The sequence below is a fragment of the Eutrigla gurnardus genome (assembly GCF_963514095.1).
Source record: "Eutrigla gurnardus genome assembly, chromosome: 18".
Lineage (NCBI taxonomy): Eukaryota > Metazoa > Chordata > Actinopteri > Perciformes > Triglidae > Eutrigla > Eutrigla gurnardus.
In genome coordinates this window covers 11,414,146-11,558,324 of record NC_139929.1, presented here as the reverse complement: position 1 = coordinate 11,558,324, position 144,179 = coordinate 11,414,146, and the positions used below count along the sequence as shown (strand labels likewise).

The 144,179-nt window shown below is 43.6% G+C and overlaps 2 protein-coding genes across 4 annotated transcripts; one reads left to right on the top strand and one right to left on the bottom strand.

Annotated features, from left to right (window-relative positions):
• The first annotated feature begins 33,179 nt into the window (after window positions 1-33,179).
• Window positions 33,180-116,745, top strand: zfhx4 (zinc finger homeobox 4). Of its 3 annotated transcripts, none has more exons than XM_084033891.1 (12): window positions 33,180-33,320; window positions 57,435-59,973; window positions 60,346-60,564; window positions 61,053-61,347; window positions 63,092-63,633; window positions 78,206-78,440; window positions 98,029-98,127; window positions 104,387-104,520; window positions 105,586-105,786; window positions 106,212-106,332; window positions 106,494-111,884; window positions 112,404-116,745. In XM_084033891.1, the coding sequence occupies exons 2-12, from the start codon at window positions 57,481-57,483 to the stop codon at window positions 113,966-113,968; spliced, it is 11,295 nt and encodes a 3,764-aa protein (XP_083890017.1). In that variant the 5' UTR covers window positions 33,180-33,320; window positions 57,435-57,480; the 3' UTR covers window positions 113,969-116,745. The 3 variants fall into 3 exon arrangements, with proteins under 3 accessions (XP_083890017.1, XP_083890016.1, XP_083890018.1); XM_084033890.1 differs by lacking the exon at window positions 33,180-33,320 and adding an exon at window positions 36,791-37,207; XM_084033892.1 differs by lacking the exon at window positions 33,180-33,320 and adding an exon at window positions 47,431-47,491.
• Window positions 116,746-131,100: 14,355 nt separating this feature from the next.
• On the bottom strand, window positions 131,101-139,056 carry pex2 (peroxisomal biogenesis factor 2). The gene is made up of 2 exons (XM_084033894.1): window positions 139,017-139,056; window positions 131,101-133,352 (listed from the first exon to the last, which is right to left on the bottom strand). Exon 2 carries the CDS (start codon window positions 133,328-133,330, stop codon window positions 132,386-132,388), a length of 945 nt encoding a protein of 314 aa, XP_083890020.1. The 5' UTR covers window positions 133,331-133,352; window positions 139,017-139,056; the 3' UTR covers window positions 131,101-132,385.
• Window positions 139,057-144,179: the final 5,123 nt, after the last annotated feature.

Here is a 144,179-nt window from a genome sequence, read left to right as displayed (position 1 = left end):
CACTCAAACATGTGCAAAAAACACACCTTTATCTCGCTAAGGCTTTTATTTTTTTGTATTTCCTCCTAGCCAAATATCAAAAGGCGAATACCATCTCACATCACACAGACAAACAACAATATTACAATCCCGGTACTCGACAATGCCCAACCCTTGACAACTTGTGGAACGGGTTGAAGGAAAGGAGGATTCAAACAAACAGATATGAATACACAACAAATACCACCTACAGCCAATAAAATATGCATGGCAGAGGGCCACTACCTTTAAACTGAGTACTGTCAGAATTAATAACATGCACAATAAGAGTGGATGTCTTCCACAGGTGTTTGTCTGTCTTCACGCTCGATTCTATCAATGTTTTATTTTTGCACGTACCTGTGTGTGCGTGTCAAATACAATACAGCTCAATAGTGTGATGTCAAAATGCATGAGGGGCTCAGAAGATTTGTTGCAAGAGAAAAAAAAAGCATAGTTGTCAGACTTCTTGTTTCAAAATTTCATGACACCTCTAAATAATATCTTAAAATATATCTTCACATGGCATAAAACATTTCGACAGCTGAACAGACGTATGGTACAAAATGTTCTGAAAGTCCAAATTAATGCACTCAGAGTGTAAGAATGTGCCCGTCTGAAAAAAACCTTGATATGTGAGATCCCAATAACTCATCTTTTCTTTTACACCTGTCTTTGTTCACTCTCTTTCTGATCTGTAATTGAAAAAGCATTCCATTTTTTTTTTCTTTTTTTTTTTCACTGCTATCCAAAGGCTAAATCCAAAACACCGGCCAAGAGGTTAGCCTGGTCACCTGGCACCCACAGGCACACACACACACACACACACACACACACACACACACACTCCTCTCTCTCTTTCTCTCTCTCTCACACACACACACACACACACACACCTGGCTGCTGTGCTTCAATAAACTGTAAATTCCTCCTCTGCGCCCACCGTACCCAAGCTAACCCTTTAAAAGTCACCCGCCTCCACCTTGTAATGCATGAACCCACAGACACACACGTACATACTTACCAACAGTCACACACAACAGACAAGCCCAAACACACACAAAAAAACAATGTGGCTTAGTGGATGGTATCAAATTCAGTGGCCACGGGGATCTGGCTGGGGTCGTAAATCTATATCTAACATGTGAGAAAATCTCTACATGAATATCTGGAGACACAGAGGGAGAGGGAGACGGAGAGACAGACAGCAGGATACAGAGAGAGAGAGGGACAAAGGGAGAGGAAAAGCAAAGTCAGAGTCTTGCAGGGAGACGGAGAGCCACAGACATCAGTGGGAGACAGGAGTCTGAGCGAGGCATGGGAGGAAATAAACAAACACATTCAGGACGGTGGAAAAACCGAGTGGGAGAGTGGACGAGGAAGCACAGCGGAGGAGAGACGGAATAAGTAAGGGAGATAAAGAACCGGCAGAGGGAGAAATAGAAAGATAGACGGAGCAAGAGAGTCACAGACGGAGACTGTGACAGTGAGAGATATATGGGCGGAGGGACAAACCGAGGGAGAGAAGGAGGGCTGAGGGAGAGACAGACAGACAGAGAGCGAGAGAGATACATGACCCCTCTCTCTCTAACAATGGCTCTTCATGTGGTGCCCAGCTTAGCAGGCGAGCCGCTGGAATCAGGAATGTGGAATGTGGGATTTCAGGCTTGGAAGTGATAGCTACTGTCTGTGTGTAATATTTAGGGCCGACGCAGGGAGCCTCTGGCACGCCATGAAACACATGGACGGCACTGCTTTTGCACTGCTGCAAGTCGGGTTATGTGTGTGTGTCTGTGCGGGTACATATGTACAAAAGTGTTGAAACATTTGTACACAGCTATATATATATATATATATATACAATGTACAATCTTCTAGGAAATTATAAGAAATGACATGTCTAAGAAAACATTTTTCTTTTTCTCTTCTGTCATATTATTTCTGTCAGTTTAATGATAGTTCGCATGTGGTAGAAAAAAAAATAGCCAGAGCTTCGACTTAAGTTTAAGTAGCAATGCCGCAATGTAAAAAAAAAAAAATACCCTGCAAGTTAAGTCCAATTTTCCAGAGTAGAAATAAAATGATGTGGGTGTTATATTGTTACAAACTATTGTACTGTATTTTTGAATTAAGGTTATTGATGCAATTTAGTGTACCTGGTAAAGATGAGGCTATTTTTAATGACTTGACATACCGTTTAACAGTTTACTGTATAACAATGCATCATATTTTATTTGTTAATCATGTATGGAATTAGAATCTGCACTGATGGAGCTGTGAATATTTATAGTGCAGTTATGTTTGCCTCTAAAATGTCGTGAAGTAGAAGTATAGAAGGAAGTAGTGTAAAAATAGTCGAGCACCGACACATAGACGTCCAAACTCCACAAATAAAAAGTTGAGCAAACCTTGTCCAGGTGAGTGTAATCTCCCCTTCATGATTACAAAGTGTGCACACACTGTGTATTGTCACTCTTTGTCTCTCGCTCTGCGTCTCCCTCACACACACTGCTGCTAACACAGGAGACAGTTGTTGCTGGCCGCCCCAATGCCTGTCATGGCTGTTAGGCCAAATCCCATGAATTATGGCTCTTCCAGATGTAAGAGATTTCTAAGCTGCCTCCAACGGCCTGCGGTCTGTGGTGAGAGAGAGTGAAAGAGAGAGAGAGAGAGAGAGAGAGAGAGAGAGAGAGATTTGGGTTTATGCAGTGTCATCCAAAAGTCCATCTTCCTGTCTCTATCCCTCATCGTTATTATCTTTCTGTATTCTATCAGTAGAAAACTGTCATTACTTCCAATTACTTTTAGACACAAATATTATTTTACTTATCACACATTTGAAATTTCTCCGGAATACGTGATTTATGTCGGCAAGAACGAGTAACTACCTCGCACGCTCCTATTTCGTCTTAAAGAGAACTGGAAATTGGATATTTTCACAAGAATATATATTTCCAGCTCAATGACGGTGGTTTGTGTGAAATTAAGTCGCACCATTCCACATTTTCTATTTCTATTTCACATCCACTGGTGATTGAGCATGTTGGATGGAAAATCACGTCACGTTGGATGCACTGGTCTACCGACGGAATTTGTTTTTACATATTCATCATTAATTATCCCGTTGATTAATCGAAACATATTTAGTTGACGTGATGCACTTGTTAAGAACTAGTTGCTGCGTGATTATTGGCACACTGATCATTTTGTCTCACCATTATCTTAATTTCCCCGTATGCACGTCAACACTTAAAATTCAACCCCCATCGTTCCTTTACTTCGTTTGGTCTGCTCTCACTCTTTCTCTCATTAGTACTTCGTAACCAGACAGTTTATTTGAAATTATGAAAGCATTACACTCTCTGATGTAGCAGTTTAAAAATCAATAGCTGAAACCCTAGCCGCCTCACTTAAGCCCTCTCCTATGGCAAAGGGGATGTCTCTTTCTCCCTCTCTCTTAAATGGTAATTTCATTTGCAGTCACTAAGACCTCACCGATAATTACCAATGCCCTGAGAGAGAAAGGCGAGTGAAAGAAAGAAGGGAGAGATGAGAGACAGGAGGGGGAAAGAGGAGAGATGGATTAAGAAAGGAGAGTGAATGCCAGTCATTAGAAAAGCTTTCCTCTCTCCCTCCTTTGATCAGAGTTAAGAACACATTGCCTTCGCTCTATCGCTCCCTGACACCAGCCTCTGAAAAGACAAGATGGAGCACAGGAGGGAAAAAAAGGTGAGTGAGGAAGAGACGGACTAAAAAAAAAATGATCCCCGAAGTCTTAAATAGCAGGCCTTAATTTTGACATTGAACCCTCTCTGTTCTTGGGTTACAGCGAGGCCGTCCATTTTCAGAGAGCTCCACCATCCATTTTCTCCCCCCGTCTTCATCTCTCAAATGAACTAATCAGAAAGAGGAATATGAAGTGTCCTGCAGGATCCATTTCTCTAGAAGCATATGGCAATGATTGATGGGGGACAACTTTGACTTTCTCAGGTCATCCTCCTTGCACACATCTGGGAGCATGCAATAATTCTCTTAATTTTAGACTCCGTCTCTTCCTCCTGCCCCTCTTTTTCTATCCTTTTTCAAAGAACTTCAATTTCACTTTTGCGAGAAAAAAAAAGTGCCTCCACACAGACAACCCCCCCCCCCCCTCTCTCTCTCAAGGCTAACACAACCAGTCATTTTGGCTGAAATAAAGGTACCGTAGTGGTTGCCAGATGTTTATAAGGACTGTTGGGGCAATCCCCTTGTTTTTTTTTTTATGGCTCCCATGATTTCTCTTTCGTGCTTAAAAAAGCCTTTAGAACCACTTATGTCATATAGCTATGGTAACTGGATTTACCATATGTGTAATGCTAGTTGATATTTCATCATGACAAATACTGTAAAAGAGCCACAAGGAATAGGAGTTACCTGTGTTTATGACTTTTGAATGGATTTCAGTGCAAAAAGCCGCACATCCTGAGATTTATTCACATCCAGTTCAAACTGAGGGTTTTGGTCGTTTGTTCCATTAATTCAAAGGGAAATGAAATATAATGAAACTTAAAAGTTAAAACGAAAATTATTGCTGGATTGTTATTCAAAGCTATTTGGAAAAAAAAGAGAGAAAAAAAAGAATTATCTTTCAGTGTGTGTGTGTGTGTGTGTGAGTGTGAGTGTGAGTGTGTGTGTGTGTGTGTGTGTGGGGGGGGGGGGTACAACTATCTCAAACTTCCCCGACAGCAACTGGGCCTTGTTAGCTGTGCATTGAAATCAGCTTTGACTCTGAGTTTACAATAACAGAGAGGAACTTCGACCACTAAATGCTTTCAGGAAACCCGCCCGTCCTCCTCCTGCCATGTGATGATCCCACCTCTGAAATATTCAGCACCATTAACATTCCGATGGGTATCATCCCCTTTCAGACACAATTCGCTCCGCTCTTCAGACCTGTGGGCGAAGGCAGGGAGAGGCATGGAGCAGATACTATCTGTTCCCATTCTTCACAAGACCTCTCCTCCTCAAAACACACACTTATGAGTGTTATATTTGGTGCCGAGGAAACGATACACACACTTGTGCCGTGTTGTTTCTTTTTTAAAAAGGATAAATCAATACACTAAGATTTAATTATAAATATTTGTGATGGAGTAGGATTTTCTTTAAATGTAGGCACTGGAGTGTATGAGATTTGCTTGCATTAATATCCTAATCAATGAGATTTACATTGAATTAAATCACGCTGTAATCATATTTGTACTTAAGCGTGTTTGGACCAAATTAATGTTGTTCTTCAGATAGTGTTCTGTTATCTTTAGATGCTCAACCATTAAAATCTTCCATCAGTGTGATTGGCCAATAAGGCTGAACGTGTTTGATCTTAATTGCTAATGATGTGACTATGTGGGTAAATTGTTTTGCCAATCAAACCTTGTGTTCTTCGCCTATATTTACAGCTGCTTTCATGTTGTCAAGCCACACAGTTGAGCTGCCGACAATTAGCGTGTGTGTGCTGTCTCTCATCATGTGTGATCATGTGAGAGACAGAGCACTACACTTTAAGCACAATTAGCCAGGCATTTAGGCATCTTAATTGGTGACATTCGATCCCAGGCACTCGCTGATGAACCACTTAGCAGCAGACTTATGGATTAGCAACCGGCACATCTCTCTCTTCTCAGATGTAACTAACGGGTCAGGAATTAGTGCTCTTAACTCTGCCTTACGGATGAAGACAGCTGTATCGACTTGCGGGAAAAAAACGACCTCATCTTCCAGTTTGCTTTTGCTGAATTCACTCGTACTCCCGTCCCGTGTTCTTATCATCTCCTCGCGTCATGTGTTTTCTCATCTTATCAACCCAAAGCAAAGCTTTTTGTTTAAACTCTGGTTTGGACTGCCATGTTGGCAACGGGCCACTCGCATTTGGCCGTGACAGTATTTGGCCTTTTGTTGTCATGGTGCTGAAGCTGTCTCAGTTGTCTGGGCAACATGTGCTGGAGCTCATGGGAGCCTCATAAATGTCATGTATCAACGGAACCGCTTGGGAAGGCAGGAAGTCCTTGCCAAAAAGAAAGATAGATAGAGCGCCACTGGTGTTGGGGATGCCATGTTGCGTTAAATCACGTTTTCGCACATTAACGTCAGACATACACGTGCACTCTTGTACAGATGTGCATGCAGCCATGCGCAAAAAAACACTGACAGTTGCCAACATTTGTGTTTGTAAACAGGCAGGTATGCGCACAGAGAGCACTAACAAAATTGCATTCAACCATTTGGGTACAAATGCAGAAAAGCTTGAATAAAGTAAGTGCACTAGCTTAAAATAAGCCAAACTACAGAGCGCTACATATGCAGGAGTGCAGGATGTAAGTGCAATCATTTTTATTGTTTTATTAATTCAAATAAACCATCATCTTCTTAGCCAAGGTGCAGAGTAAGAGATGCGTTTTTAGCCTGCGGTGGAAGATGTGTAGACGTTCTGCTGTCCAGGTGTTGGTGGGGAGCTCCTTCCACCATTTGGGAGCCAGAACGGCAAACAGTTGCGACTTAGTCGAATGACTCGGTGTCCCTCGCAGTGAGGGAGCATCAAGCCGATATGCCGATGAAGAGCGGAGCGGCCGAGAATACAGATATTGCAGATGTGCGAACACACTCTTCTTCCCGTCCCATTTATTCTTACCCTCCCCTTTAAAAGTAACTCCTATTCAAGGAGCCGATTCAGCAGCCTCCACCCCACCCTCTGTAGGTGTGTCACATTTTTGCCACACTTTCCCCTCCTCAGGTCACTGTCGTGCCTGGACCCACTGAGCAAAGGAGGCTTTAAACAGGAGAGACAGCACTTGTCTGTTAGATTAACGTGTCCCCGACGTCACATGCCTTGGCCTGCACACGTCACCACTTGTCTGGAGGTGCCTGTCGAAGTTCATTACAAAATGCCAAGATTTAAGAAATGGAGAAATTTTGTCAAAAGGTTAGACAAAAGTCTCTGGGATGCATATAATGTGCATTCCCTTCATTCCCTGATACATTTGATGTGTTGTTGTATGTTCTGAAAATGCTGGTATGAAAACAAGTTATGTTTTATTTTTATTTATAAAAATGCCTTTTGATTTTTTTTTTTTTCAATAAGAAATAAATATTTCGGACGCCAGATCATTATTATTCAACGCAAAACACATATTCTAACCAACAAAGCAACTCCAGGCCGAGACGAGGGCCAGTCGGCATTTCAAACGCCCCTGAGATTCCAGATATTCTAATACCGTGGGACCTCCTCTCATATTTATTGTGGGAATCAGAATTTATGATGAGTAAATTGGGCTTCTTCATCTGTGTGCCGGGGGGGTTGCAACATGCGGCCGAGATGGCTTGACTTATTGATTACAGGGAGCAGTATGCCCCATTTCAAAGGGAAGGAGAGCCCCCGCCACGCAACTTCTGAGAATTAATTTGCCCGGCATGGGCCTTCATGAGAAACACATGTCCGTACACACACACGGAAACGCAGGCATAGGCACAAGGCACACAAAACCAAAGCCTGCAGGTAAAAGAATCACACACACGAAAAAAAGAAAAACAGCGCATGCAGACCCCTTTAGCCCCCCAACACACACACACGAGACACATTTTTGGAGTGCTCATTGACAAGACAAGGCCATTCTGTTGTAACCAAATATTGTGATCATATTTGCTGGTACGGGCATAATCAGAAAATCAGCTTCTGACACTCTTTACTAGATACCTTTTTTTCACAATAACAGAAGTGAATTTGTAGCTTTTGCATGGTATTCAATGAAGCTACTGTTTATCACTTTGAAATCTGTAATGTTTTTTTTTTTTTTGTCATTATTCCCTATTTTAAATTCAGGCTTTTCCCCCCCTATGAAATCCGAATAAGAAAGAAAAAAAAAGAAACATAAACCCTAACACTCAGAGGTATTTAAAAGAAATATGTTTTGGCTTCTCAACCTTTCACATAAAGTAACATGCACTGACACTGTAACTGTACTGGAAGCAAATACGACTCCGACACGGTTCCATCCAAAGCGTTTCTCCAGATCGAGCCACAGCTGAACTATCAGTAGTTCATCCCTGGCATTGTCCACCGGATCACCCTCTGCACTCAGACACCAGCTCCTATTTCACCAGCAGCACCCGCGCTAATTTATCATCATGGTCATGACAGACAACACATCTGTGTGTGAATGGATTGAGTGAGGACAGAGGGAAGTGAAGGAGGGACAGCAGTGCGAGCGAGGGTTGTGTGGGTGGGGATGGGGGGGTGGGGGGGGGGGGGGGCACAGAGAGGGAAGAGTAGGAGGAAAAATGGTAGCAAGGAGGATTCGGATCACACAATCGGCGAGGCTTTTTAAGGGTCATATTTTGTTTGAAGGGCCCCATCCTACCCTTCGCTCGACCTCTCTCTATCCCTCCTGCCTCCTCCCTCATAACACGCTGTCAGCTATCCCCCCTCAGCAACTGGACAGCTCATTGTCTTGGGCTATCTTATATTACAGCCCATATACTGCAGGTGTGACATGGAAAAGCATTAAAGAGCTTAAGGAGTGAATCGAGAACGTAGACCTGCAGAGGTTTACGTCGGCATATAAAACTGCGGCTTCGCAGGCTGCGAAAGGGCAAGTCCATGACGACCGCCTCCTCGACACTGGTCCCCGTATGAAAGATTCTTTTAAAAATAGGTATAATTTATTTACATTATATTGCCGGTTGACTGCCGCCGCAGTGTTTGTCGGCGTGGCCGAGCCGGAGCAGTGATGAGCTTGATGGGCAGATAGGTGGAAATATGGATAGACACCAGATGGGGGGGGGGGGAATACACACACTTACACACGCGTCTCGTGTTCATATGTGCAAGCTCATATTCATACGGTATTTGTGTGTGCTTGTGCGTACATGCGTGCACACATGTCGAGACAGCAGGTGTGTGCACGCGTTCTCATGTGTGTGTTCAAGCAAGCATATCTGTTTACTTTTGCTCTCCAAAACCCACTCACATTTGAATGCAGGAGACAGGACACATCTCCCTGCTCTGTGAGCCGCTAGACAGCTCAGTCAGAATATTTTAGAGTACACCCACCCACACACACACACACACACACACGCCTCTCTAGGGTACCCCATATGCGGCACCTGGGGAGTGCAAAATGGAACTTTTTAAAAGCCAAAAACACTTCTCCCGAACAAACTAGTCACGCTTAATAATACCACACCTGTGTTTCTCTCTCCTCGCTCGCGACAGGCCGTCATTATCTACAAGGGGAGGGTATTTTGGCTGCTTTTTCGGGAAAGGTCGTTGTTGTTTTGGTGTCTGAAAGCCTTGCTACATGACATGGCAAATAGACTATGAACTATTTGGAATCTATGCATCAACAAATACATTTTGGTTATGGAAATGGAAAAAGGAAAAAAGGAAAGAGCTTTGTGGATATAGCGTGAAAGCACTGCAACTTTGCAAACTCCTGAGACGTTGGATTGACTAAATTGCCTGTTTTGGACCTGCAGTCGTGCTGCAATATTTTTGTTGAGCATTATATTTAGGAATCAAGAAAATCCATGGTGTTGAGATGTATTTACTTTTTGCGATACCGCACGAGAGGAGTTGAGGTAAATGAACTTATGTACACACAGACTCGCAAAAAAACAAACACACAGACTCCAAGCACACAGCCAAAATGTATACAGGCAAACACAGATGCACCTTCTGCTCTTATGAAGATAAATATGGCAAGGGGTAGATTTTCACCCGCACCCACTGAACGGGACACACGCATTCATCTTTGCTGTAGTTGGGGTTTTGGGTGTGTGTGTCTGCCTGTGACGGAGGGGGGGGGGGGATGCATATTGGGGATACAGCGGCAAGGGTGTGTGCACCTCACTGCCTTTTCAATGTATGGAAATGTATGTGCATTTTTAAAGTAGGGGGGCTAAATTTATTTCTCTTCCCCACGTGTACCCTTCGCCCCTTCCCCTCTCTCCACACCTCATTCCCGAAGCTGATAGACCTATGGATGCATGATAGATGGAGAGAGGGGGGGAGAGAGAGAGAGAGATGGAAGGGGGGGGTCTCTGCATGGATGCATACATGCATGCATGGATGTATAGAGGCCCCACCCCACCCCTTTCCACTCAAACACACGCTATAAAGTCCCTAACACACACACACGCATACACACCTCTGAATGCAGGATTCATGCGCATACCAAACGTAATCCATAGTTTTTACATAATGGGGAGGAGGAAAGAGGGGAGGCGAGCTGGCTCCTGTAGCTGGGTGATAAAGATAATATGAATCATCTGACTCTTTCTCTTTCTCTTCTGTATGTACACACATCCACCTAGGGAGATGCTGATATGCTATAGGGGAATATAATGAGATATGGAGAAGGTCCCCCCAGATCGTCAAGAACACATGTGGGTCATATGTGTGCTTTGTGCAATTTCCACAATGTCTGAGGATTATGCTTCACGGTATGCAGAGATTTAAAGAAATTACTCCAAGTGCAAGTCACATGTGAGCGGAATGGCAAAGCTATTGCACTATTTGGGCGCATTGCATAAAGGCAATCGCATTGGGAATGCACCATCGAGTGCACTGTTTTGATATGCAATTGATGGATTTTCTGCACGTTTGTATAATGTTATGTATATACTGGGAGATAGGAGTTTGTTTGTCGCTGGAATTAATTAAGCAAAAAAAGTATGCAACACACTCTACATACAAACAAAAAGAAAAGTCACTGTTAATTATTCAGAGAAAGTTAATTTTTCTGAATATAATTAAAGGCATTTAACCATCAGGGACAGAGTGAGATCAAAGATGTATATTTGATGTCATGCAGATAGCATTTTTAAATTAGCAAACCCTCTTAACTTTATAATTATCTTTGGTGTGAGAACTGAGGCAGGAAGTTCTTTTGTGTTAATTCTGGGTCTGAAATAGTCTCCTAAGAATTAGATGAAAATTAATTAGAAATAATTGCAGATAGACATGCAGATTGCATTTACAATGCAAATAAATCTTAGCAGAGCAGGACTAAAGTTACTTTTTTTGCCAGTGTTATTCTGTTATAACAGTAAAAATAGGGCTATTTTCATTCAAATACATAAACTTAACAGGAAAGCTATTTATACAATTCTAACATGGATTCTAACTGGAATGTATGTTAAACGAGGGCTTTTTTAAATTAAACAATATATTCCTTCATCATAATTTCATTGCAAAACATGACAATATTTTCCATCCTTACTTCTGCGAAAGGAGTCATGTTTTTGGATGTGTGTGTCACAATCGCTCTCTCCCCTACCCCGCTCTCCCCATGTTTCTGCTTGAAGCTGACACACACAGTAATGTCCAGATATATCAAGAAAGAGAAATAGAAAGAGGGAGTGAGATAGGGTGTGGTGTGTGTGTGTGTGTGTGTGTATGAGAGAGACAGAGAGAGAGAGAGGGAGGGAGAGAGGTTGAATTCTATCTCCAAGTATCAGTGGCCCCACGGAAAAATAGAATTGTTTCCTCCATATTAGGAATCAAAGCTAAGCTCGGTGTTATTGTGTCCACCATTTTGACTGCAGCCGACAGACCTTGAGGAAGCAGGTGCACCGGGATGAGTGTGTAGGTGTCTGTACATTTTATTTATTCTTTTTTTGTTATTATGATTTGATTTGTGCAGGACAAAACGCATGCTTCTGTGAATGCAGTTGTTGTATATATATATATATATATATATATATATATATATATTTGTGGAACATTTGCATATGTGCGTGTATACATACATATACACATATGCAAATGTGTAAATATATTTATATATACATATAAATATATTTAATATAATGTAATATATGTGTACGTGAATATGGGTAAGTGCGAACATGTGTGCGGCTGGTGCACAAGCATCTACGCCTGCAGGTGTCTGTGCCTTGTGCATTCATAGTCCCAGGGAACTGTTGACCTCACCCAGCGCCCCCCGCACAACCACACTGTGTGTTTCTAGAGGATCCTTGAACTTGACCGTGGAGGGAGAGGGGTGACGGCACTGGAGCTAAGGCTTAAAACAAACCACTCTGATGGACAACAAAGACGCGAGGTGGGGGGAGTGTTGGGGGAGGGTGTTGGCGTTGGCTTGGGTTGGGTGGTGCATAAAGGTTGAGATCCAAGGGGGAAGGTCCCCAGGGGGCATGTATGTTTGCGTTGGTGTGTCCATATGTAGTTTATCAGGCCTTAAAAATCTGTTCCTTTATGCAGTCATCCATTCATTAGCTCATTTTTACCTGTATTTATATATTTGGTTTTACTTTCATTAAACTGGACAAATGAGAACTACATTAACTAACATGAATTATTTTTTAATGATTACTGCCTCTTTTTTTTTTTTTTTTTACTTTTTTTTTTATAGTGTTTCAAATGTTGCCACAATTAAACAGCACGGCGAGGTTGTAAAGCTGGCTCACATGAGCAACATGTGTTCCTCACTGTGTGTTGTGTGGCCATGCATATAAAATGTCTTTAAATATTGTTGTTCATTAATGCTCATGTTGATGTTATTTCTGCGTGTGTCCCTGCGTGGTACTCGATGTATGTGGACGGCTTAGAGATTACAGTGAGACATAGATTAAATGCAGAAAACTAAGTTAACCCAAAAGGTGTTTGATTGTTTGAATATGGATGATTTCTGGTCTCGTGAACTACTCGAATATGAGCGCCACACCACCAAAGAAAACAGATGTGTGAACATCATTCCAAATGTATGTGGTAAAGATGAGTTTAAACAAGAAGCTGCAGGAGAAGATGAAAGGAGTCAAACAAATGGGTTGAAGGGAGATAGAGAGGAGGAGGAGGAGGAGAAGAAGAAGAAGAAGAAGTGGAGGAGGAGGATGAGGATGGAGAACAGGTTGGGGTGGGAGGGGGTTGAAAGAGGTCAGGGAGCATAGCATTTCTTGGTGAGGAAAATGAAGTAGCGCGTGTGTGTGTGTGTGTGTGTGTGTGTGTGTGTGTCTTCCTAATTGTGAGTAGAAGGTGAGGGGTGAGGTCTTGGCATGCTTCTCGCAAAAACAGCAGATAGAGATGGACAGTCAGAGGCTCCGCTGTACTGTGTGAGTGTGTGCATGCGTATGTGCACGTGTATGCATGGGTGTCTGCGTGCTTGTGTGTGCATGTGTGTGTGCGCACCTATGAGTGTGAGTTTTAATAGCCACAGTCAGAGAGCCTCTGTCAGACGGTCAGCTAATTGGCCATCTTACAAGTACAGAGGAGGCTGCTCGCAAATTGGCAAAAAGGGCAACCGGCTTCAATCTGATACCAAACTCCTTTCTGTCACGATGCTGTCCATTAGACAACAGCTTAAGTCAGGGAAATGGAACAAAAATAAAGAAAAACAGAATACAAAACGGGGAAAATAGTGGCGTAATTGTGCTTTGGAGACTCGTGTTGTTGCGCTTGACCCGTGTGTAGCGAGACAACGGGGATCATGCCAGATTTAGCGTAAATAAAAATTTGGGGGAAACGTTGCCAATGCGTTGGGCTGCTGGGTTTTTATATTTGTGTGTGAATGCATGTGCCGTTCCCTGTTACAGAAACCTTGTGTATTTAAATCCAAGTAAAGTCCCTACTGGGTTCCAATTAGGAACAGGTTTCCTAACGCCCTGAGGGGAACTGATAATTATGCTGTTGACTGTGGTAGTGTGCGTGTGTGTGTGTGTGTGTGTGTGTGTGTGTGTGTGTGTGTGTGTGTGTGTGTGTGTTTTCAGGGGGGCTTAACACGTGTGTTATTTTTTTTCCCTGTAATGTTTACAATGTTGACTTTGTTAGTTGTATCAAATGATTCTAAATAATTAGACTTGATATGAGATTCAAATCCTCTTATCTCAGTTGTTTACCATGAGCCAAAACACACAAACTACCATGTTGTGCACAGAATCAGGCAAATAGAGTTGAGTAGTTGTTTCTGAACATTTTAGGGACTTGGTGCACATGGTGTCTGTATGTTTGTGTGTGTGTGTGTGTGTGTGTGTGTGTGTGTGTGTGTGTGTGTGTGTGTGTGTGTGTGTGTGTGTGTGTGTGTGTGTGTGTGTGTGTGTTTGAGGTTTAGAGGGAATGTACAGCAGATAGTAGTTACTCTTCTTTTTAATTGTGTAATGTTTATCCTGCTAATGGTGCCAAAGAATTATTCATAATTGGACATTATGCAGAGATTCAAATCCTCTTATTTCTGTTGTTCACAAACTGCTTTAGGTATGAAATCTAAGGAACAGCAGTTTTTTTATATATATATATATATATATATATATATATATATATATATATATATGGGTGTATTTCTGTGTACATATGTGCATGATTGCTTGTGTGTGGGTGTGAGTGTGACAGGTAGCCGTGCCCTAATGCTCTTAAACTCCCCGCCCGCCGCCTAACCTTGAAAAGAGAGAGTGACGCTGATGTAGTGGACAGCACACCTTTCACATCTAAACCTAAATCTTGAAAAATGTCCCCTCAGATAAAATGGATGACCCAACTGTTGGAACGCATTGGTATAAATTCATTGTTTTTGCCAAGCTGAGCTCACAAGAAAGCCAAGAAAACGTTGACTTTTCTCCGTATGGTTTTTCTGCTATTTGAGAATGTTGCCATCGTGGTGAAAAAGCAGTTTATTTTTAGCACTGCAGTCTTTTTGGGGACACCAGGGCCATTCTGTCTGTGTTTTCCTGAACTCTTATTGTGGTTGCCGCTATTTCCATATTGTGTCGGTGCAAAAACGCCTCGCAGAGGGAGAATTGAATATGAGATATTTACAGCGTTTTTCTTAATCCGTACAGATGGACGTGCCGGGGTGTGTTCGTATCGCTGTAAACTGTTGTAGACTTATTCACATCAGACGAGCTTCTCGGGGGGGGGGGGGGCATGCGGTTAAAATCCAACTCCATTTACAAATCAGAGATAATTTTCACACTCCCTTCTGAAGATTTTTACATGGAAATGAAGAGAGCGGAGTGTTGAGGGGGGCACAAGGAATCTTTTGAGACTGCAAAACAGCATAATTGTTTTGGTATCCAGTCGGGTGTTATACTACACATAATATATGGTTATTTCATACAGCCCCCAGACTGCCAAGATGTTTTCAATTTGGCACAGCCCTGCGATCATGATATCACAGAGAAAAGAGGGAGAGAGAGCTTCCAGTCTGGGATGGTCAGAGCAGTGAGAGGGCGATCATTTTGCCAAACTCAAAGCACCCCCCCCCCCCCCCTCTCTCTCTCTCTCTCTCTCTCTGGGACGAATAATTCCACAGTTGCTGAGGCACTGAAAAAGCAATCTGCGGAATACCCCAGGGTCATGTCTGTGGCCGGATGATTTGTGTGAAATGTCATACATTAAATATAAGTTTAACATTCAGCCCGGTGCACTGTAAAACTGCCCTGTCGTTGCCACAGTCCGCCATTTCCCTCTGTGCAGAGAGGGTTCGGGTTCAGGAAAGCGGTCACAAAGGAGTTGGACACACAAATACACACATACACACTACCCCCTGTGTCTGCCCAATCTTAGAGGGAGTAGGAGTGAAGGGGGTTGCAAACGACGGGGAGTTGTGAGGCCATTCGATCCACAGCTGCATTTCATTTACGAATGCGAAAGCACTAACTTTTTCTTTTTTTTTTTCCCTGAAAAATATATCTATATAATTTTTTTTTTTCAATTTCATCTTGTATTTTTCCCAGGGAGCTTTCGGGCCAGACAGGCATTGAGGAAAAAAAAAGGGGGGGGGAAGGTAGATAGACAGATGGACAGAGAGACGGGCAGTTTGTCTCGAGGCAGGTGTTGAATTCCCGTCCAGGCTGAGATGAGAAAGTAAGAGAGGAGGTGAGGAAGGAAAAAAGGGTTGTAACTAATTCATAAAGTTTCAGGAAAATAGCAGCCAGTGAGAGGAAGAGAGAGTGAGGAGACGCGAGAGAGACAGAGGAAAAAGGTGTCTCCAGGGACTTCAGTGAAGCAGTCATCCCAGCAAGAGAGAGAGAGAGAGAGGGGAGATTCTGTCCATCCTAGCAGATGAGAAAGAAATGACAGAGAGGGTACAAAGGATGTCATCCGCCAGATGGACAACTGATGAGTTTTCTCTTTGTCTTTCTGTGTTTTTTTTTCCTAGCGGCTTGTTTGTTTGTGCTCAGTCTGAGCCTCTGGAAAGTTTCTGTCTGAATGACTACAATAAGACCATGTGTTTGATATGTAAAGAGGAAACATTGCGGGTATTTCAGAAATGGGAAATTCATTGAAGATGGCCGAGTTTGGTGATGATCAAAGGGCAAACACTGGGTGTTTTGAGTACAGAAAGTATAAAACTAGATCTGCCCTGATCAGGATGTGCCAGACCCATTTGATATTGTTCATGATTGTGATTATGTACCTCTCTGCCGCTTCAAAAATAGTCTTATCTTCTTGGCACAGTTCAATTTAGTTTTTGCCCGCTGGTGTTTGACAACATTTGCATCTAAAAATCCATGTACCCTTTCTCCAAATTCTGCTTATTATTGCCATGAAAGAGCTTACCACCAGATTTATCAATTTCACCTTGAAGGTGTTGTACTCGCCAGTGCATTTGTAAGCAACTCGGAACTCTTTGAAGACAAACACAGTATCGCACAATCTGTAACCCCCCTCCCCCCCTTTCCTACCCTTCTCCTCCCTTTCCACTAGCTACTTCAAAGCAGAAAGGCTTAGATGAAGGTTTGGAAAGAAATGGAAAACAAATTGTTCATTTGTATCTGGGAGGAGACCAGACACTTGAGCAAATTCTCTCTGCATTCTCTCTTTACACGCGCCGCAGTGAAGTTATCTTAAGGTGGGGTGCAGGAGAACCAGGGAGAGGCGAGGCTCAAGCTATTGCTGTTTTAAAGTGTCGGACAGGCAATCAAATGTGTAAATGAGAGCAAAGCTGGTCGATCATACAACTGAAGGAGGATTTATTGCACTTCAGGAAAAGAAATGCTGTTGTTATTTACACTGCAGTAAAAGTAGCAAAGCAATACTTGTTTTTTATAGTATTTTTAGTGTATATTTGTGTACGTTTTTAATGTATTAAGGCACAGTTGATTAAATAGTCCATGTGTAAAATTATTGCACCATTGAAGATCCAACTGGAGAATATTTTTTAAGTCATGATGAAGTTAATTGACGTTTTTTAGTGTTAATACAAGTGTAATAAAATAAAAAGAATCACACACAGATGTATAAAGCGATGATCATCAAGGTGGAAGGCCGAGGCCACAGCTTATTAGGCTTACCTATAATTTCACAGAACAACATCTTTTTTTAACACTTGTAAGAGACCCATCTCCATTTATTATACCTGGCCATGTAGCTTTGATCCTGGATACACTTGTGCACTTTCATTTGCAAAATTGAGAGGCATTGTCATGTCAAATGGCAGGCTTGACTTAAATCGACCACATGGAGTTAAATAGATACCTTGCTCAAAAGGAGAGGCATTCAGATAACGTGCATAATACTCTGCCTTACTCTCAAAGGTGATGCTGGAACCCTAAATCCAAACAAGCTAATAGATGAAGAAGAACCACACTTAAAGTCACCTCTGCACCAATTCATCATGTCGGTGTTTGATTGATGAGATGAAGGAGCATGTGGCCCAACAAAATTGTAGCTGCCACTCTTTAGTGTGAGCGGCCTCCAGTCAAGCACCAGTGCAGCGTATCTGGGGAATTTACATCCATGTGGTTAGTGGAGGTTCAAACTGGGATTGAAGACACGAGTCGTTGCCGTGTTGTTGGCTAGTTTGTTTGACCGTATCTATGACCGTATCTATACGTACAGTGCATCCTAGTGCACATTGTATATTGCTGAGGACGCAGGATTCCATACCATAAGGGTATATCTATAAGTAATTCATATATGTGTTGAGCTTCGGGCCTGTGATAAGGAGAAATGGCTTGATGGAAGAAGGCCAGGCTGCGGCTCCTTGGCCATTATCCACAGGCAGGCAAATCAAGCCAGCAAATCAGGAACAATGGAGCCCTCAAAGAGCAGAGTGGGGATCAAAGCAGCACTAACTGGCCATTGCAATCCAATTGAAATGTTCACTTTGCATCTCTCCAAAGGTAATGGATGTGGAGAGTGGGAGGTGAAAAGAAAGAGCTGCCCGCTCGCATTTGACGTAAAATTATGGAAGGTAAGAAGCGAAAAAAAGGAGGAAAAATGCACGTGACAGCCCTGGCCTTCTCAAGTCATCTACTGTAGAAGCTTCATAATGTCCCTTGGTTATTTTGACTTTGAATTTGCGAAGACCCATTTTTTCACTCCCTTTTTTTTTCTTTTTCTTTTTCCTTTGAACCTTCCAATTGTAACATTATGATGATATATGAGATGCTATACTATGGCCCTTGTGCATGTGGAGTAGGATTGAGGCAGGCTATTTCTTAAAGTGTCCTCTCACTCTCTCTCTCCTCCTCTCACTCATTCGCCACGTCTCTCTAGCTGTCTCTCGCTCTCTCCCCCTCTCTTTGTCTCCCCCATCACTTTCTCACTCCATCTTCCCATCTCTCCATTTGAATGTGTTGATCACCTGGGGAGATGCTGCATTAATGCTGACGCCCAGTAAAAAGCAGAATCTCCTCTTTATTTATCTGCACTAAAATTCCTCCCAATCTTTCCAGCACATTTCACTCAATCACGCAACTCAGGCCATTCCATTAGCCACACAGGGGCGTTTTACCTCATTGAGCACAACACGCCCCGCACTTCTATGAATATAGATTCCCCTAAATTATGTATAATGGGAGTGCTCAGATTTTAGCATTTTTGCTAAGAGGGTTTGAGGGTGTACGAGTTGTTTCTGCTGCTTTTTAAGTGCATCTTGAAATTCACCATGTCTGCAAGCATCTGGCGTTTGTGTTTGCTCCCTCTGAGTGTGTAGATTGTAAATGGAGTAATGCGGACGTGTAAGAACATCTAAAATGGTCAATAGGTCAAAACAAAGTTCTCTGAGTGTATGTTTGTATGATGGTTGAAAGGTTAAACATGGATACATATTCTTAGACGTCATTCCTTCCTTCCAAACTATTGCTTTGAGGCAACAACTTGGATTGGTTACACCTTTTTTCACTGTTGCTTTGTTAAAAACTCAGTAGCCCAAGTTGGACCGATCTCACAAGCAACTTGCAAGGTTGTAGTGTGGGGAGTCTGAATTTGATCTCTTGTTGTGCTGAACATTTTTCTGTTCTGAGTGTGAGCCGTGTGACTAATTGGACGGTAAGTAATTTTAATTCACATGTTGGCAGTTGGCGTCCATGTTGCTCAGCAGGAGGGAGGGACACAGCGGAGCAATATCAACAAACAGACCAGCAATTCTATAATCAGAACAAAATCAACATCCTCATTACTGACTCTGAGCTGCTGCCGACATCAAAACGGGCTTCAAACTCTTTCCCCTTGTTTTCAGGGAGTGATTATGTTTAGTGTCGGCCAGACATATCAACTTCTGTTTTGCACAGAGGCAGGCTCACCAGAATACTAATCACCTACCAGGGGGATAAAGTTAGAGATATTTTAATCACATTCACATTTTGGCTGTTCATGTTATGTGTGTTAACCTTGGAGTAATTGAAATACGTACTAATTGTTTCATGTATGGGATGTGATGCAGCGTTTCAGTATGTGGATGCACCCTTTCCAGTTGGTTTCAGTCTCCAAAGTGAGTGACGGGTGTTTCAGACAGACATTTTTGGATGGCAGACATTGAAAAATATTTCCGTCTTAGGCATGGCTGTTTTTGACAGAAGGAAAATTGACAGTAGTTGGAGGGAAGTAATGACACTGTACGTAACCTCAGTAACATACAGTGTCATATTATTTTATTTTACTTTTGTCTACTTGGCAAACTGTGATTATATAGCTGAGTACAACAGCAATAAGAGTTCTGTGTGCCTTTGACCTCTGCAGCTGCACTGTTGGGAACCTTCAGGTATCTGGACCTGTGGTTTGTGATGCAGAAAGGCATCCTTAACAGCTCTTTTGAACCTATTTTCTGTGTTTTTATGGCTCATCCACTTTGTTATATTTTAATAAGAGAGGGGTATTTTTTACTGTTTAAAAAAAATGAATTTGCTTAAAATCTTTCTTTTTTTTAATCAGACAAACTGTAATCACAAAAAAAAATGGATTTGTTTCATGCACTATGTCCAAAACGCAGAACTTCTACACTTTATGCATAGTCCAGAAGCAATAGCTATGAAAACTGTTCAGGGCCAACTTCAGCCTAACTACGGGATGCATTGATTAGGCTGAGCACCGATCACATATGACCAAGTAACCGAGACGAATCAGAGCCGGACTTCATGCAGCTTGGCCCCGTTTGCAGCACTCGCTCAGCGGCCCTGTGTGATTACACGTGCCTAACGCTCTTTAATATATTCTATAATATCACATGACTGTGCTTTTTATTTGCCTGCGGCTAAGCTTGGCAGAAACCAGACGTAAGTAAAGGCCAATAGGTTGAAGGTTGCCAGGGCTTTCTGCATGTTTCATGAACATTGCACCCGTGACACCCATTGAAATTATGCTGTGGAAATTCAAACGTATGTCGGAATCTTTTTTAGAAATGACTCTTGGCCGTGCGGGATACAGCAGCAGTATGCAGACGAGTGCCAGAGAGGCTGTCAAGCCTGTTTTAGGTTGAACCGGGCCTCCGACGCTGGCTGTCTCTGTTGTTAGAGTGTAATGGACGTGTCACCCCTGAGGAAAGGCTGCTGGCTGCCTGGGTCACCATGCCCTTCAGCACATGACACACACGTCACGGATGTGACAGGAACATGCAAAAAGCATACAGACGCCATGGCAACCGGGTCTGCATGCGCGCGTGCACGTGCGCACAGCTGCGTGTGTATTGATCTGCCGTGTTTTCCAAACTGTATTATTGACCTAAATGCTGTTTCTAACATCTAATCTGTTCAAGCCGAGATGTAATTTTATAAAGAATTTAGAAACTTGTTAGTTTCACTTAAGAAATTGTCAGCTGATGGAAATGTATTGCCGCGATTTAGATGGATTACTTTCATAAAACCCGATGTTGCTTTGGAGGGAGCCAAATATAGTAAGTGTTCCAGTAACCGTAGGATGCCTCAGCACCCACACACACACACACACACACACACACACACACACATAAACATACGACAAACACTTTCTCATATACAGACGCATACGCACTAACACTTGTTATCGATCTACAGCTTAGCTCATGCCAGCAGGTAGTCCAACTCACCGGTTATTCTGAGGAATTGCTTTCAGTAGCTCTATCCCCCCCCCCCCCACACACACACACACACACACACACCCGCACACACACAAGCACTACACGATTGTTTCCAGTGGTTAAATCTACGCAATTTGTGCACAACCAACTCGTAAGACACCATCACCTCCTCTTCACAGATCAAGGGCTGAGTTAGTCGATACCACACACACACACACACACACACACACACACACACACACACACACACCCGTGCACCCTTATAACTGAACCAAGTTTAATGCCTTGAGAGTGTCAAGTTGAATACTGTTGCATAGTTAGAAACAAAATCCTTCATCCTGTCCTCTCATCCTTCCCCTTCCTCCTCTAAATATTGCTTTTCCTCCTTCCCTGTCATAGTCATGCTTTTTGAATTCTCTTTACAGCCGATAACACAGTTTGGAGTGTAAAGGATCAGGGATTAAAGCGTTTTCTGTGAGTATGTATGAATGGCTTGGGCGTACTCGTGTGCATGTGCATGTCATCTTTGTTGTGATCCCAAACGGCCGGGCCCTGCCCCTACCAGCGTGTCCCTTTTTTGAATCTAATTTTAAAACAAGTAAGAGGAACACAAAGTTCAGTTTGTAAAAACCGACGTTAGGTACAATGGAATGTTTCTCATTAAAGTCAATCAGCCAGTAGACAACAAAAGAACCTTTCATTGAAGAATATGAAGTGAAAATAAAAAACAGGGCAACGCTTTCGCTGGCACCGCTCCCCTTGTAATATGTTATGTGTGGAGCCTCCTCCTCCTCTCCCAAAATCGGCCCCTCTTGTTTGAAACAGATCGAATTAAGATGTTCAAGGATTCTTTTTTTTTTTTTTTTAGCCCCGTCCCGCTCTTCTGAAAGGTCATAAGTCTAATGTAATTATAGCACATAACTGTGGTAAGAGAAACACATGCCAGGAGATGATATGAACATACAAGCTGTAAACTGCAACTTTCTCTTCGCTAAGCAGAATGTTGCTTTTTTATGACTGAATCAATATCTTTAACCAAGGCTTGTAAAGCAGCCCAGTTAGAGACTTTATTTAGGTTTACCGCTGCCTGACCTCCTCTTACTCCGCCTTGCCTTTCCCTGCATGAGAACAGCAGGAAGCCTTGCATAAGAACCAGCAGGCATTACGTACAGTATATATGAAACGGCCCCTATGTGGTCCATTTTCAAACAGACATTTATTAAATTTACCGTGATGTATATACTGTTTCTTGATATGACTGTGCTCCAGACTATGTTAAATGGATTATCTTTTCCACTTAAAACTATTCAAGCTGTATGTAATGATTCATTTAGAATATTAAAACTAAAAAAAAAAGTAATTTAAGATTTACTAAATTGCATTACATGCAAAATAAAATAAAATCCGTTTTGCACTTAAGATGTCATTTTAAAATAATCTGTTAGGTAGAAAGGCAGTTTTGCAGTTCTTTAGTATATATTTAGTATATTAAAACTTTCTGAAGTGAATAGTTGGGCAAACTGAGGGGGGAAGTAGAGACATTTTTCTAAAGTAATAAAAAGTTAAAAATCCAGAAGGTGTACTCAGTACTAAACTCAATGTAGTGAAAATGAAAGGAGAGAGGAGAGAGCCCACAGTAGGTTGTGGAATAATTGTTTTTATTAAGTTTTATGCATTTCATACGGCTGGAGTCTGAGCCTACCTCGGCCTCTCTGCAGGAGTCTCTCGATGGGCTGCTGCAGTACGGTGACATGTGAGTGGCGGGGTTTGACTGAGTTAGCATTCTCACTCGCGAGCTAATCAACTAGCACGTCTACTGTCAGCTGACCACTGTTGACCAATGCAACATATTGTTACAAACTTATCTACACACTTTTATTTTTAAAAAAATGTGACAACATTTGAATAGGAAGCGATTCAATTCAGGCTTCATTATCTCATATTTCATCCTCAGACAGACATCGTGAACAAAGTCATGTTCGCTGGGCGACAGCAAACACGGCTCTGATAACCAGACAGTTGAAACGCTCCTGAAATGTTCTGCATGAATATTCAAAATGGGTCTCCCGTGGGGATGAGTTGGAGGGAGGCGGGCACGCTACAAGTCGTTAGTTTGTTTATCTCATAAATGTAATCATTAATTAAATATTTAAATTACTTTTGCATCATTTGAATCATGATTTGTCACAACTTGATAGAGAAAAAGAGACAGGCTTTGAAAACCATGTGAACTACGGCACTTTGCTCTTCCTTCTCTTTCCCTCACTCTGTCATAGCACTCCTGTCCTCATCATCACACATTCAGACAAACAGCATCGCACTGTATACTTTGTTTTATTTAGTTTATTTAGTAATCAGTCAGATTTCATCAAAACACACCAATAATAATTTAGCATGAAAACACCTTTAATTGTTTCCCCCCACTTGACTTCCGTGTTACTTGTCTAAATGAGTAATTATGCTGTGTATTGAGATCCGCTCTGATCTTTTTGGCCGTGGCGAGGTCGGCTGTAATTATTTTCCTGGCCGAGGCAGAAAAAGAGAACGTAATCCAGAAAAAGAGAAGAAAACTTTTAATACTAATGATAATAATCATAATAATAATCCGCACTTTGACTAGCCAACAAAGAATCAGGTGTGTGTGTGTGTGTGTGTGTAGGAGGATGGAGGTGGCGGTGTGAGCATGCTCTCTCTGCTATTTGCTCGCCTGGTAATCAGCCAAACACGCTACAAGTCTCCTGCCATGATTTGCCCCCCAGTGTGTCTCCAGTCTGAACGCCTGTGAGTAAGTCAGTGTTTCGCTATGTCGACGTGTGCATGTAATTATATAGTACATATCCAGTATATCGTCTCAGCGTGTTTGCATGGGACCGCGTTTGTGCTTGAGTTTACTCTGTGTCCATCTGTGTGTGTGTGTGTGTGTGTTTCAGGATTTATATTTGTTTCCTGTGCCGTTCCCCTACTGAGGGGTATACCCAGAGGTTTACAGCTTGTGCGTGTGTGTGTGCGTGTGTGTGTGTGTGTGTGTGTGTGTGTGTGTAAAGCCTTACATGCTCACAGATGTGTGTATTTTTTCCGGATGGGAATACAACTCCTAGGACATTTAATCTAGGGTGAATTTCACGCTAGTTACTGCTTGTCATCAAATGTTTCTAGCGTAAAATACTGCAGCGATCTTTTATTGGCGGATGTTCGGGACGAATTCACTGTCAGACCCTTGAGTGCCCGGCTGCCCTCCAGATAGACTGAAAGTGTGTATGTGTGTGCGTGTGTGTGTGTGAGAGAGAGAGAGGGGGGGGGGGGAGAGAGGAAGAGAGAGAGAGAGAGAACGAGACAGACAGAGAGATGGAGAGAGGGAAAAAAAGTAAGAGGAAGAGATAAATTGTAGTCAACGTTTTTTTGCCTCCATTTTTATGCTTTTCAGTTGACATAAATGAGTGTATGGAAGAGTTGGGAGTGCAAATTAAAACTTTGTGCCGCAGAGATTCAGTGACACAAAAGCCTTTTTTCCACACACATACACACACACACACACACACACACACACACACACACACACAGATCTGATCCCAAGCTTAGGGGAAGACGGATCCAGTACATCTACAGTCGTATGTGTTCACTTAGCAAGCCACAGCTGCTAGTGCCATTACTACGATTTCCTGTGTGTGTATGTCTCTCTGTCTATCTGCTCCCTCAACACACACACACACACACACACACACATCTAAGGGCCCGATCCAAATGGGTTTTAGCAGGACACATATTTTACACCCGCCTGAGTCGCTCTGATGTTCAGGTGCTTTGCTATAAAATGTGACCCAGGTTGTCTCTTAATGCATATCGCAGCCTCCAAATATATGACGTATTCCCTGCATTCCTTCTAAAAAACAAAGGAAATAACTCATAACCTTAACTTTAAGCGCCTGAACAAAGGAAGGGGTAATAGCTTTTTTTGTGCCTTTTTATTGAAAGCTCTCAGTAGTCACGCAGGGCAGTGTAAAACAAAGGACATTTGTTTAATAGAATAATCCTTCCTGTGTTTAAGACGACTCCAAAGCTTTCAAATTTGAGTCTTAATGTTTCGACAAGCTGTTCAATCAGTTGTTTTTTGAGGACATCGCAAATGGCAGGCTGTCTCTGAAATACGTTTGCTTGTTTTACCTGACCCACTTTTCCCTCGCTGTGTGTGTTTGTGTGTGTGCGCTGTCCCTCTTTGCTCAGAAGGTTGTAAATGTAATCTTAGACACATGTTACTTCGGCCGATGTTTTTCAGATTGATGTCAGTTGCGATTAGCATATCTCCTGCCAAGACACAGGAGTGCTCTTTAGAGCCCGGTCTCATACACACTCACTGGCTCTCACACACACACACACATGTGCACGCGGGTACACAAACCGTTGGGTAAACATAGCTCAGCTGCCATTTTGAATGATTGCACGATTATTATTTGATGCAGTGATTTATTTTGAACGCAGCCTGTAAGTAAACTGAGGCAGGAGCGGATGAGAAATCTGACTGACAAGCTCCAAAACAAAATTCTACCCCAAGACGGTCTCCTGACACTCCTTTCCCTGCAACATATTATTACATCCTGGCCACACACACACACACACACACACACACACAAAAAACACATTTTAACACTCCCTGGCCTCCAACTTTAATGTCACCCTGTCTGTTTCTTAAAAATGCCGTCTGCCAAGAGCAGCCATGTAAATGCAGCTGTGACCAACACACTCCTGTGTCGAAACTGTTTCATTTACATTCATCTTGTGCTTGGGAATGGAGAATTCCTCCTCCAATGTAAGACAGCGGGGGAACTGTGCAAAACGAATTTCTCGCCATCTCTGGAGAGGGAACGATATAGGGATTCAGAACACACCCTTCAGACAATGGATGAGGAGGGGGTCTTATTTTCTCTTCTCTCCCCCTTCTTCCCCCTGTCTCTCTCCACACCTCCCTGACCCTGCTTCCCCTCAACCTGCCCAGCAGAGTGAGAGAATAAGTGTAGCACCAACAGGGGGGGGAGGGGGGGTGGAGAGAGACAGAAAGAAAGTCAGATAAAAGTAGTTAAAAGAGAGAGAAAAGAGGGGAGGGGGGGGGGGGGGACACAACAGGAGAGTGACTGACCAAATACCCAGCGACAGAACGAGAGTGGAAGACAGATGCAGAGAGGGAAAGGGAGAGGGGGAGAGAAGATGAGAATATATATGCGGTGGCCAGTGTTGTGAGACAAGGCAGGTTGCTGTCACTTTAAAAATGACTGTAATAAAAGTGACCGTCGGAAGATGGATCTGGTGATTTTGGCTTGCTAATCAGTCATCTGTGAAGAGGACCACAGCCCAGATTCAGCGGCCGCCTGACACCTCTTGATTGATGCCTGTGCCCGATAAAAAAAGGCCCATTAACTGTCCTCCTATTAAAGTGGGTGAAATGGCAAAAAAAAAAAAAAAAAAATGCTCCTCTCTTCCACTCTGCTCTTCCAATCTCTCTTTCATTTAAACCCCTCTATCCCTTTATATGTTCTGCCCTTTTTGCTTATCAGTTCTCTCCACGCTGTTAAGGTAGTCTGTTCTTCTTACGGTTATTATTGAGATAGTGGGAGAGATGTTAATCAGAGAGGCCTGCTTGTGTTTGCGCGCGTGTATACTTGTTTGCGTGTGCACCGGATGTCACTTACTGTATTTGAGCACAGTCTCCCAACGACGAGTACTCACATTACAAATCAATAGTTCAATAGGTGGCCAAAGCACACTAGGCAATGCGTTTGGCTGGTACCTGCCTCACAAATGGTTAAGTATTCAAATGAGCCTGCGTCATCCACGATGCCGGAAAGTGCTTGACTTCCAGCCTTCTTTTAGCCTCATGACATGCGTCAGAAAAAAATGAAATAAAATAAAATAATGACCTTGCAGCTGAATCTCATATCTCCTCATCTAGCCTTCTCTCTTAGACACACACACACACACACACACACACACACACACACACAAAGATTGCCTGCAATAATAATAACCCCACAGACGACAGCTTCAGCCCCCTCCCTCCCATCCCCTCATCCCCACCTCACCCCCCCCTCCCACATACAATCAAACAAAGCCTCTCTCTTACCTTGCGCATGACCAATCCTTCCATCTCTCCCTCTTTTTTTTTCCTCCACCATCCTATCTATGCATGCTCTTTCTGTAAACCCAACCACACCTAACAGCAACACCTTGCACTCTCCCTACCATCCCACAGCCTACAGCGCGGCACTCACACCCCCAATAAATACAGCCCTGGTCTGCTGTTTTCCCAGCTATCCCTTTTTCACTGCCCCAGTCTCTTTACCATCTCTCTCTCTCCCTTTCTCTCTCTCCCTCTGTCTTTCCCTCTCCCCTCGCTCCTGGCTGGTGCTGGTGAAATATCAGGGCAAACGGATTCCAGCTTTTTTTTCCTCTGGCTCAGAGGGGTTGTTCTGTGCGATTTGGCCCTGGGGTGCATTTCAGCGCTTCTGATGTGAGAGAGGGGGCGAGAGAGAGAGAGAGAGAGAGAGAGGGCAATGGAGAGAAAGAGAAAGGAAGTGTGAGAGGGAGAGAAACGAGACACTGCCAGGGTTTATCCTTTCTTTCGACGGGGCAGTCAAAGGTTTTAAAACGACAGGCTTTTGGCTGGCGTTGAACCAGCAACTCAAGGTGTGCATGCTCTTCGTATCTTCGTGGCTTACGGAGGCCTTGAAGTGATCTCCATACATAATCAGGACAATCCACCTCCATGACAGGTGTGCGGCCATCTTGGAATCCCTCTGAGCCGGGGGACTTGAGCAGAATGTCCACGCTCATGGAAAAGATGAACGACTGCAGGGCCATCCTTTTATTATTTGAAATAGATTGACAACTGGTCAAATGAAAAAAATAAACTTTCCTTTTTGCTTTATATTTTTTTTCATGACCAAACAATAGTGTCTGGTATTTTGATTTAATTACATTTTTCCACTGAGCTGCTTCAGGACACTCATACAAAGATAATGACATAAATTTAAAAATGTCCCTGAAGCCAACTATTAATGCTAGTCTCTAAAATTAAGGATGTGTTATTACCTTTTGGTAAAAAAAAAAAAAAGAGAAACATTTTCATCAGAAGAAACAGGACAGCATGTTTTATTTCCCAGTGAATTATTTTTCTTCTTCTATGCATACAATTAAGTGAAAATGTTTCTGGTATTTTCAGTTTTCAGGCCAGCTGTGTTCTTAAAAATACATTATTTTTTTTCCAAAGCACAATTTTTCTGTAGAATTTGTTTGGAATTTCCGCAGCTGTGTTTTACCTTGTGTGACCATGTGTAGTTTGCACAACCACATACACGTGTGTGTGTGTGTGTGTGTGTGTGTGCGTGTGGGTTTATGTTTTCTAATCACACATCACACTGTGGGGCGTTCTAAAAGGATTTGTCATTCGCAACTCAGTTGGTCTGATTGTGAATTAAATGTATTTTTAGGCACCTTTTTTTTCTCCATCCTGTTGCGAACCCAGTTAGAATTGAGGTCAGGACACACAAACAGACATACATGCACACACACGCACAAATGCACACACCATCTCAGAGAAAGACACATAGCTTTCAGAACAAATCACTGTTGAACTACCCTGTGTGGAATGATTCTGACATTTTGTTTGGGAGAAATAGCATTTAATTGAAGGGAGGGGCGATACGGATGGCAGTTATGCAACCAAGGGAAAATGTCTACATTTCAACCCAAATTGAAAACATAACAGAGTTTGTGTGTATGCGTGTGTATGTGTGTGTGTGTGTGTGTGTGATGAGGGGTTGTTTGCACCATTTCCCTGTTATCCCAAGTTTGCTTACTTGTTTGATTGTGAATTAGTTCAGTATGGGGTGTATTCCATTAAAACAATATTGACATTATAACACAAAGTAATCCCTCTGTTGCTCTAAAGTCCATCTGTCTGTCTTTGATTTGCAGGTATGAAATCTGCATGATGATTAAGGACAAAGCTCTCACAATGCCACAAATTAACTTTGCTCTTCAGTTTATTTCATTTTGTACTCTTTTTTTTTTTTACATTAATGAGCAGTTAATAAGGCAGAAATTGTAGAGTAATTAATTTAATTTTCAACATCCAAGAAGAGAAGAGATCACTTGTTTTTTCCTCATCTGAAGTTCCACAAGCTTGTAAAATCATTATTGGTCTCTGCTCTTTCATTAGTGTTTCTGTTATAATAGATTATACTGTTCAACTGTGTGGATATCCTTGGACAAATTGTATGTCTTTTGCTCCAAACACAGTAAGGTCAGAGGTCAGTCTCATCCACACAACCAGTGCTGGGACTGACTCCGTTTTTTTTTTTTTTGCTCAATGACACTTCGGCACGGTAGATGCTCGCAGAAATCGCTGTTTGAACCCAGGTCATGCGGTTGAATGACGGTCACCGTTGAAGAGTCCTCATAAGGACCGTTATAATGCAGTGATGAAGGCAATAAGCTTCCTTCAGGGTCACTGCGCAACTCAAATAAAATGACGCCTCTCTCTTTCTTTCTTCCTTTCTTCCTTCCTTCCTTCTTTCTTTCTTTTGCTCCAAGCGTTGCCAATTTGTCAGAGGCGCATCCGCTAATCCGTGCGCATTTACGCATTGGTCATTGCGCTTCTGGTTGACTTGACTGGCTTGATGGCTGATGGCGTCCAGGCAGGAGACTGCCTGACTGTACAAGCTCACCGCTTGTGTCGGGTTTTTAACGCAAATAACGAGTGGTGAAAAGGATTTACGCAAAAACAACAAGTCATTAATTTTTTATCATCATTAAATTATTAAAAACGATGTCACCGCCTCATTTTAAGTCGAACATTTGTTAGAAATATGGCTCGAAATATATATATTTTGAATTTTAAATAAATTCAAATTCTTAAGATATCCAAGCTTTGCGGGGAAATGTACTTCTACTGTAATTACGCAGCAGCGGTGTCGCCAAACTGCTGCCAAGGAGAAGTATAGACTACAGTAATGCCACGTTTAAGTCATGGCTTACATTACTTTGAGAGTAACAAGCCCGGCACTGGCTATGACTCGCCCCTGACGTGTTCCCCCTGGACCTCGAGATGTCAATCTGTTGCCAAAGAACTCACTTCTCCGTACTGCCCGGGCTATTTGCCGTGTTGGGATGGCCCACTGAGCGTCAGAGGAGGGGGGTGGTGGGGGGGCATGAATGGATGATGTGGTGGGAAGGTGGAGGGGTGACAGAGTGGGAGAGTGGGGCTCCTGCAAAGGACCTCTCCGACCACTAAATTGACATGTTCAAGCTCCTGGGTTGTCATGAAGAGAGCACTCTAATAAGCCATGTGACAACATATAGCCGAACAGAGCAGTCTTACTTTCGTGAGGCCAATAAATAGCAGGCCTGCTGTTCGATTTCACATGTATTACTTGAATTGATTTTAACTTACATTTTATTATACTAGTTCCTTCTACTTTTCCAAGCAGTGCGTACAGTATATATTTAATTGTATTATCGTTGCTGTTGTTAGTTTTGGTATTATTATTATTTATTTATTGAAATGTCGTATTTATTTTCCATAAATATCGTAATAGTAGACGGATGATTTTACAAATGCTGCATATATATTTTTTCATGTCTTCCTGCAATATTTTAATATGCAAATTATGAATTCCAAATTGAGAGCCATTCAAGCATTTTTGATGCTGTCAAACGATTTCCGTTTCCTCGATACGGAGCATACAGGTGCTGTTGTTCCCATGCACGGCAGCTTCACGGGTCTATAAGTGTGTGTGGATCTGAGTGATAATCAATAGAATTTTGGCGTTGAGCGGGGCTGGAGGCGGGTGTGTGTGTGTGTGTGTGTGTGTGTGTGTGTGTGTGTGTGTGTGTGTGTGTGTGGTGTTTGGGGGTCTTTTTTATTCCTCTGTCCATATATGGAGGACACTCACTTGACGCGTGTCTATTAAAGAGGGATCAACAATGAAAAAGATCGGAGGTCCAAAGGGCCAAGTGGGAGGAGGGCAGCAGGGCGACGTGAGACTGAATGGAAACAGCAGCGGTGTGTGTTGTGTGAGACAGGCGCGCGTGGCGTGCGCTTCTGAGTGCGCGCGTGCACTTCTATATTGTTGATTTCCGCTCGCGAGCGACGGAAATGCGGGCGACGACGTCTCCCAGGTCACCCATCTCCGTCCACCACTCCTCCTCCTCCTCGCTTGCCACAACACTTGTTCTTCTCCGGGAGCAATAGCACGGCGGACCCCTGCCCCGCCTGCATCTGGGTAAAGACTTTACAGTCAGGGGCCATCGATTGCTCTTATCAAATAAACAGAGTGGCACCGGCGGCTGCACCGGACCCACCACCCTGCGCCTCCACCCCCCGACCCTCCTTCCCCTGTCTCCTAATCCCAAATCCCCCCTAATTCCACCCACCTCTCCTCTGCTCGAGAGCCCTAGCAGCTGTGGTCCCATGTAAATTTTACATGATTGGCACCTCCTTATTTTACCCCCCCACCCATCCCCTCCGCCTGTCCCAATACCCTTGTTTCTTACCCCTTCATATCATGTTGCATATCAATGCACAGTTTACGCAATATAGCTCATCTGACAGCGTCCTTTTCCTGGGAATTTGCATACCTGATTGTAGTGCCTGAAGTGCTTGATTGTTATTACGATGCTGAAATGTGATATGGGGTGTGTGGAGACGAGGGGTGTGGGTCGGGAGGGGGGTCTGAAACAGTTCCCCTTGACCCTTGAAATGCAACGTAATCCCGTGTGGCCCCGTTTGATTGGGGCATTTTCCTGTCTAATTGTTGTCATCAGGACTTGCACTATCATTTTGCATCTGGAAGCACTTTGACATCTAAGTCAGCGGTTCTCAAACGTGGTTCAAGAATCCTCAAAGGTCCGCGAAGGCCACGCAGCGGGTAACCCCCCCCCCCCCCCGGCTAAATGAAGAATTGTTTAATTTCACCGTGATTTCATAAACCTGAAATTATTCCAATTACAGAACATATGTCTGAACAAGGGTTTCACTTGTATCGCCATTAGCGCCGCTTACAGTGGCTTTACAATGCCATTTAAAATCAATAAGAACAACAAAAAAACATATTGAGAGTCCCAGGGACAGAATCCACTTAAACGGGGACCCTTGGCATAAGGTGTGGCCATTCGGGGGTCCTTGACATGAAAATGCTGAAGAAGTACTGATCTAAGTCACTGAGGCAAAGGGCTGCATTGACAGGCTTTGTTTCTTTTTTCTCTTCTCTGCTTTTTTTTCTCCCATCTCTCTCTCTCTCTCTCTCTCTCTCTCTCTCTCTCTCTCTCTCTCTCTCTCTCTCTCTCTCTCTCTCTCTCTCTCTCCCCCCTCTCTCTCTCTTTAAAAGGGAGCGGAAGAGTGGGCTGATACCGGTCTCATGTTGCCTATGGATTTTCGTTTATATAATCGATTGAAATGTCCCAATACATTGATTTCGGGTTCAGTGTTTTACAAACAAGCGTTTATGGGTCTCGATTTTATGTTAGGGATGATTCCAGTGTGACACCGATGCGCAAAGAAGCCGGAGTTGTTGATTTTTAAATAAATGGTCTAAACACAAACACGTATAAATCTATTGTTTCATGTATAAAAAATATATATATAAAAACAGAGGGGTGTGGGGAGGCACATAAGAAGGGAAACGGTGAAAAAGACACAATATTGTGTTCCCTCTCTCCTTAATCAAATAAAGTGGTGTAAAGAAAAAAAAAACACACACACAAAAGCATTTCCTTCCCTCTGAATTTCTCCTTGAATTATATGCCATCACTAGTGTGTGTGATTGCGGAATATTAAATTAAAGTGGGATAAGTCCGCACCGAGGCGGGCTGCGTCCAATCCGCAACTCATTTCCCCTGTTGTAGCACCGCATCACTGCGCTCCTCTCTTTTCAATGACAATGTGCCAAATCTGGGCATTTTGAAAACACTTTCCATATGCTATTATCGGATCGCTACTGAGCAAGAGAAAGACAGAAAAGAAGAAAAACGGAATGTTTTATACCAAAGGTACCGAGAGTCTACATTTTTATTTATCATCTCTTTCAATGGCTTATTATACTTTATGCTTTTTTTGTGGGATTTAAAAGAGGTAAGAGGAGGAAAATTTGAAGTTTTTTATAACGATTGCATATTTATGGACCGCTGTTGGATGGCTTTAGGGCTGAGTGTGAACACGCTGAGCGTTTATGTTGAAGCATATATGGACAAAAACTTAATTTTGTGTCATTGTTTTACTGCCTTTTCTTCTTTTCTTGCTAAAAAGACAATTGTTTTTGCTCACTTCTCTGTGGAGTATTTTCAGCAAACTAGTTGGAGAAACATTTTTTCTCCGACATTAATTTCGCTGAAATAACAGAAATAATTCTGACTTTTTGATTTATTTGCAAATACGTGATTTCGCAGCTCTGCGCCTTAATTGAACACAGATGACAACTTGCAAGTGACTTAACATGTCGGGGATTTCTGTGTCTTTTCCCTTTCTTTTATTGTGGTGAAAATACAGTTTGTGATTATTGCACACATTTGGAAAGAAATATTTCTACGTGCATTTTTTATTCGTTTGAATTATTTTGAAGCGAGTGGCAACATCTCGTGTTGGTGTCATGCGATGAAAGACACACTTAACTTATTAACTTGTGTTTTATGGGCCATTGTCAAGCTTGTTTGTGCGCGTGTTTGCCTGACGAGTTGGCCGGTGGGTCACGGTGGCGGGTTGCGGGTCAGAGCTGTGGGCTTTTGCGTGTTTTTGTGTGTGTCCCGAGGAGGCAGAGGGGTCAGCCATGCAGCCCCATGAGGGCGCCGACGCATAGGACAAACAAGGTGGAAGTCTGCATGCACATCCAGCAAACACTCACCGGGGACTCGTGTCAAGACGGGCTACACTATTTATTTACACAGCAAATTATGACTATTTTAAAAACATTATAACATAATCCAACACAACCTCAATTCGGATTTCCAGTTTGACTTGTGAGAATATATCGATGGAGCGACAAGGGTTTCATCCCATGGCTTTTACTGCGCGTGCTATAAGCCTTAAAGCTCGTATCTCCGGACCGGACGATTTCAAGTTATTGATCTACTGGAGTGACATGACATCACGATGAGTTCAATGCCACCTTTCAAATGTCAGCACGTGCAGGAGAAAAATAAATATCCAATGTTTGAGAATAACACTATAATTAAAAGGGTTTAATTGCAGTCGTTCTGCTCTACGTTTCTAGTCATCACACCAAGACATTTCCAGGTTATTTATTTGATTTAGACAACACAAATAATCGCACGCACGCGCACACACACACGCGCACACACACATAATCAAGCACACACACACACACACATACAGACACCAGACCCGAGTTTACCGATAAAAATCTATAATTAATTGAGGATGCTGCTGATATGGAAATGGGGCGAAATATTCGTTAACGCGGTCTATTGTCACGCGGTCCTCCGGAGAAAGAGCATCGTCTGCAGGGAGAGAGGGAGGGTGGAGACCGGGGGGATTTACAACACGCAGGAGGTTAAGATAAGCGCCAGCCTATATCAGTTCTCTAAATCCGCGTTGTGCTTTCTCTTTTTCTCACTGAAAACAAATAAAATAACAAAAGCAACTGCGCTGGAAATGTCACACGCGCGCACAAATGTAATGATAGAAAGTGGGTAATAAGTACATCCTTTCACAGAAATGGAGACACTCGCATAAAAAAAAGGGAAAAAATCACGCTGGTTTATGTCTACAAAGTCCTCCATTTGGGTGCACGAGGTCGCAAATGGGATATAGGTCCATTCCATACAGCTCTGAGAAAGCTCGACGCACGGACCCGCTGGACTTTTTGCGCGTCCGCTGCAGCAGCGGGTCGACTCGACTCTCCAAGCCGTCTGCGAGCGACGCCTCCCAAGGCTGACAGGCTAGAAAACCCCCCTGGAGGACAGGGAGGCAGCTGCAGCAGTAGCGGCAGCAGCGGGAGCCTTGGATCCGGGTGAAAAGTGACGCCTCTGTTCCTCACCTCGACCCACCCACCCCCTTTGTCAGAGACCTCTATAAACCCAGAATAAACAGCCTCGGGTCGGGTCGGGCTCGGATCTCTTGGCTTCTTAAGGATCCAGTTGGTATGGGTGCAGTCCAGTCAATGTGGCTGCAAAGTAGACCTAGTAGTTCGCTTGCCAGCAGCAGCCTTATCATCACATCCCAAGCCCCGGCTCATGCAGTTCAATTCACCCCCAGCTTCGATTTTTTTTTTCCATGAAGGCGAACAAGATCTCTTGATTTTCTCCCCGTTTGAGACTGTGTAAAATCTTCCACTTGCCCAAAAGCCACCATTAAGAAACTGGTGGGGAAAACACACAGTAAACGGTTTGCATTGAAAGAATATAGGGCCAACAGAGCGAGGCACTTTGTCAGGACACTAAATGTAAACGCCAGTGAATGGAGCTTTCAATAGAGAAGGGGATTTTTGTGTGACCCTGTATTGGATTTTGCAGTTTGGCTCTATTGAACCCACACGGGGCCTCAGCGGTCCCGAAAGGGCAGTGATGACTGTACATGTGGTGGATTACTGCGATGCTTTGTTGCTGTGATTTTTAAGCTCGAACGTTGATGTGTGCCATATATGCAACAGATCAGATCTCGCTCCGAGAGAAAAAAAATATGATTTATTATCACAGAATACAATACAAAGCCCAACGGTGTAAATAAGTCACATGTGTGTGTGTGAATGGGTTTCGAGCACATGATGACACCTATGAAGAGTAGGCCCGTTCACAGAACGCGTGTGTGGTTTTTATGCACATTAGTGATAAAAAATGAGTAATTCCACAAAGTCGAGGTATTTCATCAATATATATTTTTTTCTAAGCGTCATAGAAGTTAGTTGGTTCATATACTCGGAACATTTCTAGACTTAATTCTGCGCATCCTAGAAAAAAAAGGTAATTCACCTGTAGTGTCAAAATCGATGAAATCAATACAATACACATGAGCATCATGGACAGAAATATATTCGACTCTTCTATTTGTTAGATCAAGAATATAAAGGGAGACGGTGTTGGGGCGTTCTGTGCTTCGGTGCGGAAATATCCATCTGCAAAAACTTGCTTTTATAGAAAAGGATGACTTCTAAGTAGTTGTAAGTTGTTCTGAGTCCAGCCTGTTTGGTGTGCAGGAAGCGGTTGTCCATTGTTCTACATGTGATTCGGCCCATAGAGAGAAACCATACAAAAGGTTTTTTTTTTTTTCTGCGCTCAATGCGGCCGCCAGGGCTCCGTGTGCGCGTCATTTGCAATGTGGAGACTGTTGATCAACTCACTAATTACACTTCTCTCCTCTCTCCCTCCCTCTCCGTCTCTCTTTTGCTCCCTCCCTCTATCTCTCTCTCTCGCTCTCTCTTTCTCTCTCTCTCTCTCATTCGCCCTCTCTCTCTCTCTCTCTCTCTCTCTCTCTCTCTCTCTCTCTCTCTCTCTCTCTCTCTCTCTGTCTCTCTACCCATTCCCAGAGTGCATATCGGGAAATAGACACACAAAGACATGCGCACTCAACTTAATCAGCCATTTTTTTAAACAGGGCTAAAACGATAATAATTAGCAGAATAAAGACATATCGGATTTTCATTTCCTTTCCTCCGTTTCCCGACCCCCGTCCACAAGAGAAACAGCGAGGCAGCCCGTCGACACGTCGTTTCACCGCCACCGGAACCAAAATAAGGGATAGCTCTCTAAACGCTTGACATTTGTGGTTTTACCCCTTTTCCCAATATAAAGTTGGAGGATTATTGTAATTTTCCCTGTTTTTCAACGTTTTGATTGTTCAATTACGCAAGCCGCTGGATGTGACTGTTTTATAAACCCAAGAGCAAAGAGAGAAGCGGAGGTGACGGCTTTGGAGGGGGAAGAAAGTAAGTTTTTTTTTTCCTTTCCACCTCTCCCTTTAACTTTTATTGAGTAGTTTGGGGTGTGTGTTAAATTTAGGGGTCGGGTATCGATTATCTATCTCACTGGTGGATCTTTGACATCGGGGCTGTTTGGATAACAGGTGCTGTGTGTTTTTAGTCCGGGATAAAGGCGGATATCGTGATGTTAGTGCAACTCCGGCGCTTTGGCTCCAATAAAACAAGCGACTGACAGGGTCGGAGGCGTTCTCACGCATGTGTCCGTGCTAATACGCTGGGAGACCACGTCCATACCTGCCTTTTGCAAAGTTTAGACTATTGTTACGGGGATTGTGTGGTGGACACATTCGCCGAATACTCCACGTTAAGGTCTAACGAGACGAGGCGAGCGTTCCCCCCCGTTTTGTGGCTTTGCAGTGCGGATGTGGTGTTGCCTTTCCAGGAGTCCGATCTCTCGGACATGTCCGCTTTGAGCTCGTTTCCAGTCGAGGGCTCCGGCTTGATGTTTCCCCCTCACTTCCCGACTCTTTATTCCACTCCCCAACCATCAGATTCTTCATTTGAATAGATATTTCGGACGCACTGCCGCGCTCAAAGCCAGCTTTTTTCTCTCTTTTTTTCCCTGTAACACATCGGGTTTCGTGCACCTTCCAGGCATTCACGACCGAAGTGGCGATCTCCCGACACGGTGCCCCTTCCGTAAGCACAAGTGTGTATATTGAAATATTCAAACTAATACCTTTTTTATGACACGACCGTTCCAAAAGCAGCACATTTGCCGGTCGCAGTCCGTGTATGTTTTACCTGCTGCGCTCAAAAAGTAGTCTCACTTTACCGAGGCGTGGGTGGCTGCGTCGCCCAGGAGGGAGACCGATCGCTGGGCTACAGATAGCATGCGAGTCCCTTCACAGCCAGCCACCTCCTGGCTCTCCCGTTTTTCTTTAGCACCGGCATGTCAAACCCCAGAATGTATGAAAAACTCATATTCTGTTCTTCTTTATTGATAGCAACACATTTTAATTTCCGCCTCCCATCCATAAGTCATTTCCCTCGGTCCCCATTCGCGTCGCTGGGTTCATAATTTCCTTATATATAAATCGTCATTCTCTTAATTCCCAGAGACGCCGGGTTGCAACATCTTCTTTAAGTTGTCGATCGGCGCTGTTTCGTATCAATTTAGAGGAGACAGCGCAGGAGTAGGAGTTCGCAGGTATTTTGCGCCCTGGTGGCTGTTTTTTTTTTAGGTAGGTAGACTTGGCTCGGATTGGGACGCGACAGTGACAGGGGGGGACATCGATCGCACGGGAGGAAAAAAACAAAACATCAGGGCCAAGGGGCCAGTCAGTCTCCAACCCGGGTACGTAACGGTGTACTGAGTGTGTGTGAGTGTGTGTGCGTAGAGGGACTGTATGCGCTCCATGAACGGTGTACAGGCTAGACGACCTTTTTACAGGACTGTCTATTTATACACGGCTTTTCTGCCTTTTTCATATGGATTTCACAGCGTATTTATCTCCCCCAAAAATACTTTAAAACAGTTTACCTATATTTGTGTGGATTATTGAATGCGTACAGGGTTTTTTTAATACAGTGTGAGCCTACTTTTTCATCAAAATACGGGTTTTTCTATAGAATCTCACACCGCGAATATGGGCCGTTACCACTGCTTTAATAATCCGAATTAATTTAGTATTATTACTATTGTCATTAATATCATTATTATTATGATTATTATGTTTATATGTGGAGACGTTAGCTGATATTTAAATTAAAAAACTAAATTCAATAAAAAAAGCATTCCTGTTTTTCTGTCAATTAATTGTTAACTCAATTTTAAAGATTGCTAACATATGAGCAGTGATTTCTTTTTTGTGGACAGGATTTAATTTAATTGCATCTGTGTAAAAATACTTAATTTCATTACAGAAATGCAGCTTTGGCCTAATAACAAAAAAAAAAAAAAAAAATCAGAAAAGTGAAATTATGAGATGAGACGATCCTGTCTAATTGCAGTGAATTTCATCAGTTAATGACAGTATTGTCTCACTCTGTAATAGCAGAATCTTCATGTTATCATTCTTGTGTTGCAAATGAGAGAATTTCGGAGGTTTATGTTTGCATAAGCCCAGGCTCCTTGTTTTTGTTTTTCTGTGCGTGGTGTCTTAGCACTATCAAAGGCTGGGTGTGTATATCTCTGCATGTTAGTTAAGCAGCTTGTAACGTTCATTTTACCCGTAGCAGTAGAGGGGAGGGATACAAAAACATATAGTGTGAAAGATGGGCTGACAGCCCTGGGAGGACAATAGCTGTTGGCTTGAAAATGCTCCTTGATTATTAAAAGCTAATGCATTTTCAGCATTGCAGCCTTCATTAAGGGTGCGGATGGAGGGAGGGGGTGGGGGGGTGAGAGGGATGAGAGGGTACTGGGAGGAGGAGAGGATGGGAGAGAGAGAGGGAGACGGGGGCTGAGTCTGTCCTATAACTCCTGGGCCCAAGACACATGCAGCAAGAAGATTGGCTCGGGCCTCTCCTAGGGGTCGACAATGTGTCATTTCCACCCGGCTAGATTGCCCTCTGCCTATCTGATATTAATGTGCAAATCAATATTTCAGGGATTAAATTTCCCTTCTTCATTTTTTATGGTTTCTACCTCAATAAGTCTCCCGTCTAATAGAGGAGGCTGGATGATTTAGAAGCCTTTGCTGCAGAAAGGGAGAGGGAGAGAGAAAGAGAGAAATAGAGAGGAGCTTTGCAACAAGGCTATCGCTGCATTTTAATGTTCTTCTTCGTGGATCCCCCATAGGCCCTTAGTAAGGAGGGCTATATCGCTGCTTTACAGTGTAAAGACAGCCAATTTGGCTAAAAGGGCAGAAAGGGAAAATATGAGTCCGGTTGAATACTTAAGACGCTGTGGTAATCCGAGTAGCAGGTATTAGTGGAGGGGAGCTCCCCTCCTCAAACACACACACACACACACACACACACACACACACACACACACACACACACACACACACACACACACACACACACACAGGGCTACATCCAAACCTGCATTACCAGCCGACACGCTTCAGCGAGCAGTATAGCTTACTACACGCTGGACTGCTATAACAATATATTTTTTTTCGTCTTCTCTTTCTCCTCCACTTCTCGCCTTTTTTGCATAGAAGCCCATCGACGTCCATTGGAGAGATTTACCCTCCTGCATAATAACATCTGGCGTATGTGTGCGATGGAAATGAATCACTCTGACACAATGACCTGTGTATGATTATTGGGGAAGGGAGGAGCGTATTACCATAGTCATAATGCTGCATCTCATTGAGAGTCAACTAAATGAGCTTGGACCCTTTGACTCCCCATACACATTCATTAAGGGACAGTGCACACAGAGGCGTCTGTCTGCCACTAGGTGTGTGTCTGTGCATGTGTGTTTATTTAATCCTCCTTCCTGTACCATCTGGTGCGCGTGTGCACGCATGTATACGTGCGTGTCCGGCAGCAGCACAGTGTGAATATCCCCCCCCACTCAGCCCACGATCCCCCCCCCTCTCCATTCAGCCTTTGCAGCAGAGCAGAGTAGACTGTTTTAACATACCCTTGATAGGGAGAGTGTCAGTGAGTGAAAACACGAAAAGAGAGGGAGAAAGAGACAGAGGAAGAGGCACAAAAGAGCTCTAATTGTAGCACGACCGCTTGGCTTCCTCCCTGATTCACGGCCATTACGATTTGAAAAGCACAACCGCCTGTCCTCCATTATCAAAACGGCAGGCCTACACACACTCTCACATCCATACACACATACTCACTGGGGGGAATCATGTAGATTTTTTTGTCTCTTATCTGTGGCTCAAATAACTGCTATCATTCCGGTCACCAGATTCGAGGGGATTCAATATTGAACACATCCAGCATTCTCCTCGCACTAATGGCGGTGGCTGGTTGAATTTACAAAGTCAAAGTAAATTCTTAATTTTCAGGCTTCCGAGCTGGATCATCATATTTGACAGGCCAAGTTGTCTTTTTCACATTCTCTCTTTCACACTTCTTACTTAGGTTTTTAATGGATAGTGTTTTATGCAACATGTATTATGCAAGTGTTCCCGGCATGTAGTTTTTGATGCAAAGAGGTATCTAACAGCTGAATATTTTAGATGGATCAAGGTGTGATATTCTCTTTATGGTTATGTAGTGTGTGTGTGTGTGTGTGTGTGTGTGTGAGTGTGTGTGCGTGTGTGATGGTCTGCAGTAGTAGTGTCAAGGTATCCTGGCTCAGCGAGGCCTGTAGGGGGAGAAGCTAAGAAGTCCGCAACAGCTCAGCATTATGTCTCAAAGAGGGGGGCTTCCTTTGTCAGCCCTGGGGCACCACCGCCAACACACACTTTCTCTCTATCACACACACTGAGCGAGAGGCGGAGGAGGGTTAAAGACTTGGAACGAGATCAAGCCCCTCCGTAGCTCCCAGGGAGGGTACTTGTGAATATTCGAGTTTTAGTGTAATTAGCACTTAATTATATTAACATATGCAAATTGTCAGGCGGAGAGCTTGTACCGCCGGTGGGTATCGGCTGAGATACAAGTGACTCTATTGTACCACCACGGCAGAAAAGAGAATAATGGGTGTGTGTAAGGCAACCAGCCAGCAGCCAGCCAGCCAGCCCCCCGTAGCACATAACCAGCTATATAGCTCATTTAAATCTCTGGCTGGCCGCTTTGCCAAATTTCATTAGTCGCCATGACGACCTGGCTAATTGTGCTGACTAATGTCCCCTGATCTGTCGTCAGCCGGGATGGGTGTACATCCTCCGCACCCCCCAAAAGGCATGAGAGGGGCAGAGAGAGGCCCGACTGTCCAGATTAGACCGGCACACAATGACTCCTATTTACACACGTTCCGCTTGTACGGGCGTTTGCATATTCAAAAATACTCTGCCATCTTTCCTTGTCTGCCCAGTGTGTTTGCATGTGCACTCGTGCATTAGCAAGGCTGCGCGCATGTGGCAGCAATGTGTCGGGACGGGACGACAATAGTTCAGCTGTGTGTCGTGTGTGTCACATGTGTAACACACTGCTGTCTGTGAAGCGAGACTGGGGCTGTGAGACTGGTATGGCCCTGTGTAGCGACATAGCTGAATTTGTTTTTGATTATTGTACAAGACTGAGATTCTGGCAAAGAAAAGCGTGGGCCTAAATAACAGGGACAAGGAGTTCTGCCTTTGAAACTTTCAGCCCTTTTTTTTTCATTCCATCCAAATATCTAATTACATCACATCTTTATAGCTCCCCCCAACCAAGCAGCGGGACTTTCTTTTTTAAGGGGGAGGGTGGACAAACATTTAATTTTCTGTGCTTCCCACTAGCCAAAGGTGGATAGAGATTGGGCCTAGTTGGTGCTACTAGTACTTGCATGCTAATCCTGTTTTTTGACAGGAATGTAAACTGATATAATTGCTTTTCAGAGGCAGGAACGGCGGTTTATACAAGTGTGAAAGCACGGGAAAGGGGATTAGCATTATTTTGCATAATGCTGGGCAGGCACTGAATGGGGCATTGAACGCTTGACTGGGTGACAGAGATGAAAGAGAGATGAAATGCTCTACCCCTCTTCTCTCTTTCCCTCCCTCTCTCCCCTCCAGTCCCTCTGTCTCTGGCCGCTGTTGCCAGTAGAGGACTGTGTTTGCTGGAAAGGACCCTGGAAACACCAGGCCGGTGTTTTTGTCCGTTTGTTCGGATGCCAGCAGATGGAAGCTGTCATGTGAGGCAATATGTATGATAATAGAGTAACTGTGGTAACTCCTAGCTTCCTAAGCCTCCATGTATGTACTAAACTGTATCCCTAAAGCACTGGAGTGTGCAATTATGTAGTGGCTGGATGTGGCTCAGGTAGCATTTACATGGAAGGAAGGGAGCGGCTTTCATGGATCAAATCAAACTACACCGTTCTTACATTTTCCTTTTATTGAGATGTTTGCTAAGGATTTGGTCGGATATCGACTTGGTAGGGAAACTGTGGAATTGCGAGGCAGGTGTGTTTTATGTGAATGCCTGCGTGTGTGTGTGTGTGAGAGCCCTGCTGGTAGTGGTAGGTGGGGGCACAAGGGTGGTGACGCAGCTTAAAATTGCCACCATGACTTCCATATGACCCGACTCGACTTTGTGAGTAATTTATGATCAACCGTCATCATTGCTATTGCATCTGGCGTATGGAAATGATCCAGGGTCGAGGGAGGGGCGCTGGGTTGGGTAGTGGAGAACATGAACGCCACAAAGGCCGGTGTGGCCTGTTTTTGTTGTCCCTCATTGGACAGGATCCTCTTTCTTTGACCTTTTGCACGCCTTCCCTCTCCTTTCATATGTTAATGCCAGCCAGACCAGAGGAGGAAACGTGCTGGAGCTGAGTGGAGGAGGACAAAGACTCCCTCTCTCTTTCTCTGCCTCCTTTCCACGCTATATCTCCTCTTTTCTTGCCTCTTCCCCTCTCAACAACTTGACAGACTTTGGCATGAAAGGACGTGAGTGCTTAGCGGATAGGAAAGGTGGGAATGGTGTTCTCGCTGTGACCTGCACCACCTGTGAGGATCAAGTGTGCGGCAGCGATCCTCGGTTATGTGTATGTGGAGTGTTATTTTGAGTGGCCCTTGTAGTGTGTATTGCAGATCGGTAATCGTTTGAGCCGTGCCACCAGTCGTGTTATGGCTCAGTTGGTTGAGGAGTGATTTGTTGCTTTTTCGAGTGAAGGTAGTCAAGTTGTCATACGGAGTCTATATTTTTCCGTCTCTCTCAGCTCGTCCTACTCGACGTTCTTACAACCAGTAAAGTACTGTCTCTGGCGGGGTAAAAGGATACTAATACAGTTACTACAACCCTCCCCTAACATAATACGCCAGTGCACCACTGTTGAGCATGACGTGGTTTCGGGGCTCTTCTGGCTCTGTTATGGGAAGGGGGCATGTTATCTGTAGGAAATGTAATTTTTGTCCTCATTGAAATCGTTCATTATTGAGCGCGGTTATCTAAATGTTTTTGTTGCTGTTGGTCCTGCGCCAGTCAGGATTGCGTTACCCTCTCTCTCCCTCTCTCTCTCTCGTCTCAATGTCTGTCTCTCTCTCATCTCGCCAGGCCTTCATCAGTCTCTTAGGGGAAAATAGAAAGAGGGGGATTTTTCTCTTCCCTCTGTGCTGCGTCCCGTTCTCAGGCTCTCCTGCCTATTTTGCATCAGCCATCTCATACAGGATATTAGCCATGGAAAAACATGGGTCTGGGTATTTCATTTAGAATAATATGTTTATTCTTTTCATTTCAAAGTGGAAAGGGCGGGGTGGGGAAGAACAATCGGGGCCGTGTGTTTCGGAGAGTCTTTCTGTTTGATTTGAGGTCCTGTGGGCCCTGGGGGTGGCTAAGATTCTCAGGTTTAGGTCAACTAAAATAGGCTGTTGACAAAATGAGGCCTCACTTTTTTTTCTCTCGTATTGTCTCACTAATTTGCTTTCTCTGTGGACGTCTGTTGGTGTCTCATGTTCTCTGTTGCTCTCTGTCTCCCCTTTCATTTGCATCTCTGGGTGTTGTTTTTTCAGTGGTATGGCAGTCAGCTAGGGAGGGGAGTTTATTGCACACGATTCTAATGCAAACAGACGTGGTCCTCATTTATACTCTTTGACTCCATTGTACATCAGCTATATAATTATTCTTATTTTATTTCTGTATATTAGTGTAGCGCTGCAGCCACCTTTCAGTCTGTGACATTGCTTGTCCTTTATACTCCTTGAGACGGCCACTCTGAAGGACACTTGCTCAGCCCTTCAGGTCCATGTGAGTGCCTCAAAGTCCTCATCTTACATATTCAACAAAGCATTCAGCAGGCTTTTGTTTTAGAAAGGTTTGTCCCTCTTGTACTCACCAACAAATAATGCACAGTACAAAAGGTTATATGCCACATTTTTATCGATTGCTCTCAGAAGTATTTTCATCGCTTTAAAAGCTGGCAAGGTAAAGACAAAACTGGAAAACAATATGCACACAGAGAAGTTAAGAAGACGAGATCGGAGTTAAGAGGGAAATAGAGTTGATGAATGACTAAGTTTCTCCAGGTTTGACAAAAGATACACCACAATAGCACAAGACGTCCCATGACAAATGATGCATTCTCCCTCTTCGTTGGCCAAAGACAAAGACGGGGATTGAAGAGGCTGAGAGGAAAAATGCACATTAATAGACCGTAAGGAAAAATAAGGAGAGAGTGATACTTTATATCTGTGTAATTTAAAGACACGATAGCAAGGATGGGATACGTGTATCAAATCCCCCTTTCTGTTTGGTTCAAGTATATATATCAGCATAATCACATGCCGTTGTATGCATGTCTTTCTCATATGCAACATGATTGGCATGTGGTATTCCTGAAGGCAATAACAGGTGGATATCAAGGCCATTGGCAGGGCTTGTCAGGGAATAAGTGGCTAATTAATTATGCATGACATGTGGTCTTAAACAAACACTGTAATGAGACATGAGACACATTTACTCGACAATTTGTGTGTTGACCTCATCAGTTATTCCAAAAATAATAATAGTAATAATGATAATATGAATAATAATAATAATACAATTCACAATTCTTTTACTAAGTATGGAAACTCAAATAATTTTAATTTCTTAACCACCATTTCTTCACTAAATAATAACAATAATAATCATAATAATAATTCTAATAATAATATTAATGATAATAAATGTAACTTCAGGGATAAACATTATTAAAAAGCATATTTCTTTTCTTTTTCCAATGTAGGTCTCAATCTGATCTAATACAGGCAAGCAAGCATGTGTCTCCACTACTCCCCCGAGGAGACTCCGGCCAACACTATCCCTCTCAAACCCTGCCTCTTTTTTTCTGGCCTGGCACCAGCCTCGGAATAATCTTTAATTATTTGCTTTAAGAAAAAAAGAATACAACTCCCTTTTTTTCTGTGACAGTAAAGAAGAAGAGCAGAGCAGGCGCAGGAATGTTCTTGTATATGAAATTGTAGGTATTAACAGGGCCGATTTTGTCAGCGGTTTCACTGATGTATCAGCTCTCTGCCCCTAGACTAAATAAAGAAGGGGGTTTTGCAGTGTTTCATCCTAGTTTAGATGAGCAGATATTGGACGGCTCTGAGAGGAATTGTTAAAAAAGCAGAGTATAGCTGAAAAAAGACCTCTTCCTTAACACAATACCCTAAACATGTGTCAAGATGTGGTGATGGATGGTCTGGCGTTTTTTTTGGCTTGTGAGAGACATCCTTATACCTTTTTGTAATATTGTAAACGTAGCGGCAGAACTCTTTTAGACTTGAGGTGATTGCTATATATATATAGTGTATAATTAAGAAAAATAAGATGCATACTATATATATATATATATATATATATATATATATATATATATATTTTTTTTTATGGGCCTTTGCTTTTCCATAGGCATAATGTGTGAGTGTATGTGTTTGTTTAAGGGAGACAAAAAAAAGAACAAAAAAAAAAGCAGCGAGATATTGCTGACTCTGGTCTTTAGCTGCCTTGTCATTGACCTCCACGGCCTCCTGGTTGTCACATTACGGACAATGCAACATACACATTACGGACAATGCAACATACACATTACGGACAATGCAACATACACATTACGGACAATGCAACACATAGGCACAGACAGAGGGGTAAAAAGAGAGACATGTTGATCATTTAGAGTACGCAATGAGACTTTTTTTTATCTGTGATGTTAGATTTGAAAATGTTTTGTGTCACTTATATCTAATAGTGGTTATTTCCTGCAGCGAATGGCAAGGTAATGAGTCCATTTCATCTCGGTTCCCTCTCAGCGGGCTGGCTTTGGATTTGCGTGACATGGTGTTTATTTGATAAAGGAATATTATGGTGCTAATCTAAAACCATGCTAATTACATCTGACAGTTGTTTGTTTGTAGTGAAATCCAATTAAAATGTACACTTTTCAACTCATCCACCCCCCCACCCCCCCATTCTCTTTCTTCCCTCCCACGATAACCAGTAAAAGAGCCTGTGATGGCATAAATAACAACTGTGCTTTCCTTGTGGTTTTTGTGAGAAGAGGGCAAACTCACAACAGCTGTCAGAAAAAGGGGGTTTGTTTAAAAAGGCAAATGGCTTTGGTCTAAAGTTCATTTGGAGAGCTTTCTAATTAAATAGAGAGCCAAAAGCTTAAGTTAATTAGTAATTCCCTGGGTCCAGAAATTAGACCTGTCACGAGTATTCCAGCTCTTGGAAAGCCAAAAGGTATGTGTGCATTTGTGTTTTCCGTGTTTTTCCATGAATCCCTTGTGTCCACTTTCTGAACACAAGTGTGCCTAAATAAGTGTTCATCTGTGCCTTTTTTTTTCGTGTTGAAAACGAATTTTCCCCGTTGAAATGCTTAGTACATTAATAGTCTTTTTGTGGCGTGTCAGAGAAGTGCTTCGGAGATGTTTAAGTGAGGGGCACATAGCTTGTGGCGTCAGTCAGGATACCTGCCCTATGATTATGTTTATGAAGATAATAACAGGGCTGGGATCCCGCCGAGTACCGTCTTTAGAAAACAGTGGGGGTTTGAACTTTAAACTTTATTGTTACCCCTGGAAAAGAACTGGAAGGTTCGGTCGCCATGTTGGAGGGAACGTCTGTACAATTAGTAAGGTGTCTTCGTATCCTAACCGTTAAATGTAAAAGCAGATGTTCTCTTCTCTCCTGTCCTCCTCTCTTGTACTTGACAGTGTAATTGGACAGATAAGAACAGGTTAAGCAAACATAAATCAGCTGACTTTAACACAATGGAGACGAGATGTCCTTGCTTGTTGAGACCGTAATGTAATAATAACTAGCATTCGAGACGGCCAGCAAACACACTGTTGTGGCGCAGTTCGTCGACTTATGTGTACTATCCGATCACTAGCTCAACCGCTGGCATGTTTCTTGGTCACTTGATACAGATAGATATCTTTCACCAAATAGGGCAACAGAAGTGACATTTTTTTCCTATCCTAAAAAGGAATGAAGTTCATGCAACAAGTAGACGGAGTTGCCACATTAGTTTGTAATGCTTAATAATAGGTTCCAAAACATCAGCAGAACTTACTGCTCTTGCAAAACTGATTTCAGTGCTGGAAAAGCACTCGGTGCTTTTAATTTCAGGCCGCTCTGCCTGTGATGAGGCAAGTATTTTAAGAATATAGCATACTATTTCCGAGGCTTGGGATAAGCTACACATCCAAGTTGTTTCACAAGAGTCGCAGTTATCACAGCTTAAAATAAGCATAAAATTGGACGCTCATGGTAGTTGATACAGTATAACCAGCCGTTTATATGTGCCAGGTGGATGTGAAATGCCTGCGTCAGAGACTGCTCTCTGTGTCTGTCTGTGAGTGTGTGCTATCCTTGACTGACGTGGACAATGTTTGCTTAACCTCTTCTGCGCTGCACCACCACGGCCTTGTCAATTTAAGTGTGTGTGTGTGTGTGTGTGTGTGTGTGTGTGTGTGTGTGTGTGTGTGAGAGAGAGAGAGAGTCCAGCAATGGTAGCCTTTATTTTTCATGTTCCCAGCAGTATTTATTCTAAACAAACCTGCTGAGAGGCAAAGTGAGAGAAAGAGAGGGGTCTGAATCAACACAAATGAGTGATATTTGTTATTTTTTTCCTGGGGTGATTTAATAATTGTGTCCATCTACACACCCCAATAAAAAAAAACTTTCTGTTTTAGAGACCAGATTTTTTTTCTTTCTCTGAGACTTTTTATTTAGCGGCATTATTAATTTCACTTGGCATATAATCCCAGCCTGCCACCCTCTTCGACTACGCTATGCTATTGCAGCCAGGAGGTGTGTGTCTGTGTGAGCACGGTCTCATGATTCTGCATCATCCAAAGGATAAGGCTGTGATTTATGTAACAGCTAAGCCCTTTCATATTGTGTATGTTGTACCTCACAAGAGCACGATGAGCAGGCTAGATTAATATTTATTTAGCACAGGCAAATCAAGGATTAAGCAGTCATCATTTTAGCACTAATCCATGTCTCTGGTGAGATGCGGAGACAAAGAGAGGCAGATTACCAAACACATAGCGCCGCAAAACCACAATTAGTTGGTGACTCGCTTTCCTCGGCTATGCGGAAAAAGTAAGATGGACAGAGGATGTGATGACACGCGCAAACGTACACTCACAAAGTTTTGCTTCATCACGTCTCGCTTACCTATTGTTGTGAGTGTTTGTCTGCTTCACACAGACTTTTAATTTCTCTTACTCACCACCCTTCTCTCTTCAAAAGGATCCCTCATTGACATTAGCAGTGGTTTGTCTGATTCACTCATCTGACGTAAATGTGTCTCATGATCTTTCCACTGTCCGAACACACACACACACACACACACACACACTCTCTCTCTCTCACACACACACACACACATGCAAGAGCAATGAATACTTCTTTCTTAGCTCCAACCACGTGGGAGAGGGATAGTTTGCTTATGCTGTGTGAGTCTTTGGGTGTGCGCGTGTGCATCTGTGTGTGTGTGTGTGTGTTACGAGTTTCTTGGGAGTCTGTAAATAAAATTACATTCTTTACTAATTGAGTTAAACTGCCTTGCTGGAGATGTGGCAAAAAAAGATGAAAGCGCCCTGTGTATGTTTTGTGTTTGTGCGTTGCGAAGGCCATGTGTGTGTGAATTTGAATGTGTACAGTGGTAATCTAGTTTGCTCGTGGCACTCTCAGGTGGTAACCAACAGGGATCTTGCATGTGTACCACTGTGAAGCTTCAGCTACAGCAGAACAGTTCATCAAGAGTTGGAATAAAAAAAAAGTGTGTGTGTGGTGTGTGTGTGTGTGTGTGTGTGTGTGTGTGTGTGTGTGTGTGTGTGTGTGTGTGTGTGTGTGTGTGCGTGTGTGTGTGTGTTGTCTGTAGGGGGGCACCCCTCACATGGGGAGCAACAACAAGGAACAGCAAAGGGGCCAAAAAGAGCATTTGGAGAGCTGTTGCAGTATAGCGAGGGGTGATTTGGGAGGGCACGGGGGTCGGAACTAGATGTGAGGGCGATTGAGAGAAAATAAAAAAAGAAGAGAGATAAATAAAAAGAATGGACAGACAAGTCGTGCTGTGATAGAGAAAGACGGGAGAAGCACACAGAGAGAGAATGGCATCCTCAGTTCCCCTTTGCCCTCCTTCCTCTCTTTCACCCGGCCACTGAATGTTAATGGCTTTTCTGCCTCCCCCCCCCTACACGCACACACACATATACACACACCACCACCACCCCTTCAAATCCCTCCCCATGGACACTGCTGCTTTGTTTGTGGCAGTGCTTCTATTCTTTCAAACTTAATTACCTTCTTGCCTTTTGTGGCGTCAGGGGCTGGAAGTTTTGCTCTGTGGCAGTGGAGGTCGTCACACATTCTTTGGCGGTGCTTTCCCTTAATCTGGGGGGTGGAAGGTGGGGGGAACGAGGGAAGAGTAGTGAGTGGAGCTTCAACCAGCATGCGGTTCTAAGGTGGTTATAGTACCCCCCCTGTGCACGGTCATAATAGTCAGGGCATAGGCTGCCCTTTGTTTGTGCGGTTCATTTCCAATCAACCCTAATTAACTAGAGAGTGTTTCCAGATTGCCGGCAAAAGAAAAATCCCCACTTTTTTTTCACTCCCCTCGGTCTTTGCTGTTTTGAGTTTGAGGAAGGGAGTAAAAAAAATGGAGGCATTAGCTATGTAGATTGGCTTTGCCTTTGATGCTGGGAAAAAAAAATCTTTAGCAAGGGCAGCAAGTGGTGACTGTGACCCAGCAGTGTCTGACTGTTTATTTTCATGTTTCAGTTTGAGTTTAGTTTGAAATATTGCCTCTTCAAAGGCGTGAGACTTGTGCATATATTTAGACTGGGCTGTGTAAGCCCAAAGTCCATCTGTAAAAAATGTTAAAGCCAGTCAAAGTTGTTTTTAATCCATTAAACTTTGTCTCTATGAAACTGTACAAACAGCAGATAAACACTGCCATTGACCTGAGATACACATCCAAATTAATAGAATGTAAGAACTGTTTAACAGAAATACATTTAACTGAGCTCTTAATCTAATAAGATGTCCTGGAGTCTTCGAGGTGGTTGCCTCTAGGCAGCGACTGGAGGACATGATAGATGTTTTCACCTCACCCTGGTTGAAGTTTGAATAGGGGCTGGTGTAATCTGATCCAAAATCAGATTTTGGGACCCATCTGTGGCTTGAGTGATATGAATCCCTTCTTGCTCTGAGAGAGAGAAGAAAAGACAAACATGGCCGCTGTGTTCACTGTGTGTTCTCACCTGGTCAACAAGTTTGCTTTTGCATACTTGACTATTTTTGTCCCATGATGCTCTCATCTCACATAATACTGAAGCTCAGTGAGATGTGTTTTTTTCCCTCTTAACAATGAAATATCAGGTACGAACCTGAGGGCAGATGGGTGTATGTTACCTGAGCAACCAATGGACCAATTTACTTGTCAACAACCTGAGGGATAGAACCTGCATACCTACTCTAGGCAAAGAAAAAGACCACTTCCGTCCTCTACATTTCGCCTCATTATCCTGCTTCCCCCTCGTCTTCTAAACATATCTAACCATTCCTTTGCTCCCTTCTACAATCCCTGATCATTGCCCATGGAGGCGTAATTTTGATTTTGATTTGCTTAAAGGCATTTTCTTGCAGAGAAGGTAATTTGTTGAACAAGATTCCTATGTTAAATAGAGTGGGGCTTGCTTTAGGTGTCTGGGCCGCACCTTGCAATAATGATAAGGTGTCTTTGGTAATGAAGGCCTTTGCTCACAAAGGAGACACAGGGAAGAGGACAGGCGGCCAGAAAAGGGTGTGGGGGGCATCAGGGAGATCTACTCCATCTACTAGGGTCTAATATTACACCTCCAGGCAACAAACAAGGACTGCATGAAAACCCTCTGTGAGATTAAGAAGTAAAGAAGACAAAAACACTTGGTCACGCAAAAGCCCTCCCCCTCTCATCCTTTTGCAATTTTCTCCCTCTGTCCTCCCTTTTAAGACTTTAAACAGAGAGCATTAGGCCCTCCTCTGTGATTGTGTGCATGTGTGCATATGTGTTTGTGCACGCATGCATCAGCACTCTTTGATGGCAGCCTGAGCTCCTCTCGCATTGTGAGGAAGGAGATAATTCCCCTCCGCCTTCATCCACTTCGTTTTTCATCCCTTCATTTCTGCATGGCAACAAATAAACAGGTCTAATTAGACCAGAGTAGGCCTATTCATGGCACTGACAGTGGGAGATGGATGCAGGGCCTTTCACAGTGCCCTTCGCCTTTGTCTTTGGCTAACGCTTGGTGACATTTTGATAGAAGATTTGGTGTTAGGCTGAGGGGCCACATGCCGAGACAGGGATGACCTTCTAAGAGACCTCAAGGAATGGACATATAGCCATCGTCTCACGCTGTCTTCTGACTTTGTTGTTTGACTTTACAAGCTTTCATGGGTCACCTTAAAGATTCAGCCTGGATTTAATTTCACCAGTTATTGGCTGCGCTCACGTTTGTATCCAAACATTTTGACAAGCAGTGGGGGAAAAAAGAAAAAAAACATTTTAGGCCACATCGCAAAGCACAGGTCTGCCTAATTCCAGTGTTTACACAGTTTATAAATATTCGCAGCAGAATGAACAGCGCTGTCTGCCCTTGCATTAAGATATCGGACAGTTAGTGATGAAGAATTTGAACTTAACAGATCCCTGTGTAAACAAAGGCAGCGGTGTGGCGACACTGCAATTACAGGTTTGGCATTTAACAGGCTGCATCTCTGGCTAATGCCTGATAGTCTGACAGGAGGACAAAAGCAGGAGGAGACCCTGACATCACCAGCTCCGTAACTCAGGTGTGCACTGGATATGTTGTTGTAACACTTCATGTATTATCATCACATTCATTGCAACCTTACAAATGTTGTTTTGGCCCTTGTGTTCGCGTTTGTAAGATAGATACAGTGTCCAACTTCTCTCTTCGTCTGAAGTGCTTTTAACTGCGTCAGAGAGGAGAAAAGTTTAGGGGGAAATTAAGGGGGAAAAAAGTGGAGAAATCCCCTGGTTTAGACTGTCTCTCTGTCTCTCGGGGAGCCACTGAAAAGCAGATGTAGGGATAGAGGGGAGAGGAGGGGAGGGGGGAGAAAAACAATAGGCCAAAGAGTCCCTTTGCCCCTTTCTCCCATCTGAACTAGCAGTGTCCAAAACAGGCATTCCTGGGCTATTATTTGCCTCTCACTGCATCTGATCTGCCACTTTAATTACCTCAGTCTATGTTTCTGTTCGTGTATGTGTGTGTTTGTGTGAGCCTGTGTTCCTGTGCATGCGTGTGAAAGCAAGGGGACATGCTTAATTAAAAAACAGACGTCGGAACTGCTCAGGCCATCTCTTTTGTTCTTCTGTTAAAAGAAGGGAACTGTTTCTGCAGCGTGGAAAAACCTGGGCTTCATTGTAAGTCTCTTTCTCTCTCTCTCTCTCTCTCTCTCTCTCTCTCTCTCTCTCTCTCTATGTATCTGTCCATCTATCTCTCTCCTTCAAATGAAAGTAGACTGGTTGGTTAGCAGAGCGAAGGAAGCCAGTGGGGGTGAGGGAGAGAGGAAGGTTTCCTAGCTAGCAGTAACATGATCTGCCTTAAAAGAAGTAGGAGTGGGTCCTATTGCTGTGAAAGGTGCGACGCCAGGGGAATGGAGCAAAACAAGAAGAAGCGAGACAGATAACTGTTGATCTATTTATCCCAGAGACTTGAAATGTCAGGTAATCAGCCTTTATGAAGCTGATTACAAGTTAAAATATTGATCCATGCAAGTCTAAAGATTTCCGTGTCCAAAATGTTACTTTGAGCTCGGGAGGAAAACATTTTAGTCACTTGATGGCAAGACCAGACATCTAATTACATCTCTGTCCAACTATTCTAAATTAACTCAAGCTGAATGGATCAGAATGGCTTCAAACGCCTGCACCAGGCCGCATTGCACCACATTGCTCTTTCAAAACAGCGGACGGGCTAAGTTAACAGTTAAGACTTGAGCATTTGACTTAAGATCTGGCATCCTGGAAACCGCTCTACTTCCGAGTCGTCGATTATTAAGAAACGCTGACATCCGACTTATTAGGCACATGTTGTAACTTTGTTTATCAGTGGTCTATTGGTGGCACGATTTAGAGTGAGTGATAACAGAATAATGGGCGGATAGGTTATTGTTGGCAGGCGGCACACATGTAAACAGCTGCTAACCTGTTAGCATAAAGGGTGATATGTCAGTGCTGAGTGCACACACATTGACTTGTCCGTAAGACATAATTCCATACTTAAAGTGTTAGGAGATGCATAATTCATAAACCTCAGTGTTTTATGTCCGAGCTGCAATTCAAAAGGGTTGCTCCCCAATGAAATAAGCAGTGAAATGACACCATTGACAAGTAGTAAATCCTGTCGTATGTGTCGCATTAGCTCTCAAACCCACTGCTTCTGAACAGCTTTACCCTCAATCACATTAAAACCAAACCTTGCAAGAGGGACACTGGAAAAATGAAATATGTACAGTATATGTTTGACTGCAGGACTGGCACCAAGGTGTAATTTAAGTGGATGCGCAAAAGCCTGTATTTTCTATATTTTCCATACTTCCAAAATCCTTAAGTTTACTTCTTCTGTCACACAGGCGACACAGCTACATCTAAAATTTAAACATTTGTGGTGAAACAGGCTGTGGTGTGTGTGTGTGTGTGTGTGTGTTTTAATGCTATGCATTCTTGTGGCGTGACACATTTTTGGCCTGTTTCAACTCCTTGCTTGCGTGTAGAACACAGAGCTAATTGCTGCTAATTTCATTGCAATTACAAGCGTGAGTTAACATGTAGACAGGTGTGTTTGTGTTGTTTGCGTAGGAGTTTAGAAAACCGTAGTTACTATCTTCAGGATTTGTGCCATGGGCTAAAAATCACAAGGATTAAGATAAGGTGTCATTTCTGGTTTGAATCTTCTTGGTCTAACAGTTTGGTGGATTTTACTGCATCAGGACAATATAGAAAGGTATTGGTAATTGGTCACAGAAATACACATGTTCAGGTTAAAATAAAACCTTTGGCAGACACGTTTGCATTCCATTAAGATGCTTGTAAAAATGTGAGAAAATTAACAATGTTTGCTTAAGAGCTATGCCCAGACTGGCTGTACATACCTGACGAGGCAACTTTGTCCTCTACGCCTATTGCCACATCCATGCTGAACAGATAAGCACTGAAATTCATATTCGGCTCCTTGGGAATTTGTTCTTTAATCTCACAAATAGAGACAGCAACTGAGTGAGATGCAGAGAGAGAAAACGTTATTTTTTTCCCCTTTTAATCTTTCGCTAGTCCCCATGGAATCATCTCTGGTATATGTCAGATTAGACCTGATTATAGCGCGTGCACACACACATGCATGCACCCACATACTCACACACATGTTTGATTTCATTCCTCACGCTTTTACTGTCCCTCCCACTGGCTTTGTTTAGCCCTGGATTGTTGCAGATTAATCCTCTAATTGCTTTGTAGCTTTGTTGTGAGAGAGAGAGAGCGGGAGTGTAGAAAAAGAGAGGGAGAATTAAGCAGCAGGTGGATTGGGTTAAAGGTTAACATGGCTCTTTAAAGCTTTCTTTTAATGCCAGCTCATTTACACGCAAGCATCTGAAAGGCGCTGGTACTGTATCAAATGAAAAACACTGGTATGCACAACAACAATAGTTAATTTGGTGAATTTAGCTGAGCAAAAAAAGCAGTTTCTTCCGAGTAGCAGCGAAGTTTCAGTGTTTCAGTTTTCTTTTTGTCTCCTTAAAGCTCTGTCTCGGTTGTTTGTTCTTGTTCTCTTTAGGTGATGGGAAATTATGCCCATGATTACAAAATGAAAAGACTGTTTGGTGTTGTGTGGGTTTATGGGCTTAGAAGGCTGTTTTTGTACATTGTGTTTGTGCGTTTGTGTATGCTTTTGCGTTAGTGGCTTGTTGTGAAAAGCCAAGAGATGGAAGCAGTGAGGGGTTGAGAGATGGGCAGTCGCCCAGGATTGATAACATCTCAGTGGTATTCCAAAACATCATTCCTCATGGAAGTTCATTCTCATTCTCTCTCTCTCTCTCTCGCTCTCTCTTAACTTTATACCATGTGTCCCAATTTATTCTTGCACCCGAATGCTTGTCTAGAAAATTTGTTCTACCTTACCTATGCTTCATGACAATATACACTTTTATACTTTCCTTGTCCACACAGTCATACCTTCAGGGCATTAATAGGTTAATAGGTGCTGCCTAATTAGCAACTCCTGACTGGTAAGAACATGCCAAGACTGATTTAGCCTATGATTGAAGACTCCTCTGACTCCAATCCGCTCTTCCTCTCAAAGGACTAACTAACAAACTGTTCTGCATATGGGTTATTTGATAATATTGATATATGATATTTGTTTGATTGATAAGTGTTACCTCTGTTAGTTGATTTCGCCACAATTTGAGAGTTTTCAAAGCTAGCTGGTACAATCCTGACATCGTAATGTTTTAACACAGCATTAGCACACACAGGACACAACAGAGGAAAAAATGCTTCCAGCATTTCACAGTGGTACGTCGATCAAAGAGTCTATTTACTAGACAATTGGGTTATTCCTGTAAACTTCCCTACTGCCGGCTGTCGTGGGAGCTGCTTCATTCATTTATACCTAATTTCCCCAGTTTCCAAGCTCTGGTCCCTGGGGCCAATAAGAGACAAAACTTTTGTACAATGATGTTTTTTTTCTCTTTCTTCTTGGTTCTAGCAAGCCATCTCTGTTTGCTAGTTATAAGACAAGGATGCAAGCGGGAGCAGTTCATATTGGATTTCTCAATTTTTCAAAAGTTGTCATGGTGCTAGCTACTTAACACTTATTATTTATGGTAGGTTGTAGGCTATACAGAGATAGATAACTGTTATTTGGTTGCATCTTAGATACAACTGATCAGCACATGTGATATTGAAATCACCAACCTGTCCTAGAGAAATCAATCTCATCCAAATGATACGTGCAACAGCACAGTTCGTACTATGTTGTATGTGGGGTGAATTAATTTGAAGTTGGTATTCATTTCAATAAAGTTAGAATTGGCCATCATGATCTACTGATAAAAACACCATTTACTTAATCTCTGTTGACCTTTTTTTGTTTCTGTCTTTCCCCAGGTCCCTGTTAGGCTGGATGAGATGAGATCCCTATGTAGTGGTCGTCATGGCAACTTGTGACTCTCCCCCTATGGTGTCATCACGGCAGCAGGAACATGGTGGCCAGAGGCCGGACGCTGCTGCTGAGGACAACTCCGTCGTCGCCATGGAGACCAGTGTCGCCAACAGCAACAACGCCAACAGCAACAACCAATTGTCACCTGCTGCCATTGGAGAGCCAGAGAATGGCCTTGGAGAGCTGGCTGTGAGCCCGCTGCGGTCCACTGCTACCCCAACCAATGTCAGTGCAACCACCGGCGCTGTAACTGAACAGAGTCGGAGAGAAAGCTTTACTACTGGTAACAAAGGGAGTGTTACCGGGACTTTACCAGGAGGAGGAAGAGCAGCTTTGGGTTCAGACTGTTCTACCCCTGCCACATCTCCTGTGGCACCGGCAAAGGAGATCCCCTGCAACGAATGTTCTACTTCCTTCTCCAGTTTACAAAAATACATGGAGCACCACTGCCCCAATGCCCGCCTGCCTACCACCGGAGGTCATGAAGAGGGTGAGGAGGTTGAAGGGATGTTAGGGGAGGTGAGTGAAGAGGAAGGAGATCGTGAGGTGGGTACTGCAGGAGTGGGGGAAATGAACAGTGAGATGGAGATGGAAGAGGATAGTGATGTGGAGAACCTGAGCGGCGAGATCATCTACCAACCAGATGGCTCTGCCTTCATCCTGGAGGACGCCAAAGAGCAGTGTGGCAACCAGGGGGGGCTCTCTGGGCCTCTCCAATTCAGGGGCCTGCTGTCCCCCCAGACCTTTCCCAATCCCCAGGTCAGCAGTGGCCAGAGTGGCCTGAGCCCAGGGGGGGAGCGGTTGGAGCAGCCCGCTGCACCCATGTCCTTCTACCCCAATATCATCAACACCTTCCACATCGCCTCATCCCTGGGGAATAACCCCCTAGTGGCCGACCACCCCTCCTTCCCAAATACCTCAGCTGGAGGGCTGGCGGGCGCTGGTCCCGTGTTGCACAGTTTCCGTGTCTATGACCTCCGCCACAAGAATGACAAAGACTATCTGAAGGCGGATGGTGCAGCCAAAAACTCCTGTGTGTCCAAAGATGTCCCCAACAATGTGGACTTGTCCAAGTTTGAGGGCTGTGTTGCCGATGGGCGGCGGAAACCTGTGCTGATGTGTTTCCTGTGCAAGCTGTCCTTTGGCTACAGCCGTTCCTTCGTGACACATGCTGTCCATGACCACCGTATGACCCTGAATGATCAGGAGCAGAAGCTGCTGAGCAACAAGCATGTCTCTGCCATCATCCAGGGCATCGGCAAGGACAAAGAACCTCTTATAAGCTTTCTGGAACCAAAAACCCCCCCAAACTCTGTGCTACCCCACTTTCCCACACCTGCCAACTTCCTAGGGCCAGACACGGGACTCCGTTTGTGGAATGCTTTCCACAGTAGTGGGGAGAGTACCGATTCCCTTCAGGCAGGTTTTGCTTTCCTGAAGGGCAGTGCCAGCAGCTCCTCCAATGACCAAACCCCCATAACCCAAACCATGCCAAAGGCTGAGACCAACCCAAACCTCGGGGGAGGGGCTGGTGCCCGTAGAACCCCCAGCGGGAGTTCTGTTGCTGCTGCCACTGGTGGCAACCTGGAAGGTCAGAACTCTGATAGTGACTGCAAGGGCCACTTTAGGGATACATGCACTTTGCAACCCAATGGGCCGGACCTGAGCCAGTACCCGCACGTCAAGCGGGAGCCCGGTGCAGTTGGAGGAGAAAGTCCAGAGCAGGATGAGGATGCTTACTCCAATGGTGGTGGAGTAGAAATGGAGGCAGATGAGGAGGAGGAACAGGCCATGATCATGGCAACGACAGGCCAGCGGGCCAACAGCACCAGTAGCAAAGATTTCCCACTCTTAAACCAAAGTATTTCCCCCCTTTCCAACAGTGTGCTAAAGTGTAACAGTGACAGCAAAGGCTCTGCATCTGCCTCCTCGTCCTCCCTGTCTCTGTGTGAGAAGCTGGATATGGAGAAGAGACGCCTGTCAACTGCCCTGGCAGCAGCCAGAGAGCGGGAGAGCAGCAATGACTCAGCCAGTGAAGCTCTGGCAGGACGGGATGGGTCGTCGCCATCCTCCCACCCCATTGACATGATGATGTTGCGCAGAGATGATGAGAGTCCTGGACCTCTGAATCAACACACAGGAAATCCCAGTACGCCTGGAACTCCGGGGACCCCTGGTACCCCTGGTCCAGGTGAAGGGTCCCCAGGTAGTGGGGTGGAGTGCCCCAAGTGTGACACAGTCTTGGGATCTTCGCGGTCTCTCGGAGGGCATATGACGATGATGCATTCACGTAACTCCTGCAAGACGCTGAAGTGTCCCAAGTGTAACTGGCACTACAAGTATCAGCAGACGCTGGACGCCCACATGAAGGAGAAACATCCGGAGTCTGGTGGATCATGTGTGTACTGCCGCACAGGACAGCCTCACCCTCGTTTAGCCAGAGGAGAAAGCTATACGTGTGGATACAAGCCTTTCCGTTGTGAGGTCTGTCCATATCATTTTCATTTTTATGGACTTGTGTTTTTCCTGTCTTTAAAAAAAAAAATCCAAGTTATGATAATTTTCTTGATTTTTATTGGTTTGGAATTTATAATCTAACTTTGATCTTAATTTAAAAAAAGCATCACTGGTAGGCTAATAGAAAAACATGTACGATAATATATGCAATATAGGAAATTTTTGTGGCATATGCATCTGACCAGTTATGGCAACATCTAGAGGTGAACATATTTACTCAACTACAGACTGAAGAAAATTTGATTTTAATAATGAATCACTTATCAGGTATCAACTAGGATTTTATGAATGCATATAGTGTATATCATGCATCCCTGTATTCGTTCCCTTCCCTTTTAGGTATGCAACTACTCAACCACCACCAAAGGCAACCTAAGCATCCACATGCAGTCAGACAAGCATCTAAACAACGTACAAACACTCCAGAATGGTGGCAGTGAGGTACAATACAACCACAACCATACCCATGCCAACCCTGTGCCCAGTGCCAGCCTTGGTGGAGGCTGTGGTGCACCCTCGCCATCCAAGCCCAAACAGAAGCCCACATGGCGCTGTGAGGTAATGAAACAACAGTGTCATTGTAGCGCTGTGGTAGCTACATACCAATTTACTTGTTTCAATGTCTAAACAATGAGCCATTTATTTCCTTCTGCGTCACTATGTCTATTATTTTTCTTGGCCACATCATCTGACCTCATTATAAAACAGAATATTTTCTCATACAATCTAGCATTATCTCCAAGTATTGTAGAAACCAGATAGAAATTCATCATCATGCCTTCATTACTTAACTACTTGCATTGAATCTTATTCTGAGGATTAGATATTTCTGTTTAATGATTTGACTATTGTTGCTTCATTTGTTGTCAATACTCATTTTGAATATAATATAAAAGTAAATTCTATATTGCCATTGTTTAATGCTGTTTACCTATATAAAAAATAATAATTTATTTTGACGTGTAAAACGATGATTTGATTTTGACAAAGAAACTAGCAGTCATATGCCCAAACAAGTAAAATGTATCCCGCCTTGCTTCCAACAGGTGTGTGACTATGAGACTAACGTGGCGCGGAACTTGCGAATCCATATGACCAGCGAGAAACACATGCACAACATGATGCTGCTGCAGCAGAACATGAAGCAGATCCAACACAGCCTCCATATGGGCCTGGCCCCGGCTGAGGCCGAGCTTTACCAGTACTACCTGGCTCAGAACATGGGCCTGGCAGGTGTAAAACTAGAGAGCCAAGCAGGCAGCAGTGGCCCGGAAGCTCAGATGATGATTAACCCGTTCCAGCTCGATCCTGCAACCGCAGCTGCTCTTGGATCTGGTCTCGGTGAGTTATACTAGAATTAACATTTGACATCAGTTTTCCGCCTTAGTCAATTAAAACACAAAAAAGGGCATTTCTGCTGAGGATGTGACAAAGTACTTAGCTTTTGATTTATTTGCCTTTTTCGGTTTTCTTTCTACTAATCTTTCACTTGGTCAGTTTTATGTGTTTTACAGCTGATGCCATCTGGGTATTGTTTTTATCTCTGTTTCTTTCCATTGTTGCTCTTCATTTTTCTTCCTGCCCTCTCGCCTTCTCTTTTTCTGCTCCCATCCTTTTTACCTTGCCCCCCCTTGCCCTCTTCTCTTTCTCTTTCCCTCTTATCTCTGCTCTCATATTGTCCCTCTGTCATTGTCTCCTTTCTTTGACCCCTCTCACTGATTAAAAAATGATTATGAGACGCCACATGAGAATTATTCTTAATCTTTCATTTGTAATTTTCTTAAGTCAGCTTAATCCCCCCCCCCAATACACACCCCACCCCACCCCACCCCACCTTCGCTCACCCTGGAGAGGACTCACACACATATACACACACACACACACACACACACACTCTTTCACACAGCAGGAAGCGGATTCCCGTAGGAGTGAGAGAGATTTAACAATGACCCTGCAGTGTTACACACCCACTCCCTCCTCTAGTGTGGAGGTCACAGCCCAGCTAGCAGATGTACTCTCAGTGAATTACACTGATAACACACAGCTCCCCATAGTGAGCGCAGCTGTACATAGGTGATGATGTGAGCAGGATATTTATATATTCAAATACTCAATGAATATAAATATATGTAATGTATGTGAATATATATGACATGAATATCCTTGGTAATATGCATACATGCTCACATTTAGCATCTCATAGGTAAAGTGTGCTATGCTTTCTTATAAACGAGCACACACGACACTCAAACACACACTTATGTCATCCACTAATTGGGGGAATTATACTTAAACTGAAAAAACCCCCCCCTTAGAATCAGATGATGTATAATTGTTAAATCCCCTGTGCTCCAAACACTGTGTTGAAATATTATCTGAAAAAAAAAAACATGATTAGCTTTGGTAAGCGACAATGAAGGGACCAAACAAAAGTGTTAATTACATTTCTATGAATGGCAGATCTTTTTTTTTCTAGGTTGGGTGGGTAGAAGAAAGAGAAAACTTGTACAATGCATTGATCAGCTTTTCAAATCTCTGCGTGGATGTGAGAAAAGCCTGGAGCCCTAAAACCGTTGGCCCGCCATTGCTGAGAGCAGTAATTAAAGCTACCTGATGAGCGAGTTAGCAAGTTGAAAAGGATGATTGTAATTGATCCTGATTCAATCCTATTAGGGTTTTTTATAGACAAGACTTTGCAAGGAGCCCTAGCTCTCTGCAAGGCTTTATTTTATCAAATCCTTTTGTGTGAGAGAGGCCTGCATGGAGGACTCACTTTTCTCTCCACACTTAATTTCATTAAAAGAGCTTTTTCTCTTCTCTCTCTCTCTCTCTCTCTCTCTCTCTCTCTCTCTCTCTCTCTTCTTTATCCCGCTTTATGCATGCCACTCTTATTTTCGTCCAAGCTTTTGTCTTTCTGTCATACCTAGTTTCTATGCATCATTCTTTGTTCCGTGCATACTGCCTACCTCCTATCTGACATACCCTACGCTTACATGCGTGTAATCTTATGAAAACCCAAGCTTTAAACCACCTCTCTGTCTTTACTTAGCAGTCTAACCTGCGTTCTCTCTCGTTTTTTCCACAGTAAGTAGTGACCTATCGGCAGAGTTGCGTCTTGCCAGTGGTCAACTGATGGCAGACGACCTATCCCTGGTGTCCCCTGGTGGAATGGGGGGTATGTCCTCATCAGACCCCTCCCTCTCCTCTTTGTCGCCACCTATCAACGATCCCGCACTGCGCCTCTACCAGTGCGCCGTGTGCAACTGCTACTCCACGGACAGCCTGGAGGCTCTCAACGCCCACGTCAACGCCGAGCGTGCTTTGCCCGAAGAGGAGTGGCGCTGCGTGGTTGGCGACGTCTACCAGTGCAAGCTCTGCAACTACAACACCCAGCTTAAGGCCAACTTTCAGCTGCACTGCAAGACAGACAAGCACATGCAGAAGCACCAGCTGGTGGCCCACATCAAGGAGGGAGGCAAAGCCAACCAGTGGAGATTAAAGTGTGTGGCCATTGGCAACCCAGTGCACCTCAAGTGCAACGCCTGTGACTACTACAGCAACAGCGTGGATAAACTGAGACTACATGCCACCAACCAGAGGCATGAGGCTTCCATCCGCCTCTACAAGGTAAAAACACATAATTATTTTTGCAGGACACCGACACACACACATGGACACACATAGTGTACAGAGTGTACATCTGAGGGGAACACACAAAAAAAAAGCACACATGTTTTTCTTTACAAAGAATTTGACCCGTACTCAACTGCACTGTCACATGGATATAAAGTTCCCATGAGAATGGAATGACCGAGATGGGAAAGGTCACCGTAAGAGCACCCAGCATAATATCAATCGGATATGGGTATATGTCTTGCTTATGACCAGCTGGCACTACTGTTGCTGTTAATTATACACAAGTCACGTACTATCAATGCGTTTTAAATGTTTCAAAGTTTTGATTATCTTCAGCTGTCCTCTGGGCTTGTTTTTTTTTTACAGCTGTAAATAATTCTGGAATAATTCAAGAATGTGTTTTCATGATGAGAGTGTAGAGTCTACAACAACTTCGTTTTGAACGATGACACAATGAAAGCTGACCACATTATATACACGATCCATATGGGACGCACATATATGACATTAGAAATAAAAGAAACTAACATAAAAACAAAATATTTTTATGGAATATTTGCATTGTTAATTAATGTAAAATTGGCTTCAGATTTAGTCATCAAAGGGTGCATGTCTACATTAACTGTTTGTTTACATGATCATTAATGCTCACTTCCACTCCTCTACAGACAAACACTCCACAACTGTTCTTTATTTGGTCATGACTTGTCATAGGGAAACCCCACTAGTTGCCCACCAGAGCAGCGGACTCACACAGAACTCACTTACTTAACTAATTAAACTTTTCACTGTCCGAGCAATAAGCAGTCCCTGAAAAAGAAATTCCAACACGACCAATGTTTGGCATCTTTCTCCGCTCCAATGTATTTAAGGTGATTTAGTTTGTCAGACGTCTCCTTCAGCTTAATAGGATGCTGTTACATTTCCGAGGCCTTGACCTACAGGACAGGATCAAGTCCATTACATTAATGAGGATTTCTTTACTACTGTACGCAACATTTGGCAGCGGGAGGTGTTTGTTTGTTTGAGTAAGTGTGTGTGTGTGTGTGTGTGTGTGTGTGTGTGTGTGTTTTCTTAAAAAATGAGGTTCTATTGATGTTTTTTTTTTAAGTAGAATATACATCTACAATTGTATAACTTATCTACCCACTTTTGTATAATAATAATAATAATAATAATAATAATAATAATAATAAGATCTCATAATAATTTACTTGTATACTTAAAATATGACAGTTTTTGAAAAGATGTAAACTTTCAGAGGTTTTTGACAAAAAGTTGAAAATCAGATTAAGATATGACTGCAATATTACTTAAATAAAGGGAGTCTTACTCCACTGACCCACCAGATAGAAATTTTTATATTTTTTGAGAGGGGATTCTGCATTTCATACTGATCTTGAATTAACTGCATTTATTCAGGAATCTCTGTCCAATTTCCCCTTACATTTCAAAGCCTTCATTGGATTAAGCACATTGGTATTCTTAAGGTTATTTTAAACAGTTTTAGTTGACTTAAACAACATGTACGTATTGACACAACGGGATTGGTCGACAATTTGGCCAAAGCTGAACATGACATGGGATGGGTTGGGGGATGTTCACTAATTGCGGCAAAATGTATAAATTCTTAACAAAAACTGCTTGTGTATTGGCCCACATATACCCGAGCATCAGCTATATTAGCCCACAATAGTCAGGGTCTTTTTACTGTCAGGGGAAGACTTAAGTGTGTGTGTGTGTGTGTGTGTGTGTGTGTGTGTGTGTGTGTGTGTGTGTGTGTGTGTGTGTGTGTGTGTGTGTGTGTGTGTGTGTGTGTGTGTGTGTGTGTGTGTGTGTGTGTGTGTGTGTGTGTGTGTGTGCCTGAGTGTTGAGCCACTCTTGGCAACTATTTAAGTTGATTTAAAATGAGGCAATAGCCAGATAGGTTACCTAGGCTACACTGAACACTGGCAGCTATGTAATCACGCAAAGAAAGCTAATCATATCAGTTGTGATTAAATGTACCAACCCAAGAGGCATAATCAACAGCACAGACATAAAAAAAGCAGACGCTTGTCTGAACATTTTCCGAATTCAGTTTGTATTTTGCTTCACAAGAAAGGAGAGTGAAGCAGCAGAGTGTCCTTTTAGGCCCACACAAACACCAGAGCGCAGGCAAGTGAGGGTCATCCCAATGCCCCGTCCATGCACCCATACACCCCTGTACCTCATCTACCCACCCACCTACCCCACAGGCCTCAACAAATCTGTTCCACAGATGACGCTTTTAATGCCTCTGGCAAAAATCCCACTATTTTACCCTTGGACATGTGGTAGTAAAGCAGAGAGAGGGGGAGAGAAAGCATAGAGCAGCAGAGCAAAGGCAAAGGGAAAAAAATCATTTCTTTATTTGACCAGAAAAACACCTCTCCTTTTATGTATTGGCAGAGGTGAAAAGCACATGGGGATGGAGGTAGCTTGGCCGGGCGCATAAAAGATCCGAGTGTTGACGACTTTACCATCTGTTTTTTTGGAAACACAGAATATCTTTATGGCATGGGAAACCATTTGAAGATACAAACAAAAAGCATATTCAGGAGATTTTATGACTGCTTTGTAGCAGCAATGGAGTACTTCTAAGGGGAATTGAGAGTTTGAAAGTGTTTTTTTCCAGACTTTGAAACTGCAAGAGGGAAATGACATTAGCAGCACATGGACATCAAGTCATCTGGTGTCCAGGGCACAGCAGGTGGCGCAGGAAGTCATACGCCTTATATGGAAAAAGCGGAGGTCTCGGCCTGGCTGCTCATTGGAGAGGAACTCTGATTGGCTTGTTTTTAATGAGAATACAACCGCACATTGTGTTTTCCACATTATCTCTCTGGATACAGAGTTCAGTTGGAAATTAAAAGTGCGCATAGACCTTCACATGCGTATTATCACAGCTGCCAAGTGCAAAACTCTATCCTTCAGAAACACTAAATGGCAAAATGGAAGATGTTCTAACGTAAGCTAGCAGCCTGTGAGGTAAGCTGCGCATTAAATGTTGCCGTAGCGTAGCGTGTCCATAGCTGGCCTGGCCCGTGTTTGCCTTAGCATTGAATATGATGATGTATGGCTTCGTTATGATTTTTAATAACAAACACTGGCCCTAATACGCATGGAGACACGAGTAAATCTGTCAGTGCCATTCACAAGTGCTGCAGGGCTAAGTAGGGGGTTTAGTTTGTAGTCGGCATGTGTGTTTGTGTGTGTGCGTGTCCACAGAGCTTTGAGGTTTAGGTCTGGGCTGTGCTCGCCCCTGGGTCATTAGGAGTTGAGAATGTTCATGGTCAATGTGGCATGGTCAAGGACCACACACACGTACACACACTGTGTGTCTCATAGGCAGAGGCACCTGTTTCTCAGATGGCCGTCCGAATACACGTGAAACTGTCCTCAGCCACCAGCGCCCCACCCGCGTCCGTCTGTCCAGCTTTCTGTCAGAATTTGAGCAGAAAAGGACGTCTGGAGTCCACTGCACATTTCCACATCTCTTTTTTTTTCTCTTTTCATTATGTTTTTCGCCCCCTCTTCCCTCACACTCTCCTTTGAACTCAGAATCTTAGGCTTAGAAAATCAACTCAATTTTTTATGAAAGTGATGGAGGGAGAGAGGGAGGAGAGTGGACATTTAGATTGAGCGCTTTGTTACAGACAGACAGCGGGAACAGAGATAGTAGGTGTCTCTTTTTCACCCCCCCCCCCCTCCTCTCTTTCTGATGCTGTCTCCCACTCTTTCACTCCCTCCGTCTTACCCAGTCTCTTTGTTTTGTCTCTGACTCTCTCTTTCTCCTATTCTCTCTCCCTCTTTCTATCTCGCCCCTGGGGAGCCGCAGATAGGCCATCTCATTACCCATGATCCTCTTGGCAACACCATGGCCGGAAAACGAGGGGTGTGGGGAATTAAACGAGGGAGGTTATGGGAGGAGGGAGGGATGGAAGGAAAAGAAGAAGAAGTGGAAAGGGGGCTGTATTGGTAGATGCATCAAAAGAAGAGACTCCCCTTTTCCCGTTTTCCTCATCTCCTTTGTACACTTCTTTTTTTTATTTATCTATTTTCTTTTTTCCATCAATGATTGAACTTTTTTTTTTCTTTCAATCTCCCAACTCTGTCCCCCTCCCTCACATTTCATTATCCTCCATCTCCCTCAGATGGAGATGGCTGTGCTTATGCATTTGTGATATTAAGTCTACGGCTGTGTCTTGTCTATTAGCAAGGGTCAACTCTGCCCACTCTCATTTGAAAATCAAATGTCCCTATATATATGCAGCCCAAATTATAGGACTGTCATTTGGACTTGTGTGACGGGGAAATGGACAGGAGATTGACTCCAATAGATTTGCATTAAAAGCCATTGTGCCGGGTCCCCTAGATAGAAAAAGAGACTGGATCTATTTCAAATGCATGGCACCATTTATGACCCGCACACTTGCATGAATGCATATGTGCATACAGATGTATGGTATTATAGACACACTCACACGTACAGTAACTGCACTCAATTGTAGTCGTGGTTATCAAGTTACCATTTTCCACTTGAGCCCATGTCTGCTTGTTCCAGACACAGGCTCTTGATCACCGCGTCCTTGTCTAGCACTCACAGACAGACCTAAAGAGTTTTCTGTTCAAAAAGGAATATTTGCAGACACTTCACACTAGATGCTACTTGACTGCGAGACATAGATTTTCATGTTCTGTCATGGAGACTGATGCCGCCATGAGTTCAGCGCTGTGAACCTGAGCAGGTGAATGAATTCACTTCGGTGCTTTTGCCAGAAAGGTTGTCTCTCTCTCTCTGTCTCTCTGTCATTCTGTCTGTCTGTCCATTTTTCATTTCTACAAGTAGTTATTTTGCTCTCTCTCTCCCTCTCTCTCTGTTTTTCTCTCCCTCTCTCTGCGAGGCAAAGAGACGTCGGTTAGTAGATTATTCAAATCGTCTCTTCTTTCACCTGCGTGGAGATTACAATGGAAATCTTTCAAAGGTCCGGGGGTGGTGAAGTGGGGGATGGAGGGTGGTGGCTAATTAAAGCATAAAAGCAGGTGTGTGTGTGTGTGTGTGTGTGTTTGTGTGTGTACGCTGTTGCTTTGTGCGTTTGACAGAAAGGTTTGAATGGATGGACTTCCCCACCCTCCCCCTTCTTCCTAATAATCCTCATAGATATTAATAAGAGTTTCGCCCATTCTCCCTCCAACGCCTTAACCAGATGGTCGGCAAAGCATTAGTGTGTGTGTGTGTGTGTGTGTGTGTATATGTGTGTATGTGTGATGTCCAGCTTTGGTCCAGCTCCTGATTGACACTCATACGTAGCCTTTAATTACCCTAGCCTGCTTCCCCGTCCTCTCCTCCCTCCTTCTCCACCCTCTGGTCAATGAGTTAATGCCTGCAGAATGTGATGGCAGAAGCCTTTTTTTTTCTTTCTTTGGCAAGGTGAGTTTCTCTGTGAGCATAAGACAAAGACAAAGACGGGACTGGTTTTCTCATATTAATAGCCAGATGTGATCCTCTTCATAATCATCCCTACTTCTCTCTCAACTGTGGGTCACTTGGGCCGGACCGTGGCCAAGCCATTTGTCCATGTGCAGGGGACTGTGAAGCAGATTGGGGCTGACAGGTATGGGAACGATAGCAGAGAGAGGGGGCGGAGGGGGGGGGGGGGGGGGGTGTCAGTGTCTTCCAGACCACCAGAAGGAAGAGAACATCGCAGGGATGCAGGAACAAAGGAGCTAGCAGGAGTTTGTCTTTTTTGTCTTTTTTCTCCCCCTTGGCTCATTTGAACCCTCCCACCCTCCCTATATCCCCAACACCCACCCAAATACACACTTCCCTCCTCCCCCTTCCATCCCCACACCCCCTACTCACACACTTGTCTGTTTCCTCCTTCTTTTTCTAGAATCAACTCCTCCCTATCCCTTCTTTTCTCTTGGGTCTTGATCATCCTGTTGGGACGAAGATAACACGAGTTTGGGGCTTTTAAAAAAAAAAAAAACAAGAAAAGGAATAATCAAAAAAGGGCACATGATCTCAAATATCTCTCAGGGCATGTTGCCTTCACTTTTGATACGTTGATTGGATCAGAGCTGACATGGGAGCGAGATCAGATAAATATTTTCGTGTAAGTTCATTAGCAGTTCTTTTGAAATCACCTGACGTTTAAATGCGTGTAATGTCCGCTGATTGGTTTGATAAATACAGCATTAAAATGTTGCATCGGGTTTAAAATGATGTTTAGGTAGAACAATCATGCATTTCCCCTCTTATGAAGCTATCAGGATATTGATATGGACAAAGTTGAACTGAAATACTCCTCAACGCCCTTCCAAATCAATAATCAATCGATTGGAGGTAATTGTGCCTCCCTTGGAACGGTCCCAAGTCTCCCTCTCTCTCTGTCGCTTCCTCTCTCCTTCTCACACTCTCTCCGTCATTATCAGCATGTGGCCCAGTATTTGGCATTTCAGCATTCCAGCTGTAATTGATTTTAACCATTAGGTGCTCAGTGAATAGATAAGTAGTGGGAGATATTCGATTAATACGGTGAAAAAGAGAGACACGGATAAAAAAAACAGAGAGAAAACGAGGCAGGGAGATGGATGGAGGGATGTTGTCAGCTGGAGAAAGAGGAACTGACCTGTCCTGCTGTCTATCTGTCTCCACCACTGGTCTTCCATCCTTGCAGCAGCACAATACCGCTGACCTCCTGTGAGTTCAAGCAGCTTAGTTTCTGCGAGTAATCCTTAATGCTTTGAAATAGACCTGATAGAAAGCCCACTTACTTGTTCGGGATTAATGTGGGTTGGGTTGGGGGGCGGGGGGGGTCCTGGGTTTTCAGCACATTTAGTTAAATTAACCCATTGGAATTATCATATTCAACTCTAATTGTGGACTTACTTGCACAGGCATCGAGGAGTGGACTGACTTTAAAAGCATGCTGTACTTTATCAGCAGACAGATGGGAGACTTCCATTTAACGTCCTTGTATAATATCGTCCGCATGCATTAATACGCCGCCCTTCTCTACTGTTTATGTTTAGATTTACTACTGTGGCGCTATTATTCCTTTCAGCCGTTTCCCCTACAGAGGCCATTTTGAATCGGAGTGCAGCTGAGGGTGGTATTGCTTTCCCACTGTTTTCTGAAGATATAAGTCTGAGGGGTTTTTTTTTCTACTCTGTTCTTTCTCCTCTCTTCCTCGTTCTGGCAGGAGTGTAGGTTAGGACTAGGGGTAGGGGTGGATGGGGGGGGGGAACAAAGGCAAACATTTGAGTAATCTTCAAAGAGCCCATTGGTATGTTGAGTGGACGCTGGTATGCGGACTGCGACTGAGGCTTTTTCAGGGGAAAACAATATCCTTCCTTTAGACGGCTGGGGCCTGGGCAAACACTACCAGCCAGGCGACTGCCCAGTGCTGCCACCGCTATCAGCTTAACCCCCCCTCACACAGAAAATGGTAGGATCTATGTTGCCGGAACAGCGTCATTATGGGGTTATGGGGGTAGACAGAACATCACAGGTTGTACGATGTTTGGCTGACTGAGTTTACGTGGCATGTAGAAATGGTTGGTATCTCTGTGAGACACGGTCACTACTTAAATGTCTGAGTTCTGATACGGGGGGGTGAAGCAGACGAAAAGAGAGAGGCACAGGTTTAAATCATCCGGGGGGGATCAAGTGTGCCATCTTGTAGGTCAACTGCGGGGCATTTGATTTCCTGTGGCAATATGCAAAACAGCGCCGCTGAAGAGATGCTTTCATTGTATTCACTCTGCCAGAGGTACCACTCCAACATGCGCACGCTCATACACACTCATACAAAGCTTGTACATACAACAAGCCACACTGTTTCCAAGGAATACAGCCTGAACCTCGCCTCTTTTTTACATTTCACTGTTACGAAGTTAAACATTCTGATTATATATAGTATTATTTAGTATTTAAAGTTGGGTACATTAAGAAGATTATGTGTTGTAATGCAGCTATCAAAAAAGTATCATGAGCCCTGGTTTGATAAGTACAGCTCTTAAAAGAAAGCAGCAGACAGTCTACCATTTTGTGACAGTTTCAAAATGAACTCCCTTTGTCCAGTAATCACTAGCCATTTTCTCACGAGGATCCACCCCAGGGATAATTTCTCCCATTTCTCTGTCATTAGCAGGGCCTGGTATTAGACTTGTGTTTTGTTCCCTGTACCTTTTGTTTAGTGCTAAGTGAAACCATGCGACAGAGTAGGGGCTAACTGGAAAACAATACTCCCCTTCACAGGCTCAGGAATGTGTAATTAGTGATTTGAACCCGACTACGCTCGTCTAGATTCTTCCCTATCATTCCCTCTCTCTCTCTCTCTCTCTCTCTCTCTCTCTCTCTCTCTCTCTCTTTCTCTCTCTCTCTCTCTCTCCATATCTTGTTCTTTTGTTCTCTCTGTTATACATTCTCACTCTCTTCACTTACTTTCTCTCACTGTATGTTTCTGTCATTCCTTTTGTCTAACTCTCTCTAATAGACATTTTTTCCAGCAAGTCTCCATTACGAATGGAGGGAAGAACAACAAACTTTACAAAAATGGCTGCTCCCTTCAGCGCCAAAATTATTTCCCCTCCTCTTCCCTTTCAGTTTTAGTAAAATATAACAACATCAGTTTAGTAGAAACCTCTTTGATGGCTCCAGCCAATAAGCTGAAGCCCCTTTTATTTTTGTTTTTCTCCCCATATATTATAGATCCTGTCAAGTAGGCATTGCCTTGATTTCCCAATAGTATCCTTACATGTTGGGGAAAAATGGAAAATGATGAACTCCACCCAAAAGCATGTTAGTATTTCAGCAATACCCCTCCCCTTGTACAGCACTGGAAAAAGATAATCCCACAAGCATGTTAGCATTTCAATGATCTTGATCTCAGTATTTTATGATCTCTGTCCCATCGTTAGTTGATGGAAACGATCTGCAATATGGTTTAGGGAAATGGGGAGGTCTGGTCAGTCTCACCTGGCTGCGATGGAGACAAGCGGGGGCTTTTAGACCCTAATGGGCTAAGGTCAGGATGGCTAATAGGGAGTAAGTGGCTGGGCCATGCTGTCTAAATCTAATGCTAATGTAAATACTGATCCATTTTCCTGGGGGGTGGAGGGGAACTGGCTTTCAAGACACCTAACACACATTCATGCACCGATGAGTGTGTGAGATTTGTCCTGGTGTCTCTTATTCCCTACTGCTAAATGCATGTGGTGACTGTGCCGGGGAGACGTACAAAAAGGTATTGTCTACACATTCATTGACTAAGACCAGAAGAAATGGATCATGTCGTAAATCAACAAGATTGTGTGTGTCTGGGCAGAAAAGAGATAGTCAGAAGGGATTTTTTTTCCAAGCGAGGGGCCAGAGGTCAGGAAGCTGTGAGCTTCAGGTTGACCTTTGCCCCCCGTGCGTCAGGCACACTTACGTCACTGCTACAAGTGCGAGTATGTGTGTGAGTGAAGGCGTGTCCATGTGTGGGAGTCTTAAGAAAGTGGAAGACAAGATTTTTAACTGGAATTTACAGTTGCACTACTGGCCAAACTCTACACAAAGCCCTATCACTATTACTTCCTCATTTTTTCCCCGCTGATGAATAGCAAAGATTGCAGACGACAGAAGAAATGGAGAAGGAGAGGGAAAGAACAAGAGTGATGGCAAAGTAGCGGAGAAGAGTGGCAGAAAGCTACTAAAGGCTCATTGTGATAATTCATTTGTTTGGCTTGCCGACCATTATGTGTTGGATGCTTATTATTATTGGGTGACCTACGGTGAGCTCGTCCACAGGCCCTGCACCTCATGGACAAGCCCCAGAGCTCCAACGACACGTAACCGCCAGCAGGCACGGCCGAGAAAAGCAGGAGAGGCGATTTAGCACAAGGAAATATATATTCTTTTACATTTAGGAAAGTGAGAACCCCGGTAGTCAAGAAAGGGAAGATGGCCATCAGGAAAGAAAACCAGTACGGGTGGGTCAGGGGGGGATTTTTTTTTCAGGGATTGTTTTCTTTCTCCAGTATCTTTAGATCACACACAGTGGCCTCGTGAGCAGCGCAAGAGAGAAAGAAAAGCAGGAGATGTGCAGTGTGTCGGCAAATGTGTGCATATGCAATGTGCAGCATTCAGCACTTTTTGAACGTGGCATCCGATTTGCATATTTGTTTTTGTGCGTGTGCAGCACCGAGTCGGTCTCTCCGCACACTATATTTGCTGCTCTCTTTATCCGTGGAAGCGAGGTGGCACATACCTGGGCCCTGAGCATCTCTTTTCAGCAGTGCAGTCTGCCAGCGAATCCATTGGCAGTGATCTTGCGTTACATCTATGTCTTGGGGGCTGAGCGGCGGTTAGCAGTAACATGTGTTAGGGAGGTGGTAGCACCGATGGAATTCTACACTTGGCAGCCTTCCAGGCAGCGCTGGTATGTGTTTAAAATACTTTCAAGGAACAAAACACGCTTTTGTTGTTTGCTGGGCCAAGTGGGGCTGTTTTTGTCTCCGATGGCCCCCGGGGGCCCAGGGGAACGCACCGGAAGCTGGTGACGTTCCAAAAAGAAGGTATACCCATCAACAAGCTCCCTGCTTTCCTCTAAAAAGAAACAGCGGTGAAAGATAAAGAGAGATAAAGAAGGTTTTTATTTCCACAATGTGTCGGGTGCACATTTGCATGCATGCACACTGTACTCTCAGCAGACACAAATAGGAACACAGGATATATGGACCAAAAGGTATACAACACGTATAAACACGTTCTGACACACACACACACACACACACACACACACACACACACACACTGGTTATTAAGACATAGTTGCGGCAGCAGAGGGTTCTTATTTTCAGTATGTGTTCATTAGCTGCCTGGTTCTACACTTAATGACAGGAAAGAGTCATGTTTGTACTGAGTACCCTAATTTGTCATTTGGTTTATGGAGGAAAACACAACCCCACTGCTTTGCGCTGCTTTCGAAATATTTTTGTCGTGTTACCAGTGCACACGAACAATCACAGTCAGAGAGACAGACATGAAGAAAAAAAAACTCACTTGTGAGGTACAATAAAAAAAAAAAATGTAGAGTTGAAATTATTGATGCGTAAAAAAAACCAAACACACACAGACAGATGCACAAAAAGAAGCATGAAATTATACCCTCAGCCACGCACACGCACACACACTTTCACGTACATGTACACACACAGGGAGATAAAAGAAGTCTTGAGAAGATGTCTTTTGCCTTGGCTTATTAAGAATTCAGTTAATGAGGCAGCTTTGTCACCACAGATAGAACAAATGAATATGAGACGGCACTGCTGCTTTTCTCCCCCCAAACCCAGGGAGCGAGCGGAGGGGAGGCGTGTGCGCTTGTGTTTGTGTGTGTATGAGAAAGGTGTTTTGTAAACATCTCATTCTGCATAATGAATGCAGTCCTCTGTCACACACACGCACACACACACACACACTCACACACACACACTCACAGCAGCAAACCATTACACAAGGGAGCTTCCCTTACCTGTCAAATTGACTCTCCTCCCCTCTCCTCATACAAGTCCCAGTGTGTGTGTGTGTGTGTGTGTGTGTGTGTGTGTGTCTGTGGGACATTGTTGTGTTTTTGACAGGTAAACAGGAAGTCCCGAGTGTCATAATTTGCATTCTGTGTGCATGGGGGGAGCTGTATGCACACTCCCTCCACCATCCAGAGATGTCTGTGCCATGTTTAGGTTCACCCAGGGAGTGCTGTTTAGCTGATTTTGATTGGCCCACGGGGAGTGTTAGCTTATTTGGTTGTTTGCCAAACACTAATCCCTAACAATTAACCACCAGGCACTCTGGAGAGGTGCCATATTGACAGGGGCCCTTGCCACTCTGCACACACATACCCAGACCATCATATGGCACGAATGTACGTGCAGCACATACACACACCCAACACACACGCATCAGCTGCAGCATAAATTACATAGACATTTCAAGCAGACACACACAGGCGCAAACCCAGGAGCAGGAACAGTGTGTTTGTGTGTTTGAATATGCATTACACAGCCCACGCCTGGCAGGAGTCAAAGTGCTCCTTTAAAAGTTCATAAATCATGGATGTTCTGGCCTGTGATCACCAGACCGCCTGCATTTCAGGCCTGCGGAGTGCCAGAGAGCGACAGACAGCCCTCTAGTTTAGGTCTTAAACAAACCCTCTGGAATGTGCTGATGGGGAGAGAATTAATATTAGGCCTAAACCTATCTGGCAGCCCGGTTCAAACCCAAGTATATCATCCAGCTACTCTCAGCCTACGCCTCGGATCCTAAAAACAAATAGAATATACATTTGCACACGAGGGATGTGAAGCACTTTAAGGCCACTGCTGATTTACATGAACATTTGAAAATGTGGAACTAGTGCAATTAGCTTAATTGTGATTACAACAGGATCCACTGGAAACCCTGTATCTCCAGATAACACTCAACTATCATGCCTGTCCCCTCTGCAGAGAAAATGAACATGTTCACTTACATAACGCAACAAATTTCCTATAAGCTTTTTCTTCTATAGTAGTTGTTAATATAATAGGTTGTCATTGGAGAAAAGAGAGGCCTTGTTTGATTGCTACTTTTTCATTCGATTCTAAGTACCCTCATTTCTAGCAGAGTGGTCATGAAATAAAAGCAGATTGGAGTGAGTCCAGACACGATTGAAAGAACAAATATCACCGAGCAATGAAAAGTGTCCTTGTTTTTATACTCTAGTAGTAATAATTGATGTGGACAGTGGGGATATATGAACGTATAGGGGCTTTGTGTGTGGTGTCTAGCATATGGAATGTATATGGAAGGCCACTTTGAGGGGCCAGAAAAAGAAGGTCCATCCATCCGTTTTTCTGCCACTAATTCTGGGCCGGGTCTTAATACTTTTACTCCTTCACTTGGCACAGAAACTCACTCCCAACCAATCCAATCCAGCGTTTTCCAGCGGAGAAACATGATTGGTAACATTTCGAAAAAAAGTTATTGTTGGAAAGAATTAGAAAAAGTAGTCAAGTTTGTATTTTAACGAAAAGACATGAACTAAAGCCTTTTGTGGGCAGGTATGTTTGCATGAATGTGATATATGTGCGTTTGCTTCCGTGAGGATGTGTGGTTGGACAGCCAAGTCCTCCTGGGAGGGAGGGAGGGGAAGAAAGAAAAGAAGCAGAGAGAGAGCAAGGGAGGCCTCCTTTCACAGAGAAACAAAGATAGCTGTAATTAATGGCCCTGAGCTCTGGACTAGGGGAGCTTTCTTCTGACAACTCCGACTTAATTAAAACTTAAGACTTCTGAAAGGGCCTCTGACTGCGAGGGGACGTCCCACCGTCTCGTGAGAAAAACCTCGTAAGATTTCCTACAAAAGAAAGAAAGAAAGACGGAGAGACAGAGAGAAAAGATGTTAGCGGCTGTAGCTATGTTGCTAATCCCTGTTTGTCAAAGGAGGAAGAGGGACGAGGGGGGTTAGAACTCACACACCTGCAGCTAACTGCCCCACCCCCCCCCCACCCCAACCCTCCCACCACACACAAGCACCCACAACATATACTTTTCTGCTCCATATAACATGATGCAACACTTCTCAGGAGAAAAAAGTGCACCTTGGTCACTTTTCATACGCATCAAGAATGAAACATCTGCCTACAGTCATGAGAGACGGAGCACACATACACACACGCCATTATGTGTATTAATTCATGCATACAACCCTGCACCTGTTTCTCACATGACTATGAATAAATCTCAACAAAGCATAAACTAACCTTTGCGAGCCACCTCTGCGTCTCTGTCTCTTGGCCTCGCTCTCTTTTCCTTTCTGGGTCTAACCTCCCTCCCCTCCCTCCACAGAGGATCAGATAATAAAAGCTTGGCCTGGTCTTTTGTTTTTGTGCATTGTTCATTAGCCCGGCAGCAACAACAGAGGCACACTTGATATGCTTGGCTTGACTGGGTGTATGGGAGTAGGGCAAGGTGGGATGGGGGCTGTGTGTGTGTGTGCGCGTGTGTGTGCGCGTGCACACGGCGAGGTAGGGGGTAGCTTTGCATGGCTGCAATGCCATTAAAGAGGCAACTGGAAATTAAGGGCTTGCAACTGACAGCACACGTTGAATGAGAAACCCCCGCAGCTGCCAACAATGAGGAGCGCTGGACAATGTGCATGTTAAAGACAAAAACAGTGTTCTGAACTCAACCCCCGTATGTGACTTTTTGTGTGTTTGTTAATCTTTATGTCACCTAAAACACATCCAGTTCAGTCGGAGTGTGTGGAGTCTGAACATTAGCACAGATACTCAAACTCTCCTCTATTTATTTGAAATTATGTTTGTAAATAGGAATGGATGGGCAAGTGGGATTTCTGGGTGTTGGGATTTCAGAACTGGGAGCAGGGTAACAGACTGACAAGCGTCACACAGCATTTAATTCACCCAAATATCTCTGGAATAACCTCGAATGAAAACGCACGGAGGAAAAAAATCATAAACATCTAACATATGTACCCTCCTCTCTTCTTTTCCACAGCACCTGCAGAAGCAGGACAGTGCGTACAGCCTGGAGTCGTGTGTCTACTACTGCACACTGTGCGACTACTCCACCAAGGCCCGCCTCAACCTGGTGCAGCACGCCCGCTCAGCTCGCCACCAGCAGAACGAAGGACTGAGGAAACTCCAGCTGCACCAGCAAGGCCTGGGAGCGGACGAGGATGGACTGAGCTTCCAAGAGCTGTTCCACGTCAAGGAGAGCCCCTCCAGCCAAGGTCTGTACTTCTTTAACCCACTTCATCTGTTTGAGTTGTTGTGTTTTCCCATATTTCCGAGGCTATTCTGGGGTCGTCGTATGCTATTTTATTTTTTTTTATCACTTTTTTTTCCTCTGTTTTTTTTATTTTAGTTAAATGCTGATTCCAGTTGCGGTGGTCAGTTTTCTTCGTTTGAAGGCAGATCCATCTTTCTTTAGGCCTTACACTCCTCCCATCTCTTTTTCCCCCATTTTGCACCACTCCCTTTTTATCCTGTCAAACCTCTCTCCCTCCTTACCTCCCTCCCTCGTTGGCCTTCATATCCAGATCACGTCTCTCGATACAGACCCGTCCATTCCTCCTAATCTCTCCAAAATGAGCATACTGTTCCTATTAGGCTGCTGCGCTTATATGTGCAACACACAAGCACACACACACACACACACACACACACACGCACACACACTGTCCCGTGCACTGGGACATCCCAGGCAGGCAAGCAGTCAGCTTATGAAATTTCACCTTGGGAGTATCTCATAGTGAAAAGGCCTGAACACACATACGTTAGTCACACATACATTACTCACACACACGTTTACACAAACACACACACACACACACACACACACACACACACACACACACACACACACACACACACACACACACACGTATGCTACGACTACACAGTCTCTCCCTGGAGTGAGCTTTCATTTCCTTTCTCATGACCAAAGCAATTTGGCTTTCATTTAAGACTCTCCGTCCTGCCAGCAGCTAATAAGTGTAACAGAACTGTAAAACATTCAGAGAGACAAAAAAAAAAAAAAAAAAAAAGATTAATCGTTTTTCTTTGAGTGGGGGCTGGATGGTTGGTGAGGGGTTTCAGGGTGTAATGGGAGGGGGCTACGCTGTAATTTAAACCAGAAGACCAAGAGTCAGGGTCCATTATTTAGTCATCCCTATGTTAATGCTGCCGGGAGAAAATGAGCGCTTAACTTGTTTTTGCTTTGCTTGACCTGAAGGAGCGGGTGGGATGGGGCGGGGGAGGGAGGGAGGGAGGGAGGGGGGTAACACATTTTGAATAGCATTAGTCTATACATCCATCTGTGTGCCTGTGCTCCCCAAAGTGTCCTGTTTATACTGTACATGTACTCCCAAAGCAGATGGGGGCCCAGCGCTTAGAAACATATGTGGATCTCAACACACACACAAACAGAAGAGCTCCCAATCCTGAAATGGAGACTGTAGCCGGCGTACGTTTGGTTTTAATTACACACGGATCAAAGTTTCGGCGAGATTTGGGGTGCAGCTGAAAAGCATGCTTAGATAAATCATTACCGTACATTTTAACATACCCCCACCCCCTCTCCTACTCGCTTTTTGTTTCTCTCTCTCTCTCCCTTTCTGTCCTGCCTATTCCATCTACCACTCCTGTCCATTTTTAAAAAAAAATCCAGAACACATTTTCTTTTTCCTCTTTTTTTTACATCCCAAACCAGTGAGCACAACTGAGGTTTTAAACCTGTCAAACGCAATATTCACCCGCTGCACCTATTTCAAATGTTCCGCTCTTAAAACACACCATATTTGTTGTTCGGGCCCTCGTTTTATACCTTGGTTTGATGCCGCATGGTGAATTTCCATTAAGGAAGCTAGTGCAAAGCTTAAGCGGACGCTGACGGCGTCCAAAATGCTAAGCCACTTTTTTGGATGCCCTCCTTTTGCCCGCTCTATATAATTTTTTAGTGAACAACAGTATTCTTTCACAAGGTACATGCTCAATGTTTCAAAGGTATTTCCTTGTAGACCATACACATTTGGCAGGTGTAGGCAGAGGGGGGAGTAACGGTGTTTCAGCCACAGATCAAACACAAGTTAATGTAGTAAATCAGGGTTATATTCTTGTTCTATAGTTCTGTCGAATAGAGTTTTTAAACGTGTGTTTAAAAAAGTGTATTTTTAACTGCCTTTTTTACGCTGAGCCCTTTGTGGTTTTTGCAAACATGCAACAGAAGGTTATGTTATATAGGAAGATGTATGTTATAGCTGCTTTGGACTCCTATAGTGATAGATGATGTGAATGTTTTCACTGATGGAAAAGGCTCTATAGTAGGCAACATTTCCAGCCAGTGTTTGGTTTAAGGACCCTCTATTTGTGTGTGTACGTGCTTGTGTATGCGTGCTGTTAGTTTTCTGGGGCTACAACTCCTGACTCGAGCACTTTCTGTTCATTAGAGACTGGTATGAAAAAGATTAATTTAAGTGCTGACCGGTATCTTTCTCTTAAAGCCTGGGACCTGGCACTGAGCCAGATAATTATAGGCCCATTTGGGAATAAGAGTTCTAATGCTCTGGACTTTATGTACACGTGAATGGCTTTCATTAAACAATTTTGATGCTGATTTTATGGCCTAATTAAGGATACAGTACTGCAGAGACGCACCGCAAGGGTATAGGTGTTTTTAACAAAGACAGGAGTGTATAAGGAACACTTTGACTGCATTGTGTGCGTGTCAATACATGTGTTTCCTGCTGCATGTTTATTTGAGAACCATTCCCTCTTTGTTCCTTTTGAGTCTGTAATTCCCCGAACTCGGGCCCAGGTCTCATCCCTTACACTAGGTAAACACCACTGTGAAGAAAGAGTGATGTGTGTGTGTGTGTGTATGCGCTTATCTCCATGTGCATGTGCAGACACTAACTCTCGCTGACTGTACGGCAAAAACTTTTTTTTTTAATATGATCTTTCAGCTGCGTCCTTCGGAGACAACGAGCCCTCTGTGCCCACGTTGCTGAGATAAATCACTCGTGTCTGTGTACAATTAAAAGTGTTCGAGAAAATTGAGTTTATCAAAAAATGCCAGTTTGCATCAGAAGAGCGAGCATAAATGAATTGCCTCCTCAACATGGAGGACTCGGAGGCCATTTTGCTTTGTGGGTCGTCCAGAAGTTGTTAGAGAAATTAGATTTTTTTTTTTGGTGCCCTTTTTACTGCGTAATGAAGTTACCCACTGAATGGAGCTGTTTAGTAAAATCCAAGCAGAACAAGAAAAATATGACAGATTGCCAGTCACGGGTATTCCATCATCGATTTTATAACTTGAACAATTTGTTTAGCTGGACATTTGGAGACAGTCTCTGAAGGTTAGTTGTTACAGGGATTTTTTTTCTCTCTCCCTCTGACTGTGTCTCTGTTGCTGCCTCTGCCTCAACCATTTGACCATTTGTTCAGCCATAGAGAACACTTTGAGGAGGCATGTGTTTTTCTCTGTGTATCCTTGTCCACTAGCCCTGTGCTCCATCATGTGTAAATCTCCTCATAAGCCAGACCAAGCAGAAACACTAGGGCCCTTTCTGCATACTTTTCTTTCTGTCATTTGTTTCCCCTTCCGTTCCCTCTGTCCCTCACCAAAAAAAAAAAAAGGAAGGGGAGGTGGGATCTTATGGAGGTAATTATTTCTGAGAGCCCGGCCTGTCATCCATCCCTCCACCACCCCACCACCCACACATCTCCATCCCTCGATACACCCCCCACCGCCACCATCCAACATGCATTAAAGAGGGAGGGAGAGGACGCTCTTTGTCTGAGTCCCCCTTTTAAACAAAAGACCTCTTCTGACTTAGAGAGACCGACAACACTTTTATCGTGTGGGTGTATGAGTGTGTGTGTGTGAGTGTGTCCATGCGTGTGTGTATCCAGAGCCTTTTGTTTTCTCTGAGTGATAAGGCTCTGGGTCATTTTTGGTTCTAGTCAAATTAGTGTTGCTGTGCTAACCATTTAGATAGCAGCTGTAGGCTAAAAAACGGAGCCTAATGGACACGTATTGTCCCTAGATGGGCTTGTGCTTCCAGCAGGAAGTGGTGGACCATGGGCAGAGAGCAAGTGTGCCATCTTTCCTGTTTCCCGAGTGCGCCAACATCGCATGTTTTCAATTTCCCCAACCCAAACTGTATGCGTCTAAACTGAGTCAAAGCACCGAAAACGATCATTCAATTTTCGATGTGGGAAAGGGCTTTGCTTGTTTCCCAAAGAGCATTTCGATGTGATGACACCGAGGCATCTTTTTGAGGTATTAGGTTTTCCCTCCTCCCTCACTTTCACTTCACTTCATCTTATACTTTTTTTCCCTCTGGGTAGTGGGGGCGGTTTCGCCATTCCGGCGGTTGTCTTCTTTTTTTTTTTAAGAAGGTCTCTCCTCAGACAGAAGTCTATTTCCAGGGTTTGTCTCAGTAATTTGTGGCCATTACATAAACATTCACGGATGGCCGAAGAGAAAGGATGCAACACACACCCAGATCTAGCAAACCGCTGGAGTTAGCACAGCGGTAGCCATTTTCTTTTTCAAGTCAGGAAGGTGAGACCGATTGACTTTCTCATCAAAGGACAATTTTGTCCTCTTTTAGTTACTGTTAGTTTGTGTTGCGTCCCCTATTATGCATGCATCCATATCTATGTTTAGATTAGAAGTTTAATAGGTTAAGGCAGCCAATTATATTTCATATTGATTTGCTTACAAACAGCTGATTGCCTACAGTTAATGAATTATTCGTGACCTTTTCATTCTCGTTTACTGTCAAACAGGAAGTTACTTACATAAAAGGTAAAGTCCACAGATTTCAGTCAGGCGAGATCTGTTCCTCGCATAATAAAAACTTGGAATGTTGTTTTATGTGCCCAACGGCGGTTCCCGGGAAGAACTATTCTGATGAGAGTGATGTGATGTTACCCAAGAGGATTTTTGTGAAGTATGTCGTTTTTTTATTGCTGTACATTTAGCTCGAGACAATACACTACGTTTTAAATCATTTGTCAAATCAAAATAAGACGCATTCATATATGTATATTATTATATTTTCGGCAAGTAGCAATTTACCCCAAATTTCCCAAAACCATATTCTCTACGGCTGAGGGAGTAAAAGATGTGGTCATTTTTTGAATAATTCCATCCAAGTGAATTATAATTACTTTGCGGTCTGTGTGTGCACATAGGAAAAAAAAGGGCAGCAGGCTGACTTGCGCCTCAGAAAAAAATGAGCCTCGTTCACCATAAACTATTTTTGAAATGGTGTGTCGGGGCGGTATGGGCTCAGGCCGATTGTTTTTCTTTGAGTTGAGCAGCTCTTTGGTGGAGGGGTATTACTCGTGCTAAATTGTTCCCTCATGTTTTCCGCCAAGGTTCTGTGCCCACCACACTGACAGTTATAATTTGCAGAAATTGCGCTGATTATCTGAATTAGCATACCTGACCAATGCCACATTAGTCTTATTTACAATACAAAGCCGTGGGGCTATGAGGACGCATACTAAATATGACTTAACCCTTTGAAGAGGGGACTGGCGTCACAGGGCCAGGGCGTCTCTCACGTCGGTGATATCACAAAGAGCTTAGGGCCCCGCTCCATATGGAACTGAAAGCGTCTGGAAGGTCCTGGAAAAGGAAGTGGTGAATGTGAAGTCCGAGGAGCATATTGAACGAACAGGGTTATTGCATGTTTTCGCCTGCTCTCACTCTCTTTCAATATTCTTTTTTACATCTTGTCCCCATCTTGTTTCTTTACTTTTTTCTCCTGCCCTCTTCCCCCCCTTCCTTTTTCACCCCTGCTCTTCTTTTTTTTTTTCTTCTCCCTCACCTCCTTTCTTTTCTCTCCCCCGATCCCCTCATACACCCTCTGTCCATTGACTCTTAACCACAGATGGACAAAACAATGGGCCGTGTCACACAGCATTAAGACAAACAATCCGGTGATGGAAGGAGGGTTGTGTTGAGCCGGAGCCGCGGTAACCAGGCAATACGCTCGCTGGGTTCAAGCAGCCACTAATCTCTGACCACGATGATACAATTCACAGATGGACATTTAAGGCAGCCCATATTCACACTCACTCACACAAAGACGAGAGCAGGAACATTACGTTAAGAAGTGGTAGTGTCAGGTAGATTTTCTGCCATTCCGTCCTCCCGTTGCTCCCTTCTTCCTCGCCGTCCCCTCTGTTTCCTTTACCTCATCCATCAGTGGGAGGTATGGAATTGATAGCTGCTATTGATTACCTATAGCGAAGGCTAATCGTCGCTAACCGGAGGAAGCTTTGCAGCTATAGCAGCTGTCAGTGGCTTGTCGTGTGTGTGTGTGTGTGTCTATATGACCCTCCAGCGGTTCAGTAGCAATAGCTTTTCCCCTCCAGTGTTTACTTACAGCAGACGTATAGCCTTAAAGCTAGACAGCACATGTAAATGAAACAATATGAAAGATTCTGGACATCACTTCTCTTTCCAGAATAAGGGAAATGGTATGTCTACCCAGAACCACTGAGAGACATGCCAAGTTTCACCTCCCCACCTATGTGAATAAGACCCATCTCCCGCTCTCTCCTTTTCTTCATCTCCCTAATAGGAAATTTGAGCACACTGTGTGAGATTAAAGCAGAGAATCAATGCCTTGTGAGCACTAATTTCCAGACAAATCTCTTTCATCTTTTTCTCTCCCTTTCCCCCCCCCTCTAGTTCTCTCGTTCGTTCTCTCTCCCACCTCCTAATGCTAACAGGGGGTCTCATGTCATGACATCTCTTTCGCTTTTATCATGTCCTAATAATACTCTGGAAATACAGAGAGAAAGAGGAATGTGACAGAGAGAGGGAAAAGGATGCCGGAAGAAAAAAAGAACGAGAAATGGATAGACTGATACAAACCCATTGAGTGAGCCTGGGTCTTGATTTGTGCTTTGATGTGGATGTCTTTGTGCAAATTAGACAAATATGCCTGCTGCTTTAGTCACTTCGGAGTTCTATTTTTTTTATTGAGGATGGAGGAAAAGAAGGAATACATGAATGACAACTTCATTTTGGGGCTTTAGAAATATACATTTTTGTGACTGAATAGAGCGACAAAATCATGGTGAAGAGAAGGTGTTGCTATGCAAAAGTAGAGATAAAAAATAAAATAAAAAAGCAACATAAAATCCAAAACAAAGAGAACGTAAGGTATATGCAGAAAAGACACTGGTGTTTTTACTTGGCTGAGCCCACGAGGTGCTTTACCCATGATGGCACATAAGGCTAATAGGCATGGATACACACACACACACACACACACACACACACACACACACACACACACACACACACACACACACACACACACCTTGGTCAGGCTTTTGTTTCAAAAGCAGGTTAATGGGGAGTGAGGAAGAGGAGCGTTGCAATTTTCTGCTTTTTAGGCGCCAGAGAATTCTCTCCAGTGTAAGAGAGACCAGACTCTCAGCGTAATAGGCATTTTACACCCTCATCACCTCTTGCACACAAACACACACACACACACACACACACACGCACACACACAAACACAGACACTCACCAGGAACGTGTGGGAGTGTAATAGGCATTCTATGGTGTGTATTGCCGGTCCCCAGAGTGCCAGTAAGTGTTAGACATGCATAGAGTCGGCAATGAGACAATCAGCATGCTGAAATTGAAACCTTGTCTGGAGTCACACTGGAGGGGAGGAAGAGGAGCAGAGGGAGAGGAGAGGAGAGAGGAGCAAGGAGTAGATTAAATAAAAAAATAAAAAAAAGAGCAGAGGAGAGGCGATGGGAGCGCAGATGGCAGGAGGAAAGAAGATGAGGAGGTGGAATAAGAAGAGAGGAGAGACGGAGGGAAAGGAAATCGGAACTGATGTTTGTTTAATTGCCTCATAAGTGATGACACAGATAATTATGTCTAAAGAAGAGATGCTCCTCTAAGGCAGGGCCAATGAGTAGTTGCATCTGTTTTTGTGCGTGAGTGTGGCTCGCCCTGTCTCTCCCTATAGCCTTATCAACTGTCATCCCCTCCAGCCACATCAAGTATAGGACACCATTAAAGCATTACGGTTTGTGTCATATCAAATCATTCAGCTTAATTAACAGAAACACACACACACACACACACACACACACATCATTTGGAATCATTTTAATTACTCCTTAACATCCTGATTATTAATATCTTCGCTTCATATACCTGGGGATATGAAGACGAGTTCACCTATATTTCCTGCGCTGTGTGTTTGCAGGCGTGTGTGTCCATGTGTGGGTAAGTGATGCTCCCCTGACTTCATATCTAATTGTCTTTTTTAATGACAATATTCCTCTGTGTGCCGGCTGTATGTAATGAGTCAGGGTGTGTCAAAGTGCAGGCCTGAGCTGTCTGCTTGAGTTAAGCTATTCCCATCTACTGTAGGAGCCTCCAGCGTACACACACACACACACACACAGACACACACACACACACAGTCAGAGACAGTATCAATGTGGGAGTTCCTGTATCTGACATGAGATTAAGAGGGCCAAGTGGAGGAACGTCGAAGAACTGCCCTGTTGCATTTGCAAGAAGGAAAAAAGGACCATGCTTCCACACACACACACACACACACACACACGCAAGCATCCTGTGCTGTAAGTGAGCAGTAGCCTCCCTTGCATTATTCACAGTGGCCGAGTGATCGAAGCCTGGTTCAATAGCACTAAAGCGGCGCACACTGGAGAGATTTGTCTTACAAAACTTGACACACACACACACACAGGCGCACATATGCTCTCACACACATTGATTTTTGGTGGTGGGAATCTCCCAGGCTTTGGGCGAAAGGCAGGGACGTGAGAGGGGCTTCCCCCATCAGAGCAACCCCCTGACAAACACACACATATTCACACGGACACAATCATTCAGAACCTCACTCACACACACACACACACACACACACACACACACACACACACACACACACACAGTGCATAGGCAAATACTGTAAGTGCATCTTTAGTTCTCTCAAAATGACATTTGATGATGATGAGATCCAGCGATAGCATGTAGAAGAAATTGGAAGAAAAGATTGGAGATGGGGGACGAAGGATCAGCCTCTTAGATCTGATGGGGTTTCATTTACAGTAAGATGAGCTGATGGTAAAAGAAAAAGCAATAAAAAAAAGTCTAACTGATCATATTTCTTTCTTGCTGACTCTCCTCTTTTGCATTTTACCATCAGGTTTTTTTTTGCAAGCTAGGCGAAAAAAAAAAAAAAAGAAATCACACATTGCCTGATATGTCATATCTTTCCAGCGCAGTGTGTGTGTGTGTGTGTGTTTTCACACAGGCATGTTCAATCTGAAGCCGACACTTGATTTAAATGGCAATTTTGTATTTGGAACACATCATTCACTTCGTTCAGCTTTCGTATTTTCTTCCGAGCAGCGCGGGCAGCGTAACCCGTACCACCCCCTCTGGCGTTTTTGACGTATTAACATGTATCGACAAGGCTGCACTTGCATGCCTGTAAACACTGACGCAAAAGTGCACACACACTCACACCTCTGTCCCCTGAAGACATGTGATCAACCAGGCCCAATCCCTTGTAATCATCTGGAACCCCCCCCATACACACACACACACACACACACACACGTGTAGTTCCCGTTCAATCTTGGGTAATGGTTTGGGGCAGGGGGCTGAAGCGGTGGGCTTCTTTCCCTTAGCCCCAGTGTCTTAAGCTGCCATTGATTAAATGTTAACTGATATACTCGGCCCTGGCAATCTTGTTAGAGCCGGAGCAGGCAGGCAGCTAGACAGACAGTTTAGGACCTGCGCCCCTCTGATCAATAGCACAGATAAAGATTTCATCCATCAATGAGCTCCCAAAACAAAAGGTATCTGATACCTGATTAGGCCCGTGGGGACAAACACACACACACATTTGAACAGGAGCACACGCTCACACATTGCCACATGTGTTGGAACACATGAAGGGACAAACACACACATACACACACACACGGGGAGCACAAATAAATACCGTGGGACATAAACATCGGCACGTAAGCTTAAATAAGCATACATTTCACACTCACACATTCCTTTCACTCACTTATTTTGTCCAGAATAATACCTCCACCAACCCCATCTGAAGTCAATCAGTTCCACACCTAATGGTGTAATTACAACATGTACACACACACACACACACACACACACACACACACACACACACACATGCACATGCACAGTCTAAGTTTGCAGATAAGGCAGCCCTGACTTTTCCCGGATGAAGGTTAATTATGCTGTGTTAGTTCACTTAGGTGTGTGTATTTGTTTGTGCATGGAAGTTTATGTGCATCTTTTTCTCAGTAATGTGTGTATGTGAGAGTGTGTGTGTGTGTGTGTGTTTCCTCAAATGCGCATGCATTTAGATCCTCAGAGCATGCCAAAGGCACCGCAAAACGGCTGAATCAATGTCTGGGCGACCACCACTGTTAAAGTGTATCAATAATGTTCCCCTATCTTCTTTCCCGGCTAACGTCATACGGCAGTTTGAAAGTCCGAGCCTTAGCCGCAATTAAGACTTAATTATAAATCAATATAAGGAGTCATTTGAATATTGATTTTTCCTTTTTTCTTCAAATTGTTAACATATTCCCCACCCTGTCTACACTTTTTTTTCTCTGCCCTTTTTTTTTTTTGTTACAACTTTAAGGAGAATCAATACTTCCCTTTACAGTCGTCAGAGCAGCGCTTTGGCATAATTGGAGCCAGAAACACAACGGGACATCTTCATGGGGTTCGATTCCCAGAGGTGGTCAGGGGATGGAAAATGTCACAGCCCCTCAAACTCTGATGGCTTTTCAAATACAGTTAATGAAGCTTTGTGGTTGCCAAAGAGTGATCTCATTTTGGGGGATATCTGGTGACATTTGTTGTCACAATGCCCAAATGCATTTCCATAATTTTCACGGCTGACATTTTCTTTGATATGACACAGTATCGGAGCACACTTCAAAAAAATGATATCCATGCAACCTGGTAACCTGCATTTCATTTGATTAAATTATATCATTGCTTTTTATTTTCCTGCTCAACCATTTTGAGGGGCTGTGAGATTTTCAAGTGGTGTGTCAGGGGCCGGGAGTCTAATGCATGGAAACATGGAGCTTTCTGTTTTCTGACGGCTAGCAGAGATAAGGTAGAGATATGGCTCTAGCACTGGCTCAAATCTAAAACAGATCCCGCTGGGGGTGGGGGGGTGGGGGGTTAAGAAAGTGAAGGGAAGGGGAAAGGGAGGGGGTGGAGGTAGCAAGAAAAGGGAATATTGTCAATCCTCTAAGTGTCTGGCGGTGTCTTTCTTTCTTTCCCTCTTTCTCTCACTCTTTCTCTCCCCCACTCCCCCTCAGTAATCTGATTTATTCGAAGCATATGTGTGCTGCTCTGTCTTTGTCTGCTTCTATTAGGGCCAGTGGGGGCCCATATGACATTGTTTAGCCAGTAATGAAATGGACATTTTTTGCATTTTTTGGGGAAAGTCAGAGGAAAGCCAACACTCCTTATTTGTAACCGTCTGCGAATACCATCTCCGGGGCAGTTGCTCCAGGTCTGTGTGTGTGTGTGTGTGTGTGTGTGTGTGTGTGTGTGTGTGTGTGTGTGTGTGTGTGTGTGTGTGTGTGTGTGTGTGTGTGTGTGTGTGTGTGTGTGTGTGTGTGTGTGTGTGTGTGTGTGTGTGTGTGTGTGTGTGTGTGTGCCCGTGCCCAACGGCCATGTATTACAGGTTCCATGTGGTCCCTTTTGGAGATGATTCTGAGCAACCTAATGAATATTTGGGCTTGAAGTTATTTTTCTTTTTCTTCCACGACTCTATTCTTCTTATGTTGAAGAGTCCTGCCATCCTCCCTGACCTCAACACATAATAAGGCCCTGACGGTGCACATGTAAGACATGTCACACGGACTTATTGTAAGTGTATGAAATTGCTATGTGCTAATGGCTGCTATGTGGCGCTCCAGACTCCACCGCATCTCCCATCAATAAGACATGCAGTCATAGAAAAGCATTGCAACGAATGGAAAACCTGAAGTAATTTCTTGTCATAGTTCTTTATTCACACAAACATCCTGGCTAATAACTACGTATTGAATACAGCATGCATACAAAACATGTTGATATATAATCACTGTGACATTCTTAAAATAAGGGTTCATACTTCTGTTCTGCTGAATCTAATTTTGAAGAAATTAAATGATAAAAGATACACACCCATAAACATTTCACCATCTCATAACCATTTTTTTTTTTTTTATCAGTCCTTTCTATCTACTTAAATCTTTTCTTTGATTTCCATCCAGGATTACAGTCTTTCTTTTGGTGACTCTGAAAGCAGATGTTTTTTATGCAGCTAAAAACGGGACAGTAGCCCAATAGGATAAAGATCTGTTTAAGCATTATCCATTTGGCCACTGCCCGTCACAGCCCTATTTTAAGCATAGACACAGACACACACACACACACAGCCATTCTCTGAAACCACGGCAGCCATTTTATTAGATTCCCTGATTCCCTGCCTCGTATTAGTTCTCGGAAAATAAATAAAACCTCGAATACATGACAAGGACCAGTCTGCTCGATTGGAAACTATATCTATCCTGGTATCTTTGTTTACCAGTGTAGTGATGGATGGACAGATAGCGGATGGATATACAGATGGATAGCTGTGTGAAAAGATATAAAAATAGACGGACAGATGGATAGATAGGCGGATAGGTAAATGGATGGATGGATGGACATATGAATACTGCAGGGAGATCTTGTTGGGCTGATAGAGTTGAGCAGGTATGCCGAGAAACAGCTGCTTTCTTCATTAGGTTCATATATCGATCTCGGACCCTCGCTGTGTGTGCGTGTCCTTGTGTGTGTGTGTGTGTGTGTGTGTGTGTGTGTTTTGAGGGAGAGAGCGGGGAAAGACAGCAGCCTCTGTAGATAAGTGCTGGTAATAGAACAGAATGAATTCTTATCACAGAGATGGGAAGGCCATTAACCCTCAGCTTCTAGTTCTCTGTCTCTGTCTGGTCAGACTTTCTCTCTGACTTTCTGTCCCCCCCCCTCCTTCTGCCCTCCGGTCTGGAACTGACAGGGTCATGTTGGTGAGCGTGTGTGATATTTCCACTATGTGTGTGACTCTCTGAATGTGTCTGTGTGTGCGTGTGTGTGTGTGTTTGTGTGTTTTGTGGCTGCCCCATCGGCCAGATGTTTATAATCAGGGCTAGATAAATATTGGGCCGAGGATTCATAAAAGACCAGGAAAAGCAGAAAATAGAGAAAGGGACGGGGGGAGATGAAACAGAGGAGAGGAATCTTCGTTTCAAATTATTCCTAAATCCCTCAGTAAGCTTGCCGTGCCGCCTCCTCAATTCACCTACTCAGCCTAAGGTGATTCAAACAGCCGAAATGCAATATGGCTGTTGTGTAAGATGCAGGTGTGTGTCTGTGTGTGTGTGTGTGTGTGTGTGTGTGTGTGTGTGTGTGTGTGTGTGCCCGCACGCTCACGTGTGGAGGTGTACAGTAGGCGTGCTAGCCTATTGTATAAGGCCAGGTGTTTTGGCAATGTTTTTTTCCACCACTGAACCTTTTGAAGCCATATTTTTGTCCTGTGAAAACCCTTTTGTATTTGCCATTAAAGAATCATTAACATCCCCCCCCTCCCTCTTCCCAAGTGCTCACAGCATTGAAAATGAAACCCCTCTTAACACAAAACAACAGTTTCTGTCTGCGCAGCAAGCAAGACACGGCAAGCCTTTAATCTTGGCTATGTTTATTCATATGATTTTCTTTTTTTTTCTTCTTTTTTTTTCAAAAGAGTAATAGGTGTTTTGTTACTCGCCTGCAAGACAGCGGAGCGGGCAATTTGAGCGAAAGAAAATACAATGAAGTGTCTCAGGAAGTCGTAATTGACAACAACAAAGCAAATTTGGAGCTGCTGATTCAAGCATTTTTTCCTTATTTTTTTACACAAAAGTCATTTTTTCAGCTTATTCTGTCAGTTCAACTTATTGACATTCACACCAGGAGCGTATTAAATGTGACAATCCTATTGTCTGGCTTTCAGAGCCGACCTGAAACAATTGATATTTTTTTCGCCGGCGTAATAAGTTCTCGTGTGTTTTAAGCAATAAGTGGGTGGGTCGGGTGTGGACGGATTGGAGCGTGTGGATGGAAACACGTGTGTTTGCTTGTGCTGGTGTGTGTGTGTTTACATGTTGGCATGTGGGCTGTGGACCTCTGTGCATGAAATACATTGAGCGCTGTGTGGGAGTAAATGTGCGTTATGTGCAGAGGGTTTTGTGTGTAGGTGTGTGTGAGCGAGCGCAGGTGTGTGTGTGTGCGTGTGCGTGTGTGTCAGTCAGTTATTCCCAGGCCCTGTGCAGGAGCTGTAGCCCCTCTCCGCTGGGTTGATGTTTAGTATTTTAGACATGCTACATTAACAACATCTGGTTAAGATCTAAATGCTTGTTAAACGCGCTGAAATTCGGGGGGAAAGGTACAGGGAGAACGAGGGGAGAGAGGGGGGATAAAGAGGGAGAGTAGGGTAAATAAAGATTTGAGGGTGAGAGAACCGGAGGGAGGGAGATCAGTAAGTCTGTAAGGTTATTACCCTGGCAGTATTACCACTGGCCCTTGACTGTGTATGTGTGTGTGTGTGTGTGCACGTGTGTGCGTGGCTGCGACTGTGTGGGATGGTGTAATGTTTCAAAGCTTTCCCCTTTAAAACCTAGAGGCCAAACTAGAGCCACGCGCGGCGCAGGAATGTGACATCACAGGGCCCCCTATTCCTCACATATATATTATATATACATGCACACGCACACACGCACGCACACACACACACACACACACACACACACACACACGTGGTCTCACAAGGGACATGACCAGAGTTGTAGGAAGAAATCAGCGTCAACATCACGGCTAAGTGGGGGAGACATGGCAGTCATGGGTGTTACGCAAAACATTAAGGCTGCATTTCTACCACAGACACACCGGACACATGCCATATCTAGTCTTTATGATTATTTCTAGACATAAACCACAACAGCGCTCATAATGATGTCGCACATAGGGTGCTAACAGCTATACCGTAATAGGTTCTCAGTCTAGCAGTTAAAGCATTTCTCATATATCTCTCATGATATTTTCTTTGGCAGCAATTACCGTTTCACTTGATGCTTCGCTTTCATAGTCTATGATTTAAGATAAACAATAATGTAAAAAAAAATGTATTTTTTCTTTTTTTACTCCTTTACCCCTTTAATGAGCACCATCCTAGCCCTAAGGAAGCAAATTAGAGACAGCTCGGCGCAGCTAATGAATTCAGCCATTTTGGTGCCTCTGTGTCCAGTTCCTCCGCATGGCATTGCTCTATGGTTGTGCGCTGTACGACTGAGTCCTCCACCGGGCACATAATGACCCGGCATGGCCGTTATGGCCCCTTAGGGGGAGACAGGAAAGGGAGCGAGTGGTCTCAGAGCAGGTCATTATACAGCTAGAGGGCACACACACACACACACACACACACACACTTTCAATACATCCTCCATTGCCTCCATCTCCCATATGTCTATTCTTCCATTTTTTTCTTTACAAACATCTCTTTCTATATATCTTTCTCCCCTTGCTCATGCTTCTGTCTGAAACGTGCTTTGCTATTTTATTTCTGACTGTGACATTTTGCAGTAACTGTAATAAAGATAATAATTCTAAGGTCATGTCAACCAAATAGGTTGAGTTTATTTTTTATTGGACAAACAACAGCGTTATTTATCCTGGGGACCTAATTGGCTACATTGGCTCCCAATTAATAAGTTGAATCTAAAACCAGACTGGATTGGCTGTATTCCTGATCAAGACTCACTTAATTATTCTTCCTCTCTAACGGTTAAATATAGGCTGGTGTTGGTTGCAGGGTAATAGGACCCAGGGTCTGTGGTTAGCTCAAGCTCACCGGCCGGCTTTAATGTTCCGACCTAGCCACATCAAAGACGCTCCCACCAGGCTGCCAAAATCACACACCCTCCGCGCCCTGACCCACTCCCTGTGTTTGTGTGCGTGTGCGCGGGTGCGGGCGTGCACAAGGCAGTGGAAGGTGACTGCGAAAGTTTTTGCTCCGTGCGTCCTCTGGTAGCGATTAAGTTGATGGTTAAGAGTCTCTGCCGCAGAACCCTCTCCTCTGTCTCTCTCTGTTTCTCACACACACACACACACACACTTGCACATGACAACTCACATGCAAACACATGCAGTCAATGTCTCACTCACTTGATCAATGGCGCACATCCACCCAAACACACTCAACATACACACACACAGAGTCACACGCGCACTCACATACACACTCATGTGGTGTGTAACTGTCAGGGTCAGTCAGAGGGCAGACGCTGTGCTGATGTATTGAGAGAGATCGTCTGGGAATGTCCTCAGTGTGGAAACACATTCCCCGTATGCACACACACACACACGCACACACACACACACACACACGCACACACACTCACCACAGATCTAACCGACTAGAAGGGGAAAGGAGTGAAAAAAAAACGCTGATGAGGCCCAGATGATCACCCCTCCTTTCCTCTTTCTTTTTCTTTCTTCACCCACTCTTCACCCTCCTCCACCCTCTCTTTTCCTCTCTCTGTTCATTGTCTTTCTATTCTCTTGTGTCCTATCTAGCTACAGGTAGACTGCCCCCTAGAGGTTAGTTAAAATGGTGGTTCAGTCATGTCATGATCAAGCGCTACGTCTCTGACTGCTTTCACCAGACCCATATCCTCCTTTTCCTTTTTGTTCTTTAAGAAAACGTGTTTAAGAACGTTTAAGAAAAAGCGAATTTCTAATATTAAATTTGCAATCATGTCTTGCAAACATCAAATCAAGCAGTATAAAAAAAGTTTAAACTCATAAAGCTTGTTTTTTTAAGAAGCTACACTGATTAATCTGAGTATGTAAGAGATTGTATGTGTGATAATGAACACGTACTTGTTGTAGTTTATGTATATTTTTGTTTAAAGTCACATAAAATAATATAAAAATAAAATATTTTGTGATTTAAATTAAAAGCTTCATAGAGATAATATTATATAATAAAAAAATGGACAATGAACCTGTCAAAAGGCAGTTGCTTTCCATCAAAGCAGTGACATATCACATTTTTACGTGCGTCTATGCTGCAGTAAAGGAATGAAGGCAGACAATGACGTGAGATGAAAACACGCTTCTTTTTTTATTCCCTCTTCTGCTTTTTGACATTTTTTCCATTCTTGCTTTTGAAACATTGTCCTGACCTTGCAGTATGTGGGATCTTCGAGAGCTTATTTTTCTCTCTCTGTGTTCCTGTTTTGACCCTTCTCCCTCCCCTTCTTTTCTCACTCTTCTGTGAAACATGCTGTTCGATTTGTGCCATTTGCTTTTCCTTGGCATCGCACAAAAGTCAAGTATAGAGAAAAGATAAACCAGTGATGAAAGACTTTCAAACTCACAACACACACACACACACACACACACACACACACACACACACACACAGCTTCCTCCTTCCCTCTATAAGGTAGGGTGAATTAAAATACAAAGATGGACGCTCCAGCAGCAGCAGTGAAAATTGCAATTTCTGCAGCCCGGGCTCTCTTGGCTGACAGGAGATATTTCATCCCCGTTGTCACCGACGTATTAATAAAACATCAGGAGCAGAGTGCAGTATCTCTCTCTGTCTGTCACACACAAGCACACACACACACACACACACACACACACGCACCTTGAAATAGACACGTGTGCAAAATGCATACGGCGCTCACACGCATGTGCAAATGTGAAAAATACAACAGCGTTCATGAATACGAACACACACACACACAACCACAATTTTATCCTCAATCACATGCCAGCATCTGCCATGAAAATTTCATGCCGTATATAATGTCCACTTAATGTGTTGGCGCTTAAAGCAACGGCGCCAGCACTTAGTCTATGTGTCTGTCTGTGTCTTTGGTTGTGCGTGCGTGCGTGTGTGTGTGCGTGTGTGTGTGTGTGTGTGTGTGTGTGCACCCCAGTGTATGTGAAGGGGTTAATCATATCATGTTTCCGAGGGGGGTTTTGCAGACCTCTTGTGCTCGTCATACAATGGCCAAAGTGATTGTATGCAAATGCAAGCTGACCTCAATGCACCCTTTGCCTGATTTCTATGAATATGACTGTGTGTGTGTGTGCATGTTATAAAATATGGTTATTAAGGCAGTGCAGGATTGATGAGCGCAGCTCTTTTACACACTCTCACACAAACACACATGAACACAGACACCAGTTTCATTCTCCGGCAGAGTGAGGGTTTGTGGTGAAAGAAACCCCCCTTCCCCCCGTTTAGAAGACATGCAATTTTTAACGGTTTTGCTCTGTGTGTGTGTGTGTGTGTGTGTGTGTGTGTGTGTGTGTGTCTGTGTGTGTGTGTGTGTGTGTATGATTTGATGTCTGTGTGCAAGTTTCTGTTTGATTCTGGGTTTGTGTGTGCTACCCTGAGATGGAGAAGGCTACTACTATATATGTCTGTTTATATATATATATGTGAGTGTGTGTTTGTGTGTGTGTGTGGTGTGTGTGTGTGTGTGGGTGTGTGTGTGTGTGTGCATGCCTGGTTATCTGGCCTCTCTCAGACTGCTCAAAATTCATTACAAAGTGACATCAGCCCAGCCGGAGACAAATGATGGCTGGATGAAAGGGAGCGCTCGGGCTCGGCTAGGATTAGTGTTGGCGACACACACACACACACACACACACACACACACACACACACACACACACACACACACACACACACACACACACATACACACACACACTTTAATCCACTGGCAGAACACTGCAGATACACAGAATTATCAAACAAGGGGCTGAACTCTCAGAGATGGGCAGGCTAATCTGCTAATAGTACAGAGCTGCGTGTGTGTCTTGCTTTGTGTGTCCGTGCATGTGTGTGCATCCGTGCTTATTTTTTTTTATGAGGTATCAGAAATACATAGACACAATATCTATATAGCGTACTGTCTTGAACACCTACACACTAATGTCTTTAATTTTAATTTGATCTTTTGTACTTGATTGGGTGTGAGTGGGTGTGGGCTATAACATACTGTGAATATTGTTATGTATTTTATTCATTCAAAAATGTAGAATCGCTCATTTTTTTCATACAATTGATTACATGACTACAATTAAATTCATTTTTTAATCTATGCTGTCAATAAATATTTGTCTCACAAGAAATAATAATTAGAAAATGTTGAAGAGCAGTAAAAAATATTATTATTATTTAAAAAGGAGCTATATGGGTAAGTATAAATGATAGTGCCTTGTCTTTAAATACAATATTATAATTGAAATGCCTAAAGTCGAGAGGGAACCAAAATGACTGAAATAGTTTCCCCGTAGGACATATTTGGTTATTTCACAACCTCCCTCCTTTCAGGCACTATGTATTGTGTTTCAACCACTAGACGCAGCATGGCAGGTCTTTTTTCAACGTAACATGTGTTCCAGTCACCAGACGCATTATTTGCTGGCAAGATATACTGTACATTAGAGTAAGCCCGACGTCTGTTTAGAAAAAGGGGGGCTTGTGGGGATTAACTGAACATGTACGAGCAGGAATATTCTCAGAATGACTCAAATGTGATACAGCAATATCTGATATCTCGGTGCTGGTGGTGTCCCAGCCAGAAATGTTTTTCAAGAGCATCATGGGTAACGTAGTCATTTTCTCTGTGCATTTTCAGAAGATACCGCTGAGGACGGTGAGAGACCTCCTCGCTCTTCCTCCAGGCCTGGACTCAACCTCATCGACCGAGACTTGACTGACAGCAGGAGAACTGACCGTAAGTCCAAACGCACACACACACGCTGTACACGCACATACTGTACACACACACACACACACACACACACACACACACACACCGTATGCTTCCCTTCTTTTCTAAGTTATCGTTCATCTCTCTCCGGCCTCCAGATAAGGTTCTAACGTGTGTGTAACATGTGAATGCTGCTGACTAGCCTCCATGTGACCTGCTTTAATCGTTTCCATCTGACAGAACGAGAAAAAGAGAACGAGAGAGAGAGACGGGGGAGAGAGAGAGAGAGTGGGAAAGAAGGAGAGAGAAAAAACAGAGAGAACGAGAGAGAGGGATAAGTTGAGTGTTGGGGATATTACCAAGCAATGTCCAGGCCCCAGATTATTTTTTAATCAAATCAGTTTGCGTGCTTGTAATTTATAAGCGCCTTGCATTAATCTTTTCTCGTTCTTGTGCCCTCTCCGATGACATATTAATTTTTCATAAGCGCAGGATTAGATGGGGGGGACTGTGTATATGTTTTTCTAATATTGCACCGCATCCTTGCAACCCTTAAATTAGTTTTTTCCCCCCCATGCACCCTCCCTTCATTTTTCTTTCTCTCCGGTTTTCCCCCGTCTCAATCCATCCCTTAATTGTTGTCCAATCTGTGACCCTATCACCCGGCATTACCTCCGATAGAAAAAGAGCACGAGACAGAAAGAACCGTCTATCCGTTTGTAAGAATGGCGACGTTGTACGCAGGGAGGGGCAACAATCTGTACAAGGCGGCTTGGTGTTTTTGTTATTTTGGGCGAGGTAGGGAGCACATAATGCCTCCGCTGCGAGGCTGTGGTCGGGATAGCCCTGGCTTTGTTAGATTTGATTTACCCAAATAAGAATTCATATGGTCTTTTTATGTATGAGATGGAAATCCATGGCTGGGGATGAATATTGCATGGGGTCTCACTCTCCTTTTTTTTTCTCTGTCATTGCATGGGGTTCTCTCTCTCATTCTTTCTCCCTCTACTAATGTCTCTTCTCCCCTACCCCGCTCACTCCCTCAACCCCCTCCCCCCTCCCACAAAACTCACACATGCACACACCTTCCTACTCCCACCTATCCATCTCCAACTCCCTCCCCACCTCCTCTTCCTAGCATGCCATACCTAGCTCCATAATGTGAGGCTCAATGAGGCAGAAGGAGAGCTGAGTGAGGCTGGGGCCTATTAGTTTAGCTAGTCATCTATCTTTCAGCTCTATCTCTCTGACAGGCCTGTCTGACGGACTGGCGGGGAACCACCATCCATGCATTTACCGCCGCATATTACCGCCAGCGTCATTTAACACCACGGCACACACATATATATATATATAAAAAATGAAGAAAAGTCTCCGGGTCCCTCCTACTTTAAAGTGTGCTTACGTATGTGTGCGTCCCCAAGTGTAGTTTATCAGATGCCAGGAATCTATTTAATAAAGCAGCGCTGTATCCCTTTTATTTTTCGGGGGAAATAATTTGTTCGAGGAATCACCTTGGGGTCAGCTGCAAGTTTGGCTCGAAAAAACCAGATGTAATATTGCTAGGGGTGTTTTATTTTGCATTTGGATTAAAGGCGGTTTAAGAAAGTCAAATGCCAGAAAATGCAAAAGGGAGCCTGGTGTGTCAGCGTGTTGTTATGCTAGGGTTATCATCAGAGACAGGGCCTTGTTTTTCTCCTTTTTCCAGCTTAAAGTAGTACGATTTAGCATCTCCTTCCTCAGCCCCAAATCTCTGGCAAGCTTGAAACGTTCTGATCTGGCATGTGTGTGAGTGCGTGTATGAGTGCGCGTGTTTTGGGGGGGGTTGGGGGTCCGTATGGAGATCTCCAGGGAAGGGATTACAGTGTGACCAAGTGAGCAGTGTGTTTGCACACTTCATCTCCAAGACCAAGATCCTTTAAACAAAGAGGGGCAGATAGATAGAGAGGGGAAGAGAGACACAGAGATACAGGGGGGAGGGGCAAGGAAAGACAGTAAGAGCTTTTTTCCCCCGTGCTTCATTTACATTGTCTTTTATAATCCCATGTCACTTTAGATTAATTATAATCCATGTTACATTTTCCATGCAAATGTCCCTGATGTGGATTACTTCCAGATAGCTTTGTGCTGTGCGTGTAGATGGTGCATGTCGCCACCGTAGCTCAGGGGCCCACTTCTTATAAATAACCAACTAAACAAAGGCCCCGGCATGGAAATGAGCCTGTCAGGCAGCCTAAGGAAATTACAGATCTCTACCTGCTTCAAATTAGCAAAGAAATGACTCATTGTTACTACAGTCAAATTATATGTATTAATTTCATGTACAATTTTTGAACTGTGCAGATAAGGGGCGGACAAAATGGAATCACATGCAAACAAGATCGGATGTTAAATATTCCGTATTGGCTTGTTCCCATTCAGAATATTTATTTATTTATCTTTATTTGCATGCATCTTGCAAATTTGCCGAACTTGAGATGGAAGCTGTGCTCGTTTGCCGTCTCTCTAAAATGAGATTAAAATATATTAAAGACATTAGCATGTTTAATAACAAGCCTGCAGCGACTCTTTTGTGCATGTACGGCATGTGTGTTTTCTGTGTAATGACAGCTTGTTGAACGTCTCAGATGATTTGTCAAATGTGACAAGGCCGTGCTCATATTTATCTCTCATTAGAACACAAGCTGGAGATGGAAGAGAAAGGAGGCCGAGTCATTAAAAACACAAACTACAAGACAGCTGCTGTATAACAGCATTTCTCTTCCTCTCCATCTGACTATGTATTTCCCTCTTTACATCTCCCTGTCTCTCTCTCCACCTCCCTCCGGCTAGACCGGGCCCTGCTGAGTGCTTCAGTGGGAGTTTGGGGTTCAGAGTGTGTTGCTGTAATGTTATCAGGTGACCGGAGGTCAGCCTAATGCGTAACCTCAGAGCAGTAGGCCAGTAAATCATGCTGGCCGGCCCTCCCTTGCCTGTTTTGACCAACTCTCCCTCCTAGATTTACTACTCCGTAACCTTAGCCAGTCTGCCAGGGCTCAGGACAGCTAAATTGAATACTAAATCCAAGCTGCCGCCACCCAACCTGCTCCCTCTTAATTGACAGCCCCAGCTCCCCCCCCCCCCCCCCCCCCCCCCCCACACACCATCTACCCCCACTCTCTGCTATATGTTTGTGGGCCTTTTCTTTAATTTCATGAAATGAAAAAGTCAGGAATTGAAAGCAGCTTGTAAAAGAAAGAAGGGGAAAAAAAAGGAAAGAAAAAATTGCAATGGACCTGCTCCAAGTTGTAGTTCACATAAAGTCATAAACAGTTGGCGGGATATAAGGATGATGCTTGTTTGTGTGAAAATCTCATTTGCTTGGTTAATTTTCCACACAACGTCTCACCGTTTACGACACAAAAGGGCAGATTCTAAAATAGATCCACGTGGAAAGCATTAGCTATGATGGTATTGCCCGTCTTCCTGCCTTTTGAGGAACAAGTGGGACAGAAATATTCCGAGGTATTTAAAGGTATGGGCTTCTATATCCCTCTCTGTCTTTTTTTCTTTTTGTTCTTGCCTCTGTTTCTCTACATTTCTCTGACTCTCCCTCCGTTGCTCTGTACTTCTCTCCATCCGAGTGCCCACTTGCGTGTATATAAGTGTGTGTATACGCGGCTCCCTAAACACCATTGACAGTTGCAAATAAAGATGGGTGGCGAGTGTGCTGCTCTCTCCCCCTGCAATGCAAAAGGGGTTGAGTGTCATAAATCACCTTTTGATTTATCTAATCAAGCAAGGTCCTGCTGCATGCAGACATTTGTCATTGGTGGAGGGGGAGGGGGGTGTCAGGTTTATTCTGCCCCTCCGCTTCACTGGGCTGCAGCTGGTGGAGCCCACCTAAAGATGAAGGGATGGAGGGAAGGTGGGAAGGGAGGGGAAAGAACCGGGAGGAGGAGAGAAAAAGGACACAGTCATTAAGTGTAGGGCGCAGACTTGGAGACAAAGGAAAATGAGAGGAGAGTCTACTGTCTTGTCCTCAATCCTGCTCTGTCCAATTATTACTCTCTAAATATTTTAGCACTAGTGAAGGCAACAATATGGAGCTGCAATAAATACAGGCAGAGTGATATTTTGGCGTTCTCGTCATTTTATAGTTTAGGGTTTGGATTGTTCTGTCTTTTGTATTAATTTGTGTTGCAGGTGATTATATCCTTGGATGATACTCTACCATGACTTAAAAAAGAAACTTCATTATTCAGATTTGCAGAGTTGCCATTTAGAGCTCCTAAGTGGCCGTAGAGAGAACTGCTCTCTCGACATTCAAGGTTAACCAACTGTTTTTCTCCGCACCAGTGTCATGAGTGTTGATGAAAGCACAAGGTCGAAGACAAATCTAAACTGGAAGGACAGATATTTATGTTGCACACACACATGCGCACACACACACTACACAAACAAACATTTACATTCAATATGACAGTAATCAATGGTGATCTGTGGGCTCTTTCCCCCGCCGCATTGTAAATGTGTTTGCAGCCCCTTGTCTGACAATCGCCTCATCTCCGTTTGCAGGGATGTAATTTAGTTGCAAATTGACTGGAAGACGGAGGCAAAAATTGAAAGTTGAAATTAGAAATGGTCGTAATAAATATGGGAGGTGGGGCCGAAGCTGCGGAGCGCTCAGGTGATGTGACGGCTGCTTCGAGGTTGGACCAATCTGACCAATGGGGTGTCAGAGGCCCGTCATGAAGCACATAATGCGCACACATACATGCACATAGACACACACGCAAGCCCTGCAGGGGCCATCACAAGCAGTGGAAGACGAGATTACCTCGCTATTCTGAGCTCCAGAGCAATTCTCGGATGTTCTTGGAAATTCACATTGTGCCCTTGTGTTTTTTTTTCTTTTTCTTCTTTCTCCCTTTCTGGCTCCCCCCCTCTCTCTCTTGTCACTTTCCTTGACAGGCCAATATTTCAGGCTCCAGATATAGGGGATTACAAATAAAATAAGTGGAACGCCTACTTAATGCAACAGAATTAAAATGCATGAACGGACCGGAGGAATTGATATGCACCCAATACAAACACGAGCCACAGAATAATATGAAATACAAAATGTTTTTTTTTTCAACCCCCTCTCCATGTATCAGTGCTTTGATTTCCCTTTTTTTTCCATTTGTGCATCTAGCGTGAAGCGTTGATTCGCAAGAGTGAGGCTCACATATTGCCTTGAGTGACCAGATGAGGGGGGGGAGGCGGGGTGGGGGGTGGGGTTGGGGGGGGGATGGCTTAGAGAGGGAGGAAGAGAGCAAGGGAGGGGGGGGGGGGGGGTTGCTTTTACTGTGTCTTTGTGTTGTGCCGAGTGGGTAAATTGCAGTGGCAGAGTATAGCAGGGCCTGCATGGCTTGTATCTCAGGATGAGGCTAATGAAAGATTTATCAGTGGCTGCAGCATTTACTAAATACAACCAGAGGCTGATCTCCCCACACTGAGCCCTGCTGTTAACGTCACACACGCTTATACGCACACATACATACAAACAGAGACACACACGAGTAGCGCCGCTACTGTACCACCAGCCGTGACCGAGCCCCGAAAATTTAGCATCTTGTACAGACAGAGAAGTTATTGAGGCAGCTGGGGAAATGTATATGAACTAATGAAGTGTATAATATTACCATAACATTTAATGTATGTCGTGCTGTGATAATGAGCCAGCCCGAGTTTCCTCCATTTCACATGTCCTCAGGGCAGAAACACGTCAGTGTGTATGTAAGTGAATAATGCAGTTGATGATTGTGCTCATGCTTATGTGATCTGGTTTCGAATCATTTTTTTTCAATCATCACCTATGTCCCAATGAATATTAATTTGGTCGACGTGTTTATCTTATTCACCGTTATATTGACCACGCTATGATCTAACACAGCCTCAAAATGTCAAACATTTCAATTTATTCACTCAATTGTGTCACTTTCATCGACTCTATATTTTGTAGATTAATATTCCCATTCCTCATACAGTATGTATGTGTGATCTATGGGATACTACATCAATGTGACATGGCTCTGTTACTCTCTTTCATCTCTTATGTTAAATGTGTCATTCCGCTCCGGCGCTCATTCCAAAACACTCATACATTTAAAAAATATATCTACTGTTTAGCCATCAATCATTTTGCAATTTTGCAGCTTTGTTGTATTTTTGAATTGTCGTTGTCTTTTTTAGTGCTTTACATTGTGGCTCTTTCTCCCCTTCTCTCTCTCTCTCTCTCTCTTTATTTACCATCTGCCAGGAGTGAATGCCGCATCCAAAGAGGTTACCGGACCGAATGCTGTGGTTAAACATTCCCTCCTCCCAGATCGACAAATTGAAAGTCCACCCAAAAGGCCAAAGTCTGTTGAGGGGAAGAACTCAGCCAGTGAGCAGGTAATGGTTTGTAGGATATCGAAAATAAACTGCCAGTTGTGCTACAATAGCAACGCTCTAGAAAATGTTACTGGTGTAATTCATAGCAGCGCAAAGAGGACCGATCATGGACCTCTAACTGTTTCACCTTTCCAAAGAAAATGCATTTGAAGGTTATTGATTTTATGAGCATCTATTTAGAGTGGATATCTGGCAATTCATATTCCAAATAAATTGTTCCATGTTAAGTACAGAACGGTAATAGTTAATGAGGTTGCTTCTCCCTCATCAGCACTAATGAAATCTAACCTTTACTGTCACTGTGGGATGAGCTAATGGGAACATACTTATGAACTGTAAGAAGCAGAAATGCTAAGCTAAGCATTTAGCAATTGCTGGCGCCAGCTTTCTATCAACGGGTTAAACGCAGCCCACCATTCCGCCCCTGACAGAGCTTTTTAGCATCAAGCATAGTAGGCCAGGCTTTGTGTTCTTAAGTGGAATACCTGCACTACCCTTAGGCTGCCCTCACTGCTACACCCCCCCACCCCCCCACCCTTTTTTTTTTTGCATCTCTTTAAATTATATGTGTTTTTAAATTAGATTATGAAGTATTAGCTTGTCTGGTTCTGGGCCCTGCAAGGAGGGAGGACTTAGTCATTTCAGAAATGGATTCTATTAAGACAGGTGGTGGAGAGGCAGCTATGTTCAGAGTACTCCCTATAATGAGGGCAAGGCATAGCTTGGGAGAGTACACACCTTTGTCATCTGTAATAGTGATTAGAAATTCTGGCCAATCTTGGTTTTGTCTAATAAAATTGCATGAGTTGAGAGACTTAAGTGAATTACACGAAACATGGTTGATCTACATTGTCTGTGTTAAAGTGGGCATGAGTGTTGGTTGGGAGAGGTGAATGTGGTGGGCCGGTTTGAGTGCAGGTATCGATACCGCTATTAGGACAAAAAAATAAGATGGTGCACCCCACTCTTGTGCAATAAGTCATTCCTGCTATTTGATTCATATTCATTGCACAGGATGCTCATTTTCTCCACTGCCAATGCTTATTATGCCATTTTGTCTTTTAGGTTCAGCAGTGTCCATATTGCAACTACAGCAGTAAAGATGCCAACCGTATGCAGCTCCATGTGATGTCCCAGCATTCCATGCAGCCAGTGATTCGCTGCCCACTGTGCCAGGATGTCCTGAGCAACAAGATTCACCTGCAGCTGCATCTCACCCACCTTCACAGTGTGGCTCCTGACTGCGTGGAAAAGCTGATTATGACTGTATGTGGAAGTAATGATTACAAAGATGTGTGTGTGTGTGTGTGTGGGTGTCAGCAAAAATGTCTTTCTGCAAATTAGCAAATTCTTTTAAAAAGGAAAAAAAAAGGATTTAAAAGTATGTAAACATCTTGAAAAGTGAACATGCAATTAAAAATAGTTTAGTTTTGTCAAGAATGCCTTCTCTCTCTTGTCTCCTATGTAGTTAAGGTCAAGGGTTTACTCCAAGATTCACATACAATAGTGTGCATGCATTTATTTTTACCTTGACATACTGGCAAAAGCTTGATTGTTGCAAATTATGTTTAAAGGCAAGAAGCAAGTTGAAAGACTTCTTCAGTAGTTACACATAATGGAGATATAATCTACCATGTCATATCATTATTTCAAAATGTATAATAATGAATACATTTCTTTGATCTTCATAGGTTGTCGGACCTGACACAGCAACACCAAATAATATAATGCATCCTCAAACTGGACAAGACAAAGGTCTGTCTTCAATGGATTCCTCTACCTCTCTTACTGATGGGTCAGGAAAGTCTCAAGGTGAGCAGAATTTGAACTTTCATTCATCGTTCATTCATTGTTGATAATACATTTTGGAATAACAAATGTACAAAATAATAATGCAGGACATGCAAGAAAAATAAGAATGACAAGCAAATGATGCAGTGTATTGTACTTCAAATTGCATTTTCTACTTTTAGGAAACATCTCAAAGGATGAGCTGACTAGTCAAGACAAGAATGAATTGGACCTGCAGGGTGAGGAACTCAAGCCCCCAAAGGAGGCCTCAGAGGCCCCAGGCTGGAAGAGAGCCAGTGGATTAGGACATGATAGCAAGTCTCCTGATACCCTACAGGACCATCTCAGTGAGCTCCAAAGGCTCCAGCACCAACAACAGCAGCTCTCAGTATCTGATCGTCATGTCTACAAATATCGTTGCAACCACTGCAGCCTGGCCTTCAAGACGATGCAGAAGCTTCAGATACATTCCCAGTACCATGCCATCAGAGCAGCCACTATGTGCAGCCTTTGCCAGCGCAGCTTCAGGACATTCCTGGCCCTCAGGAAGCATTTGGAAAATGGACATCCTGAACTTAGTGAAGCTGAGGTGCAGCAACTCATTGGAAATCTGCCATTGAATGGAGATATCACTGAGAGTGAGGCCAGGGCCTTGGAGGAAGCTCAGGCCTTTGAACATGACTTGGACAAAGATGATGAAATGGACCAGGAAGAGAAGCCCAGTCCTACAGGAAGTGACAGTAGCTCTCTGCTAGATGACATGGGAGCAGAACCAAAACGGACACTACCATTTAGAAAAGGTCCCAACTTTACAATGGAGAAATTTTTGGACCCTTCTCGGCCTTACAAGTGCACAGTATGTAAGGAGTCCTTCACCCAGAAGAACATCCTTCTAGTCCATTATAATTCAGTCTCCCACTTGCATAAATTGAAGAAGGTTCTTCAAGAGGCGTCAAGCCCAGTTCCACAAGAGACGAGCAACAGCATCGACAACAAACCATTCAAATGCAATATTTGCAATGTTGCCTACAGCCAAAGCTCAACACTTGAAATTCATATGAGGTCAGTGCTTCATCAGACCAAAGCCAGAACAGCCAAAACCGAAACAAGCAGCAGTAGCAGTGTACATGGCACTAGTGGTCCAGTACCTGCAAAAAGTCCAGCCCCAAGCACACAAGGGAACAACAGCAGCTCAGACATTGCTAGAAGTGGAACACCCTCTGCTAACAAAGAAAACACTGTGGAACCCAAAGAATCTAACAGCAGCAACCACACAAAACCAACAACAACTACTGACCATGTTTCAACAGCGGCAAGCAGCCACCAGTCAGCACAGGCCTCAGCCCAACTACAACTGCAGCTTCAACATGAACTCCAGCAACAGGCTGCCTTCTTCCAGCCTCAGTTCCTTAATCCAGCTTTCTTCCCCCATTTTCCAATGACACCAGAAGCACTGCTGCAATTTCAACAGCCACAGTTCCTTTTCCCCTTCTACATCCCAGGAGCAGAGTTCAGTCTCAGCCCAGAACTTGCGCTGCACTCAGCAGCAGCTTTTGGAATGCCTGGCCTTACTGGGTCATTCCTAGAGGACTTGAAGCAACAGATGCAACAGCAACACCAGCTGCAGCAGGCTCAGGTCCAGCAACAGGTTCAGCAGCAACAACAGCAGCAGCAATCCTCTCAGACACAGATGCAAATTCAGCAACAGAAAAACCAGCAATTGCAAAACCACAAATCCAAAATGGAGTCTAGCACTGTGTCCATGTCAGAAATTCAGATGGCAAGAGAGGTAGAGGACCAACTAGAAAAAAAAGAAAACAGAGCAAAAATGGAAAATGCAGGTGATGCATTAAGTGATGGAAAAGATAACAAAGACCCTAGAAAATCAAAGTTCTCAGAGCCATTGATTCCTCCTCCACGTATTGTGTCAGGAGCAAGGGGTAATGCAGCCAAAGCACTACTTGAGAACTTTGGGTTTGAACTGGTCATCCAGTACAATGAAAACAGACAAAAAAACCAAAAGAAAAACAAAGAAGGAGTTGAACAAGTGGAAATGAACACTGATAAGCTTGAGTGTGGGATGTGCGGAAAACTCTTCTCCAATATGCTTATTCTCAAAAGCCACCAGGAACATGTGCACAGTCACTTTTTCCCATATGTGGAGCTAGAAAAGTTTGCCCAGCAATACAGAGAGGCCTATGACAAACTCTATCCAATAAACCCTGCTTCACCTGAGACTCCACCACCACCGCCACCACCTCCTCCTCCTCCACCACCTCCTACTCCATCCCCAGTGACAGCTACTCAGCCACCTACATCAATGACCAAGCCCCAAACCCCAGGACCTTCACCTGTTTCTGTCGCCAATACGGCCCCACATCAACCCTCTCACCAGGCACCACCACCCCAGCCACCACCTCCTCCTCCACCACCCACTGCCCCTGCTGCACCTCCCCAAGTGCAGCACTCTGTTCCCATGGATTTGCCAATGTTTTCACCTCTAATGATGCAGTCGCTCCAGCACCCAGGCCTGACATCTCAGCTTGCCCTCCAGCTGCCGGGTATGGACACTCTTACCACAGACCTTACGCAGCTCTGCCAGCAACAATTGGGTCTTGATCCAAACTTCCTCCGCCAGTCCCAGTTTAAGCGACCACGTACCCGTATTACAGATGACCAACTAAAGATCCTCCGTGCCAACTTTGACATCAATAATTCCCCCAATGAAGAGCAAATTCAGGAGATGTCAGAGAAGTCTGGCTTGCCCCAAAAAGTCATAAAGCACTGGTTCCGTAACACTCTCTTCAAAGAGCGACAGAGGAGTAAAGACTCTCCCTACAATTTTAATATTCCTCCCATTACAACATTGGAAGACATTCGAATGGAGCCCCAGCTCAGTGCACATGAATACTACAGAACTGATGCAACCTTCAACAAAAGGTCCTCCAGGACCAGGTTCACAGATTACCAGTTAAGGGTACTTCAAGATTTCTTTGACACCAATGCATATCCAAAGGATGATGAGATTGAGCAACTTTCCACCGTGCTCAATCTACCATCCCGTGTCATTGTGGTGTGGTTCCAGAATGCCCGCCAGAAAGCTCGCAAGACTTATGAGAATCAGGCAGACTGTAAAGATAATGAGAAAAAAGAGCTGACCAATGAGCGATACATCAGAACCAGCAACATGCAGTACCAGTGTAAAAAATGCAACATTGTGTTCCCACGCATTTTCGACCTTATCACTCACCAGAAAAAGCTGTGTTATAAGGATGAAGATGAGGAAGGTAATGAGGAAACCTATGAGGAATACATGGATTGTGGTGAGCAAGGTCCAGCTAAGACTATCCAGCTACCTTTAGAGCTACCCAAACAGTCCCATAGGACTGCCAGCAGTTCTGGCTCTAGCTCCCCTGTGATGGCCTCGCCTCGTCCCAGCATGGGGAAAACTTCCCCTAAACCAGACATTGCCCCTGAAAGTGAACCTAAACAAACTGAAACTGCATCATCACCTGTGATCAAGTCACTACCAGAACCCAGACCATCAAAGGCTTGCACACCCCAGCCACCTCCTCAGAAAGCTCCTCAGCCACAAATATCAAGACCCCATTCCCAGCCACAGGCAGCTGCAGTGCCCTCAAGTCCACTCTCCCTGGCCCTTTCCTCACTCACAAACAGCCTTCCCCACCAGATGCTTCAGTACCAGTGTGACCAGTGTAAGATTGCGTTCCCCACTGTGGAACTATGGCAAGAGCATCAGCACATGCATTTCTTGGCTGCCCAAAACCAATTCCTTCACTCTCAGTTCCTTGAAAGACCCATTGATATGCCCTATATGATATTTGACCCAAATAACCCCCTGATGGCTAGCCAACTATTATCTGGAGGCCTTTCCCAAATCCCCTCTCAAGGTAGCTCTGGTTTGGCCTCTGCTGCAGGCTCTGGGGGAATGAAGAGAAAACTGGATGACAAGGATGAAAGTGCTAACGACAAAGATGGTGGAAACAGTAGTGAAGAGCAGCACAGAGATAAACGTTTGAGAACCACCATCACACCAGAACAACTGGAGATTCTCTATGACAAATACCTACTTGACTCTAACCCAACAAGGAAGATGTTGGACCACATTGCAAGAGAGGTTGGCTTGAAAAAGAGAGTTGTGCAAGTTTGGTTCCAAAATACTCGTGCAAGAGAGAGAAAGGGGCAGTTTAGGGCTATAGGGCCCTCCCAGTCCCACAAGAAATGTCCCTTTTGCAGAGCACTGTTTAAGGCTAAATCTGCTCTAGATAGCCATATACGATCTAGACACTGGCATGATGCTAAGCAGGCAGGCTTTAGCTTGCCACCAAGCCCAATGATGAATCAAGACAATGAAAGAGGTGAAAGTCCAAATAAATATAATTTCTTTGACTACCCACAGCTGCCTACCAAGACTGAGCCAAATGAGTATGAGCTTCCTACTGCATCCTCAACTCCAGTCAAACCATCTGATATACAAGTAAAAAACTTCTTAAGCCCTTCATCCTTAAAAGCTGAAACCTGTGATGAAACTGAAGGGCCTAATATGAATTCAGCCGAAGCCTCATCTTATGATTGCAGTAGGATGGACTTTGATGAGACCTCATCTATCAATACAGCCATGAGTGATGCTACAACTGGAGATGAAGGTAATAACAATGAGGTTGAGAGCCTCACAGCCAATGGAGGGGATAAGCTGAGTGACAACAAAAGTGGCATGACACAAAATTGTGATGCTGGCAATGAAAGGTTCCAATACAGCATGGTGAGCCCTGCCCTCAGCTTCTCTGGAAAGGACTATGACATTTACTTTAGCTCTAGAGATGATGAGCTGGATGACTTTTATGACAGAAGTGAATCGTCAAGCCTTGCTGATCCCAGTTCCCCGAGTCCCTTTGGGGCAGGAAACCCCTTCAAGAGCGGAAAAGGCAGCAATTCCGGGGATCGGCCAGGCCACAAACGCTTCAGGACCCAGATGAGTAACTTGCAACTTAAAGTTCTCAAAGCCTGTTTTAGTGACTACCGCACTCCTACAATGCAAGAGTGTGAGATGCTGGGCAATGAGATTGGACTCCCCAAGCGGGTTGTCCAGGTGTGGTTCCAGAATGCCCGTGCTAAAGAAAAGAAATTCAAGATCAACATTGGGAAGCCATTCATGATAAGTCAAGGCTCACCAGATGGCCCCAGGCCTCACTGTACTTTGTGTGGTATAAAGTACACTGCCCGGATGTCCGTCCGAGACCACATCTTCTCCAAACAGCACATTGCCAAAGTGCAAGAAACCCTGGGAAACCAGGTAGATAGAGAAAAGGACTACCTAGCACCGACCACTGTCCGTCAACTGATGGCCCAGCAAGAGCTGGACCGCATGAAGAAAACTGGTGAGGGACTTAACCTGCCTGGACAGCAGCAACAGACTGCAATGGACAACAATAATGCACTTCATGGCCTCAGCCTACCCTCAGGCTACCCAGGGTTGTCTGGCCTTCCACCAGTCCTACTTCCCGGGGTCAATGGGCCATCATCACTTCCGGTTTTCCCACCCAACACACCTGGTGAGTTAGTATGACGAACAGTTAACAAAAGAGTTAAATACACTAGAAGCTTTATGGACTGAGCTTTATCATGCACTATTTTATTCTACGATACTACTGTTTATTCTGTACCACAGTGGTGTTTGTCAAAAAGTCTTATTTTTAAAACTATTTTAAAATTCAAAATGATGGGAGTTACTGCATGCATATTGTCATCATAAGAGTCGAATTGCTAATTGATAATTCAGAGATTTTTACAAAAAAATGTACCTATTTCATGGCTTTTGTTTGTGTTGTTTGTTTTCCCCCTTATTGTAGGTTTGGTATATTTATATTATAATATATATTGGCAGATTGAAATTCTCATAAAGCGCATGTAACAGTTTTGATCCATAACAAAATCTTAACAAGAGCGATACAGTCTCAGCCAGTGACAAATTAAGCATCTTTATCTTGTCATACAAAAAAATTTCCATAGTGATTTGGGGTTGAATATTTAAATATTGAATATTTCCATATTTATATACCACTGTATTTCAGCTTTAGCGTCTCCCGGTGCTGGCATGCTTGGGTTCCCTACACCAGCCACCCCCTCTCCTGCCATGTCTCTCAGCACTACCCCAACCAAGACTCTTCTGCAGACTCCTCCTCCTCCTCCTCCACCTCCTCTTCCTCCTCCTGTTCCCTCCACACCTTTGGCAGCAGTAAATCATACAGAGCAGCAAGGTAAAGACTCAGAGAGAGACAGCAGCAAGAAACCAGGAGACAAGCCACCTCAGATGAAGGTGAAGGACAGAGAGAACGAGAGTGGCTCACGCCCTGAGACCCCCAGCATGGCCAAGAAAAGGGAGAAACCTGCTCCAGGGAGACAAGGAATTGAGACTCAACTTGACGCCACGCAGCTTCAGGCACTTCAGAATGCTCTTGCCTCAAGTGATCCAAGCTCTTTCTTGGGGGGGCAGTTCCTGCCCTACTTTCTACCTGGATTTCCCAACTGCTTCTCTCCCCAGCTTCCTAGAGGGCTCCAAGCAGGGGGCTACTTCCCACCAATGTGTGGAATGGAGAACCTGTTTCCATATGGCCCAGCAGCAGTCCCACAAGCTGCCATGGCTGCTGGACTCTCCCCGACTGCCCTCCTGCAACAGTACCAGCAGTACCAGCAGTCCCTCCAGGATTCACTGCAGAAGCAACAACAGCAGCAGCAGAAACAGCTTGAGCAACAGCAGAGACAACTACAGAAGCAGCAACAGAAACCAACCCCCGCGAAGACACCCCAGAGCATACAGAGCAGCACCACCAACTCCTTCAAACCAAAAGAAGCTATAAATGCTAAGGATAACACCAACAAAGGCTCTTCAAAAGAAAGCACAAAAGAAGAACCGAAAACAAATACCAAAAGTACCATAGATTTTCCAGACGCTTTTATTGTACCGTCCGTCAAGCATGAGTTTATATGCAGGAAGTGCCAGATGATTTTTGCTGACGAAGATTCTGTGGTGCGTCATCAGAAGTCCTTCTGTTACTTAGGACATCCTTTTACTGACCCGCAAGAGACAGTGCTTCGAAAGGCAGTAAGCAACTACACTTGTGTTGCCTGCAATGTGGTTGTTAACGGGAATGAAGCACTTGGCCAACACCTTCAGTCGAGCTTGCACAAAGAGAAAACAATCAAACAAGCAATGAGAAATGCCAAAGAGCATACTAGATTATTACCTCACTCTGTCTGCTCCCCTACTCCTAACACCACATCTACCTCGCAGTCTGCAGCTTCTTCTAATAACACCTTTCCTCATCTCTCTCACTTGTCCATGAAGTCCTGGCCAAATGTCCTGTTCCAGGCCACCACAGCCCGGAAAGCTGCTTCCTCCTCCCCGTCTGCCTCTCCTCCCCCCCCCCTCTCCTCACCTTCAACGGTTACCTCAACTTCCTGCAGCACCTCAGGGGTTCCAACCTCACTACCCACCGAGAGTTGTTCAGATGAGTCTGACAATGAGCTAAGCCAGAAGCTGGATGACTTAGATAACGCGTTGGAAGTCAAGGCTAAGTCGGCCTCTGGCCTAGACGCGAGCTTCAGTAGTATCAGAATGGATATGTTCAGTGTGTAGGAGTGACAAAAGGATCCCTTGCTTAAAGAAAAAATAAGACTTTTTAAACTGCAGTTCCAAAGTTTCTCTTAACCCAAAAAAATTACAGTACCAAATGATTGACTCAGGATTGTTTTTCCCATATTGATATGCTGGCAAGATATTGATTGATTTTTGTTATGGACAGAACTGTTGCAGATGCTTGACTGAGCTTATATTGTATACAAAAACATGGAGTAGGAAAAAATCCCACAGGCTCCTTTGGGGGGCTTGTTTCAAGCCAAAAACTCTCACGATAGCAAATTGCACCTCAGCTGGATTGTTTTCCAAATGCTAGCATGTACTGTATGGGATGACGATCCAGAACCCTCAAAGAGAATCTCTCTTAGTTTAGATAGGTGTAATTCAGTAGCTTTAAATTCTCAGGTCAGAACATAACATTTCTCATTTGTTAAAGCAGCAACAAGCCTGGGTACACTTGGCTTATAACCAAAACATGTCAAGCTTTATCGGACGCATTTCCTTGATGTGTATAGAGTACCAAGAGACAATATTACTGTTACAGTGGACGATGTGCATATCCTTTTAGTTTTGCCCTACAAAGACAGTATGGTTTTGCCACTGAGGGAATTTAGAATGGTGAAGTAAATGTGTATGATGCCCCTGTGTTTGCCAGTTTGTATTACAACAAGCTGTATCTATTTCCCACACCCTTTTTTCTTGTAGTATATACTAATCTGTGCCAACTCTTACCTTCTCACTTTTACCTCTGCTCACACCCTTTTCTGAAGAGGTAATAACTCTAGTTTTGATAGACTCTCTCGGATTATGTGAATATAACATTTTTCATTTGTGAATTGCTGTACTGTTACGGTACCTGCTTGTGTCTGGACTATAGTGCACTTATTTTGTTTTTATTTGTCTTTTTATTATTTGAGTAGGCCATTTGTTAATTTAATAGATTTTTTTTCTGTTTGTATGTATGTTTGTGTTTTAATTATTATTTGTGTCTATTGCAGCAGCATATTGGTCCATATTTGTTACAGGATTGATGCCTAACAATCTAGAGACCTATTTAACAATTGGTGAATCCATGAAAGCAGTACTGTATACTTGAAACTGTTAAGGTACAAGTTGGTCACAATGTTAAAAAAAAAAGGTATGATCATTTGCTATACGTTTGCAAATATGCTGCTTTAAATGGGAGACAACAGCATTTTTGTTGTATATTAAAACCATTTCATGTACTTGTAGGACTTAAAACAGTGTTACACCTATATGCCGCTATTTAGTGTATAGGTTGACGTCCTCCCATCAATTCTCTGGGCACTTCTGATGATCTACAGTTAAAGTCAAACATTTTAATTTTCCATATTTAGTGATTTCAACATTGCAAAGTATTACCTTACAAAGTTTTGCTGCTACTGTGTAATGTTATTTTGCTTGCCATAAATTCTCTCAACCTTCTACCAGACGAAATACTGATCCATTAATTGCTTTGCTCTGCTATTTTTATTTCATGTTATTTTCTTATTTTGCTGTGGAACTAAGAATGTGAAAGCTGTCTAAGGGTGTTCAATTTTTTTACGAATCACTTTCTAGTTTGGTAATTGACGCCAATGTGATTCATTCCAAAGTAACAGAAGGCTATTTGTATGAAAGAAAAAGGCTTGTGAACAAAGAAAGCTAAGCTGTTGTACATATTCGTAGTTGGCTGTGCATGGTACAAATTTATTAATATGAAGAAATGCAAAAATGTATTGCTTTTGGTATTTCCTATTCTGAGATGAGCAAGTAGCATGTAATGCAACTGTTTGACAGGTTAAATCAAATCATGCTTAGTTATTGTTTCAAACAATGAAATCAAGTAACATTTCCTCTTCTGTTTTATTATTGTAAAGGTGTTTTTTTTTTCAAAGTTTTAAAGCAAAGTTTTTCATTTTCTGCGTGAGCTTTTTAATTGTCATTATTTGGATTTTTAGTATTTTAACATTTACTTTAATCCTGAAGACACTTTTCGATTGTGTTTCATAAGAGACATCCTGGCCTCCCAAGGTGCAATTCTGCCATTGTACAAACATGAGCGACTGTCCTGATTCCAAAGGCTTTCACAACACTGGCTTTTTGCCTTTCCCCACTCTGTGGCTCAGCATTATAAGACTGAACTGTCAGCTAGCATCATGTGCTAAGATGTTAGCATCAGACAGGACGCTTTCCACACCAAGGACTGGTAAAAGCTAACAAACCAACAAAAAGGATGGTCCAACAATATAACTGTACATAGATATTGCAACTGCACAGCAGCCAAAAAGAAAAAAAAAAAAGAACTTTTTAAAAAAAAATGGATGGATTGTGTCATGTTTATGGGGACAACCTTCAAAAGGTTGAAATTGGAATTGTTCTTCTGGATGTCAAAGGGATTTTCATGGCGCAATCATATCCTACACAATATGTACTCTTCAACATCTGGGTTACATAGGAAATGCACCCTGAGGTTTTAATAAGAAGAAGCCCCTATGGCTAAAACTTTAAATAAACTAAACCAAAAATGTTATTGATGTTTTATATATAGAGAGTAGTCGCATTAGTTTTTGTTACTGTACTGTTTGAGGTCTCAACTGTACCGTATCACGGTAATAACATGGTTTTGAAACCTTTTTTTTATTTTGTCACAGACCTGTTGTCATAGTTGAAATGACGTTTATTGTAGATGGTATTTGAACAACTTCTGGAAATAGTTCATCAAGTATGTTTGTTGCTCATTGTTGTGATACATTAAAAACTGTATCTGCAAACCAGTTTGGTCTCATCAAATATTCTTTATTTCATTTTCAACCTTCCATGTTCATATCATCTTCTCATGAAGTTTCATTAGGTTGTCTTCAACACATTCGACTGATTGGTAATTTGACAGTAATTTCATATGGATTATTATACTTTTAATTAAGGCACGTCTTCCTACAAAACTCATACTGTTAACAAAATAAGTATTGTGTCAACACCCCCCTAGTGATTGTCATTCCAGTCACTGACAGACTAAAATTCCAAATCGTATAATGGGTATTTCCTATCATTATGCTATTTTTGTGGTAATCTGACTCTAAGCAGATGTAGAGGATTATGTTTGGAAGCGTCTGCTAATCTGGATCTGATCAGGTGCAGCTCTAGAACCCTGCCATTAAAAGGGAAATGTCCACAATAATAAATCACAGCCATGGATAAACAGACGTGCAGCCACAACAGAGCAAAGAACATCTGTTATTACCTAATATTGGTGATAGATAGACATTGTGTTTTGTGCCGCAGACTATATAATGGTTTTAAAATTCTATTAAGGAGCAAAATGTGCATCTGTGTGAGACAGTCAGGTGACTTTTTACATCTGAGGTCAACAGATGCTGTCACATTAAAAATCGCACCTCAGGAAAAAAAAAGCTCAACACAATACATCACACCCTGCCAGCGAGACGTGTCCGCCACCAGTGTCAGGGTCACAGAGAAAGCCGACATTCACAAGTCGTTAAATCCACCTAATGAAATTTCACAAGGGCAGCAAAAATGAAGGGGAAGATGAGGATCTTTTCACTCTAGCAGAATCGGTTGTGGCCTTTATTGTTTCGCTTAACACACTTCAGTGTGCAGTGAAACGGCCGCAACATGTAAAAGCCTCAAAAACTGGCTCTCCTCCACGCAGCCCACCACCCTGACTTCACCCCTCGCCCTTGACAAATGTGCTCGGCTCACGGGTGCAACTGTTCTGCTGAATGGCCCTTTCCTGTTGCCCACCCTTAAAGCGAAGGCAGGCCCCCTACCTCCCCCAACCCCCATCCGCCATATTATCGGATTGAATTGCGTTTGACCTTTGTGGAGAACAATGGCTGAAGGCCTTTTATTTTTCTGGCCTTCTCAGTTCCTAGAAGAAGGACCTCTTTACTCTGTTTTCACTGCAGTGTGCTGGTAATTCACAAGCAAGATGACAGGCTGATCTATGCACAGCGAATGTGTGTTTCCGTACACCCGAGGGTATATACAAGTGTATTGTTTGCCAAATGTGACTTGTATCTACTCAAATTACTGTTCATAGGTCAAACGAAGTATAAAACCTTCATAAAAGAACCATTGATGTGACTTTATTTTTGGGGCCACCCAAACTTGCTACCTAACTGCACTGTCCAAGCATCAAAAGGCCCTCTGAAAAGAGTAGTTCATAGTAGTTTAGACACAGCTTTGCTAAAGAGGCCACAGCAGTGAGCGCTCTTGCCCTGAATACACGATAAAAGGTTTACTGTAAATTCTAAATGCCGTTTTCTGCAAGCCATACATCACTCATGACCATTGGGTTCCACCCTCACTGCACAGTGCACCCTTCTAGCCACAGCTTTCCAGATGATACAGTACAGAGGCTTCAGTTCAGGCAGATCTGCCTTTGAATAGCCTGCAGCCAATGGATTTTCTCTGGATAATACAATGTTTGGGACAGAGAGGCAGGGATTAGTCCAGACGGATACATCCACCACCCCCCACATGCCCAATCTAATTAGACTGGAATCAGTTTAAGATGAAAGCAAGCCCTAGCATCACCGCACTAAATACTGGAATTAGTATTCCCCGCATGGGAATTTAATGATGGAGACTGAAAATCCAATCACATTCACTCCCAGTTTAGCCCCTCATGCATTTGGCCTGGACAATGACGAAACGAAAGAACAACAACAATGATTTGTCTGTCAATAGATATTGACCAACATCACATCTGAGGCCACTTGTGTATTGGCGTTACTATGTTGTCATCGTTTAACAAGGATAAACAGCTTATAATCAGATATTTAGACAGTCTGTTTCTGATGTAAACCTTTGTCACATACTGACTCTTCTAAAGGCGCTAACAGGAATATATCACAACCGGAACTGAGGAAGGCATGCCCACAGTCTTGTGTGTCTGTTTATTTGCATTAGTATACACTAGTTCATGTCCATATATACATGTTCAATGCCTCTACGCAGTGTTTTCGCTGCAAATCAACACAAAAAAAGTTAACCTGTTTTCCCTCTGCTTGTCCTTTTGTTCCTCTTACTTAGAAGGCTGCATTTGCACATAAAATCCTTTAACAGAGATTGGTGAAGTTTGTTATTAATCATTTCCTTACATCAAAGCCCTGATTGCTGCATAGGATTTGAAACTGTCAAATTATTGATATCAGGCCGACAGCATCAGATCCTTTTTAGTTTCTATTATCTTACAGACTTTGAGCCCACAAGCGCTGATAAAACAGAACACATTTTGCAGCACTTATTCATATGGAAACATTTTCTCTTGACTTTGTCTTGCCCTTATTATTATTATTATTTCACTACATAAGTATATGCCATCAAGGGAACTCTATTTTAAACCCCTTAAAATGCAAGCCATATTTCAGTTTCAGGCTGGTGATTAACGGCACAGACCGGAAATAACTCCAGCACCTGTGTTCCATCCACCGCACAATTTCTCCTACACCTGTGTTTCATCCACCAAAGCATTACACCTGAGAAATCAGGAAACCATTGTCCCCCGTGCACAAATACTCAACATGAAATCGTATTATTTATTGCTCGCTGTATTTGGGGGTATGCACCAAAGCAGAACCTCTTTTTTTACTAACAGGTGTAAAGCAACTTTTCAACTCCTCCAACAATGGATTCTGCAAAAACTTTTCTACTTTTTACCCCCTGGAGGAAATTCAGTGTGTTTTTTTAGTAAATGAGGAGATAAATAGTGTGTATGCAGTTGGCAGCCCTGCATCAGTGGGGAAGAGGACACAGCAATCTAGGCAACAAAAGACACAATTTTCAGTCGTGATGCATCCTTTAAGATGGGAAGTAAACATTAACAGCATTTTCTCTGGATTTCACCCAGACGTCAACAAAGGCCACACACAGGCTAACACATGAAAAAAGGCAATCTAATCTTTTTTTCTATATGTTTTTTCGTCTTCTGCTGGCTTGCTTTTAGTGTTTGCTGCTGCACTACCTAATTTCTGAGGTACAAAAGGGAAGAAGGACGGTGAGGAAAAATGGAGGGGGTTGGAGTACACCTGCCTTATCACTGCATTGTGGATGAAGGATACAATCACTGCTGGCATTTCAACAAGACACACAGCCAACTAACACATATTTTAAAGTGAAAGAGGAGGAGGAGGAGGAGGTGTGAGGGCGAAAAAAAAGAGGCAGGCCCGAGAGGAAAAGAAAAAAGGACGCAGACAGACAGGCCAACAGGCTGACAGACTGAGTGTAAGAAAGAAAGAAAGAAAGAAAGAAAGAAAGAAAGAAAGTAGGTGATATAGACTGCAAAATGAGCAAATGATAGAAGTGAAGTGAGAGTGAGGGCAGGAGAGACAGAAAAGGAGGGGCGACCTGAGAGAAATCAAACATGGGCTCTGTGCAGCAGAGGTACGTCGGCAAACGAGCATGTTATGGCGGCCCGCTGGGACTTCCCCGGCAGATCGTTTGTGCTGTTTCCCAATCTGTTCTGAGGAGCGGCACAGCCCCACATGGGGACGTGTGAAGGCGTCAAGATGGGATTGCTTAAGACAGATGAAACAAGGTGTTTTTTGATGCCATCTCAAGCGGACAAAAGCCTGATTTCCTGTTTTTGCCTGTGACACAAAGGGTGCTGTGTAGTTTGCAGAACAGTTCAAGGCTTTTTTGTTGTCAGGGCTGTAAATAACTAAACACATGAGAGGGGAAGTTACCGAGGTTCTGGATCCACATGCCAAAAAACTGCAAAACACGTTCTCTCTTTTTTTTTTTTTTTGGCATGACTTAACACCTGTAACAAAGAAACGATATTACAGTTCTCTCATCAGTTTTCTTACATATTTTCCTTCAGTGTGAAAACAACGTGTAAAGTGAATAGCCTGGCGCACGCCCATTTAACTCTGGACAACCGCGGTTTTCTTTACATTCACTGGACCCCTGAAACAATACCATAGTAACAGAGATCAAAGTGTCAGGCTTCGTAATATTGCTTTACATTTTAAAGGGCGCTGAGCAGCCAGGCTCAGGTTTTTACAAGGCGCGCTGAGTCGTTGGGGAAATAAGGGAGCAATGGAGGAGGGAATGAAGGAATTTTAGGGGGTGATGGGATATGTCTCACTCTTTGTTCACGTACACACACGTACACTCCCGAACTGAAATCATACCATGTGCAGCGGAAGAGCAGGCGGTGAGGAAATAGAAGCTAAATATAAAGTGACACGCTGCATTCCCCAGGTCATTCACAGGCCCTGCACCAAATCACAATGCTCCGCAGCTCGTCGTTTATCATACACACAAGCCCGAGTCTCGCAGAGAAAAATTATAAAAACAGCCAAATAAGCACGCCCTGTCATTTATAGAATCACTGATGATGGGGTGAGGAGATGCATTGACATCAAATTGCTTCATTCTTACGGTCCTCTTTGTGTATCAACTCAGCATCCTGGCAGGGACATTTGTAACAAAAAGCTTTTTTAATGTTTAAATGAAAATTTTAATGAGGCCCTATATTGCTTTTCCTTTCGAGTCTTTAAGAGCTCTCTAAATCATTAAAACTTCCTCTGTCTTTGATTTCAAGGTCATTTGAAGAAATAAGGCAGCCTTAAGTGGCCCTCAGACCAAAAGTGGCCTATATGCCAAAGACCGCAAATGAATGTAGCCTAATGCGTTTTAATTTGCATTCATCTTTAAAAACACAGAAGAGCCATCTCTAAGTTATAATAGGCTGAGATGGCAGTTGGAGGCCCTCTAGTCATTAGTAGCAATGCAGCTCCTCTAAAATGAAGGCCTTTCTCATCTTGTTTTAACATAAGCCCATTACTACAAAGATACATTAGCCTGATGCCCATTGCCTGTTTGTCTGCATGCAATATTTCCGTCTGGCTATGTCTGAGCACATGTATATGCGTGGTTTCACCCCTTTTTTTCCCCCCTTGCCTGTGAGCATGAACACATGCAACGCGGCCAATTCAGCAAACACATGCGTGAAAAACAAAAGATGCTCGAGACGACATGCATTGTTTGTTTAATCACGTGTTAGGAGATGACTCTGTAATTATGTTGTCATCTGCACGCTTCTACATGGCAAAATTGGGCCGCTGCAACATGCCTTGCTCCGTGCTCATAATTCCACACTTTGAGCTTTAACGGTCAAAAGCGAGATACATTTTTTTGTTTTTTTTTTTTGTATCACAAACCACCACTGTCTGGAGCAGTCACATAAAGCCTGTTTGACAGGCACGATGTGTCAACCCCCACTGCATATGAGTGTAGGGCAACAGATGAACGTACAATAGAACAGCAATATGGGTCTGTCTTATTTTCTCTTGTTCCCCCCATCCTTCTCTTTCAATTTTGCTTCACGTTTACTTCTCTCCTCTGTTCAATTTCCTCGCCATTCTTTTGCCTCGTTCTTTATCTCCCTCTTTCCTGTGTATCTCTCTCTACCTCTCTCTCTCTCTCTCTCTGCGAGGATAGGTGGTGTGTGTCTGTGAAAAACTGAACATCTCCAGTGAAATTGGTTTTCTGTGGAGAAACTGATGGATCACTCTGTGTTCCTGACAGAAGAAGGGGATTGTTTATGCCGTACAGACAAATACATGTTTACACGCACATGCACACACACACATATGCAGGGGTGAGAGGACAAGGGGGTTGTTATGCCGAAGCAGAATTAATTCTTATGAGCCGTAGATTGCTGTTTATGGGAAAATACACTTTTAAGCTGCTAGAGATGTAATCTAGATTGTAGCATTCCCAACAATGAATTATGGTTTTGGAGGCAACAGCTGCGGCAGCCTTCCTCTCGCCCTCCATTTCCTCAGTACACACACACACACACACACACACACACACACACACACACACACACACACACACACACATAGATTAGTGGCAAAATGTACTGCTTTTAAAAACAAATGACTTCATATGCCCGAAAAATCAGGCACGTCCATATACATGCACGCACACACACACACACACACACACACACACGCACACGCACACGCACACAGCATGGACATCTAACTGTAAACTATTAAACAAAGGAATTATTCCCATTTTCAGCCTGAACAGTGTTATCATCTTTTCTTTTAGACCAGCAACCTCTATTAGAAGAGGTGAGAAATGATTCCATCACCAGCAGTCTCTCCTTCTCCTCCTCCTCCTCCTCCTCCTCCACATACATAGGTTCGTAGCACTAAACGCAGATGGAGGTGAAACTTGCCTACATCATCTTTCCAGCATCCAGGCATTGCGCACACAAAAGGTCTAAATTTCACTCTGCCGCGCATCAAATGCTGGCTTGGACCAGGCACACACACACACACACACACACACAGACACACACACACACACATCACAGCCGCTATAAGACATCCTCCACACTTATTTACAAGCATTTACAAGACAAGAAAATAAAAGAGGCCTCACTTTCACCATCACGTTCCAACTCTCTCCCCTGACCTCTCCCCCTTGCCGTTCCCAGACTGTTTTATGTATTGTTCTCGTTCCACAGAGACATCATGCAACTCACCACAGATACAAAACATGCATCAAATATTGATTTCTTACTTCTGATTTCTTTTTTAAATGTCATCTGTAATAATGATGCACATTATAAAAGTAATTACAAAACATTGCTTAATATGATTTAGTTTGCTTTAAAAATAAATCATGTGGATCAGGTTAAAAATAACAAACACACAATAATGAATTAATAGACAAACTATTTTCTATTTAAATTATTGAATCTCTGGCAAAAGACGTCCTGGATTTCACCCAATAAATCACGACAATGAAACGATTTAGAAATGTTAAACATATAACTTCTTGTGCGGTCGACTTGTATTAATGTATGTTGGAAATAACGTTTTTTTATTCAGAGATTAAATTCATTCCTTGTCTTCTCCCCCCCTCCTGTTTTTTTTTATTTTTATCAGCACTCATGCAATAACGTGAGCGGAGATGGAGCAAATGTATTCCACCCATATGTATGAATGAATGAATGAATATGATTACCAAGTCTTGGACCCTCTCAAGGACGAAGTGATGTGTTCCTCCAGCGTGTGCCGTTGACAGCCGTGTGTGTGTGTGTGAGCGCGTGTTTGTCTGTGTGTAGTTTGTTTTCGCTGTGATGCATTTTAAAAACCAATGTTCACCTTAAGTCCGTGTCTCAGGTTCGGGCGTATGTGTAGCTTGGAATTCAAATTTTGTGAGTAAATTTTTCTTTGACTTGTCTATGTGTGTGTGTGTGTGTGTGTGTGTGTGTGTGAGACAGAGATCATGTGCAATTAAAGGGTCATATGGTGTATGTGCGTGCAGAGGCTGTCCTCTAGGACTCTGTGTTGCTTGTTGTGGTGTGATGACAGCCCCACAGTGCACACACACACACACACACACACACACACACACACACACACACACACACACACACACACGTACACAAATACCCATCTTTCCCTGCGCTCCTCCCTCACCTCTTCAGTGACTGTCACATTCAAATGCAGCCGTTTGCAGGTGACGTACCCAGGAAATGCTGTTCTGTAATTGTGTCGCTCTGTCTTCCTGTGGTGAGGTAGCCGGTGGCTTGCCGCCTGTCTGCCTGCCTGCCTGTCTGCCTGCCTGCCTGCGAAACACCAGAATTACCAACTGAGGGGAGAGAGGGGTGACGGCAAGAGAGGAGGGGAACCATTAAAATGCAAAATCACCACTGCGGTGCAGTGCGGCGCCCCGCTCCCTCACTCTTCCTCCGAGGCAGCCATCTTATGATGGAAGGAGTATTTGTTTGATGGTGTGTGAATGTGTGTCCGCTTTCGGTCCGCGGGTGTGTATGTGCATGCATCTATATGTCTGTGTGTTTGATAGAGTGTGGAGTCGAGCTGCGGCGGGGAGCGGTGAGATGGCGTGGGGTTGGCAGGCGGGTTTTGTGTGTGTGTGTGTGTGTGTGTGTGTGTGTGAGGCAGGGGTGATAAATCAGTGCTAGGTAAAGGCTTTTTAATGCAGCGGACCCCTCTCCCAGCCTCCATCTTCTGTCAGGGCTCAGTAAAAGATGAGAGCCCCCTGGGGAACAGCACTAGCCCACAGCATAGCAGGACTACGCCGCAGGTCACACACACACACACACACACACACACACACTCATAAACGCACACACACGGGGGCCTGACGAATAGCCACTGACTAGGCCTTGTGAATGAGTGAATACATGAATAACTGAATCTATTGAATGCATGAATATATAAATAAAACTTTCCACAGGAGCCACGTTTATTGATGAACACCCCACAAATAAATGTGTTTTTCAAATGATTTCCAAATGAATTCCTAAATGATTTATGGCCAGTGATATTGCATTTATATCAGAGAAAATATTTTCGTCGAAAACAGAATGGATATTTGGTTCATTTCTGCCTGTGCTCCTAAGGTCAAACAGAGTCTTTGTCGATGATGTGCCTTGAGTCTTGAAGCGGCCCCAAGTTTCAGGGGGCCGGATATGAAAAATATGTGGAATTTGCCAACATCTGACAATACTTAGTCGGCAATATATCTCCTGTCTGATAGAAAAATGTGTTCTGAATTGCAGATACGCTCTCTTTTCTGGCATACCTTTTTAATTTGACTTTGAGGGGAAACACGCCGAGCTCCTAGATAGACAAGTAGAGATATGACTGCTGAATGTTGTGGAGGCCTTTGTGGATGGGGCAGAGAGGACTCCAACAGCTTGGCGCAGGAGACAAGCACAAACACTTGAGAACATAATACTTGACAATGAGCCCAGATTGTCAGTTAGGGGCCCTACAGAGAAAAGTCTGGCATGTTTGTGAAGAGGATGAAAATAGAGATGATGAAAAATGCCAGAGAGCTGATTCTTGGTTAGAGTTTCAGCCTCAATTTATTTATTTATTTGTTTTTAATATAAATGTTTTTATTTATTAAAAAATCTGGCATCAGAGGAGGCATTGCACTTTCACAATCTTGGAAAACTTATGATTATAAAATATGGTTTTATTTCAAGATTTTAGCTGTAATTGTGAAAGAAAAAAGACAACGTGGTTAAATCAGCATGCATTTATATGACGTTGGTGGGTGCTGCAATAATATAAATTAATCATATTTGACGTGGTCCCAGTTGGAACAAACCTCTTTAACCTGGCTTAAAGCTCACTTGTTAAGCTCAAGCACCACACAGCGTAAGTTAAAACACCTCTCAGCGTACACTTAACTTCAACCACAAATTATAGAATTAAATTATATGAATCAGCATGGCGGCAGATAATTATTTTGAGCGCTACACCAGAAAAAAAAAAAAAAAAAAGACTACTCGTGAGAACCGCACACCAATTTGAGTTTGTGTAGCTGCTCTCCTTGCAGGTACCGGAGGTGGGCGTGGCAGAGCGTCATCAGTAAAATGGAAACACCTGCTGTGCTCATTAGAAACACAGGCAACACCTTTGACCTCTGCCACTCTTTTAAAAACCCTCTTGGCAGCTCAGTTGCTGGTTTTCTCTCCTCCCTGCGACGCCTGTTTGGTTTTCGGTTGAAGTGGTTTTCTGTGTTCCTGCATTATGTTGCACTTTTCTACACCTACAAAGCACACAGTACCAGAGTCTTTAGGACGTAGGACTTTGTCTGCTTGGAGAACTCCACAGTGGTGTTGTAGACCTCATGTAGTACGACAGAACAACATCATAATCATGCGTTTTCCCCTGTAGGGCACAGCTCGGCGTTCACTCGAGAGTATATCGGCTCCGACAACGCGTAGCTCCACTCGCAGCCGTGTGTTTGTGTGTTTAGAAGCGGCGGTTCAGTTTGTACTGTACTCCGTGCCGAGATGAGAAGGTTAATGTGCATGTTTGTGTGTGTTTATTATTCTTTCTTGTGCGCGCGTGTGTCTCCGCGCATCTGTCGGACCGAGCAGGTTAATGCTGGTTGACACATGCGGTTCACTGATCTCCTGGAGGAGTCGAGACTCGCAGCAAAAAACCTTAACACACAGGTATCCATGGCAACCACAAAAAAAAATTATATTTCTTCCTTCCCCAGCAAGCCGGAGATTCCGAGATGCTGAAATGCACAAATGCATTGTCGTTACCCAGCAGCCTCGTACTTAACGGGGTTAGGCTTGTTCCGCCTGGTCTTCTCATTGTTCAGCGTGTTGCCTACACATGTAATTTAGAAATTCCTCTTGTTACCATTCCCCAACAGAAACGCCATATTATCTTTACATGCAGGGTTGACGCTTCTCTCCATGCCGATGTGAGGTTTTCGTCACTGAAAATTCTTTCCATCCACAGCCATTGTTGTGTGTCTGATTTACCTTCTTACATATTTTTGCTCTGAACTCTGCAATGAGATTTAAAATATGAGATTTAGTCAGTAAAACGAAGAAATAGTCGTCAGATTTGCAAGACATTATCAAATATTCATGTCACTTTACATGGGCTCCTGCTTGTATTTGGTTTCTTGTGAGGGACGATGGCCTTGTAGTAGCATTGATTGACAGATGATGGGGGATAAAGCTCTGTTCCACTTCACTATCTTCCTCTGCTGACAACTTCTGGTTGATTGCACGATGATCAGAGCCCCCCCCCAGAAACAACAAATGTTTATGGAAATTAGTCTATAGCCTGAGCTCCAACGATATAGAACAAAATATGAGAGAGAGAGAGAGAGAGAACAATGTTTTTAAAATTTTGATTTTTTTCACATCTAATCGGTGAATTATAGAACTGGAGAGAGTGAACATGAACATTCAGCTATTCAACATATCATTTTAATAACCTCAATTATTACAGTGAACTGAATTTAAAATGTTCCAACTTAAAAAAAAAGAAAAAAAAGAATACGTTTTCAAGATTCGCTTCTCGGTTCATACACGACACATCAGACAAAAAAAGACGCGCATTCGACTATTTCGTACTCAAAGGTGTACCAGCGCCGGAGCCAGGCACATGCCTCCTTTTTCATCTCTTTGAGGGGGAAATAGGAATAAGCACATTGTGTCCTGCACTACATTCCTGAACAAGCAGAGGTTCAATCACATTTGCAGAAGTTATCAAAACTTTCAAAGAGCTCAGCTGGCGCCTTAAGCCACAGGAAATTCACTGGGACATCTGGAGGGATGTGTGCAGATTATTGCTCATTTAGTCTGTTCTAGACATCAGTAGGAGAACTGGGATGGCTAAACACACACACACACACACACACACACACACACAGGCTGGGCTTTGGCAGATCTAACCCCAGGCACACCACAACACACCTGTGTATAATCCCCCATGATGCCCTCTGGTTGTTTGTCCAATCCTCTCGCTACTGCTGTCCTAGCTCATCCAATCAGAGGGCAGGTCAGGTGACGCTCGATTCCATCTCTTTAGCCCCTGTGTTAGTGTAAGAGGATGTGAAATATAAAATACGCCGTGTGGTGTTTTTATTCGATGCCGCCTCAACTACCTCACTTGTCCGGTTGTTTTATAACAACGTAGTTAAATGTTCAGCGAGGGGAAGGAAATACATTTATAGAGAAAAAATATCTAATGTGATGTTACGATCACAAATTTATAATGTATGCAATAAAAATATAAATTTGTAGAATATTTTTCAGTTTATTAGGTATATTAATATATAAAGTATTACTAATTACAGTACGGACACCATGAAAATAGCCATGCACCAAATTAAGATAGGGTTATACTAAATAAATAGATGCAGCATAACACCATGTACTATATTTGCGTTCATGAGTCTCCCCTCCATACCGGTGCCTGTCTGTGTGCACGCTGTCAGGGATATCTTTGTTTCTGATGTGGAGGAGGATGCAGCCTACATTGAAACTTTTTTGAAGTTATACAGTAGCATAACCTTTATCGACGTGTATCATAAGACACAAGCCTTTTTACTGTATTTTCCTGATCTTCCTGTTTGCTCTCGCAAACTGCACATATTGAGGTGAACATATAGATCCTATATAGATCCCAAATTATCCTGGGCCTTGAGAACAAAGACAGAAAGGCCAAATTCTGTATATTCCCAAACCGATGCCGCTCCGTGTTCTTTCAAGGTGTGAAATGCAACCAGACAAAACCTCGACGCCATGATAAAAGCTCAGGAAATTACTTCCTTATTTTAGGAGTGATTGATTGTCCCCCTGACCTGTTAGACTGAAGAGGTGGTTAAGAAGAGGAGGCAGACTAAGATAATTGGGCCCGGTGGTATCCAAAGCCCGGCAGGTGTTGAAAGAACTCTCATAACACAGGTACCTGCAGCGGCTGCAGCCCTGAACCTGAGCACACCTAGGATTTCACTACCTTGGAGGAGTTTGGGTGTTTTATGTTTGGCATGTCTTTTATTGAATAGATGAAATATGAGAGGCACTTGTAAAACCTTTTGACACATTGGCCATACCACAAGAAAAACATGTGCAGGTGTCAAAAATCCTCGGAGGTGTCAACAAATAAATGGTGCATTTTTTTGTTTCATCCTTTCTTGGCATGGAAATAATGTCATTTGCTCTTTGAAAGTGATGTCAGTAGTTGGAAATATATCCCCGCTAGAAGACGGGTGTAATTCCCTTACCTGTTGAAAAGTAGGTAAAAGCTTTCACTATGAGCTAAAGGATCCGAGGTGGAATTTTGTTGAAGTGAAAAAGCAAAGGTGTTTTTTACTCTTTAATTTCATTAGTGATGCACAGGGCTTTCTAAATCCTTCTAGCCATTTCAAATGAAGAGGTAAAAGCTAGGCATAAGCTTAAATGATAACATTCTTTCTCAGAGAAAAATATGCACGTACGAATCAAAGCTATTGTACTATCCTTATTATTATCTGCAAGCCACGGGCTCTGTTCCAATTAAAGAATACCACAGATGGACCGTTCGGCGAGCATGCACACAAACGAAACCTACAATAGGTACAGCAAAGTACCCCGCATTACAGAGCCAAGAGAAGAGCTTTTTACTTTAAAAACTATTTAATCAGGAAAATCAACGCCTCACATCAAAGGAATGGAGATGAGGGACAGGCGGATAAAGAGGCTCATCAAAGAAGGAGATCTAGTTAGGGATTCGACGCCCTAATTCCCTTTCTCTTAAAACCTTCGTCAGAGGGGGCACAGGGCCAATTTGCTCCCTAAATGGCTGTGTGTGAATGGGCAGATTGCTTTGCATAGCCGCTGGGAATCTGGGCTTCTTCCTCTTTTTCTTCTCCACATGGAGCCTGTGAATTAGAAAAGATCCAAAGACAGATAGGCTTAACAGAGCCCGAGCTACCTTCCTTAACTCCAGAGCCCTGTTCCAACTTCCAACTAATTCAATCCATAGGCCTAACTCAATTAATAGACTTTAGTGCACTGTTTCTTCTTTATCTCTTCTCTTTCTCGGGGATTGGGGACTTCCGTCGGAGTTGGAGAGCGATATCTGCAAAAAGATTTGGATTGGAAGTGTGCCTGAATTTTAAAACAATGACATCCCAGCAGCATTACAGGTGATCACATATGCAACCTTAATCTGAAGCATCTAATTAATCTCGCTTCCTGGAACTCGCTGTTCATTAAAGTTGTACATAAAATATTGACAAACAGTCCCCCGTCTCTGGTCCTACATTGCTATAGGATTCATTAGTCAGAATGTCCTTGATGCGAGAGGACCTCCGAGTATCCACGTGTTGAGCTCCTTTTTTTTTCTTTTTACAGTTTACCAAACCAATCCTCATATAGGATTGTTGCGTCCACTTCAAGGTGAACATTTTCTTTTAACACGGGGCTTCTTTCAATACCTCTGTGTGCTTTAATACATACAATACATTAATTTTGGCTTTGCAAGTACACACACTCTAGCACATACACTCTACAAACCTGCGTAAATTCTAGGAGAAATAAAGATCACATGGTCTGTATCATAAATAATTTAAGATCCTGCCAGTTCACCTTCCCAGTGCTCTTCGGGGCATTCATGCACCTCATGAGGACAAATATTTCATGCTATCCTCTCCGCTCAACAGAAACATTAACCTCATCTGAGTGCAAATGTGTGTACGTCTGTCTGAGCCGGTAGATCTGAGACCGGCTCGCCGCAATAGGCTTTCTATCACGCCTGCAGTTCCGATTGATCGTCTCAGCAATCAGCAATTAAGCCCTAGTGATCAGAGCGGGAGAGGGGAGGAAGGGGGAGGGAGGAAGAGGTGGGAGGTAGCCCCCCACTCCACCACACTCTTCTCTTGTCAGCCCAGGAAAGGCTTCACTCAGCTGGGGTGCGTTTGGCCCGGGGCTGGGCTCACTGGTGGAGGTTAACTCCAGCATAAATAAGCATCTTTGGACTCATTACAGGGATTAGAGAGTAATTCGCCTGCGAGGAAGGAGACGACTGCCAGGGTTTTGGTACAGTTTACTACAGTCTTATAGGGGCGAGGGCCCTGGAGATTACAGAGGGAGAGAGATGGAAAGGCAGCAAAAGAGAGAAAGGCCAAGGGAAAAGAGAGGCTGGCTGTCAAGTGTGTGTGCATGTGTTAGTGTGTGTGTGTGTGTGAGTCAATCCAAGCCCCCGGCTGCCCCCTTGATCTTGAGCATGTTGGGGTGCTGTGAAAACGGATAATGGGAGTTAGAACGACCAGGTCTGTCTAGAGAGAAGTGTGCTGATTGTTATAACTTTCCCTCATCTCTCTCTCCTCCATTTAACTAAATAAACACCCAAGAGGTAGCACTCTATCAATTTTAATGATGTTGAAATACAATTTAGGCACCAAATACACAACAAATGCTAATTTGGCCATGATGAGAGGCATCAGAAATTCCTCCCATTATTTATTCAGCTGACTTTCTGCATTTTTCATCAGAACAAATATTCCCATTTCAACAAACACACACACACATACACACACACACACGCGCACACACACACACACACACACACACACACACACACACACACACAGTGCCAATTTGGAGCATAAATCAACATGTTCCCTCATCAAATATATGCTGTGTGGTTCTCTGTAGTCTGTCCAGTGCACCAAAGACAAATAGTTCTGTCCAAAGTCCAGCTGGAGAAATGGAAAGGGGCAGAGGATTGTCAATATATGCACACATACATTAAACATAGCAGGTCTATGTGTGTTTAGGAAAGACACCGACATCATAAAGACTCCAGTCATAATCACACTACCTTGTGAATCTCTCAAAAAAGGAGGGCCATTCACTGAAAGCAAACCCCGTTTTTTTCAAGTTTTGATATACTTCCATCTTTATAAAAAACATGCTCAAGCAATAAAGTTTAATTATTCAATAAATTACAAAGGCAGTAAGTTGCGAGTCAGTTAATATGAATATTCCATTTGTGTGGCTATAAAGATACAAACCACCATTTTCATTTCAAAATGTTCTTGCGATTACAAAATAAACTATATATCATGACGGCTCCTTTCACACCATCACCTGCCAATCATCTCCACCTCCATCGTGACCGGCTCGGGCTGCCCGGCTTCTGCGCCACATTTGGGACAGGTGAGGTAAGCTTCTGCAATGCTGTGGCTTTTGATGCAATAGTAGCAGAAAACATGTTGGCAGCCCACCGTATGAGGCATAGTGGGCCACTCTCCGCACAGTCCGCACTCTTTCCACGCCCCTTGGCCTCCCGTCGCCCCCGCGCTCTCGGCGCTGTCTCCTCCCGAAACAATTGAAAGCACAGTTGCCTTCAGCTTCCTTGTATTGATCAGTGGCAACAGGAAGATGAAGAACTCAGCGAAGCCGTGCCACAGCAGCTCGCGGTTGGTGTACTGGTAGGTCACGTCCCGGACCACGTTTGGCTTACTGAAAACCGCCCGAGCTCCCGCAATCCTTTCAGCCAGGACAGGGTGGCGACCTTTCCTCAGGAACACAAGGAAGTTGATGAGACTTGCGATCTGTGCGACACTAGAAACAAGCGTCAGGCACTTGCGGAGACCCTGTTGAAGTAAACCGCTGTCTCTTTCAGACACCGGCCTCCCTGAACTCAAGCACAGCAGCAGGCTGTGCGAGCGCTCCTGGAGCCAGCGTGGACCTGCAGTGAGCAGGGCCAGACCCAGCTTCTGCCTGCGAGACAGAGGCCTGTAACGGGGAGACGAGGAGAGGACGTTGTGGTAGCGGAGACTCAGTAAACTCTGGCCCACGGTGGCACTGTTAGAATACAGAGTGAATCTCCACAGAAGCAAATGGAGCAGAGCCCTCAGTTCAGGCTCCAGCGGGGTGAGCAGGCCCGGGCGGCAGTTGTGGAAGCACTGGGAGAACTGGGTCCATACCAGCTGCTCTAGGGTTGAGTCCAGCTCGAGGGCATCCAGCTGGCTGATGCGCAAGACTGGGGTCCGCGGGTCAACGCCACTTTCTGGACTTCCAACCATCCTTTTACGGTGGTCCTCCAACCTGTTGGGAAAATATCAACAACATGGATATATACGTTAATGATGTTTTTCAGTTATTTCATGAGTGAACTTCAGTTTTGCAGGAAATACATCATGTGCAAAAATAAAGAGATCTTTTTTCAGGCTCATTTTGGTTTAGTTTGGTGTACTTTACTGTAACAAAGCAAGCTCCGGCCTTCCACTGAAGTGCACAAGAGCACCCACACAAGTAATCAGACGTTTAAGTTTTAAACAATTGAAACACTATCCTCAGTAATGGCCCAAACTACAAAAAATTGTAAAATGTAGTTAAAAAAAAAAAATCAAGTACTTATTCTATTACTACTACTAATCAATTGTCCCATGCTTTCACACAATTAAATACCTTATTAATACATTGGACAAATATACTTTTTACTGACTATTAAAGTCAGGGGCATGAACAAAATATATATAAAAAGGTTCAAACTATTAGGACATAGATCTGGGTTGGTGGGAGGAATGAGACCCTGGAGGTGAGGCCCATCCTGTTAGGAAGGTTACTTTTTCTTTATACATTGGAACGGAAATCACTTTTCACATGTAAAACCTGTCCTTAATGCAACCTTTGAGCTGCGCTATGCAGAGGAGCAGGGGGTCTTAGATTGCTCTCTCCAGTGTATAAACACACAATCCAACACACACACATAGACCCACACACACCCACACACACACACAGGAGGCGAGGCCCGGGGGCTCTTGGTGCCGGCTCCCTCTGGAGATAGGGGTGTGTGTACAAATCACATCACTAGGGATTAGGCTAACGGCACAGTCTCTGGTACACCGTAAACATCTGCCAAATGTGGAACAATTTTCCTCCCCCTAGAGTCGACTCCATATGGGATCCTACCATTGTGACGGCTGGGCTATTTTGCGCTGCATACGTTTCCAAACTGCTCACAGTTCCCCCGGTTTTTATCTGCCCTTTCCTCAAATGAAACGCTTAAGAAGGGGGAGACTAACTAACGCAGGGAGAGACAGAGCAAGACTCCCAGAGAGAGAGCGGGAGAGAGGGGGAGAGAGAGACAGAGAGGCCTTTTTTGACAGTGGCTTTTGTGTCTCACTGAACAGGATTTGTCACGAGGCTTTAAAAGAGATTTCAGCCGGGTAAATATGGCAGTTTTGACAGAAAGAGAGAGAGATGATGGTCACTTTAGACGTTTCTCGAGGAGGTTAAAAAAAACATTCTAATATGCGGTGGCAATGCTTGGGTTTATTGTAGTGCAAAGGGCCATCTGTGTATTCATGATATTTCAATAGAGCCAGGATACACCGTCCAACAAAGTTAGAATTAGCAAATGAATGAAAAAAAGGAGTGAATTCACGCTGAAGTAAGCAGGTGTGACAAATTCAGTGAGCTGCATTTGAAATGCTGCCATGTTTAGTGACTACAACTTTCGCCTGTGACGGAAGTGGAGTTTGGGTTTTCAAAAAAAGAAATAGAGGTAGCCTGAATGCATGCGGTAACCAATAAACAGGCTCCATTTGTTTAGCTTAATCCGAAAGTTTTTCCTTGATGGGAGAAAATGTGGAGATTATGTGCCTGTGCGTGACTATGTATGTATGTCAAGGGTAGCCTTGATCTATGCAGCGCTCTAATACAGACCTAAATTAATCTACCAGTCCATGGTTACAGACACACACACACACACACACACACACACACACACACACACACACACACACACACACACACACACACACAGACACACACACAGCCAGGTGGTGAAAAACCCCGTCACAGCAGCAGCCCTCTCGGGAGAACAAACCCGGCCGGGTCCAATATTCTTTTCAAAGCCTTTTATCGAGCAGTTTACAAGTTATGAATGAATATGTTTTATTTGGGGAAACACGGTATTGACAGCCACCTATCAATAGTAATGTGACTATTGTCAAGGGTCTGTCAATATTAATGTAATTATGATGTAGAGGGATCGGGGGGATGCCGGAGTCGGGGGCCAAGTAACATCTCCTGCCCACTGCCATATCAATAGCTGGGATTGCTATTGACAGCTTCCCTTCAGACTTGCAGCACTTGCCAAATATATAACAAGCAGACACTTCAGTCAATGCAGGGCTGCCTATAAAAATTAAGCATTTGAATTTATAGGGCTTTTACGGTGGACGGCTGGAAATCCATGTTCCTTATGTAATAGTCAAAAGTCACAGTCAATGCCGGTATTTACAGAGCACTGGCACGGCGTGTGTTAGAGGACACACATCTGCACACTGAGAAAGTATACAAGCAGACACACTCTTTCTGTGATGATTTCACTCAAACACGTGCCCCTGATACGATATATTGACTTGATAATTCTCTCGTGGGTCAGCCAACCAACACAGAGACAGAATGCCCTCTCTTGGTTCTCGACAGAAGACAACCAGCAGAGTCAGGAGTGATGTTCGAGGAGTTCACTGAAAATCAACAAAAAAAGATCTGGGGGTCTGCGGTCTTGCTTTCCTTTCAGAGCTGCAGAAAAATACTTTAAAAACATCTTCCTGGGAATATTAAAGGGTATTTTGATTCAGGTCAGATGCGTTTTCTTTTCCTCCGCTTGTTCCCTTAGTCTGTGCATCTTGTTCAGACAAAGATAGTCCACTGACTCAAGGCTGACTGCCATAGCTTACAGAGAACAACAACAGCAACAACAACAACAATATTCAATCTAACAGGAAACGCACTGCAACATCGCTTCAAGGCAAAAGGGGTGATGACCAGTGTGAGGAGAGACAAGGCAACAAAAGCATACAGATCATCAGATTGAAGCCTCGCAGCTGCACCGGGTCCTCTGAAAACTAGACTACGGGCTGTAATGACAGCTACCCAGAAAAGACAGACAGTTAGACAAAGAGACAGACACGTCAGCCGACTGCAACTGGAAGCTCTGAACTACTGTCTACTGATACAGTTAAAAATCTGGGGGCAAAGATAGCTAAGGAGAAAAAATGAGGGAGGGGAAAAACAGATAAGCACAAACCTCTCCCTCGGAGCTGACCTTGAGACTGACGGTCACAATAAAGGAGGAGGGAACATTCCTGAAGCACATGCGGCTCAGCCCCACTGAGGTGTGGGCATCCAGGGAATAGCCTATAGACAGAGGGAGGCTGCACTTTTCTTCTTGACCTTGGCTTTGGTGTCTAGGGAGGGGATGAGGGTGTTTAGGGCAGGGGACTAAAGACTGAGGGATGCTGGGATGGTAGAGTGTCTCTGGAGGATTGCGTTTTTGCCTTTTCTGCTGTGGGCAAGTGCTCTGAAGCTGCTCACACGGCTATCACTCCATGCCATCTGGAATTTGTGTTTCCAAAAGTCTTGATTAAGCTCCTGGTGGGGTGCAGGGCTCAAATTCCTATGCGCTAAGTTATGGTTGTTAGCATAATATATTTACTGAAATAATGCATCAACTTGGTATGATGCTTGTAGCGAGAAATAGGCTATGCATTGGCAAAGCATGCTGGATTACAACTTTACATTTTCTTCTCTCACTCATGTAAATTAATTTGTGTAAAAGCTCTGGTGAATAGAACCCATTTCTCTGAGCACTCCAGTCTTGTTTTTTTTTCTCTCCCGCTCCCTCACATTATTGCCCTTCTTTCGCCAGGAACGAGTGCAGGCCTATTAGCCATGGCCTTCTAATGTCCTCACTATGAAAACGGATGAGAATGTCAGATTTAGAACTTTTAAGAGAGTGATGTCATACAGGAGACCACAGGCATTACGGAGACGCTAAGATTACCCAGGCGGTAACCAGACTAATTGTTATGAGTCTGTTTCATGAAAAATGAATGTGTGCAAATGCAGAGAGGGGTCTTCAGGCTGTCTGTGTCTGTGTGTGTCGCACACTAATGCTTTATCAAGGCTCTCCCCTTTTGTAATCACCCAAGACTCCTCCGAGCCACGGGGTGAGGGCCAAGTTAATGCCTGAACACAAAAAAAAAAAAAATACACACCAGTTAGAAGAGCACATCTGACACGCAAAAAATGTGCTCTGTTTAATCTGGTTTGCTCAGAAGGTAAATTATTTAAGAGAATTAATTGATTTCATGAGTAGGAAGGTTGAGTATGCTAGGGCTGTATGAGTAATAAGTACAGGGGTTTGCAAAAAAACAACTTAAAAAGTAATGAAACATTTAGAGGGCAGAGAGGCACAATGAATGTGGAAGAAAAAGCAGAACAGCCAATAAATGAGGGAACTGAAGTTGTTTCTTTCTTAGGAGGCCCAGAGAGCGCTGGGGTGTCACCGTTTGCAAATAAAATGTCTTACAGTGAAGAATATTTGATCAACACGTCCAATAACAGGGAACCCTTTGTCAGTTTTTTAAATCTATATTACAAATAATATATGCGTGGGAGTGGAACAATCTTGACTGAGGTGAACTTTGTGTCTCTTGTAAATCTTTGAAAATGTGAAGGCCACAGATTTAAGAATTTGCTCAAACCCACTGTATGGACTGTACTTTTAGGAATCCCTCTTTAAAAACCTTGGATCAATTTGGAAAATGAATTAAGCACACTCGATGTTCAAAGAATATTTGTCTGTTACCGCTCTTACAGGAAGACATAAGACACTGAGACCCTATAGCTGGTAAGTATAAATGGCCAGAAAAAAATCATCATCATCATCAATCAACAATGTATGTGCAATATAATGTGTTTTTTCTTCTGTTAAATGGCTGAAACTATTAAGCAACTCCAGGAGGTTGGAATTCTTTCCAAATAAGTGCACAGATAACCTCACTTTATCACGTCCCCTTCATCTGGAAACTGTATACAATAACCTTGATGACCCCTGAGTGAGATCACAGCCCAATTTAACTTCAGTGACTCCCTTAAAAAACACACTCATTACACTAAGTGTTTAGCTCCAGAAGCATGTGCCTATACTTCAATCTCATGCAATCAGCCACATTCTCCTCATAATGACATTGTGTCTTAATTTTTAAGCCCATGCCCATCAGTCTTTAACGACAACAAAACCCAAATCTGCTCCATTTTGATAATAAGGCGAAGGCATTATGTGATAATCACAGCGGGGATTAGGGTTTTTTGGCAGAGTGTGGAAGAGCACGGTGCAGTCAAAGCCAGTGGAAAAGAGAGATATAACCAGGCGTAAGATAAGAGTGGAGGAGTGATGATTGGGATGAGAGAAGTGAGTAGGCTCTTGGAAATCAATAAGATCAACTTTACCTTGAATCTCAATGTGGAAGGTTTTGATCCCTGGCACTGATTATTTAAGGGAATAATGTAATTATGTGCAGAGCAGTATAACATACTCTTGAAGGAACACACACTCGCTCACAAGGTTACCATCCAAAGTTGCAGTTATACCTGGAGACGCCTCGAGATGAATACTAATTCACAATAGTTGGGTCGTTTGAACCGCACAAACTACACACATGGACAGGCATCGCCGATCGATTTGATTTTTAAAAGCAAATATGCGGGGAAAACGAAACAAATACAGAATAAATAAAGGCTTTAGAGAGACAACACTGGCAGCAGACAGCAATACGGAGGCGAACAGTGTCTGCACCGTTGAAAACAAGCAGGAGTGACGTGATTTGAGCTTTCCGTAGATATACCAGGGTGCGGAAGGTAAATAATGCGGGCTTGAATGTTCGCTAAACGACACAACGAAGTTATATTTACCAATTTCGTTTCGGGGCAAAGATGAACTCGCTGTAACCCAGTCCTGCTTGATTAGACGAAAACAATGTGTATTTCCGGGTTCTGCGAATATGCACCGCCTCCTAACCTGAACTCACCAATGGCCTGTCGAAACGTCACGGAGACGTAGCCCAGTTGTACAGATGAACCAATCAAATGCCACAGCGGCAACGCAGCGGCAAAACGTAGGAGGAAGCGTCTCGGAACAATTCAAAGTTCTCCGTTGTGGTAACGCCGCGGCACATAACGACCACATTGTTGGTGAAGCCTAGGTAATCCGCTTAAAGTAACACATATAATGTGTTTCATGCACTCAAAATGACAGGCATTGTCTCCCCCCCCCTGGCTGCTCTACTGTGTGATAATGTTAACTATGAGCGTGTGCAAAGATTCTACCAGAAGGACAAGTCGTGATTATGCACGTTAGCTAAAGTTGGTTAGGTTTTTCCAATTCTGCGGTTTGTTTTATGGACATTACGAGTACTTTATTGGAGCCATGCTAAAACGTGCACGACAAGCGTTAGTAGAGTCAGGCGAAAACTCGAAGCTGTCGGGACAAGAGAATGAAACTTGTAACCTGCCCGCTCCCTCAGAAGGGGAGTTCAGAGTCTTCACGTACGATCCCGGGACTGAGAAAAACAACATTAAACTGCTTCTAAACGAGTTCAAACGACTTTACGAGCAGAGATTGATATGTTTGGAGCCGGACACCGTTGTTTCCCCCGGAGAACTACTACAGGTGAGTACATGAACTCTTATCACAGGCGGCCGAGTCGACGGTAGCGTGGCCGAGGGGTCTAAGGCGCTGGATTTAGGCTCCAGTCTCTCTGGAGGCGTGGGTTCGAATCCCACCGCTGCCATTATGATCATTTGGCATAGTGGTTAGTAAACCTGATGAAAGAAAAAACTGCCATTTCAATGTATAACAGCCTGGGAGTGTGTTCTTTGGTGCTTTCTCCTGAGAGACCTTTTCTGTGTCCTTTTCCATTGAGGTTAAGGACACAGCGTATAAAATAACATTTCTGTGGAGACTAACATCAAAATCAAACTCTTAGGTCTTTTGGTAACCATTCAGAGTTCTCGACCCTGGATTGTATTCAGGGCTCCGTTCAACAGCATGCATTACGTTTTCAAAAAAGGTATTATAAAGGGGCGCTTTCAGACCCAAAGTCTCTACAGGAAGTGTAGTTTTCGGCCGACATCTGTTGTCATTAGGTTATCATCCATCCAATACAACTCGAGGAGCATCCTGTCCATCGTGACTCTAGCATCAGAAGATGACCTCTGTCCTGTCAGACAAATGACAGGAGGAAGCGTAGGGGTGCTTTCATAAAGCCGCAGCACTTGTAACAGGTGGCAAATTGCATTATGTTTCCATCTGAGCGGCGGAGATCAGGAACACAGATCCACACTCATATTTAAAAAAGAGAGGTTTCTAATCATCAGGATTGTCATGTGACATCATTTAGCGGCAGAATGTAGCCTGTGTGAGCTGGGCTGTGCATCAAAGCAAGTGTAACAAGGTTTCAGAGATGGGTTTCGGTCAGCCGGCCCAGTCGCGGGTCTGCTTAACAAGGTTACGTGTTTAGAACCCAGGAGTCCTAAAGGTTGATGTGGACAATTAATCATGAAGCTTGTCCATTGAAAACACAGAGCCCATTCATCCATGAACCCATTGTATGTTTATAATGTTTCCCAACATGCTGGAACAACCTCCCAATTATATAATTAATATAAAGTTTGTATTATGCTTTAAGGTAGTATCGGGAGGATATTCAACTAAAAAATGAAGCACACAAATGATCTAACAAAGTTTAGGGTTCATATAAAAGGTCAACTAAACGTAAATTAACCCTGGCTATGCCAGCGTAGCATTACTGAATAAAACTGAACACACTTAACTGGTCTAACAAAGACAAAACGGACACACCAAACTGAAGACAGAGGGAAACACTTTTGAAACAAAGGGGAAACAAAGACAAACACTACCAATGAAACTGCAAGTAAAACCAAACAAAACGGTTACCATATACAAATATTTTAGAAATGATCCAAAACAAAAAGCATCTACCATAGTACCATATTCTGGAGAGAAAAACTAGAAATTCCAGTGTGGCCATCACAATCACTAACAGCTGTTATAAAGCTGGAAACCGGTAAACCAAAAATGCCCCACTTGTGTATAATGGATGTATTTTGATTTCAACACCGGTTTCAAAATGCATCATCAACCCGGGAAAGTTATCGTAGACAAAGTTACTCTCCGTGGAGTGAAACATCAGTGTTATATTACGCGTCAGGGGACGGCATTATGGGCATGACTTTTTTGGCTTTAGGGGACGTTTATGAACACACATGAGCAGGTTTGGCTCTCCAGTATATCAGAGCTGCAATCATTGTATGTTGTTGGCTTTCTGACATAGGAATACGTACATTTTTTAAGATAAATGTGGAAGACTGTACTGAAGACCTGATACATGTCATCAGTTATGGAGCATGATCAGCTGACCTATATATTTTTTCATAAACAATCACATGTAAACAAATGCTTTCTTCCAGACACAAACAGTCAGGAAATCACATGTTTCTGGGTCTGATCTAACCTCTGACCAACTAACTTATGAAGTATTGCTTTCTAATAATACAGTCTGACCGCCTTGTCCGGCAGGCCTTGTTTAATACTGAGGTTTTGGGAAGTAAAACAATGTTTTTCGGTTTCAAAACTATTTTGATACTTCTCATGAAGCTGATGGCTACATTAGGGCAATGATTTAAACATGGAATTCAGTCCTACTATATAGTCCTAGCGAGCCTATAGCCAAACGATGTGTTATTAAACTAGAGGGAGTGAATATTTACCACAAATGCAATAGAGCCGCCGTAAATGTGATGTAAAAGACTCATCAGCTTTGATATCTCACATATTTTACTCAGCTTCCCCCATGAGCAACATGTTGCTGCTCTTGTTGTGCGGGTCCTACCCCAGATGTTAAACATGCACAGTCTACTTGTGGTGGAGCGAGAGCCTGTGGCCATCAGCAGTAGATTTCACCATTGCCACAATTTTTCAGCAGTTGTCTGCACATGTGTTTTTGTCACTTACTTCCAGTGGGACTATTCCAGAGACACAAGGGTTGGATTAAAACGAAATAACACTGACATTTTCAGATTCAGTGATCCTGTTTGTCTGGGGAGATATCATGTTTCCCTCGTGAGGTCATCATTGGAGGTGTACAGTCCCGGTTTTCTGTTCAGTCGTGTGTCAAAGTGATATCTGACATCACTTTGACATTTGATGAATTGTGGGGAAATAATGCATCGCACTTCTGTAATCTGTCAACTCGGGGGGAAAAACCAGGCTGATTTGCCAAGAGGGTGTGCAGCATTTATAGGTCAGGGAAGATGACGTAGTGTCTTTGCAGCTGTCTCCGAACATAGTTTCTAAAAAGTCTTCAGAACTGTGTTCATATAATTTGCAATAGCAATTTATGTCCAACGGCAACTTTTGGCTCCAATGTGCAGCAGGAGGTAGTTGAAGGGAGGGAAGTGGGTTGGATGGATTAGTTTAATGCTTGATTTCAACACCACAGACTGGCATTTGTGTCCCGTCCCACGCTGGAATGCAGTGCGATTTAAACATGTAATGCTTTTTTACTTTTATCTTCAGCAAAGATTTCATACTTTACAATGTTGCCTTAAAACATGTAAGTGTTTCCCAAATAATACCCCCAATACAAAATAGTTTTTCAATGTAATTCTTAGGGAAAATTGGTAGATTTAGTTTCCGAATGGGCGAGGCTGTATGTTATTTTTTAAACGCACAAATGATTTACTTTGTTTACCCGCTTTGGTTAAAACGGGCCAAGGAGTTCGTCATTGATTTGACTTTTGAATGAAACAATTTGTATTATAGCTAAACCGCTTGGTTGTACTGTCAGCTTGTTTAAACACAGCAAATTAAGCACTCTTTGATCCTGCTGCGCTGTTATTCTTGCAGAAGAAAGTGAATTTCCTGTGGTCTTATGTGAATGACCTCGCAGACCAGAACCAGGTGCTGGTTCAGACCATCGAGGATCTGCAGAAGGAAGCTGACTACAATGTATCCACTTGGGGAATGAAGCTCTGCACCTCTGATCATAATTTGGACGTAAGGGATTTTGTATTAATATTTTTTAATAGCATTTTGGCTTCATGAAGTAGTTGGCCCAGAAACAGAATCCTTTTTTCCCCTCTTCTTTCTATTTGAAACAAATGTACACTCTCCTTTATGGTAGTTATTCCCTTGATATGTCTGTCTTCAGGAGAACCATCTGCAGGAAATACAGTCAGAGTTTCAATACATAAAGGGTGTTAGAATATTTTTAGAGAAATGTTACACAGTATCCCCACAATGGCAAAAACTGTGATACATACAGTATATTTTGGAGCAGGAGCACAGGACCTACAACCTGACGATGCCCACAACTCCCAGCGTGTATGCCCACACATCTATAAAACAAGAGCACGAAATACTAAGCTGAAAGTTAAAAAGAATCCGGCTCAGGCCTAACCTAACTTATATCCTTTGGATATGTACAAATAAATGTACTTGCTTTCATATTACCCTCCTTTTAAACCGGGGGCATTGAGTATTGTGCTCTGGTGAAGCATATGTCAATAGGATTAATTTTCTAGTCATAAACATCATCTATATACAAATATCAAACGCGAAGCATTTATTCAAAAGGGAGAAAGCGAGAGGGAGGGCATAACACCTCATGGCTTTCTTTTCTATTCTACCGTATCTATCTCCAAGATCTCCTCTTTGTGTACACTCCTCAATGCCAAGGCCCCTTCGACTTCAACAAAATCCCGTCGGTAGAGATCCCACTGAATATGCAGTGAAGTACATGAAAATCCTTCATTGTTTATACAGAGCAGTATCAGTATAGACATAATGGAGGTATAGAAAAGCAATTGGGGCGAGCGTGGGGCCATGAAACATTTCTGCTTTAATTGTAGGAATTCTTTGCCGAGACCTTGTGTTTACGATATGGCAAATTCTTCCGGGTAGGCCTCATGTAAACTGAAAAGGAGTCAAGCAGAGACCGGCCCTCTGTTATTATCTTTAAGTTTGTGACCCCAGCCATTCTGGAGGAAACCATA

Excerpts from the sequence above, each read along its gene's own strand:
- zfhx4 (XM_084033891.1), top strand. The coding sequence starts at position 57,481 with ATGGCAACTTGTGACTCTCCCCCTATGGTGTCATCACGGCAGCAGGAA. Across the intron at positions 59,974-60,345 it reads ACAAGCCTTTCCGTTGTGAG|GTATGCAACTACTCAACCAC; the intron begins GTCTGTCCATAT and ends CTTCCCTTTTAG. Across the intron at positions 105,787-106,211 it reads TGGAAAAGCTGATTATGACT|GTTGTCGGACCTGACACAGC; the intron begins GTATGTGGAAGT and ends TGATCTTCATAG.
- pex2 (XM_084033894.1), bottom strand. The coding sequence starts at position 133,330 with ATGGTTGGAAGTCCAGAAAGTGGCGTTGACCCGCGGACCCCAGTCTTG.